This window comes from Mustela nivalis (assembly GCF_964662115.1).
Source record: "Mustela nivalis genome assembly, chromosome: 1".
In the NCBI taxonomy this organism is placed as follows: Eukaryota; Metazoa; Chordata; class Mammalia; order Carnivora; family Mustelidae; genus Mustela; species Mustela nivalis.
The window spans coordinates 214452105-214557405 of NC_139020.1; the positions used below are offsets into that span (position 1 = coordinate 214452105).

A 105301-nucleotide genomic window follows, 5' to 3' on the forward strand; every position below is an offset into this window, starting at 1 on the left:
AAGTCACATTGGATTAGGGCCCACCCTAATGGCCTGTTTTAATGTAATCCCCGCATTCAAGGCCCTCTCTCCAAATACACGCACATCCCAAGGGCCTGGGGAACAGAGCTTCAAATTTTGGGGGTGAACACAATTAAATCCATAACATATTCTAAAGAGTCATGTAAAAAAGCATAATGGGATAATAAAGATTTTCTTTGATGTAGGAGAGATGTTAGGGTTTGAAGCCAACAGCCAAGAAAGTATGTTGAGATGTCTTTGGTGCGACACGGTGGTTCTGTTGAAGCTCGGGGACAGGACCCTCGGGCAGAAAGAGCTGCACTGGGGCCACGAGGAGGGGCCGATTCCATAGTTTCCGCTTGGGAGGGGGCTGGGGATAGCATGAGTCACTAAGAAATTTTGGAGGCAAGGTTTCTAGGACCTTGAGGGAGCTAGCTGTTGCTGGGAAAGGGTCATTTATTACTGTCTATTAAAACCTTAGTCATGAGACCCTTCAGATGTATATCGGTGGGCCATATGCTTGGGGGATGATTGCCAACATGTATTTAGGGAACAGAAGTAAAGGAAGCTTCCAAAGGAATTTTTGTATGTTAAAATGGACTCACAGGAGAATCCTGGAGATTGAGCTAAGACTGCCTGTCGCCCTTAGCAAAGTGTCAACATCGAGACGGCTGAGTCCCTTGAGGAATGTCACTCTGCCTGTTTCAGGGACTTGTCAAGGAGCTGTAAGTAGTAAGGAAACGTAATAATTTCCCTTCTGGCTTTGTTTCCCACGTCATTCGCCCTTGAACAGTTTTGACCCTTAAATCTTTAAGGTTGTTGGGGGTGGAAGGTTTTATCTTCTGTAATGTCTTCCTGCTGAATAGGGGGATGGAGGTGCCCCTGCCTGTGGGTGAACATTGTCATTTGGGGCTTGTATAGACAGAGGAGTTGCGAAAGGCGGAGGCAGATGAATCCAAGGGAGACTGCACGTGTGGATCTTCCGGAGCGGACAGGATCGTCTGTTGGCTTGAAGTCGGGGCAGTGAGGCAGGCTCGGTACCAGGTAGAGAGACAAGGGAGAAAACAGCAAAACATGACCAGTGTAACAAAAAGAAAAAGAAGCCCAAACAAGAGTCCTTTGGTAGCTGAAGAAAATCTCCCAGTCCAGGAGTTTAACCAGAAATATTTTGTGGTCATCTGGCATGTGTGTACAGCCTTCTGTTTCTGCGCTAGCGTAAGCTCTCCCGTGTGCAGCTGTTCCAGCATCTAATGCCCTTCTCTGTTGTAGAGTATCGCTTAGGACGTTGACCACGTAATTATTAAGACCTTCCATGTGCCAAACAACATCTTCCAGTCCCAGAGAGGGAACAAGAAGGGATGTTCGGGGGCTGGCCATGCCAATGAGACATGGAACATATCCACCGTGGTTTTGGCTGTCATGCACTGAAATCAAGTTTTCAGACACGGATCTGAGCAGCCATGCGGGGCCTGCCTGTGCAAGGGAGAGCAGCAGCCGCTGAATTCTGCACATAGGTTTTGTTTTATGTTTTATCAGGAAAGCAAGGATAGAGGCACCGAAGCATGGGAAAGGACCACGAAGGGACGGCAGCTTCCTCGGTGCCGCCTAGTGGGACTGCACTCGGCCCTGCTTACTTCGCCCCGCAGGGAGGCAGTCATGGGATACGGGAGGACTGGGAAGTCTGTGCTGGCGATCGCCAGGTGCTGGGAGGGCGACTGAGGGTTACATTCTTTCACAGCTCTAAACCCGGGCCCGGCCCCTGGGAATCACGGGATCCTGCTCCTGCTAGGCCATTGAGTTTAACAGCCTGAAACAGGAACGCTCGGGTTTACAATGCATTTTCTTAAAAAATATTTTACTTACTTATTTGACAGAAAGAAAGAAAGATCACAAGGAGGCAGAGAGGCAGGCAGAGAGAGAGGGGGAAAGCAGAGAACCTGATGCGGGGCTCGATCCCAGAACCCCGAGATCATGACCTGAGCCAAAGGTGTAGGCTCAACCCACTGAGCCACCCAAGCGCCCCTACGATGCATTTTCTAAGAATAACTCTACAGTTTTAATTTTGCAGGTTGGCTGGTTTGGTTCTGGTTTTAATAATGCATCCATGCATCCAGGCAAAACCCAGAGTACAATGGCCTCTCCAGCCTGGGGGAAACCAGGGACACAAGTTAGAGCCACACAGCCACTGGGTCATTGAAGAGACAGTCATTTTTTAAAAAGATTTTATTTATTTGACAGACAGAGATCACACGTAGGCAGAGAGGCAGGCAGAGAGAGGGGGAGGCAGGCTCCCCATTGAGCAGAGAGCCCTATGCGGGGCTCGATCCCAGGACCCTGAGATCATGACCTGAGCCGAAGGCAGAGGCTTTATCCCACTGAGCCGCCCAGGCGCCCCTGAGGAGACAGTAATTTAATTCTGGGTCCCCTTTAACTACATTAAAGATGTCCAGGGGGGTGCCTGGGTGGCTCAGTGGGTTGAAGCCTCTGCCTTCAGCTCAGGTCATGATCCTAGGGTCCTGGGATTGAGCCCTGCATCAGGCTCTCTGCTCGGCGGGGACCCTGCTTCCCCATCTATCTGCCTGCCTCTCTGCCTGCTTGTGATCTCTGTCAAGTAAATAAATAAAATCTTAAAAAAAAAAAAAAAAAGATGTCCAGGGTGCTTCAGTTTTGGAGGACCATCTTTTGAATTCCTGTAATGACAGTCTGTTGTCACTTTGTAGGGACCAAGGGAATCCAAATCTAGGGATGATTTCTCTTACCAAAGTGTTTTTTGTTTTTCTGTCGCCTCGATGGCCTTGTTACCCTGATCAGTAACCTGGTGTAAACCCTATATTACCTTTCATTGGTTATTTTTGGATATAAAGTTTTTTCCCTCATCATTAACAAGCCAGTCTTGTGCATTTCTTGGTCTGAGTTTACTGGATTGATGGATTTTATTAGAGTTAAGACTGGTAAAAGTTTTAATACTAGTTTATTTTGTGCTGCCTGCTTGGCTGCCTGGTCTACCAAATTGTTTCCTTTCGATCTAAGGTCATATTCTTCGATGTCCTTTGAGGTGAATTATAGCTCTCTCCTTAATTTCAGGCCCATATTTGATGGGGGAGTTATGGCTTGGTAATAATCCTCTTTTCTCTCAGATTGTTCTGTGGGCATGTGAGACTAGGAAAGCATATTTGGGGTCAGTACAAATACTAGTTTTTAAGGCTTTGGCAATTGCCAAACACAAACGCACACTGTAGCATACCCAGTTTTTCTTATTCCTTTTTCCATGAAACTGTAGTCATCAGTAAACCAACTGTCATCTGTGTTTTCAATAGGGGGTTCTTTTTTTTTTTTAAGATTTTATTTATTTATTTGACACAGACAGAGAGAGCACAAGCAGAGAGAGGGAGAAGCAGGCTTCCTGCTGAGCAAGGAGCCCAATGAGGGGCTCGATCCCACGACCATGGGATTATCACCTGAGTTGAAGGCAGATGCTTAACCGACTGAGCCACCCAGGCGTCTCTCAATAGGGAATTCTTTTAAATCTGGTTGACTAGAATAAACAGGATCAAAAAAGACTGAGTGGTCACACTCTACAGAAGTGTGATGGTCGGGTCTCGGTATAGGGTAGCTGGGTTTAAAGTTTGACAGGTGTCAAGTCTATTTCAGTCATAACTGTAAGCATAGTCCAGTACTTAATAAGTCAGCTTCCCCTCATCTGTTGTTGGCTTTTGGTCAGACACTCTGAACCTGACTGTCCCGTAGTGAGCTTGGAGGCTCCTTGAACCAGCAGGGCTGCTGTGCGCTTGGCTAAATCCTGTGTTTGTAATTGTACCTCCATAGGGGTGGCTTCTAGGATAAATATGAGTATGTGGGATGAAACCATCAGGAAGCCTTTTTGCCTGAGGTCCAGCCTTAACAATATCCTAATATTATAATATTAACCATATTAACAATGTCCTAATATTATAATAATAATTATAAGGAATCGCTGACAAATGGGAGATTTGTCTCAAGAGATAATGGCTTCCCCACGTACATCAACTCCAGTCATCAGAAAAGTGGGGTCATCCATTATCCCCACAAGTCCACAGGGAGCCCTGTGGAGTGGGGTATGGTCTGGCTTTTAGAGAATGATCTTGTCATCCCAGCCACACAGAATCGGTCAAGATAAAAGCTGACTTACACAGTTGTTGGGGGAGTCAATCCCATTTCCTAGTTTTTTAAACAATCCTATGCCCATGGGGTCCTGTTACTATCCCCACAGAACAAAAAGCACAAAGACTGCCTTTATGAGCTATTGTGGCAATTCCTCTGAAGTTGTCTAGCTTAGATGAACAACAAACATTTAAAGACAATCAGAAGGGCGCCTGGGCGGCTCAGTTGGTTAAACAACTGCCTTCAGCTCAGGTCATGATCCGGGAGTCCGGGAATGGAGTCCCACATCAGAATCCCAGCTCCGAGGGGGTCTGCTTCTCCCTCTAAACTTCTCCCCTCTTATGCTCTCTCTCTCTCTCTCTCAAATAAATAAATAAAATCATGAAAAAATAAAATAAAGACAATCAGAACTAGAATTTAACATCCACAAAGATGTGTTATTGAAACATAATTTTTCTCTAAAATAAGTCTTATTTCCAGAGATAGCCAAATCAAGACTATTTAGTTTTACTAAACAAGTCCAGTTTTAACAGACTTGGCTTAATTATTTATATATGCTCAGCAGGAATGATCATCTTTTAGAATCTGCTTTGCTGGAACTTTTTATAAGGAATCTAGATTGAGTTTTTGGTAGCCTTTCCAGGCCAGAAGCCAACCCAACTACTTGCCATCAGACATGCCTGTAATTCCTGTAGATGTGGGCAAATTCCTCTTCTTGAGGTCCCCAAAGTATCCTGTGGTTCCTGCTTTACTCACCTGGGGAGGCTGCTGGGAATTCAGTAAGCAAGGTATCAGGCCAACATTTCCAAGGGGCTTTATGGCTCCATGGTTCGCAAAGTCAACCTTAGTTCCTTAAAGCTGTTTGGCTGTATCTGAGGCCATGCCTGTTTCTCAAATATGACATCCCAGTCAAAGACTTGGTAAAATAACCAATTTTTCCAATGCTGTCCTGTTACAAGGAGAACAGATGCTTATTGAGCTTATGCAAATGACTATGAATGCCATGGAAGAAAGAATAATTACTGAGACCTTTTGAATTTCAGAGGGTTCAGGTAGAGAAAAAAGTTGAATGCTTCAGTTTGTTCACAAATCAATACTTTATCCCATTTCTGTAAGTTACAGATAATCATAAGAGAAAGTTCCCTTAATCTGGAAGAGCGAACAGTAGAGAAGCAGAAATGTTTCAAACAAAACTCACAAAACTATAATTATCTTTCTACTTCAGTTAGTCCCCTGTTTCTTAGTCTTGTTTAATTTGAATGCACCATTTTTTAGCTAGTTCTGGGAAATTCTTACCATTTCAGTGTTATGATCTTAAGGATATTGAACACCTGTATTTGTCCTAAAAGTCCTTTGAACCTCCTTGAAGATGAAACTCATATTGCAAGACAATAAGAACAATGAAAAAAACTCAGAAATGGACATTGTTAATGATCTGATATGAGAGTTCATTATGATGCAATTGACAAGGAAATTTAGTTATTTCTGTGACAGATAACACTTCGATAATCAGAAGGTTGCTGGAGGGGTTGGGGAGTAGGGATAGTGTGGCTGGGTTATGGACATTGGGGAGGGTATGTGCTGTGTGGTGAGTGCTATGAAATGCATTGTATACATTGTATGTATGTAATAATACATTATATGTTGAATAATACATTATATGTTAATAAAAATAATAATCAGAATATCAAGTGATGATTGGTGTAGGAAAGAACATTAGGGTTCGAAGCCAACAGCCAAGAAAGAATTACTGTGATGTCTTTGGTACAAAAAGGTGGCTTTATTAATAAAGCATGGGGACAGGACCCATGGGCAGAAGGATCTGTCCTAGGTCATGAAGAGTGGTCCATTTATATATATAATATAAATATAAATTTATATATATAATATATATATTAGAGTGGTCCATTTATATATATAATATAAATTTATATATATATATATATATATATATATATAAATTATATATATAAATATGTGTGTGTGTGTGTGTGTGTGTGTGTGTGTGTGTGTTTTAAGATTTTATTTATTGGGGCCCCTGGGTGGCTCAGTGGGTTAAAGCCTCTGCCTTCAGTTTTCAGGTCATAATCTCAGGGTCCTGGGATGAGCCTCCCATAGGGCTCTCTGCTCGGCAGGGAGCCTCCTCTCTCTCTGCCTGCCTCTTGCCTACTTGTGATCTCTGTCTGTCAAATAAATAAACAAAATCTTTTTAAAAAAAGAGAGACTTAAAAAAATTATTTTTAAAAATGTATTTGACAGAGACACAGAGAGAGAGGGAACGCAAGTGGGGTTAGAGTGGGGGAGTCGGAGAAGGAGACAGGCTTCCCACAGAGCCAGGAGCCCGAAGTGGGACTTGATCCCAGGAACTTGGGATCATGACCTGAGTCAAAGGCAGACGCTGAACGACTGAGCCACCCAGGTGCCCCCCATTATATATTTTTGATGAAAGATAGTTGAAAGGCAGGCAGGCAGGGACAAGCCTCCCCCCCCCCACCCACTTGCAAAAGCATTTTATACCACCCTGGAAGGAATCAGTCTGTCAACAAGCCATAAAAATCCCAAGACTTAGAAACTCTAGTGGCAACCTTCTTGATTGCTCTCCCTCCTCGGGAGTTTTGTGCTAACACTTAATAAACATACTCGCTTGGTGCCTGGGTGACTCAGTTGATTCAGCGTCTGCCTTTCACTAAGGTCATGCTCCCAGGGTCCTTGAACTGAGGCCCTTGTCTGGCTGTCTGCTCAGCGCTCCCTGACACTCTGCCTGCTTGTGCTCTCTGTCAAATAAATAAAACCCAAAACAATAACAATAACAACAACAAACCCCTTTCTTTGCTTCCCCCCGTTCTATCTGGTCTACCTCTTTGTTCTTCGGAGCAGCATGACGAAGAACCGATGGAGAAGAAAATCCTGTAACATGTTTAAGTTGGGAGGGGGCTAGGGATCGTGTAACATGGTAAGGAAATTTAATAGTTTTTCTTCTGCCTTTCTTTTCCATATGATGACCTTATACCAGAAAGTAACAGAGCAAACAAACAAGCCTATTTAGTCAATGAAACTCATTTACAATTTAAATCTTGAGGAAGTTTGTTAAAACCTTCAAACGCTTTAAAGCCTGGACCTAAATAGGATTATGGATCATCAAGGATCTGATAAAGGCAAAACACAGAAACTGGGCTTTCTGGGTAGACAAAGAGAAAACAACTGTGAACATTTTCTTATCAAGAGCAGACCAACAATTCAAGAAAACTTGTCTTTTTAACTCAGAGAAAGCAGACTTTTGTGTCTTGTACCAGTGTACCTCACATTCCACTCATCTCAATCTTGGTCCGTCCTGACAACACATGAAAATCCTTTCCAAAGTTTTCCCATCACAAACCTTCTACAAGTCTCGTTTGCATTCAGATTTTGTCCCAAGCCATTCCTCCAAACAACCAGTCTGTTTTAGGACAAAATTTCCTTCTGTAGCCTTCAACGAAAATGCATTCCCACTCCTTCCTTCTATCTTTCTTACACATACAGTTGTTTCTCTTATTCCCATCAATCTTAATTACATTCAGCAGCATTTTTCATTCTTAGAAAGGCCTTGGTCTCCAGTGCTAAGTAGTAACCAATTGCAAACTGTTGCACCAGAATTCTTTTGATGACGTTTTATGAACCAGCAGACACACAAAGCATGTTTACTAACAGACACAAATATTCTTAGTTTCTTTACAGTAAGAAGTCAAAAGCGCAAACCTACATGGAGGAACCTGCCCTTTAGCACCATATCCTGTTTGGAAAAGACCTCAATCTCCAATGAATTCAGTCCCATTTATCATCCAAGCAAAACTTTAAACCTTCAGGCTCCCAAAGACTTTGAAAGCTATCTTAAGAATTACCCATGAAAACTTGGACGAGATGAACAACTAACCGTTGTTTTATTTGTCTTTTTGCTAATACGTTGAAACAGAGATAATGTAAGCTTATTTGACCCTCCACAAACCTCAACAGAATAAAAGTTTCGCATTTATGGCTGATAACTTTAAAGACAGAAATTAAGCCAACAAACGTAACTTGGGTTAAATATTGAATTATGTTCCACCTGGATCCTCCCCACTATTAATTTTTACCTGAGACACTGGTGGGGAAATCCGGAGTGGGTGGTCTTAGGTGTCCCTTGACAGCAAGGGCACCAAGGATGGTACCAAAGCCAGTGACGCAGGCCACACGCCAAGTGGTTCAGAAACTGGAGGAGGGGAGAGGAGAGGAAGGCAGAAGAGGCCAAGTGCCGCCAGAGGCAGAGGAAGGGTTCCCTGTTTTAGAGCTCATCGTCCCCAACAGAGGAGCAGACGCCATGTTTTCCTGCCAACAAGGGGGGGTTAGGGGGTAGGCAGTCCACGTCGGGCCCAAGACAAGGAATTTCCCCTGAAACAAAGGCAGTTTCGGCAGCTGCTTGGGAACAGTCCTTCAAGTCCCCTCCCTGAGACAGGCAAACCGGCTGGCTCCAGTTGTAGCCACTAGCCCAGGAAATGAGTGAGGGAGAAACCCCCACATCTATGGGGAAGTGGAACAGCGAGAGAGAGAGAGAGTCAGCGTCCCCTTTGCTGGGGGCGGGGCCCGTGTTTCCTCCAGGACCCTGGGTTAGTGTGGAGGAGGCTGATTCATTACCATCCCATACGTCGGGAGGAAGTTTACTGCAGACACATTCGGTCAAACACATTCTGCCCGGTTTCCTGCAGAAGAGATCCAGCGGACAGATCCCGCTGCGGCCAGCAGTGTGACAGACCGATCCTTTCCTAAAGTGCGCCGTCTGAGTTATTGCCAGTGGTTAAAAAGGCATCCCAAGGGACCGTCCTTGGGGACTGAAGAAGAAGCCTACTGAGGCCATGCTCCTGGGAAAGTAGAGAAAGTCCTTTACCAAAAATTAACAGACACTCCCCCGTGTCTCCCTCGTGGCACCCATGCAGGGTATGGCAAATGTTCCATGTGTCAAAAGCAACCAGAGGTGACCCTCGAATGAAAAGTCACTATTGATCACCATCCTGCCTTACCAAGAAGGCATTCCTGTCATAAAGACCCTGTAGGAGGGATGCTGGCGTCTCTCCATTTGCCCGCCACCTCCTAGGCTACAGATGGGTGCTTGGTAAATGGGCTGAAATACTGTCGTGCTGTCCCATCCCCTGAAAGTTGTGTTATTGCCTTGCATTTTTCACCTCTGGAGAACACTAGAAAAGTTTTACAAGGGGAAATGACTGACCCCATTTTAATTTAAGTTTAAGACTTAACATAAGTAGTGGGCAGAGGATGTTGATGGATAATAGTAAAGACAGAAATCTGTCATGGTCTAATTTTTTTTAAGATTTATTTATGTATTTGACAGACAGATCACAAGTAGGCAGAGAGGCAGGCAGAGAGAGAGGAGGAAGCAGGCTCCCTGCTGAGCAGAGAGCCCGATGCGGGGCTCGATCCCAGGACCCTGAGATCATGACCTGAGCCGAAGGCAGAGGCTTAACCCACTGAGCCACCCAGGCGCCCCGACATTCTCGGAAGTCTTCACTGCAAACTTCCGTGGGAAATATCCTGGTTGGGTTGTCAGTCAATCAGGTACTGGTTTTGGCCAGCTCCCAGGGGCTTCCCTTGTTGAGATGTGGCCAGACCAGGGCTGTGAAGGGGATCACATTAAACCAATCAGGAGGAAACCTCACACGGGAGTTAAGATTACCCACCATCCTGGTGACTGAGGTGGCTGTCCCGTGCCCAAGACAACAACGTTGTATAAGGACAGGAATAAAGAGAGTGCCAGGTATCTTATTACCATCCCAGCCAAGTACTAACTTCAGGCAAAAGGCAGACTTTCTCCTCCCTGTGGGGTAGCCACAGGCTAGAGGACCACAGCCTGAGCAGCCCATACGGGTGTGTTCCAGGAAGAACGTGCTTCTTGAAGATCCCCTGGAATGAAAGTAGGGAAGAGGAGAGAAAGTACTCGCCAAGTTTGCACCAAGGCTCAGAGTCCAGATGAAAAGACTCAAAAGTGCCTTCATGGTCACCAGATGATATAGGAAAGATGGTGGGGTTTGAAGCCAACAGCCAAGGAGGAATTCTTGAGATGTCTTTGGTGCAACAAGGTGGTTCTATTAAAACACAGGGAACAGGACCCTTGGACAGAAGGAGCTGCACTGGGGCCATGGGGGGGGGGCTCCATTTTATAGTTTCAAGGGAGAGCATAATTCTTGAAGAAATTTTGGAGGCAAGTTTTCCAGGACCTTGAGGGGGCTAGCCGTTGCTGGGAAAGGATCATTTCTTACTAATAAAACCTGAGTCATGAGACCTTTCAGATGCGTATTGGTGATGGGTCGGATGCTTGGGGGATGATTGCCAACATGTATCTTGGGAAGTAGAAATAAAGAAGTTCCCAAAGGAAATTTTATATGTTAAGGTAGACTTACAGGATCCTGGAGATCGGGCTAAGATTGCCTTTTGTCCTAAGCGAAGTGTCAACATCCAGGCTCTTGAGTCCCTAGAGGAATGTCGCTCTGCCTGTTTCAAGGACTTGTCCAGGGGCTGCAGGTGGTAAGGAAACATAATAATTTCTCTTCTGCCTTTGTGTCCCACATCATCGTGCCTGACATCAAAGCCAACTGAAAAAGAGAGAGAGAGAGAGGGAGAGAAACATGAATAATGCTCTTAGAAAAGAGACCTCGGTGCTGCCATCGATATGGGAAACAGAGGCAGAAGAAAGATTATTAAATTTCCTTACCTACTGACAAGCCCTTAAAACAGGCAAAGTGACTCTCCTACCCTCACCTTAAGGGACTCAACTACCCTCACCTTAAGGCTTTGCTAAGGGCAAAGGGCAATCCTAGCCTGACCGACCCCCAACCCCCAACCACAATCCTGTAAATCTACTTTAACAATTCCTTTGGAAACCATCTCTAAACCTCCAAGATAAACCTCCGAGAACCATTCCCAAGCGTATGACCCACTGATATACATCTAAAGGGTCTCAGGAGAAGGTTCTATTACTGGTAATGAATAACCTTTTCCCCAGACAATAGCTGGCCCCTCGAGGTCCTAGAAACCTTGCTTCCAAAATTCCTTAGAGACTGTCGCCCTCCCTAACCCCCTCCCGGACTTACAAGTATCTAATAGAGCACGCCTCGCTTCCCGGGCTGCAGCTCTTCCTGCCCACGGGTCCTGTCCCCGTGCTTTAATAAACCACCTTTTTGCACCAGAGACTTAAGAATTCTTTCTTAGCTGTCAGCTCCGGACCTCGCCCCGCCTGACCTCACCCAGATTCTTGAACTTCATCACCATGATATCAGTTCTAAACAAATAGATGTATAGTTTTCATTAAATTTCAGCAAGATGTCAGCAGGGATTTTTGGTACTTTACAAAAACTCGCTTAAAATTTCCATGGCAGAACAAGGACCCAGGATACCAGGAAGTTCCTAAAGAACAAGGTGGTGGGACTTTACATAATGATGTTGGAAGGACACGATTAGGATTCGAAGCCCACAGCCGAGGAAGAATTCTTGAGACGTCTTTGGTGCAAAGACGTCTTTGGTTCCTGGGGGGCTCAGTGAGTTAAGCCTCTGCCTTCGGCTCAGGTTATGTTCTCAGGGTCCTGGGATCGAGTCCCCTTTCCCCCTCTCTCTCTGCCTGCCTCTCTGCCTACTTGTGATCTGTCTCTGTCAAATAATAAATAAAATCTTTAAAAAGAAAAGTGGTTTTATTAAAGCCCTGGGACAGGACCCGCGGGCAGAAAGAGGGGCACTGGGGTGCTGAGGAGGGGCCCATTATACACTTCAAGTTGGGAGGGGGTTAGGGATAGAGTGAGTCTCTAAGGAAATTGGAAGCAAGGTTTCTAGGACCCTGAGGGGGCTAGCTATTCATTACCGTCTAATAAAACCTATGCATAATAAAACATACACAGAATGGTAGAGGGTCAAATCACAGATTCTATCAGCATTTCTTGGTAAATGTGAACATTATTGATGTGGCTTGGAGTGTTGTTGGGGTCCTGAGCTGAAAGAATTCTTGAGACGTCTTGGGGTAAACCGGTGTTTTGTTAAAGCTGGAGGACAGGACCCAAGGGCAGGAAGAAGCACATTGTTGAGCGGGAGAGAGGATTGCACACGTGGGCGTTGGGGGAGGTTAGGAGAAAGGGAGGCTCCGAACGGACTTTGATCTGCTAAAGGGGACTCCGGCGATTCTGGAAGCCTGGCTGGGGTCCAGCTGCGGGGGCTTTTCCTTCTAGTGACACGGGAACTTAGGGCACTCGGCAGCTTCCTGGAGGAAGGTTGTAATACTCTGCTTCTCTCCAGTATTTGCCGAGGGGCTGCAGGCTATAGAGAAATTTAATTTTATTTGCATTCCCTTCTGCTTTTGTTTCACATCACCGCGGAGGGGAGGGTGAGGCTAGGGCTCCAGGAAACCAAATCTCTGGGTCTCGGGGAGTTACCGGGCTGCGGGTAAGAATGCTCGCTCCTGGCAAGCCCCTAAGACCTTGGTCAACGGACTCTGCAGGACGGAGATCTCTGCCTGTTAACCCTTGGCTTCCCCCTCCCTTCGTTTTGGGGCAGGCAGGAATGCCTGAGGAATGTCACACTTATCCCCGGGAGGGAGTCAGGAGTCGGGGTGGGGGTGTCAGCTTCGTGCCCTTACCTGCCTCCTGCTCCCTCGGCGGTCACCAGCACCCACGGCGCAGCACTTTTCCTCCGGGATGGGGCCGACTTGCCATGGTCGCCCCTGGAGACGAAACCAAGCGTGACAGTCGCAGCAAGAGGCCGCATGAAGGGAAAGTGGCTGAGAGGGCGCACTGCTGCCACGCGCTGGGGGGAGGCGTCGAGGGGGGGTGGGACTGGGGGTGGGAGGTTGGGGTGGGGGAGGGGTGGGATGTGGGGAGGGCCTGGGACCCCAGCAAGACGGACCAGGCTGAGGGGCCAGGGAACAGGCTTCCTTGTGTCACTGGGCTCTTCCTGAGAGTTCACGGTCAACCTGAAACCCAGGTCCTCAGGTGGTGACGGTGTCACAAGTCAGCAGGACAGGAGTGCGCGGGAGTCCTCGGGGGAGGGGCGGGGGCGGGGGGGGGGGGACAGGGACTCAGGTGGGAAACCCCTGGGATGGGGGGGGCATAAGCAAATGGCCAAGAAAGAATTCTTGAGACATTTTTGGTGCAAAGTGGTGTTTTTATTATAGCACGGGGACGGGACCCCTGGGCCCGAAGAGCTTTTGAGGCCGGTGGTTAATGATGAGGAACACAAAGGCAGAAGAGATGCAGAGAAGGTGACGCCCCCTTGTCCCCCGCAGCCGCCGGGAGCGGGTGGAGCATGAAGTGCCTCAAAGAACTCAATTCGGCCCTCATCTTAATGCTTAAAAAAAAATTATTTATTTGAGAAAGTGAGAACGGGAGGCGCGGAGGGAGAAGCAGACTCCCCGCTGAGCAGAGAGCCCGAGCTGAGCCGAAAGCAAAGACTTAAACCAATGAGGCCCCCCCCCCCAATGTTGATGCTTTGCTAGAGGCAAAAAGCAATCTTAGCTTGACTTTAGTCAGACCTCCAGGATCCTTAAGTCCTAACATATGAAAAGCCCTTTGGAAACAAACTTACTGCCGGCACAGGAATTTCAGAATCCGGTTCCCCATGGAGTGACCCTTTGTCCAGAGTGGAGGGGCACCTGGGCCAGCGGGGCAGAGACAGGAGGGCCTGGTGTCCTGCAGGGCGGGGGCCGGTCAGGGATCAGCCCCGGAGGGAGGCCTCCAGTTCACTGCGCTTGTTGTTCTGGAGCCTGGTTGGGAGCTTCCTAACTGTAATCTGAAACCAGCCCCCGTAGTCGAGGGGCAGAGAGAGACCCCAAGAAAGGCGGGTCCCCCCAGCTTGGTAGAGGGCTGTTTGCCAAAGTAAAGGGAACTTACGAGAAAGGCGTCTGTGGGGCTGCAGCAAGCTGAGTGGGTCCCCTCACCCGCCCTCCAGATCTTTATAGAGCCGCCTTAACTGTGCTCAGTCTCCATGCCGCGTCCCCCTCTCAAGGCTGGGCCCTCTGGACAGCCTCCGGGAGCCCAGAAGGCAAGCACAGCGCACACTGCAAGGACCGAGGAAGGGGGAGGAGGCTCTGCGCGCCTGCGTCAAGGTCTTGGGACATCTGGAGGTCATGTCTCTTCTTTTTACATTTTCTTTTTAAGATTTTACTCATTTATTTGAGAGAGAGAAAGGGAGAGAGAGAGAGAGTGCCAAAGCAGTGGGGAGGGGCAAAGGGAGAGGGAGAAGCGTACTCCCCACTGAGCAGGGAGCCCCAAGGTCCCAGGACCCCAAGATCATGACATGAGCCGAAAGCAGAAGCTTAACCACTGAGCCCCCAGGCACCCCAGGAGGTCATGTCTTTTTTTTTTTTTAAGGTCATGTCTTTATGATGATTCCCCCAACATCTTTGTTTAAGAAGAAACACCTCACCGGTGATGTCACCACATGTGGTGAAGGCGCTGGGAAAGGAATCCAGCTCAAGTCCCCTCTGCCACCCTAGCCGTGCTTACAGGCCAAACTCTCAGGGGTCTGCCACGTCCCTAACTCTGTTTTCCTAGGTCACGGTGCCCGCCATTCTCAGGGAGTAGACCCCAACAGCACAACATCCTCTTCTCTAACGTGAGCACACCTGCTTCCCAGAGAAGCCCTGGACAGAGCCCCGGGGAAACCGCCGCCTCCTGCTCTACCCCGGGACCCCCCTCCGTACCGGCCCCTCCCCCCCCTGCATGGACACAGCTGCGGTCCCGTCACGCCCGGGAAGGGCCTGGCCCAGGTGGACAGGAACTCGGGCGGACATGTCTTGAGATGTCCGGCCCCTCTCCTCCCTTGCAGAATGAATCAACTCTTCAGTGTTTCTCTCCTCTCTGGACAATTGCCACCCATGGCAGCGGCTCAACTAACAAGGATAGCATACTTTTATACTTAAAAGTCTTTTAGGGACATGCTCAAAAAGCGATCTGAAATACACTTCTTTCCAGTATATAGTGTCCACTTGAAAGTTTTAAGTACATCTCATGACAGCGGTAGTCCAAAGACTTCCTGCTCCCGGGCCTGGGTGCTGCTAAAACTAAGACAAGACCAGAATGGAGTCACTCACTCAGCTCCCTGTCCCCAAACCACGACTTCATTGCCATTTTGGCCTCTCCCAGAAATGCAATCATAAACCCAACTGTCAGGAATGAGCTGCTCTTATCCAGCTGCTAGATCCCTGCCATCCCAGAAAGGAAGGTGACCTGCCAAGACCCATTCGCCCCACCCCCCTCACCCCGGCTTTTTAAAAGATTTTACTTATTTATTTGCCAGAGAGAGTGATAGAGCACAAGCAGGGGGAGCAGCAGGCAGAAGGAGAAGCAGGCTCCCCGCCGAGCAAGGAGCCTGTTGTGGGGCTCGATCCCAGGACCTGAGCTGAAGGCAGATGTGTAACCCACTGAGCCATCCAGGTGCCCCGAATTTTACTTCTTAAATAGTCCCAACTCCCAGGAGCACCAAGCTCTCCAGAGGCAGTGGGTTCCCGAGGTAAATGCATGTCTGTCTAATAGCGAACAGATCTGGATTTGGTATAAGGAGAAACGTGACTCAGGTGACAATAAACCGATCCAAGAGGTACAAGCATCTCAAATCAGACAGGAAGGGGCTTTTCTCTTCCACGTAGAAGGGGAAGTCGGACTGATGGGGGCACCCAGAGGAGTACAGGGCCAGCGTGGCTGGACTGGACAGGGCCTCCAGTGGTCAAGGTGTTCTCACTCTCGGGAGAAAGGGACTGCTGTGGGAAACAAGGCGGAAGAGAAACCATTACATTTCCTTACTACTTACAGCCCGGTGACAGGTCCCTGAAACAAGCAGGGTGACATTCCTCTAGGGACTCAACGGCTTTGATGTTGATACTATGCTAAGGGCAGAAGGCAATCCTAGCCTGACCCCCCAGGATCCTGTAAGTCTACTTGAAGGTATAAAAATTCCTTTGGAAACTTCCTTTCTTTCTATTCCCCAAGATACATGTTGGCATTCATCCCACAAGCATACAATCGACCAACCCACTGATACACATTTGAAGGGTTTCATGACTCAGGGTTTACAAAACAGTAATGAGGGACTTTTCCCAACAACAGCTACACCCTCTAGATTCTGGAAACCTTGATTCCAGAATTCCTTCCAGACATACGCTCTCCCTAACACCCGACCACCTTGCACGGATGTAATGGGCCACTCCTCATGGCCCCAGTGCAGCTCCTTCTGCCCAAGGGTCCTGTTCCCTGTACTTGAATAAAACCACCTTTTTGCACCAAAGACATCTCAAGAATTCTTTCTTGGCTGCCGGCTTCGAAACCCAACATCTTTCCTACCTCACAGACCCGGCGCTGGGTCCCAGTCCCAGTGTTTCCTCGGTGTTGGAGGGGACCCAAACTTCAGGACTCCTGTGTGGAGAGAGCCTGAGAACTGTGCGGTAAGAAATGGGTTGCAGGGAACACTTGGTCAAGCTCCAGAGATGCAGGGGCAGGGCCAGGCCTCAGTATATCAAAGGTCACAAGTCAAAACAGCCGGGCCCTGCCTTGCATGCGGTGACGTCACCGCTGACTGTCTGTATTCTTAGAGGAAGGACACAGAGCCATGAAGACCTCATTCCCACACTGACTCCCAACACCCGAAGTCCCCAGGCCCTCCTATCGCGTTCAGACCTGTCCCCTCTGTCCCAGCTCTGGACAAGGGGGAGCTCCGTGGGGAAACTGAGTCAGGATATCCCAGGCTGGGAGGAGGGACCCAGCTCCCGTGCTCGATGGCCGCCCCATCAGGAGATGTGAGGTTGCGGTCTGAAGCTCTGCCGGGTCACAGGTTCCGGCAGGGGAGAGCAGATCCGTCAGGGTGCAGGGGCTCAGGCACCATCCAAGAGGGAGCGCTCCCAGGCTCCTCTCTGTGGCTTTGGGTGGGCCTCGCCTTCATGTGCACCTGCACTTGGGGCCCTCCTGGGGGAAGGCAGTGAGATGGTGAGTACATGGGTGGGGTGGGGGTAGGAGTTGCCTGGGAGGGGCTGGTTCCCACCTGAATGGATTGTATACTTGGTCTCCCAACCCTTAGGGACCCCAACCCAGCTCCCACCCTTGGCTGTGGGGTTGGGGTCCCGGTATCCAGACAGGTCCCCACTTTCCCCAGGGGTCCACACCCTAATTCTTGGCCAGATGGCATCCGAGGGACCAGAAGGCCACCAGCTCTGCAGGGTTTTGGGGGGGGGGGTGCATGGTCTTGGAAGGCCCGCTGTACCTGAGCAAGTGGTAAGGGAGGGACACCCAGAAGACAAGTTGACCAATGTAAAGCCATTTTGGTTTTAGGCTAACCCTTAATATAAAAGTTATCAGGTCATGAAAACAGTCACGAGACTGGAGTCAAGGAGAAGGACTAGACCCCACTGGCTACAGCAGTGAAAGCCAGAAAGCCTGCACATGATCCAAGTCGTTCCCTGTAGGTATGTCCCCAACTCTAAGACAAAGGAAAAACTCACCTCCATGTAAATGATGAGGCGCGGGCGGGTCGGCGGGCGGGAGTCAGCCGGGTGGGGAGCCGACTCCCGGCAGGCAGGTGAGACACGTGTGGAGCGCCGGCCTGTCAGTCAGGATGCGGGAGGCGGGGACTGGGAGCGCAGCCTGGTGTGGGTCCCCAGGGGCGGTGTCGGGAGTGCAGCCCAATCAAAAGGTAAAGGGCCGCAGGCTGCCCTATCACGGCGCGGCGACTCCGTGTCCCGGAGGAATGTCCAATCAGGGTCGTGGGGACGTAACTTCGAATCCCCGTGCAATCAGGTTGCAGGATCCGAAGAATCGCCCAATCGGAGCGCGGGGTCTGTATCCCGTCCAATCAGGCCCGAGGGAGGACCCCGTCCTGGTAGGTGTGGCTCAGGGGGGGCAGCGGGCGGAGCTCACCGGCGCGGAGCGGTGCACGTGTGGGTCTGCGGTGCAGGACCGACGCGGAGAGGTTCGGGAGCCGGACCCCGAGATGGTGAGCGCGCGGCCCGCAGCGTGGGTCCCGCCGGCCAGAGCGAAGCAGGAGAGGCCGCGGCGGGGCGCTCCCCTCCCGGTCGGGCCGCACCTGCGTGCTGGGCGGGGGGAGCCGGAGCGAGGCCGGCGCGGGGCGGGCAGCCTGGGGCTGCGGACGGTGTGCGGCCCCGCGGGGTGACGGTGGCGCGGACCGGGCAGCGGGCGCGCAGAGGACCCTCCGGGCGGGACCTCGTGCGCTCCCCCGGGGTGGGGGTGGGGGTCTCTCCCTCGGGCCGGGACGAGCGCGCGCGGGGCTGGGCCGCCCCGGACGGCCGCGGTGGGTTTCGCTTGCTGCGGAGCCTGTGCTTCTCGGTCCGGTCACTTCGGGACGACGGGGCCCGACGAAGGGTGTGCAGCCGCGAGAAGCCGCGGGACCGGAGCGGGCTGCTGCGCGGGGTACCGTTAGGGGGACTTTGGCTGCATGTAGGGGCCCGGGGCTCCTGCGGGTCCGTCGGAACAGGCACGGGGCGCGCCGAGCGGTGCCCGTCGGGCCGCGGCCGCGCATCCGGCCGCCGTCGGTCCGTGTTCGGGGCTGACACCCGTGAGCGTGTGTCTGAGCCGCCTCTTTGCCGAGACCGTGACAGACGCGCTGCAGTTCATTGCGTGATTTGGGGACGTTTTGCTGAAATCCTTCTGCAGAGGCGGTGACACCCGGTGCCCCTGTGTCCCGCCGGCAGCACAGGCGGTGCGAGTGTGGTTTTGGCTTCGCCGTCCCGGCCCCTGGCTTCCGGCTGGGGACCCGGCTCGGACCGCCTGTCGGCTCCGGACACCCACTCCCCGCGGAGGCGGCGGGAGGTGGCCCAGAGCAGTTGGTACGTGTTCCTGCGTCCCGGGTGCCGGAGCCACGGCTTCCCTGGGGGCCGGGGGCGGAGCCGCGGACAGGATCGCGCCGCCGAGGTCGCTGTTGGGAGCGGGGAGGGGGCGAAGGGCCTCATGGGAGAGCCGGTGCGCCCTGCAGGGGGCCTGGGGCTGGGACCTGGGGACGGACCGCGGGCCTTTGAGTACTTTCTGAGCCGCTGGGAGAGATTCATTGTCTCTGATAGCCTTTGGCTCTTTCCAGGCCTGGGGGACACTGTTGGTCTCTGTGTGTCAAACTTTTAAGGAAGGAGGGTTTTTTGTTTTTGTTTTTGTTTTTTGTTATTCTGGTATGTTTGTTTGTTTTCCGTGTCTTTGTGATTCGGACAGACTGGGAGGTGGTTGGAGGGTAGTTGGTGGCAGCCCAGCTTGGAGGGGAGCATGTCGCCAGGGGCTTAAAAAGGACCTCTTTCTGGCCGCCCCCGACCCTCTGAGCTCAAAGGGGGACCCACTGTGGACCTGTAACCCATCCATCCGGGTGTCACTCGGTGAGTCAGAAAGGACACCAGGTTGAGATTACCCCCCACCCCAAAAGAACTATGGATTGGCCAAGGCAAGGTCTCAGGGAAGGGCCTCCAAAGCGTCTGCTCCAGGAGGCAGGGTGGATGGATCTTTCCCTGGGGACAGCTTGTCGTCCTCTGCAGAGGGCGGGCTGAGGTGGGTTTCTGGTGCCGCGTGGAGACAGCAGCCCCTGCTCCGAGCCGCTCACCCGTGCTGCTCCTCCGGAGTGTGTCCTGTGGAGGCCAGCGTGGGCGACACGACTTATGTCCTTGTCATTTATGCAGTGGGCTCTTACGTTCTGGAGTGTAGGTGAGTCGGGGCCTTGGGGGGTGAGCGGTCCCCACGTTCATTCCGGGCCACTGTGGGCACCGTGGCTGCAGTCATTCTGACTAAGCATAAACCAGAGTAAACACTGACACTCGGCGGGGAGGGGGGGGTGGCAGTGTCGGTGGGACGTTAAAATTGACCAGTGAATGCGGCTGGGGCATCCATTCGGGTGGATGCCTGTCACCCGGCCCCGGAGCTCCCGGCTCGGCTCTGTCCAGCCGGGGAGGACCTGGGATCTGCTGGGCGTCACAAGGCAGTCGCTCTGATCCGTGCTGGGGTGGACACTGTCATCCTGGGGTTTCCCTGGGTTTCCCGCGTGCTGTCACCTGTCACCCGCGCGTCTGCTTCCTTCACGCTTTGTGGACGTCCATGCGGTCTCCTTTCCGTGGGTTGCACAAAGCAAAAAGGAACAAAAGCCGAATGAAGTCTTCTGAGAACGAGCGAGCCCCCGGCACAGGTCCCCAGCAGACCCTGCCTGGCGCAGACAGGGCGCCGACCTCTGATCCCAGGACAAAACTGACCCTACAGCCTCCGGCCCGGGGTCCGAGAGAAAGCAGCACTGTGGGCTCTGTGGGACCCACACTTGCATGTTCTCAGTGGTCGGTGTCTTCTTGGGTCCATTTGTGATCAGCAAGTCACACTGACATTAACAATAAAACCGTCACTTCTTTTTACAGGAAAGATTGTGTTATGGGGTGGGGGGAAGTAGGTGGTTCAGTGGCTTAGTGTCCGACTTTTGATTTTGGCTCAGGTCATGATCTTGACGTCGAAATTGAGCCTTGTTCTGTGCTTAGTACACGGTCTGCTTGAGATTCCCTCTGCGCTCATAGATACATATCTAAGTAATAATGACAAATAAATGTATAAATAAATAGTAATATTAATAAATAATAAACTAGTAATAAATGAAAAATTAAATAAAAAACTTTAAAAGTCTTAAAGAAAAATGGGTTTATGTGGGAATATCAGAGAATCGTAATAGGGGACAAGGAAGCCCCCAACAAAAGCAAAGGCAAGCCTGGGAAAGAAAGGGAGCGGTTCCTTCTTGGAGGAGCCGGGGCACAGGGCGGGGCCGCCACACAGAGCATCCATTGGAGCAAGCTGGAGAGTCCATGTGTTGTGACTTCTCATTGGCTGAGCCGTGAGTGTCTGTCATTGGCTAGAGCCGTGAGTTATCTCTCATTGGCTGAGCCGTGAGTGTCTCTCATTGGCTGAGCCGTGAGTGTCTCTCATTGGCTGGACTGTTGCCACGCGGAGAAACAATCTTCCTTGCTCGGGTGCAGGCCGGCCTTGCGGCGCGCATCTGCCCGCGTTACTCGGCACCTGGCCCTGAGGGAGGGTTCGGGTGCTTTCTCTGCGGACTCGTGACTCCATCTTAGTCGTGTCTCCTTTACTCGTTTCCGGGGAGCGGACGGGCTGCTGCGCGGGTTTCCTTGCTGGCTGTGGGGTCGGCTGCTGAGCGCGGGCGAGCGCGAGCTGGTGTCGGCCGCTGTCGTGCGCGGTGACTCGACGTTCACCACGTGGACTCTTCCCAGGTGGCCGCACCGTTTGGCATTCCCAGCAGCAGAGATGCGTGACAGCTGCCCCTGCCTCGCCTCCTCCCCGGCTGGCGCCTGCATGACCTCGGAGCTATTCTAGTGGGTCTGAGGGGTGTCTGCTTGCAGGGCCACGTCCGCGCCCCTGATGACAACCGTCCAGCATCTCCTGAACCTGTCGGCCACTGGCAGATCCTCCTCGGAGCCGCGGCTGCTCAGGTGTTAGGTGTGGGCTCTTCCCCGCTGCCCCTTACCAGGGTGAGGCCGTCCCCTTTGTTCCTGGTTGGTTGAGTTCTTTTGTCAAGACAGGGTCGTGTGGTTCGTCAGATGGCTTCCTGGGTCCGTCGAAGTGATCATGGGGTTTTGGTTTTTATTCTGTTCATAAGGCTTATGACTGCAGTTGTGCTCCCTGAACCAGCCGTTTTATTGCCTATAACGGGAAAGACCTGCTGCTGATGCCCAGAGGCCTGTCCCACCAAGGAGGGGTTGCAGCAGATGGGGGTAGTAAGCCCCGCTGCTTTGATTCCGGCAGTAGCCAGAGCCACACACCAGGTGGCCAAACCGGGTCATACAAGGAGAGGACTCACCGTTGGGACACATAGGAACGTGTTTGGCTATAGATCAAGATGGCGGCTGAATATAAGGGCACAAAGAAAGTAAGGGGTTGGTCTCTAAGAAGCGAGACTGCTGAGAGTCAGCAGGCCTCAGGAGAGGGTCTGGGAGAGTACATTCCCCATGCGGGGTCACTTTGCAGGAGCTGCTGTTGCCAGCTGCGCCACGTGTTGGGAGTGGAGGGCTCAGGTGATGTAGTGGGAGAGAATAGGAAAGGGGTCCTTTGCCCACACGGGCACGCACAGCCCAAGAGTTCTGTTGTCTGTGGAGCACTAGGGTTAGACCAGCCGAAGGACTAAAAAGAGAAAGAGGGAGGAAAGGGGTAAGGGGGGAAATCTCTCACCTGTTTGGGCAAAGGCAGTCCATAGGGCGCTCCTTGGGCCTCTGGGTGTTCTCAAGGAACAGTCCCAGCTGGAGATCGTCACCAAGGGAAACTCCCACAAAATTCTTAAAGACTCTGGGGATACAGTGTCAGAGCAAAGTGGCGCCCTTGAAGGACGCCAAACATAGGGCGGCCTGATCCCGTGGAGCTGGTGGCATGGGTGGGGAAAGAATTCACCCGAGACACACCAAGGAGATAGAAGTTTATTGAAGACACCACAGGGGAGCAGCACACAGGACAGCAGAAGTGAGCGTCTGCCTTGAGGTCGTGCCTAGGGCCGAAAATCAGGGGGACCATGAGGGAGTATGTGATACTATGGACTTTTCCCTGTTTTGGTAACTGTGCCTGGTTGGAGGAAGTCTGCTGGTTGCTTAGGGCCTCTGACCATTTCCAGGTAGTGACTTCATGAGCCGGTTAGCATTCAGCTGTGGTCGCTGGGGGCCGTTTGCTTTGATGCTTATCTTCCCGTTGCTCGAGCTTATTGCTGGAAAGCAGCCCCTACATTATGTTCCCCCCCTTCTATTAAAGTCTCGCTGGGCTCTGTGGCCATCAGTCTCTCAGGGGCTCCTCTTTCTGGCGCCCTTCCGCTTGCATTCTGGACACTGGGGTATATGGTCGAGGCCCTGCTGATTTCTGTGACTCTTTAGGAACTGGAACTTCTCTTATGCACTACGTGTGCCAGGCCCCCAGGCCCTGCGTCCCTGCTCACTGTCCATCTAACCCAGGGACAGGGTGGTGTCTGCGTCTGCCAGGATAGAGGGGACTGTGCTAGGCTCCTTGATCTTGTTGCCTTCCAGTGAGAGCAGCACCGGAATCTGTGTGTTCACAGCATCCTGACATCTGTTTCTACTTCTTGGGGCTGACAAGGCAGTAATTGTCTTTGAACAACTCAGAGATGTGTTGTCTGATTTCTCATTCTTTACAATGCAAGTGTGCTCAGATCTGCTCATTTTAAGTACAAATAGCGTATATTGGGGTGTATGTACGTCTGTATGAGCTGTCGTCATCACCCTCTGCTTCAGGGTCCCAGCCCTTCCCATCACTGAGAGCAGTGCCGTGGATGTGTTTGCGTGTTGTCACTTCCGCATAGGTGTGACTTTGGTCCTAGGGTGGGATGCGGTTCCCTGCCTGTTGCCCCCGCGTCCTCCCACATACACAGGTGAGGAGGGAACATTGCTGCAAAAGAACATGTGGATGTTCCAGGACACAGTGGTGTTTGCGGATGTGGCTGTGAACTTCACCCGGGAAGAGTGGGCTTTGCTGGATCATGGTCAGAGGCAGCTCTACAGAGATGTGATGCTGGAGACCTGCAGGAACCTGGCCTCCCTGGGTAAGCGTGGCTCCACCCTGTCTCTAACCTTGTAGCCAATGAGTGTTTCTTACAAGTGTGTGATCTTCCTTGGGCCGAGGAATGGAAATACGATGGGGAAGAGACAGATGTGGCCCAAGCCTTCATGGAAACTACCCAGGGTCACATACCTTTTGGTGAAAACAGAGTTTCCTGTGTTAAATCGGCTCTTCTTTACTCTTGATCCAAGTCTGAGACTCCCTGATTTTCTAAATGCGAATGTGGTCTCCAGGGTTCCGTTAGGGCAGGAGCGCTGCTGTGTACTTTTCACTCCTATGAAAGTTACATGGGGGTTGCTACCAGTCGGGCTTGGTGAAGGCACTCCAGTTAAACCCTCACTTAATGAGGAGTGAAGATGCCAGAGTAGGGGAATCCCGAGCTCACTAGCTCCTCTAGACACACTGAGGCAAGAATCGCTTGTGTTCTGACTCAGTCTGAAAATGATCTGAAGGCCGCCAGAACAGATCTTTTGCAGCTAGTCCCTGTGAGAAGTCCTCACGGGAGAGGGTAGGTGGGGCAGAGATGTCGTTGGAAGCCCAGCCCCAGTGCGGCTACGTGGAGGAGTGTGTGGGACCTCCCAGGTACAGAGAAGTGAGGAAATGAGTCCCCACACCAGGCGTCCTGGTCCTGGGGACCACAGTGCAAAGACCAGTGCCTGGGACACCTGCCTTCTAAAATCAGTGTGTCTTAAGTTTGGGAGCTAAAACATCAGTGGGTCGCAACTCCAGGAAGGATGGAGGCTGTAGACAGTGGACGGAGAGCACACTCTTATCCATTGGCACAAGACGGAACACACAGCTGCATGTTGAAACGTCCCTGTGTTATGTGTGAAGATTCATTGCCTAATTTTAGGGCACACACTGGAGGCCCAGAGAGCCGTCTAGGGACTGACATGTTGACGGGTGTCCTTTGTCTTGCAGCCTGTCCCCCAGATAGCCAGCTGCATCTGGGAGCCAGTTCTGACTGGTCACATGTGCATTGCTTATACTGGTTCCCCCCACTCGGCACTGGTTCCCACTCACCCACCCCGTCTAACCCACCTGTCCTGGAGGAACCCATCCAAAGTAGCTCCTGTCCAGCCTCCCTTGGGACTGATGTCTTCCCCATTGGGACTCCTGTCCTGCCACCCCTGTCAGGCAACGCCAAGTGTGATGGCCGCCTCTCCAGCATGATTCCTGTCCCGTGATCGAAGAAGCTAACCCTAGCGACCAGGGAGCCTGCATTGGCCGCATTCAGGCCTTTGGTCCCTTGGCCTCTCAGCTGCCCACTGCTGCCCACCTCCGCGCCCACAGCAGTCACCACGCATTGTTGCACACAGACATATTGAGGGTGACCCCCATTCATCAGTGCCCCAGCAAGGCTACAGCAGGACTTCTCAGCCAGCCATGCAGGGGTGCGAGCCCCACACAGTGTGCATGTAGCAGCTGGGTCTCAGCCGTGACAGGTGGCCACACAGGGCCCACAGCAGAATACTCCTGGAGCACCTGGTCCTGGTGGCCGGGGTATGCTGTGGTGGAGGGCACCAAGGCATGTCTTCTGGAAAGGCCATTGCTTTGAGGACCGGGAGATGTAGCTGACTGACTTAATACGTGCCAGCACAGGGAGAAGCTAGAGGAATTTGTTGCAATGAAAATAATAGGATAAAAGCACTGAAAATGACCTAAATCATAGAGAGCTAAGTCATCTACCAGATAGAAGAATTCAAGGTAGTGGTCATGTAGATACCGCCCAGGCTTGGGAGAAGTGTGGCTAGACACGGTGAGAACTACAACAAGGAGATAGAAAATATAAACAAGAACCAATCACAGCTAAGAAACCCCCTAACTGACGTGAGGAATACCCTAGGGGGGTCCATAGCACATTGGAGGACGCCCAGCAGCTCCCCGTGATCTGGAAGGTGAGGGAACGTAGGAAGCAACCAAGCCGAAGAGCAGAATTACAGTAATGGTGAGAAATGAGTAACTGACGTATTAAGTTCAGGGACCTGTTGAGCACAGCAGTGATGAGAACATTTGCCTCATGGGGGTCTACGGAGGAGAACAGAAGAAAGAGCAGAAACTTCTTTGAAGAAACTGTGGGTGAGGAGTTCTCAGATCTGGGCATGGAACAGATACTCAGGTCTGGGAGGTTCAGCAGGGCCAAATGCGAAGAACAAAAGGAGGTGCACACCCACATTTACAATAAAATGGAGAAAAAAGGAAATATGAAGAGATTATCTGAAACCAGCTGGAGAAACTCTCAACTACAAGGAAAACTCCATAAGGCTGTTAGCTGATTATTCAGGAGAGAAATGGCACGCAGTGGGAAGTGGTATCATACATTCAGAGTGCTGAAGGGAAAAAACCCACAACCGAGGATATTCTACTCAGGAAGTCCATCACTCAGAATTGAAAGAGATAAAAGGGTTTCCCAACAAACAATAAATAAAGAACTTCATCACCAGGCAACCATCTTTAAAAAAAAAATCTTTTACTTATTTATATTTGAGAGAGCGCACACGCACAAGGAGGGTGGCGGGCGGAGGGAGAGGAAGGGAGAGAATCTCAGTGGGCTCCACACCAAGTGTGAGCCTGATGTGCGGCGTGATCTCAAGACCCTGAGATCATGACCTGAACCCAAATCAAGAGTTGCATGCTCAAATCACTGATCCACCCAGACGTCCCACCATTAAATCGGCCCTATAAGAAATCATGATGTGCTGCTTTTAGTGGGAAAGAAAACTTATTTTTTAAGTGGAAAAGAAAAGGCGGTAAATAAAAGCGGGAAAATTATGAAAGGATATAAGAGTTTGTGGTAACTGGAAACATCAGATTAGTAGACAAGTCACTTAGAAAGCTATTCTGATGGTTAAAACACCAAAGTAGTGAAATCATTTGTATCTTTAGGTTTATGCATAGATAGGACCAAATGTGAAATATGGGGGGCCTGGCTGGCTTAGCTGGTAGAGCGTTGGCCTCTTGGTCTTAGGGTCATGAGTCTGAGCCCCACATTGGGCTTACATATTTCTTTTATAAAACAAGAAAGGAAGTGAGAAAGGCTGTAGGGACACCTGGGTGGCTTAGTCAGGTAAGCATCTGCTTTTGGTTCAGGTCATGATTTCAGGTTTGTAGAATGGCAGCATGAAATTACATGTCAGTAATAAGAACAGGAAGCAGCTTGGGATGCCTGGCTGGCTCAGTTGGTCAAATGTCTACCTCCCACGTGGGTCACGGTTCCATGCTCAGTGGGGAGCCTGCTTCTCCCTCTGCCTGTGGCTTCCCCTGTGTGTGCCCCCTCTCTACTCACTCTGACAGATAAATTTTAAAAATCTTTACCAAAAAAAATAAAAATAAATAAAAATAAGCAAAATATATTGAGACCAAACAGCATGCTACTAACACCAGTGGGTCAACAGAGAAGGTCAGGGAGGAATCACAAAATACCCGGAGGCAATGAACAATGAGTGGATGATGGAATATCTTTGTCCCAAGCAGCACAAGCTGGTAAGAGAAATGTGGACTGGGTGCCTGGAGGGATCAGTGGGTTAAACCTCTGTCTTTGGCTCAGGTCATGGTCTCGGTGTCCTGGGATCGAGTTCCACATCAGGCTCTGCTCGTCGGAGAGCCTGCTTCCCCCTTTCTCCCTGCCTGCCTCTCTGCCTACTTGTGATCTCTCTCTCTGTCAAATAAATAAATAAAATCTTTAAAAGAAAATCATCAGGGAAGTCCAAATCAAATCAGCAGTGAGATACCACCTCAAGGCAGCCATGTTGGCTGTATGAGAAGGACAAGGATAACAGGACAACAAGTGCTGGTGAGAATGTGGAGAAAAGGAAACTCACCTTTGCTGGTGGGAAGGTAAATTGGTGCAGCCCACATGGAAAGCAGTACGGAGTTTCTACAGAACACCACAGAAGGACCATATCGTCCAATTCTACTTCTGGGCATTTACCCATACCAAAAACACTGACGTTCATCGTAGCGTTACTTGCAGTACTCAAGATACGGAAGGGACCCGCACATCCGTCAGTGGGAGAACTGGATAATGAACATGTGGAAAACGCATATAAGGGACGATTGCCCCGCCATGGAAGAAGGATGACGTCTTCCCGTTTGTGAATATGTGGATGGAACTAGCGGGTTTTCTTCCAAGCAAATAAGTCAGAGAGACAAACACCATATTTTACTTGTGTGTGGAATCTAAATAACAAAGTGAATGAACAAATAACAGGAAGTAGAAACAGACTTAAAACTATCAAGAAGAAATTGGTGTTTGTGCCACTGGAGGGTACAGAGGGAGAGGAGAAATAGATGAAGGGGATTGAGTGGTCCAGAGCGGCACTTACCGAAGGTGCGAATGAATGGAGGAGGGCACTGTTGCGTGGGGCACTGGGTGTGGGGTAGAAACAGTGAATATTGGAACACACACACACACAAAACTAAATGTGGGAATGGAAAGTACAGCAGAGGGAATACAGTCATAATATTGTATTAGTTTTCCATAGTGACAGATTTTAATTACACTTAATGTGTCAAGAATTTTGTAATGCGGATGATTGTTGAAACACCGTGTTGGGACCTGACCATAAAATGAGTGGTCACTATGCTTCCAGCAAGAAGAAGAAAAAGTCCACACTTAACCATCAGCAATGAACTCAAAGAATAAAGAGCCCATCTTCCAGACTGCTTGTGGCCCTTCAAATTCTCCCCCCTGCTGGGCTGTTCATGGGGAGTTCTTGGCAGCCACACCCACCGTCCGACCTCCCAGTGACAGCTGGGGCAGTCAGGCAGGCTCCCCCGATGGCCTCGGTGCCTTCAGAACGGTCCAGCAGCCCTCAGTCGGAGAAGGGAGAAGGGAACAGCATTTGTGCATGTCCGTTAGAAACGGGACTCCGTCCTTGTGCTGAGAAGGGTGATTTTGTCATTCCCCTGGCCTCCTGTCAGACATTTCATCCATCCTTGCCCACGGGGCAAGTCTTTCTGTGTTCCTTTGTAGAAGTAGGGTGTGAAGCTATGTATCTTGCCCAGTTCCTTTCTACTTTTCTGATAATACTTCCCTCCACATTAGTCGCCATGGATTTTGAAGTATTTCTGAGTAAACAGGCTGCCCTACATAGACTTTTCCTCTTATTGCCAAAGTCTCAAATCACTAGAGTCCTGAGGATTTTTCTTTGGTTACTTGTCTATTCCTGATGAACCTCGTTTCCATTTTGGGATCAGTAATGACTAGAAATCAACTTATAGCCTGTTTTCTTACCTTCAAACATCAGGTCATTCCCAAGAAATTGAACTTTGCTCCTAATTTTTGCAGTTGATATAACTCAGGATAAAAGGAGTGCATCAAGTCCTCAGCAGAATGTTCTGCAGAATGAGCTCCCCAGTGAAGGCGAGACCATCTTATTTGCAAGAAATGATTTGTGCTCTGTTTTTGGAGCAAACTGGAAATTTCCTAACGGTGGAGATCAGACCCAAACCGAGGAAAGGTGTTTGAGGTAAGTCACACTCATACAGGAGAAGGAGGGGCTCAGGGCAGACGGTGAGACTAACTTGAGATCATAGGATCGCCGAGAGCACACCTCAGTAATGGTATGATCCAGACTTTCACATGAAGAAGTTTTGATGAATGCATTCTAGATACTGAACATCTGAAAACTAATTCAGTTGGAAATAATGGTGAGAAAAACAACATCTGAGAAACCTAGAGTGTTCTGACAGTATTTCAGTCTTCAGCCAGTACATTAAGCTTGTTTCAGTGTAACCATGGAGACAGTGCCACAAACACAGCCGTTCACTGAAGACGGCCATTATGTATCAAGTAATCATTAATATGGATCAGTAGATAATTAATAAAGAGATCAATTAAAATCATTATTCCATAACAGTGTGCCTTCCCATTTCGAACAGAGGTCATTTGGTGAAGCGGGTCTGTGAAAGCAGTGAAGATAATCGATGTGGAGAAACCAGAAGGCAGATGACAAGTCTTACCGTGCATGAGGATTGTCCTACTGGAGACAAGTCCTGTCACTGCGCCAAGTGTAGAGAAGCCTTCACAGATGGTTCTTTCCCTGAGAATCCACAAAGATCCTACCCTGGACACAAACCTAGTCCCCGTGAGGAATGTGGGTCGGCCTGCAGCTGTGTCTCGAGCCCCAGCCCTCACGTGGACACAGGCCTTGGAGAGAAACCTTATGAACCTCAGGACACTGGGGGAGCTTTGAAGAGAGAATTGAAGAGTCACGGTAGTAAACAATCTTTAGAGTGCCAGAAATGTGGAAAAAGTTTTATTTGCAGGTCATCCTTTCAGGGTCATGTGAAGGATCACTGTGGACAGAGAGTCCATGCGTGTGACGTGTGTGGGAAAGTCTTCATGTATCAGTCCTACCTTACACGTCACATGAGAACTCACAGTAGGGAGAGACCCTATGAATGTGTGGAGTGTGGAGAAGCCTTTGAGTCTTCTTCACGTCTCCAAAGACACGTGAGGACACACACTCGGGAAAAACCCTGTAAATGTCAGCAATGTGGGAAAGCCTTCCCTGGTGACGACTCCCTTGAAGCACACATGAGAAGACATGAGAAGGACAGAACCTTGGAATGTAAGGACTGTGGGCCAAGTTTGAGGAAGCATCTGCCTTTTGAACATCACATGACCACACACAATGTCAAGAAACCCTATGAGTGTAAGGAGTGTGGCAAGCTCTTTAGATATCACACAGCCCTTGGAGTCCATATGAGGACACATACTGGGGATAGACCCTACGAATGTAAGGAGTGTGGGAAAACTTACATGAAGTCTGAACATTTTAAACGCCACATGATCACCCACAGTACCGTGAAACCCTATGAATGTAACCGGTGTGGCAGATCCTTCCGGGATTACACAAACCTGCGCGTCCATATGAGGACGCACACTGGGGAAAGACCCTATGAATGTCAGCAGTGTGGGAAGACCTTCAGATATCTTGGAAATCTGCGGGAACATACGACAACACACACGGGGGAGAGACCGTATGAATGTCAGCAGTGTGGGAAGACCTTCAGGTATAACTCATGCCTGCGAGAACACATGTGGAAGCACAGTGGAGAGAGACCCTATAATTGTCAGCACTGTGGAAAAGCCTTCATTCGTCACCACACTCTTGTAGTACATACTGTGAGATGGCACACCGAGGGTGGACACTTGGAATGTAAGGAGTGTGGTGAAACTTTCAGAAAGCATCGAGCTTTCGAACGTCACATGGCCACACACGGTATCCTGAAACCCTATGAATGTAAGGAGTGTGGAAGAGCCTTCAGGTGCCACAGAGACCTACAGGTACATATGAGGACACACACTGGGGAAAGACCTTTCAAATGTGAGCTGTGTGGGAAAGCCTTTAAGTCTCCTGCAAACCTTCGAGCACATATGAGGACACACAATGATGAAAGCCCCCGCAAATGTCAGCAGTGCGGGAAAATCTTCTCAACTCCTGGACGCCTGCAAGTACATAGGAGGACACACACTGGGGAAAGACCCTGTAAATGTGAGCAGTGTGGGAAAGCCTTCACCTCTCCTGGAAACCTACGAGCTCATATGAGGACACACAGTGGGGAAAGACCCTGTAAATGCCAGCAGTGTGGGAAAGCCTTCACCTGTGCTGTGTCCTTGCGGGTACATATGAGGACACACACTAGGAAGAGACCCTATGAATGTCACCACTGTGGCAAAGCCTTCAGGAGTCCATCGCACCTGGAAGCACACACACGGACACACACTGGGGAGAGACCTTTTAAGTGTACAGAGTGTGGGAAAGCGTTCAGTCGGCCTCAGTGTTTTCAAGATCATTTGAAAACGCACAACACAGTTAAATCCTATGAATGCAAGGAGTGTGGGAAAGCATACAAGTTTCCCTCATCCCTTCGAGGGCATATGAAGACACACACTGGGGAGAGAACTTCACCGGTCACGACTCCCTTCAGGAACACGTGAGGAATCACAGTGGACAGTGACCTTTTGTGAATCTATGGACTCTAGTAAGACATTCCAGTATCACACAGAACTGCAAGTATCTGTGATGATACTCACTAGACGGGAATTGTGTGAATGTCTACGCTGTGGGAAAGCCTTCAGGTGTCCCTCTAATCTTTGGGGATGCTTGTGAGAGTGCAGTGATCTGAAACCCTGTGAAGTTAAGAACCATGGAAAAACCTTCCAGTATTTCCTCAATCTGGGAGTACAGACATTGCGGGAAAGCATTTAATCTCCCTATGAGAGCCAATATACTAGAGACAAACCCTAATGGACACAGTTTGGGGAACATTTCCCGTATAGAACGTCATGTATTTTGTTCATGACAATTGCGGCAGGACAGAAATCATTTCATTGTTGCAAACATGGCTTTATTTTTGCAAGTGCCTCCTCCATGATAGAAATGCAAAGTGTCTAATTTCTAGTTTGTGTTTCTGATATAAACACTCATGGTGCTAAGTGTCCGTTGTCTTCTACATCTGTACGACATGCACTTTGTTGTGTCAGACTTGAAGTAATCACCTGGTTATATAAAACATGGTTCTTTTCCATTAAATGTCATTTAAACTCACGTTGATAAGAATGTGTATATGGGAGGGGTGTGTGTGTACAACTTTAAATAATTTTAGAAAAAAACTTGAAGTTCATATTCCCAAAATTTCCCAATCTATGATCATCACATGAGACTTTTTGATTGATGAAAGTTCTTTTCTGTTCTCTGTTGCTAATAACCGGAATTTCTTGACTCTGAATCGCCTCTATATTTTCTATCTTCATTATTGCAATGCATGTTTTCACATAAGCTCTCTCCTTTTATTGAGCAGTTGTTAAATTTTTATGTTGTTTTCATCTCTTCTGAGAGTTATTTTTGGTGTCTTTGGTTGATTTTGTTCCAAATATGACTTCTACGAATGTGCTTTTGACCATTGCTCAGAATTGCTTGTTTTGTTTTGTTTTGCTTTGCTTTTCTTGCGGTCAATGATGGTGGTGGAAATATCAGTGAGGTGCGTTCTTCTGGACCCCAGGAGCCAAAGTCTGGTGTGCCCAGTGCCAATAATAGCCAGAACTCCTGCCAAAATAAATTTTAGGCAAGGGAGGCTCTTCAGTTTTATTGACATTGGATGTAACAACATTTCATGGTCTCCATAATATTCCAAAGTCCTGAGGTACCCCAGTAGCATACCAGTTGGACTAGTATTTGTGGTTTTACCCTTGGCAAAAGGAGAGAGTGTAACTCACCCTGTTGGGTTGGACATCAAATGGGATAGTATTGCTGTCTCAGGCCTTCAAAAGAATTTGCAGGGTGCTTGGACGACTAGGTCGATGGATTGTGGAACTCTCAGTCTTGGCTTTGTGGGTTCGATCCCCACAGTCTATGTAGAGATCATGTAAAATAAGTAGTCATCAAATAACATCTTACAAAGAGAAAGGATTCGCAGAAGCACACCCAAGATAATGTTTACTACCTTCGTGCTTTTTCAAATAACCACCAGTAAACTATGAAAAGTCTTTTTTCCTTAGAAGAGTGACCCATAATGCCACCGGGACGCAAAACATGATGTGTCTGCATTAAGGATGAGGGGTTTTGTCTGGATCCCAGTGTGGTCTGGTTGCAAGATCAGATACCCTACGTGTTTATCTTGAGTTTGAGGAAACTTTAGTTTTTTGAGACTTTATGTGCCTTTAAAACTAAAAGTTTCAACAAGTAGATGATGCCTTCCATTGAAGGGCACAGAATGAAATTGTCTCCATAGTGTGTCAAAGTAGAGATGCAGAAGATTATCCACCATCCAGAGCTGCCTTAGGGGTCCATGGAAAGTACAGAAGACTCTGCAGTTCCCTGCGGCATGACTGTCTGTGGGTATTATCCAAGTGGAAGCAAAAACTCGCTACACTTACCAGCTGGAATCCCAAATCCAGTGCATAGGTGAGTTACGATGGAAAATTCCCTCTAGTGGCAATGGATGTCCGTGGTCCGTGGGGTTAGAAACAACAGTGTGGAGGCAGGAACATGTTACTTAATTGCTGAGAGGTCCTGGATAGATGTCCGTTGCCAACCATTGGGTTTTCTCACCAGGAAGACAGTGTTACATGGAGTAGTGCTGGGAGATCATGAGACACTAACGCTTTTAATCTTCTATCATGGGCTTGATGCCTGAAGTGCATCTTTATAGACTATTGTCTCATTCTCCCAAGAGATTTTGAAAAATACAGTTTTATCTTTATGAGGCATACTGTGGGTTCTGCCAATCTCAGCTGAACGTGTTGCCCGTAAAGAACAAGGTAGCAGATCCAGTAGGAACAGACCCCATGGCGCCATCAGAGACGGAACGTGCAGAAGAGGCCAGGAGGTCGTTCACTTCTCCTGGTTGATCGTTTTGATCATTGCTGCCCAGTTCTGGAATTATGGGCCCATTTGGAGGGAACCAGACTCTGGCATTTATTTTTCTAAGGAATGTCAGGTGCACACATGAAGAGAGGAGAAGCAACAGAGGGGAAGAAGGTGAGTATCTCTCCAAGGGCCCAGAAAAGAAGAGGCTGAGAGGCAGGAAGCGACCTGTGGAGATGTTTTGAAGAGGGCCCCCTGTTGGAGTTGTTTCAGTCCTTGTAGGCCGGGGTCTTGTGTGAGGGAGTTGGCCCCCAGGAGGGTAGTTCTGGTGTCAAGGGCAGAGACTCATTCCCAATGTGCAGATGGTCCCACCAGTTGTTTAAAAGGGACCCCTGGGAACAGCCCCCACAGTTCCTTAGAGCCCTGGTTTGGGAATGCAGAGAATGTTGGCGCGGCCAGCTGGAAGGATACGGGTGTCTGCGGCCCTTACGTGTGTAACAGGCTTTCTCCAGTATCCTGGCTCTTTGTCGTAATCGCAGAAAGTACTGGTTTCATAACTGTTTCACACATCGCAACTGAAAATTGAGGGGAAAAAAAGAAAGGGGTTCCTGGGTGGCTCAGTGTGTTTGGTCTCTCTCTGCCTTTGGCTCAGGTCATGATCTCGGGGTCCTGGGGTCAAGTCCCACATCCGGCACTCTGCTTGGCAGGGAGCCTGCTTCCTCCTCTCTTTCTACCTACTTGTGATCTCTCTCTGGCGAATACATTTTTTTTTAACTTTCTTTAAAAACAATTTGAAGTCAGTTTTAATCATCCTGAAAAGGCCCATCAGGTTTTTGTGTGGAAGTTTGAATTTTGTTCCACTCAGCAGGCTTGAGGGAAGATAGTAGAATTGCTCAGTAGTATTTCCAGCAAGTGTTCTAGTGTTCCTGCAGAAACATGCTGTTCCCTTAATACTTCTTAATATGTTCCTATCAGGCCAGAGACACCCAGTGTTTGGCCTGGCCCTCACCAACAAGCATGTGAAGTAATTCCTAGAAATAAATTTGAATAACTGTTCACCACACCTCTGGGGATCCTCAGCCACATTGGGAAATGCTAACTGTGGCTCATGGTTCAGTCTCAAATGCAGGGAATTGAGGTTACTTGCAACCCCAAATGGGCCTCTTTTCTTTTTTTTTAAGAGTTTATTTATTTGACAGACAGAGACCACAAGTAGGCTAGAGGCAGTCAGAGAGAGGAGGAAGCAGATGTGGGGCTCGATCCCAGGACCCTGGGATCATGACCTGAGCAGAAGGCAGAGGCTTTAACCCACCGAGCCACCCAGGCGCCCCCCAATTGTGCCTCTTTTAACAGGTTCAGGAGAGGAAGGAATTGGAAGAGAATCTGAGGAAAAGGGACCTTCAGAGAAAGAAGTGGGGGGTGGGTTACAGGAGATGAGGATTGGGTAGAGGGAAAAGAGGAGGAGGCCACTGGAGGCCTGGTCTGAACACCAGGGGGTGGCAGCTCCGGAGACTGAGAAGATGGGGACGGGACAAAGAGGATCAAAAACCATATTTATGCCTTTCAGTGGCTCGCCTCTGTGAATTTAGAAATCCTGTTTTGCAGAGAAGCATCATAAGGTCCTGATAGCGTTTGGAAATCTCCCAAATAGCCATGGAAGCAGGCATTGGATCTGGTTTTGACCACTGTAGTCTTGGCTGTTAAATTGAATTTTGATAAGGGTCAATTTGGGGAGATCAGAAGTTCCCCATAAGGACTATTGATGTTCTACGTTCTTGTGTAGTTAGTCCATTTAGTTAGAAGCGCATGTGAGGAGAGGTAGTTTTTGTAAATATAACACTAGAGGACGCCACAAGATGGGACAGAGGGATACCCTCAAAGCATTTTGTTGTCTGGGATCCCATTTCTTTAGAACAAAAAGAAATTCCTAAAACCCACTTTTGAACAGGAATAGGTCAGGTTCAAAAGGAGTTGTTCGGAGGCCAGCTCAGGTCCAGAGAGATGGGGTCTGGAGGCTGATGGTCAAGAATGAACTTGGAATCGTCTTTGGTGCAAAGAGGGTAGTTTTATCAAAGCATGGGGACAGGAGCCAAGGATGGGGCAATCTGCCCTGAGGTTAGGAGGAGTTGTCCGGTTATATATTTTCAAGTTGAGGGGCACTTATGGCTAGCATCAGTCTCTAAGAAATTCAGTATCAATGTTTTAAGGACCTTGAGGGACTGGCTGTTACTAGTAAAAGGCATTTATTGCTATGTAGTAAAACCTTAGTCTTGAGACCTTTTGGTTTTGTATCAGTGAGCCTTATGCTTGGAGGGTGATTGTTAATATATGTCTTGGGGGGTAGAGTTGAAGGGAGTTTCCTGAGGAATATTTATATCTTCAAGGAGGTTAACAGGATCATGGAAGTAGGGCTAACGTTGAGCTAAGGTTGCTTTTTGCCTGTAGCAAAGTATGAAAATCGAGGCAGTGAGTTCCTAGAGGAATGTCACTCTGGCCGTCTCAAGGACTTGTTTGTAGGTTGCCAGGAAATTGGATTTTTCTTTTGCATTAATTCTCCACATCACTTCCTCCTGAGCAGTTGTGACCCTTAAATCTTACAGTTATCAATGATGGAAGGTCTTCTGTGATGTCTTCCCGCTCCGTGGGGTTGTAGAGGTGTCCCCACCTGTGGACGCCATTCAGTTGGCCAGGGACTTACATATTGAGAGAGCATTTAAGAAGGCAGAGGCAGCTGCATTGGAGGGAGACCACAAGTATGGATCTGCCCTAGTGGAGAGGATGATCTGCTGGCTTGACCTAACATCGTTGAAGGGGTCTTGGCACTAGGTGGAGAGTCATGGTAGAAAAGAGCAAAGTGTACTTATTGTAACAAAAGGAAGAAGAGGCAGAAGCCCAAATAAGAGTGGATTCATCGTTGACCAAAAATCTTATAGTTTCAAGTTCAGCCATCGCTAAAAGAAAGAGGGATTGTTCAAGGTCCTAGTTGAATATTCAGGTCAGGTGGGAACCCAGAAATACTACTGGGACACGCCACCATGTATACATAGCATTCTGTTTCTGTCACAGCACAAGATCCACCTTGTGCAGTAGCTAAGACATCTCCTGCTTTGTGTCGCACACATGCTTTGCACAGTTGTGTTACTTCATTCTGTGTCGCACACGTGCTTTGCACAGTTGTGTTACTTCAGTCTTTAATAGAGAAATGCTATTTTGAGTGTAATTTAGGGCTTTGACTACTATGAAGAGCTTCCTTGTGCAAAACAAAACCCTTCGTACTAAAGGGGAGTAAAGGTGGACTCTAGGTGATCACCAGTGAAACAGCACGAGTCCACCATTGTTTTCAACGTGAAAGATTGTCTGGGTTGATAACGGTTTTAATACTGGGTCTGTCCATCCAGGCAAAACCCAGAGTGCAGTGGTTATCTGGCCTGGGGGAAGCCATGGCTAAGGTTAGAGCCACACAGCCATTGGGCTCTGTTAGGAGCCAGCCGTGTAATTCTGGGCCTCCTTGTCCACTCAGTAGTGAACCCTCCCGTGGCCTAGAGAACACTGACTTGTGAGCAAACGTCTGATGGTAGCCTCTGTAACTGCTGTGTGCAGTTGGTTCCCGTGCTGTCACGGTTTCCTTTTTTCCCCAGTGTAGAATTGCCTTTTGGCTTAACTGTCCCATTTTGGGGTATTCCACATAGTGCATACCTGGTTTGTTAATGTGGCTGCTGTCGGCTTCGCTAAAGGCTCTACTTGCCATTTTCTATCACTAGAGGCAGTTCCTGGGGCAAATCATGGCTAAGGGTTAAAACCATTAAGAAGCCCTCTTCTTCCCTCTTGAGGAGTTACTGGGAAGTGGGAGAAGACTTGTCCCAGACATAGGGCATCCCCAAGTGCATCAGCCAGTCCCATCATAAGTGTGGTGAGGCCACCCATTACGTCCATCAGTCTACAGTCAGCCGCATGGAGGGGGGCACCCCCTGGCTCCAGGAGTGATTTTACCATCTCATCCACGCAGAATAGGTCATGGTGTTCCTTGAATTACAAAATTGTTGGGGGACCCATTCCAATTTCCAGCTGTTCAATCATGTGTTGCTCGGGTAATGGTATTACACTCACGGAAGCATAGGAGATGTTGCCGAAAACAAAAGACACGAATCCATGATGTTCTAAGTGGCCTTTCAACACACGTAGTCTTTACATCAAACTTCCCTAGGAACCCTCCTCGTTGGGTTTCAATTTAATCAGTTACTGGTTTTGTCCAGTTCTGAGCAAAGGTCTCATGGCCAAAAGCAGCTAGACGAAGTATGTGAAGGGATCACAGTAGACCAACGAGGAGGAAACCTCACACGGGAGTCTTAAGATCAGCAACTGTCATGGTTACTTACTTGGCTATCTGGTGCCCAAGACAGACAACTTTGTTTAAGGACAGGAATAAAGAGAGGGCATCAAACCATTCCAGCCCTGGCACTAACTTCTAGCCAAGAGGCAGGCTTTCCCCACCCCAACAGTAACCGTGGGCTACAGGATTGCAGCCTGAGCAATGGACCAACTCCTTGAAACGTCGCTGAAATGGAAGTAAAGGAAGGGAAGGAATTTGCAAGCCAAGTTTGCACTGAGGCTTGGAGTCCAGGTGAGAAGAATCAAGCCCCATATTTCAGTGCCAGAAAGATGTGAACTGTGGTCGAGAGAGAATTCTTGAGATGTCTTCAGTGCAGAGAGTGGTTTAAAAAGCATGGTGATAGGAGCTGTGGGCAGAAAGAGCTGCCCTAGGGTTGTGAGGACTGCCTAATGATAGACTTTCAAGTTGGGAGGGACTTAAGGATAGCACATCTGTCTAAGGAATTTGTTACCAAGTTTCCCAGGTCCTTGAGGGGCTAGCTGTGGTTAGGAAAAGGTCATTTATTACCGTCTAGTAAAACCTTAGTTAAGAGACGCTTCAGGTGTGTATCAGTGAGCCATTCGCTTGGAGGCTAATTGTTCACATGTATCTCAGGGTAGGGGAGGGTAGAGATGAAGGAAGTTATCCAGTTCTCTTGAAGGGCATCTCCAAAATGCAGTATATGGAAGAATGCATACGTAAATGTGCTTAGAGTCACTTGCTCAGTAGAATTGTATGGACATCATGAATACCCATCACTCCGGTCCCCTTCAGCAGAATGGTAGATCTCCCAGCCAAAACCAGGACATGTGGGTGTAAAATTACAGTGGACAAAAGGACCTTATCCTGTTTCATAGCCAAAGCCAATGTGTACATAGAACCTCAAGCTTTGACAGTCATCAAAGAGAAAAGATAATTAACAGGTTTTAAGGTTGTGCTCAGGATGTCCTTCCATTTCTAATCAGTATGAAAAATATAGTATTTAAAGGGTGATATGTATAAAAGTTAAAATAAGTTATTCAGGGGCACCTGGGTGGCTCAGTGGGTTAAGGCCTCTGCCTTCAGCTCAGGTCATGATCCCAGGGTCCTGGGATCGAGCCCCACATCGGGCTCTCTGCTCAGTGGGGAGCCTGCTTCCTCTTCTCTCTGCCTGCCTCTGCCTGCTTGTGATTTCTGTCTGTCAAATAAATAAATAAAACCTTTAAAAAAAAAAAGTTATTCAATTATCGAAGTAAATCTTATGAAGGAAGAGAATCTAATGTGAACATTGTGCAGTTATATTCACTGACATCGAAAAAGACCAAAACAGATGCAAATCTGGTGCATATTCTAAGAAACGATTAATCAATGTTGCCATGATGTGTATAATTACCAGAGAGCTGAATCATTTTAATAGAATTCCACCAATATTATAACCAATTTTCCCCCTGGAACTTCATAAATCCCATTGTATAATTCTATAAATAAGAACAAATGTGAGAAAATAGCCATTCTTTTTGAATAATGAAGTGAAGGGACTTACCCTAATATGATCATGCATTAAACACTCACCATATTGTAAGATAATGATGAAAGGGTGGGAGCGTAGAAGTATATTCACATAGAAATCAAAGGTCATCAGTTAAAATAGAAACTCCTTTAAGTTCCTGGCCTTTCACGATGAACGATTATCTAGGGACGTGTGCGTTATCAAATGCATCTCAGTTCCAGGCCTTAGACAACTCTGTACAGTATCCCCAGCCCTAAAGAAGCTGTCCTGGGAAACCCAAGAGTGAAAGAAACACAGGGAGAAATTTTCATGAATTTGCATTCAGTAAGGTCTTAAATGGGAAAGGAAAACCACAAGCAACACAAGGAAAAGTAGGTAAATTAGGTTTCTGCAAGATTAAAATATTTGGGGTATCAAAGGTCGCTATCAAGAGATTGAAAGGACACCCCAATAATGGGAGAACAGATCCACAAATAACATACGTAGGATTTTAGTATCCAGAATACACAAAGAATTCCTATGTGCATACAAAAACTCAAGCAATGTTGTTAAGCACTGAACGAAAACTTGACAACACATTTTCTTTGTAGCGATGGCCCATAAACGCGGGAAAGCACTCTCCCCATTAAGGGAAACAAGTCAAAACCATAAGGGGATACCACTTTCCACTCACTGGGAGGGCTAGGATCCAGAATTCAGAAAACAAGCCTCATCGAGGATGTGGGGAATTGGGAGCCCCTGCGCCTGGCTGATGGGAATGTGAACCCGGGCAGCCGATGTGGGGAAAAGCGTGGTGGTTCCTCAAGAAGTTAAACATGTAATTAAAATGTGACCCAAGTATCCCCGACCTACCTAAATGGAAGCAGACACGTGTGCATGAACGCGAGGTGAGAAGCTGTTCAACACCCGCGGACGTGGGTTACCGCTCCAGGCCCGCCGGCGCGGACGGACGAACAGAGTGCAGCAGGGACACAGACCTAGAATTGTCACCCACAAAAGGGAACGGAGGGTCACGTGACGCGCTGCAAGGGCATCTCAGAAGTACAGGACGCTGGGGTGAGAGTCCGTTTCCGTGAAGATACAGAGGAGTCTAATCTGTAGAAAAAAGTTGCTCGGCGGCCGCCACGAGGCCTCGTTTCCTGGCTGTTCTGTCCTCAAGTTTGTTTGAAAAAGGAAGACACAATTCCCAGACCATAAGCTCATGCCTTTTTTCCTTTCCTTTTTTTTTTTTTTTTTTCCCCAAGATTTTATTTATCTGAGAGCGAGCGAGAGCAGTGAGGGCGGGGAGTGGCCGAGGGGGCGGGACAGGGACGAGCAGGATCCGGAGGCCACCTGACCCTGAGTTCGTGACCTGCGCCCGAAATCAGGAGTCCGCAGCTCGGTGCCCCGCGGTGTCCGGGGTCTGTCCCCGCCGTACCACGTCCCGACCTAACAAAGGCGACAGCGCCCTACAGTCCACGTTCGCAGGGACCGGCTGCAGACTGGACCTGCCGTGGCCTTCCTGGCAGGGTACAACGCGCACACCCGTCTTCCAACGTGTCCCAGCTGCGACCCTGCAGGCTTGGGCCGCAGGATCCCTGAGAGAGTGGAGGGCAGGGCCTCGCGGGGTCGCAGGTCAGGCCCCAACCCAGGAAGGCCTCGCCTTCCCACGGTGACGTCACTGGCTCCGGGGTTGTGCTTGAATACCGAGGACAGGTGCACGTCCCCTCATCCCGGTGCCGACCACGGACGGTTCTGTTCTGTCGAATCCCAATGGGGGCGCCGCACAAGGGAGGCTCCGCGGGGAAACGGAGTTGGACTCCCGGTGCGGGAGGAGGTCGCAGGCGGGTCAGCCGGCCGGGGTCGCCCTGCGCGGGGAGTCAACCTCGGGGCAGGCAGGTGGGACGCCCGCACACCGCAAGCCTCACTCTGCATCCGGGAGGCGGGGCCTCGGACTTCTGCCCAATTAGGGGCCATGGGGGGACGGTGCCTAGACTACGGCCCATGAGAACCCGAGGAGCCGCAGGCTGTCCGATCAGCGCCGCGGGCTGGTACAGCTCAGCTGCCCGGAGCCGGCCGAGGTGTGCGGAGCGCGCGGCGCCCACTTGACCCGGCTGCAGTGCGGGGTGGAGGAGTCCTGGAGAGCACGGAGCGGAGCCCGGAGATGGTGAGTCGCGGGCTCGGGCGACACGGGGAGGGGCTGCATCCGGCCGCAAGTGGCGGTGGGTCTCGGTCTCCAGGCCCTGGGGGTCCCGTCCGGAGTCTCCGCCCTCGGTCGCGGGATGGGCTTCCGGCGTCCTGTCCCCCGTCCTCGTCGTCGTCCTGCGGGCCCGACCCGAGTCTCTATCCTGGGTCAGGGGTGGGGGTCCCGGCGTCCTGTCCCCTCTCCTCGTGAGAGCCCTGTGGTCCCACCCGATAACCCGCGGTGGGCCGTGTCGTGCTTTCCGGCGTCCTGTCGCATCCCCGCGAGTGGGCCCAGGGGTCCCATCCCGCGGGGTGGGGTCCCGGCGTCCCATCCAAGTGCCTGTCTGGCGTCGGGGTGGGGTTCCGACCTCCTGCCCCATCCCAGCGTGCTGGGAATCCTGTGAGCACCTGAGTCCCTGCCTGCTGGCGGGAGGCGGGGACCACTCCCCACGGGGCCGTAAACCTGGGAATCAGGGTCGGGGGACCCATGGTGGACCTGGGAGGTGAACTCAAATACGGGCTTGGCTGAGGCACTTGGTTGCAGAGAAGTTCCAGCGGAGACAAGGTCCGATGTCACACATCCTCCAGAGTCTCCAGGGACCCGCAGCCAGAGCTGTACTTTTTTGTGTCCTGTGGCTGAGCAGGAAAGCCCAGGGTCAGGATCGGCCCCACGCCGAAGGAAGGCCTCTGGCTCAGGGGCCCAGGGCCTTTTTCACCAGCTCTGTGCATGCCCCCAGTGCCCCCCTGCAGCCCAGGGCCTGTGGGGAGGACAGTAGCCTGGGTCAAGTGTGGGCGGGAAAGGGACAGTGCTGGGCAGCTGGTCACACCGGTGTCCAGTGAAACATTCGAATTTAGGGAGGAGAGACTTGTATTGAGAAGAATGAGGGCGAAGCCTGGGGGGCGGGCACTGTGGCGCTGGGGGCGGGGCTACCTCAGTGCGACCCCCGCTGTGAGCAGAAGACCCGCCAGGAAGGAGAAGCCAGAGCAGCCCTGGAACAGCGAGCACTTTGTGACCTCGGGTCCGTGGGGACCGGCCGCTGAGCGAATCGTGGGTGTGGCCCAGAGTGTGGATTTGGGGGGTGTCTGTGGCCGGCCGTGGGGCGGATGGACAAGGGGGACTTCCCGTGAGTCCTGGCTTGGTGGAAGGGGGCAGGGGCCCTTTTTGCAGCCGCCGTTTTCCACACCCCCCAGAGCGGGGGAGGACATGCCTTTCACCTCCAGGACGTTTGCCCAGGAGCTCCGGGCTCAGGGAGAGCCTGCCTGTCACTGAGCCCCGTGGCTGCACTGTCCCCGTCCAGCTCGGCGTGGACAGCTCGCTCTCAGGCAGCCTTAGGTGCAGCAGGTGGAAAAAACCTGAATGCTTTCTGCCTCCTTGCTTCCCCTTGAGCGGGCCGGGTGGCCAGTGGGTCACGTCTTCCTTTTCCTGCGGATTCTCGTGTTATTCTGGGGCTTATCCAGAGAATGTCCCCTCGGGGGAAAAGTGTCTCAGTCCAGGAAGTGTCCCTGTTCATCAGGTTTGGGGGGAAGATGCAGGGGGTTCCCCACCTTCTTGCCGGGTGACGCCAGTGCTGGCGAGCCCTGCAGACTTCTGTGCCGCGTTTGCCGGGTAAGATTTTCACCATCTGGTGTGAGCAGCTCCCAGGGTGCTGCCCCCGGGACTGCTGTTCTGCTGCTTTTCCTTCGCAGCTCTCGCCCCGTTTCCCTCACCGAGCGTGGATGGCTTGATTTTGGCTCTGTTGAAATTGCTCAAGGGAACGGGGCCCGTGTGGTCATTACCGTGGCGGCTGCCGTGTGGCTCCGCAGCCCTGGTCTGTGTCGCTCGCGTAGGCGTCTGCTGCGTGGGTCCCAGAGTTCACTCCGCCTTCCTGGGTCTTACACGGGCCTCGGGGTGTCTCATGCGCGGTTCTTGACTGGTCACTGCTACTGCATTCTTACTTTTGTTTCCAAGTGCAAAATGCAACTCAGTGTTTCTACACTGGAGAGAAGAATTGTGGGTTGTAGATTATGGCTAATTTAGTTTCCTAGGAAATGATGCGGGCCTGTATGCAATTTAATCCTGTGTGCTGTTGGCACCTGGAAATGCCGGAGGTATTTTTGTCCATCTAATGTGTGAGCCAGAGTCTCCCCCTTAGGATGCACGTCTAATTCTGAATTCCTGTAATTGAGGCTGAGCATGCTTGTGTGGAAGAGTCTCCTGCCATGTTCCCACCTCTAGTGTGTGTATTGATTTATGGGTTCTTTACGTACTCTGGACACGAGTCCTTTGTCGTTTTTAGGCAGTGCAGGCATTTTCTCCTGGAGGGCGGTTTTCCTTTGCACTCTGTTCCGTGCTGCTGAATGGACTCCTCTGAATCTCAAGAGAATCGTGATTTACAGTGCTTTCGATTGTAACTTATTCCTTTTCCCTTTATCTTAGAAAACTTGGTAATAGCAAGTCCTAGAACATTTGGATTACCTCCTTCTGCAAGTGTTCTGCTTATAAAATCTGCACTAAATTGTTTTTTCTGCATGAAGTTAGTATGAAAGACATTGATCATCCCCCATAGATAACCTTTGGCACCACCTCCTGTGGGAAGGTGTCCAACATTTCCACCATTGGGCAGAGCCCGCCAAGACTGGGCAGTGCTTGCTGGGGCAGAGGCCAGGAGTGGGCAGTGTCTTGGGAGGACTGGGCGGAGCCTTCCTGGAGTGGGCGGTGCCTGCAGGGACTGGGCAGGACCTGCCAGGACTGGGCAGAGCCTGCTGGGTTAGAGCTTGCCAGGAAAGTGGGGGCTGGGGGGGGGGGGCTAGGTGGAGCCTGATGGGAGTGGGCTGTGCTTATGGGGACTGGGAGGAGCCTGCCAGGGCTGGGCGGTGCCTGCGGGGGACTGGCCGGAGCTTGCTGGGTTGGAGCCTTGGGCCCTCAGCAGGCAAACCTGGCTCAGTGGCTTCTTGCCCACTGGTCCCTCTCTCTGCTCTTGCATACCTGCGGCAGTCCGTTGTTACTCACAACGTGATGTGTTTTAGGGAAAGTCTCTTCCCCCTTGTTCCTAGAAAACTTGGCTACTGATAGACACTTGCCTTCAATTTCAGTTTTTTGACATAGTTTTTCATACGTTCAAAACCAAAGTCCGGCCTGGTTTGGGAATTCGTGGAACGTCATGAAAAGTCTGGGTTGATGCTCGGCGGACGGTTTTCTTCCAGAGAACACACGCCACTCTTCCATTTCTGCCTTTCCACTCTCCTGTCATCCAGGAGCATGTTAGAACGTTTTCTTTAGGATCCTTTTCTGTTTTTACCAGACACTGTATCTGGAAAGCCTCTCTGGTTCTCCTACATTGTTCCATTTTGACACAGAAAACTTCAGTTCTGACACTTCTGGTCATTGGCTATGCAGCTGTTTCCCCAGTCTGCAGCTGGAGCCTGGCGTCCTACAGTCCAACTCAATTCTGGCAGCATCAGACCCCAGAAGCTGGGGTTCAGTCTCCTAGAGCCTCAGGTCCCCCACAGCTGTCCCACTTGGCTACAGGTCAGAGCTTCCCATGACCCCCTCCTTGGATTAAGTTGCTGGAGCTGCTCACAGAACCTAGGGACCAAACACTTAGCAGTTACCAGTTTATGGAGAATACAATACGCGGAACAGGTGAACAGCCAGATGAAGAGGTACACGTAGGGGAGGGTCCTGAGCACAGAAGCTTCTGCACCCCATCCTGCTGGGATTTTAGAAGTGTCCTCACCCAGGCATAGTCCATGGTTAACTGTGAGCCTAGACCCTCTCCTGAGACAGGAGGGGTGTGGTGTAGGCTGAGAACTCCCAGCTTGGGGCATGGCTTGGTCTTTCTGGCAACCAGCGCCCATTCACGAGCCACCCAGACACCTCATAAGCATAAAAGATGCTCCTGGTTGCTCTTATGACTCCAAAATTTATAAGGATTTCAGGAGCTCTGCTAAGAACCTGGGGCAGAGATCAATATGTATATTTTCTCTTACCTCACAGACATGCTTGAGGATTTTAAAAATGTGTAATAAATTGAAAAATTGTCATTAAAATTAGTTACATATTTTCTAGGTTAGACTCTAAAATTTTTCATTTTTTTAAAAGATTTTATTTATTTATTTGACAGATCACAAGTAGGCAGAGAGGCAGGCAGAGAGAGAGGAGGAAGCAGGCTCCCTGCTGAGCAGATAGCCCGATGTGGGGCTCGATCCCTGGACCCTGAGATCATGACCTGAGCCAAAGGCAGAGGCTTAACCCACTGAGCCACCCAGGAGCCCCTCTGTTTTGTTTTGTTTCTTAAATTCGACACAACTGAGGTCATACGGCATTTGCCTTCCTCTGACTTATTTCAGTTAGTGTAATATTTTCTAGCTCCATCCATATTGTTGCAAATGGCAAGGTTTCTTTCTTTTTCGTGGGTGAGTAATATTCCATTGTATAAATATGCCACATCTTCTTTATCTACTCATCAGTTGATGGACACTTGAACTTTTTCTGTATCTTGGCTATTGAAAATAATGCTGCAGTAGACAATCAGAGTGCATATATCCCTTTGAATTAGTGTTTTTGTATTTTGGGGTAGATACCTAGTAGTGCGATTGCTGGGTCATAGGGTAGCTCTATTTTTAACTTTTTGAGAAAACTCCATGCTGTTTCTGGAGTAGCTGCATGAGCTTGCACTCCCAGCAACAGTGCACGAGGATTCCCCTTCCTCCTCGCCAACACCTGTTGTTTCCTGTGTTACTGACTTTCACCATTCTGACAGGTGATTTATATTCTGACAGGTGTTTTGATTTATATTTCCATGATGATGAGGGATGTTGAGCCTCTTTCCACGTGTCTCTTGGCCATCTGTAGATCGTCTTTGCAGGAATTGTTCGTGTCTTCTGTCCATTTTTAATTATTGAGAGTGTGTGTGAGCGGGGGTGGGGAGAGGGAGAAAGAATCTTAAGCAGGCACCATGCCCAGCTTGAAGGGGATGCGGAGCTCAATCTCAGTGACCCTGGGACCGTGATCTGAGCCAAAATCAGTAGTTGAGGGCTTTACTGACTGAGCCACCCAGCACCCTGCCCATTTTTTTTAGTTGGATTGTTTTTTGGATGTTGAGTTTTATAACTCCCTTATATGGTTTGGATACTAACCTTTTACTGGATGTGTCATTTGCAAATACATTCTCCCATTCTGTAGGTTGCCATTAGTTTTGTTGGATTGTTTCCTTTGCTGTGCCAAAGCTTTTGTTTGGATGTAGTCCCAATAGTTTATTTTTGCTATTATTTCCCTTGCCTCCAGAGACATCCCTAGAAAAAAGTTGCTGTGGCTGGTGTCAGAAATTCTTGCCTGTCCTCTTCTCTAGGATTTTTATGGCTTCAGGTCTCACATTCAGGTCTTTAATCAGTTTTGAATTTATGTTTGTGTGTGGTATGAGAAAGTGGCCCAGTTTCTTTCTTACACATGTGGCTGTCCAGTTTTCCCAACACCATTTCTTCAAGAGACCATCCTTTTCCCACTGGATATTCTTTCCTGCTTTGTCGAAGATGAACTCACTATATAATTGTGGTTTCATTTCTGGAGTTTCCATTCTGTTCTTTGATCTATTTGTCTGTGTGTGTGTACCACACCGTTTTGATTACTTCAGTCTTGTAACACAACGTCAAGTCCAGAATTGTGAGACCTCTAGCTTTGCCTCTTTTTAACATTGCTTTGGCTATTGGGAGTCCTTTGTGGTTCCACTGAAATTTTAGGGTTGTTGTTTCTAGCTCTGTGAAAAATGCCCTTGGTATTTTGATAGGGATTGCATTAAGTGTGTAGATTGCTCTGGGAAGGATAGATGCTGTAACAATATTTGTTCTTCCAGTGCATAGCAGGGAATGTCTTTCCGTTTCTTTGCATTGTTTTCAATGTCTTTCCGCGGTATTTTACAGTTCTCAGAGTGCAGGCCTTCTACCTCTTTGGTTAGGGTTATTCTTACGGATTGTACATATCTTACTATTTTGTTGCAAGTGTGAATGGGATCGTTTTCTTAATTTCTTTCTGCTGTTCGTTTTTGCTATATGGGAATGCAGCAGATTTCTTTACATTGATTTTGTCTCCTGCCACTTCACTGAAATTCCTTATCAGTTCTAGCAGTTTTTTTGGAGGAGTCTTTTAGGTTTATTGTGTAGAAGATCATGCCTTCTGCAGACAGTGAAAGTTTTACTTCTTCCTTAATGATGGATGCCTCATATTTCTTTCTGTTGTCTGATCGCTGTGGCTAGGACATCAGGTACTATGTTGAAGAAAAGTGAGAGTGGACATTCTTGTCATGTTCCTGATCTTTGAGAAAAAGCTCTTACTTCTTCCCCATTGAGAATGATATTATCTGTGGGTTGGGTTTTTTTTTTAAAGATTTTATTTATTTATTCATTTGAAAGGGTGTGTGAGAGTGTGAGCAGGGGCAGAGGGAGAGGGAGAAGCAAACTCCCTGCTGAGCAGGGAGCCAGATGGGGGGGCTTGGTCCCAGGGCCCTGAGATCACTCTCAGAGTCATAGGTAGATGCCCTGCTGACTGAGCCACCCAGCCATCCCTGTGGGTTTTTTCATATATGACCTTTATTATGTTGAGGTATCTTCTCTCTAAACCCACTTTGTTGAGGATTTTTATCATGAATTGTTGTTGTACTTTGGTAAATGCTTTTTCCCTATCTGTTGAGATGACCATACAGTTCTTGTTCTTTCTCTTATTAATTTGATACATCATCTTGATTGATTTGTGAGTGTTTAACTACCCTTACAACCCTGGAATAAATCCTACTTGATCGTGGTGAATAATATTTTGAAAAGATTATACTTAATTGACAGAGAGACACAGAGAGAGGGGAACACAAGCAGGGGGAGCAGCAGAGGGAGAAGCAGGCTTCCCGCCGATCAGGGAGCCCAATGTGGGCCTCAGTCCCAGGACCCTGGGATCATGACCTGAGCCGGAGGCAGCTGCTGAATGACTGGACAACCCAGGTGCCCATGGTGAATGATTTTTTAAAGTGTTTTGTTGGATTCTGTTTGCTAGTATTTTTTTTTTTTAATATTTAGCGGGGCTCGATCCCAGGACTCTGGGATCATGACCTGAGCCGAAGGCAGCGGCTTAACCCACTGAGCCACCCAGGCGCCCCAGTTTGTTAGTATTTTGTTGAGAATTTTTGCATCTATGTTCATCAGAGATACTGGCCTGTAGTTCTCCTTTTTTGTGGTGTCGTTATTTGATTTTAGTGCCAGGTTAATGCTGGCCTCATAGGGTGAAGTTTTCCTTCCTCTTCTATTTTTTGGAATAGTTTGAGAAGAGTAGGTAGTACTTCTTCTTTAAATGTTGGGTAGATTTTGCCTGTGAAGCCATCTGGTCCTGGGCTTTTGTTTGTTGGGAGATTTTTTATTACTGATGCAGTTTCTTTGCTGGTTATGGGTCTGTTCAAGTTTTTCTATTTCTTCCTGTTTCAGTTTTGGTTGTTTTTTGTTTTTGTTTTTGTTTTTGTTTTTTTTTAAGATTCTATTTATTTATTTGACAGACACAGATCATAAGCAGGCAGAGAGGCAGCAGAGAGAGAGGAGGAAGCAGGCTCCCTGCTGAGCAGAGAGCCTGATGCGTGGCTGGATCCCAGGACCCTGAGATCATGACCTGAGCCGAAGGCAGCAGCTTAACCCACTGAGCCACCCAGGCGCCCCTCAGTTTTGATTGTTTATATGTTTCTAGGAATTTATCCATTTCTTCTAGGTTGTCCAATTTGTTGGCATGTAATTTTTCACAATATTCTCTTATAATTGTATTTTTGTAGTGTTTGTCATTTCTTCTCTCTCATTTGTGATTTTATTTATTTGGGTTTGGTTTTGGTTTGTGTGTTTGTTTGTTTTTTCCCCCATGGATTTGGCTACAGGCCTATCAGTTTTATTGATTTTTTTCAAAGGACTAGCTCCTGGTTTCATTAATGTGTTCTATTGTTTTTTAAGCTTACATGTCAGTAATTTCTGCTTTAATTTTCCCTACTGCTCTAATTAATTTCTGCTTTAATTTTCCTTCTGCTGGTTTTAGGTCTTGTTTGTCGTTCTTTTTCCAGGTCCTTTATTTGTAAAGTTCGATTGTTTTTCTCTGAGGTCTTTCTTGCTTCTTGAGGTAGGCCTGTATTGGTATGGACATCCCTCTTAGAATCACTCTTGCTCTGTTCCAGAAGTTTTGAAACTTTGTGTTTTTTATTTTCATTTGTTTCCATGTGCTTTATTTCTTCTTTTATTTCCTGTTTAACCCATTCATTGTTTACTGTTGAGTTATTTAACCTCCATATATTTGTGGTATTTCCAGGTTTCTTCTTGTAGTTGACTAATAGCACTGTGGTCAGAAAGGATGCATGATATGGTATCAGTCTTCTTGAATTTGTTGAGGCTTGTTTTGGGGGCTAATATGTGATCCATTCTGGAGAATGTTACATGTGTACTTAGGAATAATGTGTAGGGGCACCTGGGTGGCTTAGTTAGTTAAGCGACAGTCTTTGGCTCAGGTCGTGATCCTAGAGTCCCAGGATCAAGTCCTGCATCAGGCTTCCTGCTCAGCGGGGAGTCTGCTTCTCTCTCTGACCCTCTCTCTTCTCATGATCTCTCTCTCATTCAAATAAATAAATAAAATCTTTTTTTTTTTTTTTTTTAAGAGACAGAGGCGCCTGGGTAGCTCAGGCATTAAGCCTCAGCCTTCGGTTCAGGGCATGATTCCAGCATCCTGGGTTTGAGCCCGCATCACGCTCCCTGCTCAGTGGGGAGTCTACTTCTCCCTCTGACCTGCCCCCCCATGCTTTCTCTCTCTCTCTCTCATTCTCTGTTTCAAATAAATAAATAAAATATTTTTCTTTTCTTTTCGTTTGTTTGTTTGTTTGTTTGTTTTTTAAGAAACAAGGGTGCTTGGGGGGCTCAGTTGTTAAGCCTCACCCTTCAGTTCAGGTCATGATTCCAGTGTCCTGGGTTCGAGCCCTGCATTGGGCTCCCTGCTCCACAGGGAGTCTGCTTCTCCCTCCCACTCCCCCTGCTTCTGTTCCCTCTCTTGCTGTGTCCTTCTCTGTCAAATAAATAAAACCTTTTAAAAAATTAAAAAATAAAGAATTAATGTATATTCTGCTGTTAAGGATGGAATGTTCTTTTTTTTTTTTTTCCCAAAAGATGTGTTGCTTAATTTCCATGTATTTGTGAATGCTTGTGTTTTCCTCACATTATTATTTTTTTAAGATTTTATTTATTTATTTGACACAGAGAGAGAGAGAGAGTACAAGCAGGGGGAACCTCAGAGGGAGAGGGAGAAGCAGGCTTCCCACTGAACGGGGAGCACGATGCAGGACTTGATCTGAGGACCCTGGTGGGATCGTGACCTGAGCTGAAGGCAGAGGGTGAACCGACTGAGCCACCCAGGCATCCCACAAAGGAATTTTTGATGGATACGTATTTACTGCCATTTTATTACTTGTTTTGTAGTTGTTTCTGAAGACTTTTTTCTGATCCCTTCTTTCATGGCTTGCCGGTTTTCTTTAGTGACATACTTGGATTTCTTTCTTTTTATTCTTCGCATATTTATTAGTAGGTTTTGATTTGCGGCTTCCGTTAGGTTTGTATGTAATGTCTTCCTCATAGTTTGAGTTTGGACCCATTCTTTACTCCGCTCTCTGGAAGTTCATAATGCCTGGCTAGATAAGACTTAATAAACACATGCCTCCCTGGGTGAGACTAGCTGAAAAGCAAGGGGGTGTCCACAAAACTGGGCCCCTTCAAGGCTTCTGGGCTGAAAACAGCCAGGTCCTCATGGTGGCGTGGTGCACTCATCCAGGGACTATATGCTTGACTTAGGAGAAACATTTACGTCCGCGCGCTCCCTATCTACACACCCGTCCTGAGCATAGCTCATTCTGTTCACACGATCCTCCCTGTGCCACTGTCCTGATTGTTATAGCTTCACGTTCTTGTTTCTCTTATTCCCTTGTTTTGATGACATTCACGATAAAGATGGAGACAGCATTGGCTTGGGGACCTTTCGCCACTAGACTGTGTGGTTCCCATGCCCTCTCCTTTCTCCAGCTAAGGTGTCTGGACTGATCTTTTCATTCACCACCTCAGGGGTTCCTGGCAAAGCCCAACACCTCTCCTCCCCACACTTTAGGTATATGGTCCCATATTTTACATCCTTTTATTTTGTGAGTTCTGACGTTTTGCAGAAATACTCGTTTTTACTGCTTTTGTTTCCCACCTGCATATTGTCATTTTTGCTCTGTCCTTTTTTCTCAAAAAGTCCCTTTGAATATTCCTTCCAGGGCTGGTTTAGTGTTCATGAACTCCTTTAGTTTGTCTGGGAAACGTTATTTCTTCTTCTCTTCTGAATGATAGCCTCGCTGGAGTAGTCGTGGCTGCAGGTTTTGGCAACTCAGCACTTTGACTATGTCATGCCTTTCCTTTGCATGTGACGGTCTTCGTTTGCCTTGCTGTTCTTTCTTTTTTTTTTTTTTTTAAGATTTTATTTGTTTATTTGACAGAGAGAGATCACAAGTAGGCAGAGAGGCAGGCAGAGAGAGAGGAGGAAGCAGGCTCCCTGCCGAGCAGAGAGCCCGATGCAGGACTCGATCCCAGGACCCTGGGATCATGACCTGAGCCGAAGGCAGCGGCTTAACCCACTGAGCCACCCTGGTGCCCTGTCTTGCTGTTCTTAATATTTTTTCTTAATAACTGTATTTTGTTGCTTTAATTACAGTGTGCCTTGGTGTGGACTTGCTTTCGTTGATTTTGTGGGGGGTTCCCTGTGCGTCCTGGGTCTGCCTGTTTCCTTCCTCAGATTACAGACCTTTCCGGGTATTGCGTCACATGTGGTCTCTGCTCCCCTTTCTCTCTTCTTCTGGGACCCCTGTAGTAGGAATGTTGTCATGTCGGATGGGTTCCTGAAGTCTGTTCTCATTTTTCATAATTCTCTTCTGTTCAGTCTGGTTGCTTTCTGTTACTCTGTCGTCCGGTCACTACTCCGTTCGTCTGCTGCATCCCGTCTGCCGCTCATTCCGCCAGGCCTGTTTCTTGTTTTGCTGGTGGAGCCCGTTACCTGCTGTAAGGTCCTGATTTCCATGTTGACGTTCTCGCTGATGCGCTTCACTCTTCTCTCAAGTCCGTGACCGTCCCTACGGCGAGTCCTTCTACTTGCTCCATCAGGCGTTGCTTATGTCTGTGTTGCTTAGATCTCTGGCCGTGGTCTTGTCCTGTTCTTTCGTTTGGGACAAATTCATGTGTTTCATTTTTGTCTAAGTCTCTGTGCCTGTTTCTGTATCGGCTGTATCGGCTGTTTTTGAGGGAAGTGGCTCTGTGAAAAGGAGGTCCTATCTCCAGTCTCCGAAGAGTGTGCACTGCTGTTTTGTCCTGGCTGCTTTCTCCTTCAGGACAGTCATCTGGAGAGGCCCTGTTTGACCGCCATGGGCAGTGTTTGGTCCCTGGCCTGACTGTGTATGTTTCAAGTAGGGGTGCTCTGGTCTGCTTGTGAAATGAGCCTTGTCACCACGGCTGCTGGAACCAAGGCTCCACAAAACTCAAGCTCGTAGATGAGGTGTGAGCTGGGGTTTGGGCGGACTTCTGGGGCAGGGAGTCCTGCTGCACCGCGCCTGGGGGAAGCATGACGGAATGGTGGTTCCACCAGGGCACAGTGTGTGAGACTTGGTGTAAGGAAGTGAGGTAGCACATGTCAGCCCTGTGCTGGTTCCCGCAGGTGGCCCTGTGCTTATGCAGAGGGGCAGCAGAGGGAAGTGATGCCAGCTAGTTCCTTTGCTCTTGGAGGTGTCTCTCGGTGCATGTTGCCTCTCTGGGACGTGCTCCTATTTTTTTCTTTTTAAGATTTTATTTATTTATTTGACAGACAGATCACAAATAGGCAGAGAGGCAGGCAGAGAGGGGTGGGAAGCAGGCTTCCCGCTGAGCAGGGAGCCTGATGCGGGGCTCGATCCCAGGACCCTGAGAGCATGACCTGAGCCGAAGGCAGCGGCGTCACCCACGGAGCCCCCCAGCGCCCTGGGACGTGCTCCTCGTGAGCACGGAACCTCCTGCTGTTTCCCACGTGCTCTTCAGATGCCGTTCCAGGCTGCGGGTCTGTAGTCTGTCTTTCCTCCAAGGTCGGCACCAATGTCCTCCGCGCTCTCGCAGAGCCAAGCATGCTGACCTTTAAAACTCCAGGTTTTATTTTTTTAAGATTTTGTTTACTTGTCAGAGAGAGAGTGTGTGTGTGTATAAGTAGGGGGAGAGGCAGAGGGAGCGAGAGAAGCAGACCCCCCACTGAGCAGGGAGCGCGATTCAGGACATGATCCAGGACCCTGGGATCGTGACCTGAGCTGGAGGCAGACGCAGAGCCAGGCGTCCCTAAACTCCAAGCTGTAGCCCCACTGGTTGCAAGAACTCACGATATTTGGAGCCACTCACTTTCCAACCTAATTGTTATGGGGACTCGTGTTCCCTGTGCATTCCTCTTGGGGCTCGTCTGTCTCTTGTGCTTGGTGACAGAGGTTCCCTCCCCACCGTAGCGGCCGTGATCTCTCCCAGCCATGGCTCCGCACTTCCTGCCTTGTCCGGCCTGGCCTCTTTTCTACCTTCAGTTGGGGAGTTTGTTTTGGTAGTCTTCAGGTCGATTTCTGGGGTATTCAGGATGACCTAATAGGTATCTAGTTGTGTTCCTGGGATGAGGTGAGCCTCGTGTCCTCCTGCCTCGGTGCCGTCCTCGCCTCCCCCCATTGTCCAAAGTTTCTTTTAAATTGCTGTTGCTCACGATTCAAGTGGATGAGATTTATTTTCATATTGTGCTTGTATTCTGGAAACTTAACAAAAATCTGATTGTCTGCTCATCTTCTAGTTCCTTATGACTCTTGCATAATACTTTTAGCTCTGAATATAGGCAACTTTTTTGTTTATAATTCTGATTTTTTCCCTCTGGTGGCTGTGGATGGGCTGTCACCTAGGAGGGAGGTCATGGGACTCCTTTTCACCAAAATTAATTGGGAAAAGTTTGCACTCTGTTCTCTTCGCGTGTACTTTTATTTCTTTAAAGATTTTATTTATGTCTTTATTTATTTATTTGTCAGAGAGAGAGAGAGAGAGCACAAACGGGGGAGCAGCAGAGGCAGAGGGAGAAGCAGCTCCCCGCCCAGCAAGGAGCCTGATGCAGGACTCGATCCCAGGACCCTGGGATCATGACCTGAGCCAAAGGCAGAGGCTTAACTGACTGAGCCACCCAGGCATCCCTCTTTGTGTGTTCTTTAGTGAACATTCCTTTCTGATGTTTCCCTCATGAGGATTTGCACATTGCTGCCTGTTTTTAAGTTGCTAAGGGTTTTTCTTTCTTTCTTTTTTAAAGATTTATTTATTTATTTATTTATTTGACAGAGAGAGATCACAAGTAGGCAGAGAGGCAGGCAGAGAGAGAGAGGGAAGCAGGCTCCCCGCTGAGCAGAGAGCCCGATGTGGGACTCAATCCCAGGACCCTGAGATCATGACCTGAGCTGAAGGCAGAGGCTTAACCCACTGAGCCACCCAGGCACCCCTTGCTAAGAGTTTCTATTTGGATTCATGTTGAATAGGATACATCTTCCTTTATCTGTTCAGATATTTTGACATTTTTCCTTTATTGTGGCATTGTAATGTCATAACTGATTTCATTGCCTTTAATTGTAAAATATAGTGTTTGTATATAAAATGCATAGGCGATTGCACAGCGACCTAAATATTCTAAAGGACATGTAAGCCAGGACCTGTGGAAGCCCTCACCCAGACATCCCCCTTGAAATGACTCCAAAGACAGGCCTCCTCTGTCTGGGCAGGTATCAGTGTATGCATCTCTAAGTCAGTAGATTTTATTTTTGCACGCTTTCTTTTGAAGAAAGCTGAAAAAATTCAGGTCAACAAATTCAGTTTGTTTCTTGTAAATAACAAATGGTCAAAAACAATTACTTAGAACTAGAATCTAATATCCACAAAGGTGCATTGCTGTCACATAACTACAACAGGACTAACTTATAAACCAAGTCTAGTTTCAATAAACTTAGCCTGATTATTTACATAAGTGGAGCAAGCTTAGCGATGGACCATAGAGACTCCTTTAAATCTGCTTTGTTGATCTTTTCTTAAGGAGTCTCACACTGAAAATTTTTAAAGCTGCTCAAAGCTAAGAAGCCATACCAAGCAGTTTCCATCACACTTTGCCTGCAATACATATAAATTCTGGTGAATTCCTCTCTTCTTGAGGTCTCCAAAATATCCTGTTTCTGCTCCTGCCGGGAGGGGACCTGAAAAGGAACCTGGGAACCCTGGGAGCGAGGTCTTGGGCTGCCATTTCCAAGTGACTCCACTGACTCCATAAAACCAGTCTTAGTGGACTGGTCTGGTCACATCCGAACATATGCGGGTCTCTCTCCAATCTGACCTTCCATTCCAGCCTCAACAGTATAACAAATGTTTCCAGCTGTGCCCTGTTACAAGGAGAGCAGATTCTTACTGAATTACGCAAATATATTGTCATGAAAATGCAAATAGAGTTGTCCCTTCAAACAACACAAGTTAGAACTGCTTGGGTCCACATATATGGATATTTTAAGAAATAGATAAATGATACTTTAAATTATTTCTAATGATTTTATTAAAAATATTTTCTTGGGGTGCCTGGGTGTCTTAATGTGTTAAGCCTCTGCCTTCGGCTCAGGTCATGATCCCAGGGTCCTGGGATCAAGACCCGTATTGGCTCTCTGCTCAGCAGGGAGCCTGCTTCCCCCTTTCTCTCTGCCTGCCTCTCTACCTACTTGTGATCTCTCACTGTCTGTTGAATAAATAAAATCTTAAATATATATATATATATTTTCTTGAACATAGTTGACCATAAGAATATAGTATATAATACATATAAAACTTAATATATGTTAATCGATTATTTGTTATTGGTCAGGCTTTTGGCCCACAGTAGGCTAGTAGTAGTTAAGTTTTAAGGGAGTCAAAGATGTATATCGATTTTTAACCATGCAGAGGGTTGGTGCTCCTAATCCCTACATTGTTTAAGGCCAACTATACTCATTACGTTTCCAAGTTCTGGGGGATCAGATGGGGAGAAAAACAATTTTTTTCTGTATTGTAATTAAACTGATGTGAAACCAGGGACCTGGAGAGCAGAACCTGAGAAGGACAACAGTCTCATCTCGGTCACCCAATTTGCAACATGATTTTGTTTGTTGGTGACTCACTCGTAGAAAGTGCAGCAGGTAATTTCTGCACAAAGGAAACTATTTGCGGCAAATAAGGAAGTCCCAGGGAATGATTTCCAAATCTGTGACTCCTTGAGCAAGGGTGGATGAGTTCCTTTTGTTTGGGGTTAGGGTGGATTTTTTTTTTTAAGATTTTATTAATTTATTTGACAGAGATCACAAGTAGGCAGAGAGGCAGAGACAAGGAGAGGGGGAAGCAGGCTCTCCACGGAACAGAGAGCCTGATGTGGGGCTCGATCCCAGGACCCTGGGATCATGACCTGAGCCAAAGGCAGACACTTTAACCCACTGAGCCACCCAAGTGCCCCACAGGTGGATTTTTTAAAAAATATTTTGTTTATTTATTTGAGAGAGAGCACACAAAGGGGTGAGTGGGAGGCATACAGGGAGAGGGAGAAACAGGCTTTCCGCTGAGCAGGGAGCCCAATGTGGGGCTCAGTCCCAGGAGCCTGGGATCATGACCTGAGCTGAAGGCAGATGCTAACCCGACTGAGCCACCCAGGCGCCCTTAGGGTGGATATTTCAATAGGAAAATCATATGTAGAAGCAGGCAGGGTGTGTTTGCCTCCTAAGGCCACATGCCTATACGTACATTGTGTGTTATGTAAATGAGGCTGGTGCTCCTCCTCCTCGGGTGGAGATTTTAATATTCTAACGAGGTGAAGGTAATTCTTGGGCACTGTAGAGGTCACCCTCTGATCCATCTGTGTCCGTGTGAGTGGTCTAGCTCAGACTGGTCTGGGCCCACGGGAGGTCTTAACAGAGCAGTCACTACCACTTGAGCAGTAGTTTTGGGTTACATTTGTCTGAGTGAAGAAATACGCCAAAAAGAACGTAAGGAAGCTAGCAAGTTCAAGCTGGTGGGCAGTGGAGGTGTCAGGTCTTGGGGTCTAGTTGGTGAGAGTATTTGTTGGCAGATGTGTATTTTAGCTTAAGAGAAGGTTTCTATCTGGAATAGCCAACATTAAACAGTAATGTTTCAAACAAGGGCATAAAAACTCTAATTATCCTTCTCCGTTCCTTCAGCCCCACGTCATTCTTGTTCTGTTTGAATCTGGCTTTCCTGCGAGTCCCAGTAATGCTCACACAGCTCAGTTCTGTGATCCTAAGGTTATCAGAAACCTGTCTTGTCAAATGTCCTCTCCATGAATCTCCTTGAAAATGCAGTGCTGTTGCAAAATCAGAGCAAAACGATAGCTGTCAATGACAAAAGACTCAAAAATGGCCACGGATCTGACCACATTAGAATTCACTCTAATGTAGCGGACACGGAGATTTGGTTATTTCTGTAACACTAAACACTTAAGTAACTAGAATTGCAAGTGATAACATACCAGGACATACCAGATTTCTAGGAGTTTCGTATGCTTTCTACAACATTGATGTATCCACACAAATACAGTCTAAAGAAGGCTTAGTATTCCTTACTTGACAGTTTCCTGAGTGATTTAATGTCTCCAGCAAGCCTAATTAGTTTAACATAAGAAATCCTCTGGAATATTCTAGGGATCGTTCAGGGGAAGTCCCTAGTTTTCTTCCAGATCAAGAAGCTTCATTTAGAATTTGATTGGGGAAGTTTGTCAGAAACATCAAAAGGATTTTAAAGCACTTGGTCAAATAGGGCCACTGTGAAAAAGCACTTTGGTTATGAAACAACGTAACAATAAAAGACTAAAAGGGCAAACCCAGGGGTGCCTGAGTGGCTCAGTGGGTTAAAGCCACTGCTTTCAGCTCAGGTCATGATCCCAGGGTTCTGGGATCGAGCCCCGCATCGGGCTCTCTGCTCAGCAGGGAGCCTGCTTCCCCTTTCTCTCTGCCTGCCTCTCTGCCTACATGTGATCTCTGTCTGTCAAATAAATAAATAAAATCTTAAAAAAAAAAAAAAAGGCAAACCCAGAGGTTATATGGTTATTAGCAAAACTTAGCTTTTCATATTGAAAAGATTCAGTCTGGGGGTACCTCGGTGGCTCAGTCTGTTAAGCATCTGCCTTCAGCTCAGGTGATGATCCCAGGGTCCTGGGATTGAGCCCCACATTGGGCTCCCTGATCACTGGGGAGTCTGCTTCTCTTTCTTTCCGTCCTCCAACCTGTGTGTCTCTCTCTCTCTCTCTCAAAAGTAAATAATATCTTTAAAAAATAAAATAAAATAATAAAAAGCTGTGTGGCCTAAATAAGATACTTAATTTCTCTGGCTTGGTCTCACAGAGCTCTTCCACAAGTTAATTTTGGCAATACCATCCAGAAGTAGAAAAATACCACACAGCACATATAGAGGCATATAGGAACAGATGCAGACAGAGACCTTACAGTACCCAAGATTAGTGGAGAAGAGGTTTCATTTGTCCCAATTTCTAATTCCTCTCTCTTTCTTTCTCTCCTTTTCTGTGATGAGAAACATCTCCCTGAAGTTTCTATTTAAGGGACTGGCCCTTGGATCCTAGAGAAGATGTGGGTGGGAAGTCTACATGACAGAGGCACAGAGCAAGTACTCCGGTTTCTCCAAGGACTTTGGTTTCTCAGGACAAGACTGTACAAGCCTTTTGAGATAAAGAGGGCAGGTTTTGAAATTGGTCAAAAGGACAGGTTGAAGGTCTTTTACTTGTTTCTGAACAATTCTGAGGCCATTTTCTAGTTGTGAAAAGGTTTTAAAGATTGCTTTGCAACTTAAATGATATCATGGGTTTATCTACCCTTCTAGCTGCGTTATCCTCAGTTCAGTTCTTCCCCTCTGGGTACCTGGTTTTACTTTAGCTTAGGAGAGAAACCCTACCTTCCTCTCAGGCTCAAATGGCAGCTTCCAATGAGGCCAAACTTTTGACTTAAGAGCTACTTAAAAACAAATTCTTTTGAGTATCTTGTCAATTTTCAGCCAAGAGAAGCAGTGAACACTATTGGTAGTACTGAATAACCTGGCCGCCCTCCCAAGGAGGATGCAAAGAATATTACCTTCCCAAGACAGAGAGTCACTCCAAAGATAGCTATAAGGAAGAACTGACAGCATCCGTGTCCCAGTCAGGCAGACAGTAAGCCAAGCAAGAAAGCAAGAGCAGTCCCTGGGAGAGAAAGGATCAGTAACCAGAGGGTATGGAATTGGAAAGGAGGGGTCATAAGGAATTTCATTTTCCTCTCCTACCTGTCCCTAAACATCATCCTTCCGCTGGCCATTTGTGGGAAAGCCTAGGAGAAATTCTGGTCATCTGTTTTCTCTGTGATGGTGGTGGGGGGGGGGTGTGAATAGCCACTCATCTTTCTAACTCTCTGCTGAAGAGATCTGCTGTCCAAGGGACAAGGATTCTTTGGCTGGGGACCTAGGATAGTTCCACAAAGAACATTACACTGGAAGACCAGAAGCTGACTGTGGGGAGCCAGTACAGGAGGCCTACTCTAAGAGCTGTAAGGGACTGAATATGATTGGCTGTTCATTTAGGTCCACTCACGCGGGAGGTGCATGGGCACTGCGGTGACTGGCTGGGCGGGCTAAGCTGCGGGTGTATAGATGCTTGAATGGACTTGTAGAGGGGCCGGCGCGGCCTGGCCTGGCTCCCGGCGGCCCGCCCCTCTACAAGTCCATTCAAGCATCTATACACCGGCAGCTTAGCCCGCCTAGCCAATTGTTTTATATATTTAGGTCCTCCCAAGTTGAGAGCATAAATATTTACAATTGTTAGATCTTCTCATTGGGTACTCCCCTGTATTATGACATAGGGCCCTTCTTTATCTCTTGTTAAGTCTTGGCTTTAAAAACCTACTTTGTCTGACACAGGTATTGCTACTCTGGCTTTCTTTTGATGTTGTTAGCATGATAAATTTTTTCTCCATCCTCTCACTTTCAATTTGCAGGTCTCTTTAGGTCTAAAATTAGTCTCTCATAGGCAGCATATGGAGGGTTTTTTTTTTTAATTATTTATTTATTTGACAGAGACAGAGTGATAGAGGGGACTCAAGCAAGGGGAGTGAGAGAGGGAGTATCAGGCTTCCCACTGAGCAGGGAGCCCGATGTGGGGCTCGATCCCATTACCCCAGGATCATGACCTGAGCTGAAGGCAGACGCTTAATGACTGAGCCACCCAGGTGCCCCAGGGTTTTGGCTTTTTTAACCATTCAGACACCCTGTCTTTGATTAGAGCTGTTAGTCCACTTACATTCAGCATAATTATTGATCGGTATACATTTAATGCCATTTCATTATTCGTTTTATCATTGTTTCTGGAGTTGTTTTTTTTTTCCTAGTCTTTGTTACTTTGGGTCTGTTTTCCCCTTCCAAATAAGTCCTCTTTAATATTTCTTGCAGGGCTCGTTTAGTGGTCATGAACTCCTTTAGTTTTTGTTTTTTTGGCAAATTCTTTCTCTCTCCTATTCTGAATGATAGTTTTGCTGCATAGGGTATTCTGGGCTGCAGATTTTTCCCATTCAGCACATTGAATATATCTTGCCACTCCCTTTTGGCTTCCCAAGTTTCTGTGGAGAGATAGCTGCTATCCTTATTTATTTTCCCTTGTAAGTTAGGGACTTCCTTTCTCTTGCTGCTTTTAGGATTTTTTCTTTATCATAGTATTTTACAAACTTAAATACAATATGTCTTGGTGTTAGCCTACTTTTGTTTATTTTGATGGGAGTTCTCTGTACATCCTGTATTTGGATGTCTGTTTCCTTACCCAGCTTAGGGAAGTTTTCAGCTATTATTTCTTCCCATAAATTTTGTTTCTTTTTCTCTCTTTTTCTGGGACTCTTATGATATGAATGTTATTTTGTTTGATGGAGTCACTGAGTTCCCTAAGTCTGCTTTCATGATCCATTATTATTTCTCTATTGTGTATAGCTTCATTATTTTAAATAATTTTATCTTCTAGGGGCACCTGGGTGGCTCAGTGGGTTAAAGCCTCTGCCTTCAGCTCGGGTCTTGATCCCAGGATTCTGGGATCGAGCTGCACATCGGGCTCTCTGCTCAGCAGGAAGCCTGCTTCTCTCTCTCTCTCTCTCTCTCTGCCTGCCTCTCTGTCTACTTGTGATCTCTGTCTATCAAATAAATAGATAAAGTCTTTTAAAAAAAATAATTCTATCTTCTAGGTAAATTATTCATTCCTTAGTTTCTTCCATTTTTGTGGTCATTACATCCACTTGATTTCAAATCTCACATTGTTGGGTTGTTGGGTTTTTTTTTTTTTAAGATTTTATTTATTTGACAGACACAGCGAGAGAAGGAACACAAGCAGGGGGAGTGGGAGAGGGAGAATCAGGCTTCCTGCTGACTAGGGAGCCTAATGCAAGACTCGATCCCAGAACTGGGATCATGACCTGAGCCAAAGGCAGACGCTCAATGACTGAGCCACCCAGGCATCCCCAGCCTATCTTTAGCTCTTTTATATCTGTGGTGTCTCCCTGATGTCTTCCATGCTTTTCTCAAGCCCAACGTATCCTTATGATTGTTGTTTTAAATTCAGCATCAAGCATATTACTTGTATCTGTTTCAATTAGATCCCTTACCATGACCTTTTCTTGTTTTTTCTTTTGGGGTGAATTTCTCTGTGTGGGCATTTTCTCTAGGTGTCTGTCTTCTTCTGTGTATTAGGAAAGCCTCTTAACATTTCCTGCTTCTGAGAGTAATGGCTTTATGAAGAGTCATATAATGTTTAGGGGCTGGTGTTTCAGGAATTGTCTCTGGTATGTGCTGCATGCACTGACTGTTGTGTTTTGGCTGCTCTGTCCCTCAGTTCAGTCATTTACGGAGGCTCTCCTTGCCTGCAGTGGGGCAGTTTGGACCTTGGCCAGAGTTGGGTGAGATTCAACTAGGTGTGCTCTGGTCTGCTTGTTAAATGAGACCCGATGCTATTTCCATGAGAACTGGAGCTTTGCAGGAACTATTGTCAGTAGACATAGTGTGTACATTGGGTGGGGGCCTTATGCTGGTCTTTGGGGAGAGGGGCCTGCTGTGCTGTCCTTAGCTGCACTTGTTGGAAAAGCAGTACCTGCAGAGCACAGGGAGGCAGGTCTTGGTGTAAGCAGGTTAAATCAGTGTTGGTGCTGTGCTATTTACTGAAGTTGGTCTATGCTTAGGGGCAGAGTAGGAAAATGGCACCAGGCAGTTCCTTTGTCCCAAGAGGAGCGTCCGTGCTTGTGCTCTAAGGAAGTCCTCAAAGAAGAGTGAAAAACTCCCCTCATGTATCCTAGGTGTTCTTCAGATTGCTGTTTTTTGTTTTTTTGTTTTGTTTTGTTTAAGATTTTATTCATTTATTTGACAGAGATCACAAGCAGGCAGAGGCAGGCAGAGAGAAAGGAAGGGAAGCAGTCTCCCCTCCAAGCAGAGATCCCAACCCAGGGCTCGATCCCAGGACCCTGGGATCATGACCTGAGCCGAAGGCAGAGGCTTTAACCCACTGAGCCACCCAGGCGCCCCAGATTGCTCTTTTCAAACTGTGTCCATGTTGATTGTCTGCGTGAAGTAGTGCAACATATTTTGGGCTCTGCAACAGTTGAGTTGTCTGATTTTTAAAACTCCAATCTTCAGGGACCTGGTGTGGAGGGGATCTGTGGTGGTCCTCTAGGAAAGAACCTCACTGTGCTGGGATTGATGCTGGTGTGATCCAGAAGGGCAGTCTTACCAGATCACAGGCTAAACAACCTGTTTCCAGCTTAGGGGCTCTCAGCAGGTGTCTCTGCTTCCATGCTAAGGGACAGGGGAGGGAAATTGCACCTGCAGGCTCTTTTGTCCCTTGAGAGGCAACTCTGAGAACATCACCTCTCACAGAAGCACTTCAAGAAGAGTGAACAGGAGCACCTGGGTGACTCAGTGGGTTATGCCTCTGCCTTTGGCTCAGATCATGATCTCAGGGTCCTGGGATCAAGTCCCGCATCGGACCTTGGGGAGCCTGCTTCCTTCTCTCTCTCTCTCTCTCTCTCTCTCTGCCTACTTGTGATCTCTCTCTGTCAATAAATTCTTAAAAAAAAAAAAAAAAGAATAGTGAACAGTCTCTCCCTGTGCCCATTAGATGATCTTCAGATCACTCTATCTACCCTGCCATGTTTGCATGACTTCACTGTGGGAGTAGGGCAGTGCTCTTAGGGCTCTATCCCAGCCAAGCCTGCCAACTTCTTTAACTCCAGTATTTGAGCTGCGCTGGTTGCAAAAACTCAGGAAAATCAGCCTGTCTCATTTTCCCAGCCAGTGGCTTTGGGGAAGTTGTTCTCCTTTTGCATTCCCATGTGTTCCCGTCTCACCTTTCTCTGCAAGCACGGCTCGCTTCCCTCTGTAGCACCTGCGATCTCTTTCCCCCACACTAGAGCTTCACATGTCCCACCTTCCTCAGTGTGGCCTCTTTTCTCCTTGTACTTGTGCACCTGGTTCTGTCAGCCTGCAGATTGATTTCCTGGGTATTCAGATTTGATACTATCCAGCTGTGCTCTAGGGACGAGCCAGGCTGGAATCCTCCTACTAAGTTGTCATCGAAGCTCTCTGCCTCAATTGCTATCAGTTTCAAGATTTTTCTTAATATTTTCTTATATTGTGCTTCTCCTGGAGAAAAAAATTCTCAGATTTTGTTACCTGGGAATGTGTCATTTTGCCTTCACTTTCAAAAGTAGCTTAGGGGATGTAGATTCTTTTTTTTTTTTTTTTTTAAAGATTTTATTTATTTATTGACAGAGAGAAATCACAAGTAGATGGAGAGGCAGGCAGAGAGAGAGAGAGGGAAGCAGGCTCCCTGCTGAGCAGAGAGCCCGATGCGGGACTCGATCCCGGGACCCCTAGATCATGACCTGAGCCAAAGGTAGCGGCTTAACCCACTGAGCCACCCAGGCGCCCCGGGGATGTAGATTCTTTATTGGCAGTTGCTCATGCTCTCAGCATTCCGAGTACATTACCCCATTACCTCTGACCTCTGCTGTCTCTGCTTAGAATCAGCTCTTGTCTTATTGGGGTTCTCTTTTAGGTGACAGGTTTTCCTCTTGCTGCTTTCAGTATTTCTCATCTCTGGCTTCCACAGTTTTCACTACCATGTATTGTTCTTGGACCTCTTTGTGGTTTTATTCTTTGAGGTCCATTGAGCATCTGGACGTGTAGCTGATTTTCACCAAATTCAGGATGTTTTCAGTCATGATCTCTTGAGTATTTGTTGTGTTCCCTCCTCTCCCAATCCCATGCTGCCAGCACATGTATGTTGGCACACCAGACAGTACCCTCCATTTCTTCTGTTTTCATTTTTGTTCTCTCTGTTCTTCAGATTGCATAGCCTGTCTTCACATTCCCTAATTCTGTATCTTGGCAGTTTCAATCTGCTGCTAGCCCCTGTAGTGAATTACTTTATATCTGAGGGAGTTGGTGGTGCTTAGTGTAAGGGGTCTCCAAGACCAACCTCAAATATGAGGACTCACTACAAGGGCTCACAGAAATGTTTATTCCACAGACGGATTTATTTCAGAAAAACTGTCACACACAGTGCCCTGTTTACTTTGGGGAAAGGGTCTGTATGCAAATTAGTGAATAGAAAAGGAACATGAAGCAGAATCCAGGAGAAACCAGGATCAAGCTCCAAGTCATCTCCTCTTGATGCAGTTATACAGACAGAGCTTAATGTGACAACTTCTATAAAATATTTCTAGCTAGGGGAGCTCACCCAGGCCTCGGACTCTGGGGTTTTACTGAGGTTTAGTCATGGGCACTCCTGTGTGAGTGGTCTTGGCTTCTCAGCATCCAGCTCCTCTGGAAGTCTGATACTGTATGTCTCATGGCTCAAGGCCCCGCCCATATACACAGACACTTGTCAGTGCATGTGTTCTGAGAGCTTTCAGATTTCCTCCCAGGAGCGGGTCAGGGGCTAGTCCTAAAGAATATTCAGGGTTTGGACAACTGAGCTCTGTTACCCTTTTACTGCAGACTTTCCAACAGAAGTATTTACTTAATGTGCATGGCATATCTCCCTGGGCGCTGGTGATAGAAAGGAGGAAGATGAGAGCAGTCATGATAAATGTTGTGTTACGGTTGACTCCTTAGTGGTGCAGGTAAGCCTGTTGGAGTCTGATGAGCACATATTGAGAGACCAGAGGGTTGGATTTCAACTTCCTATGAACTGATTTTAGTTTCCCAGTGCTTTCAGACTCACCTTCCTCCTGCACACATTTGTATGTTTCAGGACTTGGTGGTCTTCGAGGATGTGGCTGTGGACTTCACCCTGGAGGAGTGGGCCTTGCTGGATTCTATGCAGAGGAACCTCTAAAGAGATGTGATGCTGGAAACGTTCCAGAATCTGGTCTCAGTGGGTAAGAATGGCTTTGTCATTTAGTAAACAAGTATCTCTTGTCGGTGCTTTCCCACAATTTGAAATGTGGAAAAGGAATGCACTGGAAAGTAAAAACAGACATGGTCACAGCCATCTCGGACCTGCAATATAGTAATGTCTCCATGACAGTGGGAATGTGTGCATTAAACTTATTTTTGTCTTGGTTCAGACTTGAAGCTTCCTTGGCTTATTGGTAGTGGGGGACTGGCTTCATCTGTTGTTTTGGTTCACAGAGAAGTTTCTTGGAAAACTTGATAGTTAGTAAATTGCCTACCCTTCTGGCCCCTCCTGCCTGCCACTGGTGAAGTGCTGAAAGCACTAAAGTCCTCAGTCTTTCTTTACTCATAAGTTCCTTCCTCCTTTAATATGTTTTCACCTTTTTGTTTCAGATTATGAAACACTGTTTAAAGCCAGTGGGTTGGTTTCTCAACAGGATACGCTTGAAAAAAAAAAATCTATTGAACAGAAAATGGCAAAATTCACCAGAAATCATTCTTGTGCCTACGTTTTAGAAAAAAATTGGAAAGATGACAGTACTAAAGATCAACATGGAAACCATGCAAAACATCAGAGGTGAGATGTGTTCATAAGGTAAAACAGTATTAATCCTAGGACAGAGTTTTGGTATGTCATGAGATTAAAAAAAACTAAAAACCAAACTCCGAATGTATTTTAGAGAGAGAGGACAAGTGGGGTGGGAGAGGGACAGAGGGAGAGGATGAAGCATGACACAGGGCTTGATCCCAGGACCCTGAGATCATGACCTGAGCTGACAGCAGACAGTTAACTGACTGAGCCAACCAGGTGCCCCCAAATCTATTTCAAATTCTAGGAAGGCTTTTAAAAACTTGACGGAGACATTGAGTGTTTGAAGCATAACTCAGTTAGACACTCTTTTTTTTTTTTAATATTTTATTTATTTGACAAACAGAGATCACAAGTAGGCAGAGAGACAGGGAGAGCGAGAGGAGGAAGCAGGCTCCCTGCGGAGCAGAGAGCCCAATGTGGGGCTCGATCCCAGGGCCCTGGGATCATGAGCTGAGCTGAAGGCAGAGGCTTAACCCACTGAGCCACCCAGGCACCCCTCAGTTAGACACTCTTTTAGGAAGACCCCATACATGATAAATAGTATGAACAGTGAACATGATAGAGGTCGCTTCTAGGGCATTTAGTTAACTTTAAGACAATCCGAAGAGGGTAGAAAAACTTCTGGATACTAGAATGCAGTTAGCCATCTGGTTCTAATACTTACTAGTTGCTAATAACAAATCATTAATAAACATAATATTGATAAAGTGTTTCTGACTTCTAATAGAAATCCTGCAACAGACAGATTCTGTGAAAGTAAAGAAAGAAATCAGCACAGAGGAACTTGCAGCCAGCTTCCTCATTTTAATTTCTGCAAGAATATTTCCACAGGAGTAAAACTCTATGAATGCACCAACTGTGGGAAAGGCTTTATGCATCTTTCTTCCCTTAAAAGGCACGTCAGATCTCACTGTGGACAAAAACCACACCTGTGTCAGGAACACCAGCAGGCTTGCATTTGTGGCACATGCCTGAGAACTCACACTGGAGAGAAGCCCTACGGATGTAAATTATGTGGGAAAACCTTTCCTTATTTCTACTCTCTCACACAGCATATCTGGATGCACACTCCGGAGAGAAACTATGAATGCAAGCAGTGTGGGAAAACCTTCCAAGAGTTCTCCAGTCTTACTAGACACGTGAAAACACACACTGAGGAAAAGCCATATAAGTGTAAGGAATGTGGGAAAGCCTTCATGTATCCCTCAATCTTTCAGAGACACGTGGTGACACACACAGAGGAGAGGCCGTATGAGTGTAAGTTATGCAGAAAAGCCTTCCACCATTCTTACTCTCTCACTCAGCATATGAAGATTCACACTTCAGGGAAAACCTATGAATGCAGGCCGTGTGGGAAAACCTTCCATGAGTTCTCCAGTTTTACTGGGCATGTGCGAACTCACACTGGAGAAAAGCCATACAAGTGTAAGGAATGTGGGAAAGTCTTTATTTATCCCTCTGTCTTTCAAAGGCACATGATAACACACACTGGGGAGAAGCCCTATGAATGTAAGTTATGTGGGAAAACTTTTCGACATCCGTACTCCCTTGCTCAGCATAAAAAGAGTCTCACAGCCGAGAAAACTTATGAATGCAAGCAGTGCGGCACAGCCTTCCGCGGGTTTGCCAGTCTTACTAGACACGTGAGAACCCACACTGGGGAGAAGCCACATAAGGTGTAAGGAATGTGGGAAAGCCTTCATGTATCTTTCTACCTTTCGAAGACACATGATAACACACACTGGAGAGAAGCCCTATAAGTGCAGACAGTGTGGGAAAACCTTCAGTTATCCCCAGTCTTTCCAACGACATGAAAAGACACACACTGGAGAGAAGCCCTATGAATGTAAGGAATGTGGGAAAGTCTTCAGTTGGCCTGAAACCTTCCAAGTCCATCTGAGGGTTCACGCTGGGGAGAAGCCGTATAACTGTGAGTTCTGTGGGAAGTCTTTCAGTTCCCCCAAGTCCTTCCAGGGGCACACGAGAACCCACACTGGGGAGAAACCTTACGAGTGTAAACAGTGTGGAAAAGCTTTCAGTTGGCCCTCAACCTTTCGAGAACATCTAAGAAGCCACACTGAGTAGAAACTGTATAAATGTGAGAATTGTGGGAGAGCCTTCACTTCTTCCAGATCCTTCCAAGGCCACGTGCGGACTCACACTGGAGAGAAGCCTTATGAGTGTGCACAATGTGGGAAAGCCTTTAGTTGGTCCTCATCATTACAAAAGCATGTGAGGATGCACACTGGAGAGAAACCCCATAAATGTAAACAATGTGGGAAAGCCTTCAAGTGGCCCTCATCCTTTCGAAACCACATGAGGATGCACACTGGGTAGCAGCCCCAGAAATGCGTGTAATGTTGGAAGAATCTTTGTTAGGCCAGGCTTTCTAGAGAGAGATTCGGTAATTGTAAGTAATGTTGAAATATCTTGCACTAATTCATGTATTATACTCTGGGAAGGAAATACAGAAGTTATAAACATGGTATTGTGTTTGTCATTACCTCATTTAACACTGGACCCCTAAATAGTGAATTTCTGGTTCTTTCACAAATAAGTACTCATGTAAGAACTCTAAGTCCTCCTTCAGCGAGGGTGTGGAAGCTTGAAAAGTGTTCTGTTTTTTTGCCCAATTTTTCAGTTAATACCATTTTCTTTCTTGGTAGTGCTACAGTAATGTGAAGTGTGCTTTTATGTGACACAGAGTTTAACTCTCATATAGTGTATTGTAGTGTAAGTGCGTGAGCATCTGATTATAGCGTAGCACCTGACAGCATTGGACTGCTGCGGCTTCTGTGTCAAAGACCTCCATGTGGACTAAATATAGTTAGCTGTTGGGCACCTGGGTGGCTCAGTGGGTTAAGCCGCTGCCTTCGGCTCAGGTCATGATCTCAGGGTCCTGGAATCAAGTCCCGCATCGGGCTCTCTGCTCAGCAGGGAGCCTGCTTCCTCCTCTCTCTCTGCCTGCCTCTCTGCCTACTTGTGATCGCTCTCTGTCAAATAAATAAATAAAATCTTTTAAAAATAAATAAATATAGTTGGCTGTAGACTGCAGCTACCGGCAGAACCATCTGGTACAGAAGCAGGCCACCCTCCACCAGTGAAGTTCCTACTAAAGAGTCAACCTGCAAAACCCTGGGCATCCCACCCTTGACCCCAAAATAGGCAGAACACCAGGTCTGCATTTACTCTCTTACAGCCTTGCTGTGTGGCCCCAGGTGTGCTGTGTACTTCCCAGGACTTGCGAGTGATAAACCTTGTCCTTCTAGGTTCTATGAACTAAGGTGCGTCTTCCAATTATAATAAGAACCATGGGGAGAGGAGATAGGAATATGCTTCAAGCTTCATTTCTTGATGGTTAAAAGGTTTAGGCCACGTGGTATGCACTTATGACTAAATGGCCATCACAGAGCAGGGCTTTCCAGTGCTTTGCACATGGGTGTGGATGTGGGTGTGGGTGTTTGAACATCCTGGTAGCAGAATTGCAGGCTGCATTCGTGACCAGCTCTGGCTGCAATGAGGCAGTCCACTGGCCTCTCTTGCATTCCAGCCAAGATCTTGATTGGCGACTGTAATGTTAACACTGTAAATGCTGACTTTACTACTAGGGGTCTGAGTAAATTTTCAGTGATTAAGAAAAGTGGGTTTAGCAGTCTTTGTTTGTGCCCCGTGCACCAGGATGGATGGAGTAAATGGACATAAATGTTTAACGTTTACAATTATCATAAACAGTACCGCAGTCATTTGATACAGACTGTTGTATTGCTGACTTGTAATTCCCACCCAAAGCTATTCATCTGGGGAGAGCACAGCTCAGGCACGTGGCCTCTCCACCCACTCCTGACATCGGGCTCATGGGGTTGACCCCCTGCAGAGTTGTGCTCTGCTTCCCAGCAGCCTGAGCCGCCTTCCCTCCCCTTGCTCCTGGAGCAGACACTGTACTAAGGTGATGGAGACATCTCCAGAAACATCGCCATCTCTGGGCCACATCAGGACAAAATGAATGAAAGGTTGTGCAAGTCTATTTTTGAAGACTTAACATTTCATCTTAAATGGGATGTGTCTGGGAACGTGGTAGGAAAACATTTTTGTGTGGAAGTGCTTTTATTCCTCTTCCATACAGCCCTTCCACAGGAAAGGTCTGGCTGAGAGTGGGGGCTTGTGTCTTGCTTTCCCAACGTGGGCCCACGGGCCTATTCCTCTTATCCTTTCCCTGTGAGAAATCTTGGCAACGATTGTGACCATGTGCTCAGTCCTATACTTTGGGAATGCTGTGGCTACAAGACAAAAGACCAGCCAGTCTTCCCAGTGGGATCCTGTTTGGGGCATCCTTATCCTTGGGCACCAGCAGTGTGTCTCTCCAGCAGCTGTCCTGAGATCTCTCCCAGCTCTGAAGTTCCCACCTCAAGAACGGATGTGTCCTCCTCCTGAGAAGCACCATGGGAGATGCACACCTGGCCCATTAGGGAGCAGGTCTCTCAGGTCTCTAAGGCTGGAAACAGTGGCATGGTCTATGTCACAAGCCACAGTAATCCCCAGAGCCACACAGCTCAACACATGCACAGTCACATACAACAGTATCAGAACTACCAAGGATATCACAAAGGTACATCATGTGCCCAGCCACCCAATGTCCCTCAGTCCCCCACTACTGGTTCTCTTGCACACCCCAGCCTGACCACTTTCTTTGTAAAACACCAAAGAGAAACATACGTGGGGAGAACATAAACACTACTCATTCTCCAGTTTCAACTTAAATACTCTTTGAAACATTATTATTTTCTCATTATTTTAGTATTTCAAGTATTTCAAATTGTTACCACCTTTTTCAAACTCAGAGACGTGCATGGACGGATGTGGTAACTTTTTAATGGCACAAACCTTAACCTTATCGTCAACCTTAACAGCATATGGTTCCCCTCAGCAGCAGTGCCTTTTCTTGGACAGTAACAGTAATTATCGTACTTTAAAGTAATCCAGTGCACGAAAAAAGGCATCCCAAGGGGAATTTAAAGGTATTTGAGAGAAATTAAAAGGAAAATAAAACCAAAACATACAGAGTGTAGCAACAGCATTGCTAAGGGAGAATTTGTAATCTACAGATACTTATATTAAAAAACAAGAAAAAACAAGACTTCAATTCAACAATCTGACTTCACAACCTAAGAAGTGGAGCAAGAAGAAGCAAATCAAAACCTAGGAGAAGGAAGTAAATAATAAAGATTAGAGCAGAGATAAATGAAAAGGAAAATAGAAAAATAATAGAGAAAATTAAAGAGAAAAAAATTAAAACTTGGTTCTTTCAGATCAACAAAACTGACATTTAGCTAGGCAGACTAAGAGAAGACTCAAATCATTAAAATCCTACAGGCAGTGGGACATTGCTACTGAGACTACAGAAGCAGAAAGGACTACAGAAGAACAAGAAGAAATGTACATCAACAAATTGGACAACCGAGATGGAACAGGCAAATTCCTAAAAACAGAAAACCTGCTGAGAATCAGTCATGAAGCAACAGAAAATCCAAACAGCTATACTAATAAAGAAATTGAATCAGTGATCAAAACCCTCCCAGAGAAAAGTCCTGAACCTGATGGCTTTACTGGTGAATTGTACCAAACAATTTAAAGAAGAATATTAATACTTAACAAAATTTTCCCCCAAAAAGTTGAAGAGAAAAGAACACCGTTTAAGCTATGAGACCAGCATCACCCTGATAGAAAAGCCAAGGATTCTACAAGGAAACAAAACTACACACCAGTAGCCCATAAGAATTTGTGTGTAAAACTCCCCAGCAAAATACTGCAGATAGAATTCAGCAGCAAACTGAAAGGACTGTACACCACGACGAAGTGGGATTTACTACTGGAATGCAAGAATGGCTCAGCGTACAAAAACGAATCCATGCAATGCACATGAACAGAATGAAGGTAACAAATCAAATTTTTACCTTAAACTGATGCAGAAGCAGCACATGATGAAATCCAACACCCTTTCGTAACACTCCATCAGCTAAGAGTAGAAGGGAGCGACCTCAATACTATAAAATCCATATATGAAAAACCCACAGAGAACATCACACTTTGTAGTGAGACTGAAAGCCCTTTTTCTCTAAGATCAGGAATAAGAATGACTTTCACCACTCCCATTTAACATGGTACAGAAGTTATACCCAGAGTAATTAGGCAAAGAAAACAAATAAACACCCAGCTTGGAAAGGAATAAAAATTATATCTGTACATCTTACATACAGAAAATTCTAAAGAGTCCATTTATGCACACAAAACCATTAAAAATAAATGAGTTTAACAAAGTATCAGGATAAAAAGGTAACACAAATTTGTTTCATTTCTAAATACAATAAACAATAGGAAAAGAAAATTACAAAACCAATTCTAACTAAAATAGCATCAAAATGAATAAAATATTCAGGACTTAACCAATGAGGCAAAAGACTCATACAAGGCAAAACTACAAATCATAGAAAAAAAAGATCTAATAATGGAAACACATCATATGTTCAAGGTTTAAATACAGTTGTTTGGGTTTTTTCTTTTCTTTTCTTTTAGATTTTTATTTATTTGTCAGATCCTGTGAACAAGCAGGGGGAGCAACAGGCAGAGAGCGAAGAAAAAGCAGGCTTCCTGCTGAGCAGAGAGCCCGATGTGGGGCTAAATCCCAGGACCCTGGGATCATGATCTGAGCTGAAGGCAGACACTTAACTGACTAAGCCACCCAGGTGCCCCTGGTAAACTGAGTTTGGTAAGTGTGCCAAGATTATTCAGTGGGGAAAGGACAGTCTTTCGATAAATGGTGCTGGGGAAACTAGACATCCACATGGAAAAGAATGAAGTGGAATCCTCACCTAATAACATATTCAGACATTACTCAAGATGGATCAAGAACCTACACGTCAGCCCTAAAACAATAAAACTCTTAGAAGGAAACAGAAGAAAAGCTTTGTAACATGGGATGTGGCAGTGATTTCTTAACTATAACACCAAAGTCACAAGTAACAAAAGAAAAATAGGGGCACCTGGGTAGTTTAGACGGTTAAGCGTCTGCTTTTAGCTCAGGTCATGATTCCAGGGTCCTAAGATCGAGTCCCACATTGGGCTTCCTGCTCAGCGGGGAGCTTGCTGCTCCCCCTACTTGTGCTCTCTGCCAAATAAATCTTTAAAAAAGAGAAAAAATAGACAAATTTGTTTCATGAAAATTTGAAAATTCTGTACATCTAAGACAGTATCAATGTAGTAAAATGTCAACCCACAGAATGAGAGAAAATACCTGAAAAATCCACATAGTTGATGAGACTAATACCCAGGATAAGAACATCTAAAATGCAACAACCCAAAAACCCAAACCTAATTCAACATTAACAAAGGACTTCAACAGACATTCTCTAGAGAATATACATACGTGTGCAATAAGCACATTAAAAAACACATGACAGGGGCGCCTGGGTGGCTCAGTGGTTTAAGCCGCTGCCTTCGGCTCAGGTCATGATCTCAGGGTGTTTAGATCGAGTCCCGCATCGGGCTCTCTGCTCAGCGGGGAGCCTGCTTCCCTCTGTCTCTCTCTGTCTGCCTCCCCCTACTTGTGATTTCTCTCTGTCAAATAAATAAATAAATAAAATCTTAAAAAAAAAAAAAACACACATGACATCAGGGGCCCCTGGGTGGCTCAATGGGTTAAAGCCTCTGCCTTCGGCTCAGCTCAGGTCATGATCCCAGGGTTCTGGGGTCGAGCCCCACATCAGGCTCTCTGCTCAGCAGGGAGCCTGCTTCCCCCCTCCCCTCTCTCTGCCTCTCTGCCTGCTTGTGATCTCTCTATCAAATAAGTAAATAAAAAATTTTTTAAATGACATCATTAATCATTAGGGAAATGCAAATTAAAACTACACTATGATACCACTTTGAACACAATGGGGTTGCTTCTAAAAGCAAACCAGAAACAAATGTTGAGGATGTGGAGAAACGAACCCTTGTACACTGTTGATAAAATGGAAAAGCCACTGTGCAAAATACTATGGTAGTTGCTGAAAAATGTAAAATAGAATTGCCGTCTGATCCAGCAATTCCACTTCTGGGTATATACCCAACAGAACTAAGAGCAGAATCTTGAAGAGATGTTGGTACACTCGTGTTCATATCAGCGTTATCCACAATACCTAAAATGTGCAAGCAACTCACATGTCCACTGATGGATGAACAGATAAGCCAGATGGAGGCCATACATTTAATGGGCTATTCTTCAAACTTAAAAAGGAAGGAAATTGCAATGTGTAGTGAGACAGATGGCTCTTGAGGACATTATCCTAAGTGAAATAAACCCATGAGACACAAACACCATATGATTCTACATGTATGACTAAGAGTGTCAAAATCACAGGCACCTGGGTGGCGCGGTGGGTTAAAGCCTCTGCCTTCAGCTCAGGTCATGATCCCAGGATCCTGGGATCGAGCCCCACTTTGGGCTCTCTGCTCAGCAGGGACCCTGCTTCCCCCTCGTTCTCTGCCTGCCTCTGCCTACTTGTGATCTCTCTCTGTCAGATGAATAAATAAAATCTTTAAAAAAAAAGTTTAAGAGTGTTAAAATCATACAGACATGTAGTACATTGGTGGAGGCTGGGGTCTGGGGGAGGGGAGGGAAGGAGAGTGGGGAGTCCGTGTTTAGTTGGGACACTTTCACTGTTACCCTATGAAGAGTTCTGGGGAGAAGGATGGTAGTGACGGTTGCAAAACAGTGTGAATGTATTTAATACTTCTGAACTTTACACTTTAAAATATCATTTTATGTATATTTTACTGCAATAAAAGGGGGGGAGGTCAGCTGAAGGGCATAATAAAACTATAAATCCATGACCTGCTTTTATCTCATTTGCCAGGTTTTATGTCCAGCCCACTCATTTTTCACCAGATAATTTTGAAGAAACTGATAATACTATTTAATCCATGAATATTTTGGAATGTAATTTTTCAGCATAACCCAAAGGCCATTATCATACCTAAAAATTAGCAGTTTTCCCTTAATATGTTCAAATAAACGTGTCCAGGAAGTTCACTAATCATCTCCATAAGGATATAAGATCTGTACATTATCAATTTACTGTAGTTCTTTTATCTGATAAGGGTCTAGAATTCAGAATAAAAAAGCTTTCAATTCAAGCCAACCCTGTTAAAAAATGTTCAATTCAGTAGGTCCCTTATGAAGTGCAAATCAAAACCATGAGCTATCGCTTCATACCAACCATGATGGCTACTGTTTAGTAAGAAATGAAAAATAGGTTTTGACAAAGATGCAGAGAGACAGGAACCCTCACACATTGGTGGGAACGTAAACGGTGCAACCACTGTTGAAAGCACAGTGGTTTCTCAGAGTTCATCACAAGGGTTACCATATAACCCAAAACTTCACTCCCGGGTGTGTACCTTTGTGAAAATAAAAGGAAACCTCCTTTAGCATAGTTAGGAAGCCAGCCGCGGGGCTCTCACACCCTATCACTTCCCAACGCTAGACCAAACTGGGGGAGAGGGACCTTAAGTGCAGACACTCTACCCCCAGCTGGAGGGAGGAGGTTTTCTTCCTCCCTAGCAACAGCCCAGCCAATGGGAGGCCATCGCAGCTCAGCCAATGAAAAGCCACTACAGTGGAACTCCCTTCACTCTCCCCAAATTTCCTGCACTTGCCTACAGTGCTTGTCCCCAATTGCAGTTCTGTGCTATTTCCAAATAAACCCACTGTCTTGCTGGTCAAGTAGCTAGCACTTTTATATTTTAAGTCTCCATTATTTGGTGATCAGAATTGGGACCAGTAGACCCCGAGAGACTCCGAGCCTGGTGAGCAAAGAGGTACCAGAACTCACAGAGCCTACTAGGCTCACTGCTTTCTCTCCCAGCCTGGAGACTGGCAGCAAGTTTTCTTCTGGGTTTTGAGCTCTGCTCTCCTGGTGTTTCACCGCTCGGGCTTCTTCAGGACCTTCAGGTTTTACGGCCTTGTCCTTTCTCGGAGTACCTGCAGCCTATGGAGGTTCGTAACGATGTGATTTGTTGCTCGGAGATCCTAGACAAACTATCCTTGACCACTGCGTTTTGTCACAGGTAAAATAAGTTTCTCAGAAACTAGTGCAAGGGATAGTGAGGCCCTGAGACTTAGAATCTTCTATTATGCTTTGATGCCTTGAAGAGCTGCTTTATTTACAGGGTATTGATTAATTCTGGGAAGAACTTTTTTTTAAGATTTATTTATTTGAGAGAGTATGGAGCAGGAGGGGCAGAGGGAGAGGGAGAGAGACTCTAAGGCAGACTGTGCTGAGTGCAGAGCCTGACCTGGGGCTCCATCTCACAACCCTGAGATCATGACCTGAGCCAAAACCAAAAGTCCGTCACCAAACTGATCGTGCCACCTAAGTGCCCCTTCTTGGGAGAACTTTTGAGGGATCTATTTGAATCTTGATGGGAGGCACACTGTGGATTCTATCAGTATCAGTTGAAAATTTTGCTCAGAAAGGATGGTAGGTGATCTATCTCATAAGAACAAATGATCACAGGAACCTGGGTGGCTCAGGGGCTTAAAGCCTCTGCCTTCAGCTCAGGTCATGATCTCAGGGTCCTGGGATGGAACCCCGAGTCAGGCTCTCTGCTCAGCGGGGAGCCTGCCTCCCCTCTCTCTCTGCCTGCCTCTGCCTACTTACGATCTCTCTCAAATAAATAAATCCAATTTAAAAAAAAAAAAAGAACAAATGATCAGTGTCCCCATACTGTTAAAGTGTGTCAGATATGGAGCAAATCAAAGATGTTCAAGTGTCATTTAACCCCCCTTCTTGCTGATTGTGATTACTACTGGCAAACCCTCTTTGAAAAAAAGAAATTGCAGCGTGATACTCTTCTAAGAAATGTCGGGTGCACACATGAACAGAGATGAAGCACGTAAGGAGAAGGAGGGGATAGCACAGGGGAGGGGCAGAGGGAGAGGGAGAAGCGGCCCTGGTTGGGGCTGGATCTCAGGACACCAGGATCATAACCTGAGCCAAAGGCAGACAGTTAACTGACTGAGCCACCCAGGTGCCCCGAAGAACTTAATAGTTCTTACCTAGACAGCCAGAAGAATGCAGTGCAACTGAAACCAGGAATAGAGAGGCACCAGGCACATCAGCTAGAGGTGGGGAATATTTGCTGATTTTCAGAGATTGGACTCTCTTCTTTAGCCTCTTCCTGACTGGACCTGGACATGGTCATCACATGCCTTGACTCATCCCTGACAAGGAAGTGCCTCGTCTGAGGACAGGTGGGTGGAACTGGCTCTATTAATGAGAGGGAGCCACAGCCCAGTAGTGAGCTCCAGGCCACTGCAGGCCAGAGAGCTTCCACTGTCTGAGGCCATGCTTGCGTCCTGACTGTGGTGTGAGGACGTCTTGCTTACTCACAGCCGGCACTGTGTTACATGTTCTCCATAAAGGGACTTAGCACAGATGAACCCACTTGCTCCTCAGCAAAGTCTTTAAAGCAGATACTGTTTTTATCTCCTTGCATGAGCTACCTGGGGCCTACAAAGGCAGGTGAGTTTTCAAAGGCCACTGAGCAAGAAAGGAACCAAGTCAGGATCGTGATTCGAATTGAGCCTTTCATTCCTAGAGCCTATGTGCAGTGTCGGATGCAAAATACTGAGCCACTGTCGGAATGGGTGTAGCGTGGGCTACGCGCTCAGCTCAAGGCAGTCAGTGAAGTCCACATCGGTCTAGACAGTGCAGGCTCTTGCCCACATGTCCTCACGCTGCTTCCCGCCCTCCCACTCCTGCTTGCTCCCTTGGTGCTCCCAAGTCACCCCTTCTTTGTAAGCACTGACTGTCCCTCTAGGACCTGAGTTTTATCACCTGCCTCCCTGGACCTTCCTATGTCCCTTGTTTGGCCACATATGACTGGCCAACCACTAAGGGACACAGAACAGGTATGGATTCAGAGCCTACAAAAAGCATCACGTGGGCACCCCTGAACTTGGCTCTCAGATTCTGAGAACTGGAAGCAAAAGCAGCACAAAGTCACAAGGAAAACTACCTCTGGGTACATGGAAAGGTGAACAATTTGTAAAAAATTCGAAACAGGATTTCATGGTCCTGCTGTGAAAAAGAGATTTCCACGGAAAATGTCACATACGGACTCTCCCACCGGTGGGGACATCAAAACGTGGTTGCGACACACACCTTCCAAGCTCTCTTCCAAGCTCGGTGCGGCTGTATCGACCTGTATTAGTGCGTGGGATCCACACGATCACTGGTCATCCTGGTGAACTGAGGACAGTAGAGGAAAGCGCATTCCAACAGTGGTTGGAATAACTAGAAGCACTCCTCTCTGCAAAGACTACAGAATCTTTTTTTTTAAGTAATTGACTTCTTTTTTTTTAATTATTTATTTGACACAGAGAGATCACAAGTAGGAAGAGAGGCAGACAGAGAGAGAGGAGGAAGCAGGCTCCCCGCTGAGCAGAGCCCGATGCGGGACTCGATCCCAGGACCCTGAGATCATGACCTGAGCCGAAGGCAGCGGCTTAACCCACTGAGCCACCCAGGCGCCCTGTACGGAATCTTTGTTGTCCATTCCCACTACCACATTGCTGTACGTTTCCTTCCCCCGGTCCCAGCGGAGCTGCTCACGTTACACAACCCCTCAGACATGAAGTCCCACCAGCTCCACCCGAAATACAACAGAACTTGTACCATGCCCAGGGCCCGAGGGGCATCGGAGGGCCAGCTGATGGGACCAACTTCCCTCCACAGCAATTAATACAAGGACACGCCACAGGGTGAAGCCTGACCACCCACTTACCCATCCATCATGGGAAGAAACGTCTTGCTTGGCACAATTCAGCACAATTCCCAGCAAAAGGAACGAGGAGGAAGGACTAGTACGGACTTCCATGTAAACGCCTCACAGCTACTCGGACAACAAACACTGAGAAGCAGCATTTCCAGAAATTAGGAATTTCCTCAAGGTGGTTATGCCTGGAGCACCAAGTTGTAAAGTCATTCCCACAACTAAGACTCCCCTTATCACAAGTGTGGTTTGTTCAGTTGTTGACAAGTACGGAAGATGCAGGTGTCTGGCTCCCTCTCCCACGCCCTTGAGCTGCGAGACCGTGACTCCTGCTGATGTCAGAGACATTACATGGGCAGCATTAAGGATTTCACCACTGGGAGTAAATCATCTTTTCAAAATAGTTATTTGAGAGGGTGCCTGGGTGGCTCAGTGGGTTAAGCCGCTGCCTTCGGCTCAGGTCATGATCTCAGGGTCCTGGGCTCGATCCCCGCATCGGGCTCTCTGCTCAGCAGGGAGCCTGCTTCCCCCTCTCTCTCTGCCTACTTGTGATCTCTCTGTCAAATAAATAATAAATAAAATCTTTAAAAAAAAATAGTTATTTGAGAGAGACAGAGAGAGCGCATGAGGTGGGGGAGGAGCAGAGGGAGAGGAAGTGATTTTCAGAGACTCCGTGCTCGCTGTGGAGCCCAACTCAGGGCTTGATCCCACAACCTTGAGATCACGACCCTAGCTGAAACCAAGAATCGGAACTGAACAGACTGCAACACCCAGGTGCCTCAGGAGTAAGTCACTTTATTTTATTTTAAAGATTTTATTTATTTACTTGAAAGACAGAGATCACAAGTAGGCAGAGAGGCAGACAGAGAGAGAGGGGGAAGCAGGCTTCCTGCTGAGCAGAGAGCGCGATGCAGGGCTTGATCCCAGGACCCTGAGATCATGACCTGAGCCGAAGGCAGAGGCTTTAACCCACTGAGCCCCCCAGGCGCCTCAGGAGTAAGTCATTTTAATGAGACAGTGATAGCAGCTCCCCGGGTATTGAAGAAACACACACCAGAAGGGGAATGTCAACTGTACTTGTCCTATTCACCCAGAATAGGTTTTGTGTGTGTGTGTGTGTGTGTGTGTGTTTTTAATGGACACAATCAGAAGAAAAAGTTAATCCTGATGAACGGGATTTTTAAAAAATCTTTATTTATTTGACAGACAGAGATCACAAGTAGGCAGAGAGGCAGGCGGGGGGGCGGGGGGGATGCAGGCTCCAAGCCAAGCAGATGCGGGGCTCGATCCCAGGACCCTGGGTTCATGACCTGAGCCAAAGGCAGAGGCTTAACCCACTGAGCCACCCACGCGCCCCGAACGGGATATTTTAAAAGAACTCAGTTGTGAGGGGTGGCTGGGCAGCTGAGTCGGTGAAGCGTCCGCCTTCAGCTCAGGTCATGATCTCAGGGTCCTGGGATCGAGCCCCGCATCAGGCTCCCTGCTCATGCTCACTCTCTTTCTTGCTCAAATAAATAAAATCTTAAAAAAATAATAGAGGACATAAAACATCCTATCATTTGCAAGTATGCAACAGATTTGAAAATCTCAGTAATGTGGTTTCCATGAAACAATGGAGAGAAACACACTTGACAAAACAAAGATAAAACCACTGTTCTGAATTACGTGTTTAAAAAAAAAAAAAACACCCTGGGAAGTTACATCTTTCAACAGAAAGGAATTAAGCATACTGGGTTTATCTCTCAGAGAGCCGTCAGCCGTCAGCTATTGGTGAGAATTGCCACAAACTGCCACACACTCACAAGTGCTTATTCCAATTATAGAAACATCCAGAAGTTAGAAATACAGGGTTACTGGAGCCTCTCTACCGTGCAACAAGGGAAGGAGGTTTCCCGCATCTGAGGCTGCAGCATTAATTCCGCCGGGGGGAGGCAGGACGCAGATCTATCCTGAGAGGGACAGGATGCGCACCACGGAAACCATGCGGTAGAAACAGCACGGGAGATGAACGGTGCCAGGATGAGAGCCACCCCTACACACGGCGCCCTGAGAGGTGGCCTCACGGGCACAAGGAGCCACAGGGCAGCGAAGGAACCATGTGGACCTGAAAACCGAGCTGGTCCACCACAGGAGAGCTCGTGGAGAAGTGTCTGGAGTGTGCTACCGAACAAAAACGGATGTCAAACCTGTGTCGGGTTGGAGGCTGTTCCAGGCGACAGATCAGTGATCGAGACGATGCGCTGTGACCCAAGCCCATGTGGGTCCCCACGCATCTCTGTCTCCTGCCGGAAGAGCATGGCTTCGTCACGCGGTTTCTGTCCTCACGGCCTTCACGTCAGAACCACAGAGAGAAGGACTCTGGGACACATGATCTCCTACCGCACCACACTCACAACCAAGTTCAGTGGAACCAGCCAGAAGCCGGCTTTCATCTTCACGCCACAGGGTTTCTCTTCTTAACGCCATCATGACTGATGAACCACCAAGATGAAGAGCGATCAGCAGGGGGGGCCGAAACCGGAACACAACCGGAGGAGACCGTCCTCGCTCCACAGCCCTGCACGTTCACTAACTTCGGGGGGGCGCGGAGCTGTGGCGTACAGCGGCAGTAAGCGAACGTGAGGATCCATCATTCAGTCCTGAAGACTGGAAGGAAGGGCAGATACAGAGTCGGGGTTTCCAGTCCCCACAAGAGAGGGCGTCACTTGTCCCCCCTGGGGCCCAAAGACATCGTCACGGAAAGGAGAAATTTTATATGACTCTACAATTTTCATGTGTGAAGTAACAAAATATATCTCCTACAAAGGGCACAGAGAGGAATATTTTATCTCAGGGCTTCCTCCTGGCAACATGCAGTGGAGATAAATATGACAGGGATCGTCATTAGGGACGAGGCACTTACAAGGCACAACCATGTTTATAACAAAGAGAGACCGCTGCCCAGCCCTGAGTTTTTATGTACAAACTATACGAGGAACTATACCTAAAGGTTTCCCACCAGTCTGTACATTCATAAGGCTCCTGCCGTGCGTCTCACTGGATATGCACGATCTTAGGGACACGTGAAGGCTTTCCCACAGTCCTTGCATTCAGACTTTCTCCCCAGTGTGCGTCCTCACGTGGGCTCGCAGGTTGGTCGGGTACCTGAAGGCCTTCCCGCACTGCTGACACGCGTACGGTCGCTCCCCGGTGTGCGTCCTCACGTGGGCTCGCAGGTTGGCCGGATACCTGAAGGCCTTCCCGCACTGCTGACACTCGTACGGTCGCTCCCCGGTGTGCGTCCTCACGTGGACCCGCAGGTTCGCGGGGCACCTGTAGGCCTTCCCGCACTGCTGACACGCGTAGGGTCTCTCCCCGGTGTGCGTCCTCACGTGTGCCCGCAGGTTCACGGGATACCAGAAGGCCTTCCCGCACTCCTGACACTCATAGGGTTTCACCCCGCTGTGCTTTCGCACGTGTACCTGAAGAGAGGAGTGACAGCTGAAGGCTTTCCCACAGTGTGGACACTCGTAGGGTCTCTCCTCAGTGTGTGTCTTCACGTGGGCTCTCAGGTTGGCGGGGTACCAGAAGGCTTTGCCGCACTGCTGACATTCATAGGGTTTCTCTTCACTATGTGTCCTCACGTGTTTTTGTAAGGACGAGGACCAACGGAAGGCCTTCCCGCATTGTGCACACTCGTAACGTTTCTCCAAACTGTGTGCCCTCACGTGTCCTTGAAGGGAGGAGTGACGAGTGAAGGCCTTCCCGCACTGTGGACACTCGAAGGGCCTCTCCCCGGTGTGTGTCCTCACGTGCTCCTGCAGCGATGTGGAGCTGCTGTACGCTTTCCCACACTCCTTACACTCGTAGGGTTTCACGCCACTGTGCATCCTCACGTGTCTTTGGAAATAGCGAGGATGTCTGAAGGCCTTCCCACACTGCTGACATTGGTAGGGTCTCTCTTCACTGTGAGTTCTGACATGTTCTCGAAGGGATAAGGAACAACTGTAGGCTTTCCCACATAACGTACATTCATAGGGTTTCAGTCCACTGTGCGTTCTCACGTGTCTCCTGAAGTACTTGGGACAACCGAAGGCTTTCCCACATTGCTGACAGAGATACGGTCTCTCCCCAGTGTGTGTCGTCATGTGTCCTTGCAAGGACGCGGGATACTTGAACGTCTTCCCACACTGCTTACATTCATAGGGTTTCTCTCCACTGTGCGTTCTCACATGTTCTCGAAAATAGGAGAGGCAACTGTAGGCTTTCCCACACTCCACACATTCATAGGGTCTCTCCCCAGTGTGAGTTCTCACGTGACGTGTAAGGTAAGACTGATACGTGAAGACTTTCCCACACACGTCACACGCATGGACTCTCTGTCCACAGTGACCCCTCACGTGACCCTGAAAGGACGACCTGCAAGTGAAAGTTTTCCCACACTTCTGGCACTCTAAAGATTGTTTACTACCGCGACTCTTCAAGTCTCTCTTCGAAGCTCCCCCAGTGTCCTGAGGTTCATAAGGTTTCTCTCCAAGGCCTGGGTCCACGTGAGGGCTGGGGCTCGAGACACAGCTGCAGGCCGGCCCACGTTCCTCACGGGGACTAGGTTTGTGTCCAGGGTGGGATTTTTGTGGATTCTCAGGGAAAGGACCATCTGTGAAGGCTTCTCTACACTTGGCGCAGTGACAGGACTTGTCTCCAGTAGGACAATCCTCATGCACGGTAAGACTTGTCATCTGCGTTCTGGTTTCTCTACGTCGATTATCTTCACTGCTTTCACAGACCCGCTCCACCAAATGACCTCTGTTCAAAATGGGAAGGCACACTGTTACGGAATAATGATTTTAACTGATCTCTTTATTAACGATCTATTGATATTAATGATTACTTGACTACATAATGACCACTTCCAAGGAATGGGCATGTTTCTGTCACTGTCTACACTGCTATGATGCAGAAGTAGCCAAATGCTCAGAATAAGGGCCCAGTAATAGCCATAACTGTCAAACATTCTTTTTTTGTTTGTTTGTTTTAAGATTTTATTTATTTATTTAACAGAAATCACAAGTAGATGGAGAGGCAGGCAGAGAGAGAAGGGGAAGCAGGCTCCCCGCTGAGCAGAGAGCCCGACATGGGGCTCGATCCCAGGACCCTGGGTCATGACCTGACCTGAAGGCAGAGGCTTAACCCACTGAGCCACCCAGACGCCCCGCCATCAAACTTTCTTACATGTGGGTTTTCCTGATAAATGTCTGGAGCTGAATTATATATCTGCTGATCAATACTACATCACATTTATGAAGTACTTGTGTAATTCCGACTACACAACTGTTGAGCTAGGTTTATAACTTCATGCCTTCTTTAATTTCAAAGTATTCTAACAATTTGCCAAGATCCCCCTTTCTCCTATGGGAGAGAGAGGCACTCACCTCAAACACCTCTCCTGGGACTGGGACTGATCTCCAATGTGATGAAATACCCAGTTTTCTCCAAAAAGAGCCCAGGAATCATTTCTTGTAAATGTTACTATTTTATCTTCACTGGATAGTCCATTCTCCAAAATATTCAGCTGAGTCCCTGATCCAAAAGGGTTAACTTGAGTGCAACAGTCTGCAAGAATTGGAAGCACAATTTAATTTCTTGGGAATGACCTGATATTTAAAGGTAAAGAAAATTCAGAAAACAGACCATTTGGGGATTTCTCTTCCCATACTGATCCCAAATGTAAATGAAGTTCATCAGGAAGAATGAACATGTGACCACAGAAAAATTCTAAGGACCTAAGTGCTTTGGGACTTTGGCAATAAGAGGAAAAGCGTATGAAAAGGCAGCCTGTTTATGTGGAAATGCTTTAAAATCAATGGTGACTAATGTGGAGACAGTATTATTGGAAAAGTAAAGTAGGAAGAACTGGGCAAAACCCCCACACGCACACACTATGTCTGTAAGAACACAGAAAGGCCTGCCCCGTGGGCGAGGATGGATGAAATGTCCGACAGGGAGAGCAGGGGAATGAGAAAATCACCCTTCTCAGCACAAGGACGGAGTCCCGTTTCTAACGGACATGCGCAAATGCCGTTCCCTTCTCCAGAACCCGGTCCGACTGAGGGCGGCTGGACTGTTCTGACGGCACCGAGGCCATCGGGGGAGCCTGCCTGACTGCCCCAGCTGCCACTGGGAGGCCGGACGGTGGGTGTGGCGCCGCCCAGCCCCCCACAACAGCCCAGCTGGGGGCAGGATTTGAAGGGCCACAAGCAGTCTGGTAGATGGGCTGCTGATTTGGTCTTCAAGGTCACCGAAGAGGACAAAGTGCGAGTTTCCCTGCAGCATGACTACAAGGAGAATTCCCTGCAGCATGATTACTAGGAGAAATGGGTGTGAGCCACAGCGCATCCTTCGCAGAACTGAAAACCACAAAGGAGCCCATCCTCCCGCTGATAAAATTAGGGAGTCTCAGACTTTGATTGCAGCAACAGTCGATTTAACACAGGAAACTCTGTTTTCATGGGAAATTATGTGACCCTCGGTAGTTTCCATAAAGGCCTGGGCCACGTCTGTCTCTTCCCCATCGTATTCCCATTCCTCGGCCCCAGGAAGATCACACACTTGTAAGAAACACTCATTGGCTACAAGGTTAGAGACGGGGCGGAGCCACGCTTACCCAGGGAGGCCAGGTTCCTGCAGGTCTCCAGCATCACGTCCCGGTAGAGCTGCCTCTGACCATGATCCAGCAAAGCCCACTCTTCCGGGGTGAAGTTCACAGCCACATCCGCAAAGACCACCGCGTCCTGGAACATCCACATGTTCTGTTGTAGCAACGCTCCCTCCTCACCCGTGTGTGAGGGAGGATGTGGGGGCGACACTCAGGGAACCGCATCCCACCCTAGGACCCAAGTCACACCCATGCGGGAAGTGACAACACGCACACACACCCACGGCAGTGCCCTCAGTGACGGGAAGGGCTGGGACCCGGAAGCAGAGGGCGAGGACGACAGCTCACACAGACGAACATACACCCCAATATAGGCTATTTGTACTGAAAATGAGCAGATCTGAGCACAGTTGTATGCGAAAGAATGAAAAGTGAAATACTCGTTCAGACCCCACTGAAACTGGACGGCACATCTTTGACTTGCTCAAGGACGGTTACTGCCTTGTCAGCCCCAAAACTGGAACCAGATGTCAGGATGCTGTGAACACACAGATTCCAGTGCTGCTCTCACTGGAAGGCAACAAGGTCAAGGAGCCTAGCACAGTCCCCTCTATCCCGGCAGAGGCAGACACCACCCTGTCCCTGGGTTAGGTGGACAGTGAGCAGGGACACAGGGCCCGGGGGCCTGGCACACGCAGTGCATAAGAGGAGCTCCAGTTCCTGAAGTCACGGAAATCAGCAGGGCCTCGACCATATACCCCGGGGCCCAGAATGCAAGCAGAAGCGCGCCAGAAAGAGGAGCCCCTGAGAGACTGATGGCCGCAGCCTCGGGCGACTTTAGCAGATAAAGAAAAGGAGGCTGACCCACGCCGTCGTAGCAACGAGGATGACGCCGCACTCATGGAACGTTTAAAAATCTTTTTTTTTTTTCCCAAAAATCTGAGATTGTCCAAACAAAACCTATGTTCTTAAAACTTAAGGGAAAAACAAAATCCCATATGCCACCCACATCACTTAATAAGATCAGTTCTACTTCAACTGGGGTTATAACTGGGGTTTGCTTATCACACACCTGGTAACTCCTGTATTTTAAATATGTTTTAAAAATCCGTATGACCCCATGAAAAATAGAAAACAATAATATAAAGAAAAATAATACAGTCAAATCATGGGGAATGAATCTGAGCAGGTACCTTTCTAAGAAGATATGCCAGCGGCCCACAGGTTCCGGAACAGATGCCAGATGTCAGTTATCAGGGAGATGGAGGTCAAGCTATAAGCAGATACCCCTTCAGACCCACTAGAATGGCTATAAAGAAACAAGTAAGTGCTGGTGAGCACCTGAGAAAGGGTGACTCTCTTCATTTGAGAGAGAGAGCACAAGCAGGGGTAGCAGCAGGTGGAGAGAGAAGTAGGCTCCCTGCCAAGCAGGGAGCCCAATGTGGAACTGGATCCCAGGAGCCCAACAGAGGACTCGATCCCAGGACCCTGGGACCACTACCCGAGCCAAAGGCAGATGCTCCACCAACTGAGCCACCCAGGTGCCCTCATGCATTTCTGCTGCTGGGGATGCAAAATGGCACAACCCGGAGGAGTCCGGCACGTCCTCAAAATGATGACCGTCCAGTCACGGTGCAATATAGCAATCCCACTCCTACTGTCGATCTACCCAAGACAAGTGAAGACGAGCACCAACACTATTTCCACGCACTCTCAGCAGCTTGATTCGTAACAGCCAGCAAGTGAAAACCACCCGAGAGCCCACCAACTCTCTGAAAATGAGTAACAGAGACATGACTCCAGTGAAATTAGAAGACCACAGGGGAGCTCCCACCAGTACCTCCACTGCACTCAATAGCAGGAGACAATCTCGGACACATCACTGCCCCAGCAGGACAAAGGAAGGAAAGTTTTCTCCTCCCCTGGCAACAGCCCAGCCAACAAGAGGCAGTCACAGCCTACCCTATGAGAAGACACTAGGGCTAGAACCCCAAGGCTGCTCCAGTGGATGTCAGGTGGAACAGCCCCTCCTAATATCCCCTTCTCCTCGATGAAGGAGAGGTCCTCCCTACATAACAGAACTGCAAATCTCGGGGCGCCTGGATGGCTCAGTCCACTGAGCAACTGCCTTTTGTGCAGGTCACGGTCCCAGAGTCCTGAGATCAAGTCCCAAATTGGGCACCCTGCCCAGCGGGGAGCCTGCCTTCCCCCCCCAACCCCGACAAATAAATAAAATCTTAAAAAAAAAAAAAAAGACTTGTAAATCTCTGCTATTACCAAGTAAACCCATTTTTGCTAGTACAATAACTGGCAGGTCACACTTAACCAACTGAGCCACCCAGGTGTTCCCGCAGGTTTACTTCAAAAGTTAACATTACATGATCACCAGCCTCTCCGTGACGATTACAAACCAACTCCAAATTGTCTTTAAAGAAAATTCTGGTCTTCCTGTAGGTGTGGAATCCACCCAGGTAGCATTTAAGTCTATGTTTATTAAAGACCAGAACAAGTATCTTTTCCCTTTAATCATAAGGACCAGGCTAGAATGCGAAAATATGTCCACTGCAGGTACATTTGACAAACCATTCACACACATCCTAGATGAGTCACCTAAAAGAAAAACTGCTAAAATTCTTTTTTTAATTAGCCCCCCCCCTTTTTTTTTTTAAGTAGGTTCTGTGCCCAAGGTGGGGCTCGAACTCACGAGCCTGAGATCAACTGCAAGCTCTACTCACTGAACCAGTTAGGGGCCTCAAGACCACTGGAATTCCTAATCCTCAATTCTGGCAAATGGAGGTTCCTAAACAAACCCAAAACCTGACTCGTTTATCCTATTCTTGCAGAGGACCAGGGCAATGGAAGAAAGATTGTTACCAACTTAAGTGCTCCCACATCTGCTTCCCTGGAGCCAGGCTTTCCAAAGTCCTCCTCCCTCCCAGTGATCGAGCTGCAGGGGACCACAGGGACCCTTCCCAGTCTTCCCTTGTAATCAGCTCAAAGAAACCACTCGCCACACTGGGAATGAATCTCTGTTCTTATTGACACGACAAGGACTTGTAGGACTCCCCACCTAGGAGGACTATAGTACAAAGTACAAAGTACAAAGAGGTCCCTCGCGAACCTCAACCGATTCCTGTGTCTGAACCCACCCCCTTCTGTTTAGGTCCTTTGAGAGACAAACCATTTTCTACTTAGATCTTATGCCCCATTCATTTCATTGGGCAGATATTTTTTTAAATAAGTGTCTCTGTCCCAGAAAAGGGAAACAAGACTAGAATTTGATAACAGTAATCAACATAAAAGCAAAGAAAATAAATGACCCTTCCACAGCTTTCATCTGCTCCATCTCTGACACACAACAGTCAAGTCTGGAGACACGGATCATTTGTCTTGATTGGATCACCTACATCCTCTTCCTGGGCAAAAACCTCAACTCATACTGGCAGGGTCCACAGTGTGCCTCCCATCAAGATTAAATTCGATCTCTCAGGGATGCCTGGGTGGCTCAGTGGGTTAAGCCTCTGCTTTCAGCTCAGGTCATGATCTCAGGGTCCTGGGATCGAGCCCCGCATCAGGCTGTTTGCTCAGTGGGGGGGGCCTGCTTCCCCTCTCTCTCTGCCTGCCTCTCTGTCTACTTGTGATCTGTCAAATAAATAAAAAGAAAAATCTTTTAAAAATAAAATAGATCTCTCAAAGTGTCTTCCCAGAATGAATTAATACCCTATAAATAAAGAAGTCCTTTGAAGGCATCAGGCCCATAATAGAAAATTACAAGCCTCAGAGACCCAGCATCCAACACACTAGTCCCTGAAATGGCCTCTTTCTACCTGGGAGAAAACCCAATGGCCAAAGATATAGGTTTGTCTAGAACCTTTGAGCAAGCAATACCATTGTTAACCCTTGGCACCCTGTTCTTCCTAAGCCCCACATGCTACTGACTCAGTTCCTAATGCAAATTCCAGGAGGAATACGTGACTCCAGGTTTTTACCAATAGAATAAAAAAATTTTCCCCCTGGGGTGCCTGGGTGGCTCAGTGGGTTAAAGCCTCTGCCTTCAGTTCAGGTCATGATCTCAGGGTCCTAGGATCAAGCCCCACATTGGCTCTCTGCTCAGTGGGGAGCCTGCTTCCCTCTCACTCTCTGCCTGCCTCTCTGCCTCCTTGTGATCTGTCAAATAAATAAATAAAATTAAAAAAAAAATTTCCCCAAGTCTGAAAACTGCCAATATTCAATTGGCTACTTTCAGACCTACAGTCCTGGCTTAGAACCGTCACACATTTTGGATTTTCATGTTACTTTTGCTTTCACAGTTGTCATCTGTCAAAACATTATGAAATTGATGTATCCAACAAGGAGATCATCTCCAGTGCTTACCATCTTGATAAACAGGGACCGGAGATGAGTGCCTCAGACTTCTCCCTTCTAACGTTTCTTGTTATTCAAATACAGCCTTAACCGGTTTTCCACTGCCGTGTACTTTCCCTAGGACGTGGGACATCACTACCAGGAAAGCTCTTTCCTGGCACCAAGAAACAAAACCACTAAAAATGGAAAACTGACTCATAATCAATGATGCATTTGAGAAAAGGCCTCTACCAAAAAGGGGAAATGTAAAAAATACGGGGAAATCTTGCTAAGAATGGAGTCAGGAGGGGCACCTAGGTGGCTCAGTCAGTTAAGCGTCTGACTCTTGGTTTCAACTCGGGCCACAATCAACCCCTGTGGCAGGCTCCACACTCAGCCGGGAGTCTGCTTGGGGATTCTCTCTCCCGCTCCCTGGGCTCCTCCCCCCGTCCACACTCTCCTTCTCTAACATAGTAAATATTTTTTTAAAAAGCAGGAGGAGGAAGAAGGAAGGAGGGAGGAGGAGGAGGAAGAGGAGGAGGAGGATGGAGTCCAAGACCAGCAGTTGGAGCCCCCACAGCCTACCACTCCTGATCAACCGCAGAAGCAACAGCAAGAGAAGGACCTGCGGCTGCACGGGGACACCACTTTACTATGACAACAGAAGGAAGATTATTTCCCCACATGGCAACAGCCCAGTCAATGAGACAGATACAACTCAGCCAATGGGAAGCAACGATACTTCCAAACCCAGTTGCTCCAAAGGACTTTGTTTTATGGAATTATTAAAATACTTTAAAATGAGTGTGAAAATGGTTGAACAATTCTGTAAATACAATAAATACCGTAGAACTTTATCCTTTAAACAGATAAACGTCACGGTTTGTGACCCACACCTCAGTTAGAGCTATTTAAAAAAAAATTGTCATAGAGGGGCACCTACGTGGCTCAGCCGGTTAAGTGTCCAACTCTTGATTTCGGCTCAGATCTTGATCTCAGGGTCCTGAGATCGAGCATGGGGCTCTGTGATCAGTACAGAGTCTGCTTGAGATTCTGCCCTGTCCCCTGCCCTCCCCCTACTCACATGTGCTCTCTCTTAAAAAAGAAAAAGTCATAAAAGCTAAAAATATATCCTCCTTAATCTTTTGGCAATTTTACTCAAAAATTATAGAATTTAGGCAAGTAAGTATGAAAAAGAAACAAAATTACAATTTCAGAGATTAAGCAGACTTAGGAGATATTATAAACTAGCTGTGGAGAAAGATTTTTAAGATTTTTTTTTTTAATGTATTTGAGAGAGCGAACAAGTAGGGGAGGAGCAGAGCGAGAGGGTGAAGCAGACTCCCCTCTGAGTGCAGAGCCCAGTCCCGCAACCCCAAGATCGAAACCTGAACCCAAACCGAGAGTCAGATGCTCAACCGACTGAGCTGCCCAACGTCCTGATTTTTAAGTAGGCACCATGCCCAGCACGGAGACCGATGCAGGGCTAGAACTCACGACCCTGAGATCAAGACCTGAGCTCAGATCAAGCATTGGATGCTTAACCGACTGAGCCACCCAGGTTCCCCACAACGAAAGATGTTTTAGAATAAAGGAATAATTTTATACAAATTGGTAACATACCTGAGGTGACGCAAGGTAACAGAACATCTAAAGATGTCATTAAAGAAGCGAAATTAGTAGATTCAAATATCCCCACACTCGAAAGGCATCTCAAACAGTGCATAGGGCAGATACCAAGCATTTGTTATTTATTTTTTTCAAGATTCTTATTTATTTATTCGACAGAGATCACAGGTAGGCAGAGAGGCAGGCAGAGAGAGAGGGGAAAGCAGGCTCCCTGCTGAGCAGAGAGCCCGATGCGGGGCTCAATCCCAGGACCCTGAGATCATGACCTGAGCCAAACGCAGAGGCTTTAACCCACTGAGCCACCCAGGTGCCCCGGTACCAGCATTTAAACATTGGTGATTCCCAAATGAAGAAGGGATCACAAAGCATTAGCAAGATGGGAAAAGGACAATTTTGAAACAGTTTTGAAACGCAACATTCACAAATATAAAGGCAAATCTTAGGTATAAGATTTTCTTCCTGTTTAGAAGGAAATCTTACACGTAAATGTACAGATAACATTAGAAGACAAAACCAAGTCTGTTCTCTTCTAGAAATGGATTCGATACTGACTCTTCATGAACATAATCTGCGCCTCTAGTGGAAACAAGACCAACGAACCACAGGCTTCCAGTCTATACCCGCTGAGGACATGCCTGTCTCGCGTCCCCGTGCGTGGACACAGCTGACTCAGAGACCAGATGGAAACAAGCACCATGAGGAAGAAGCGGTGTCTGAACGGAACCGAGAGCCGATTCCCTACGTGACCGGCTCCCTCCGAGATCGGGAACAAGCAGCTGAGGAGTCGGGCGTACAATTGCACACCCGTGACGGCCCGGCCGGTGCGGCAACAGAAAACAAGAAAGATTTAAAAACGAAAAGGCAGGGGCGCCTGGGTGGCTCAGTGGGTTAAAGCCTCTGCCCTCCGTGCAGGTCATGATCCCAAGGTCCTGGGATCGAGCCCCGCATCGGGCTCTCTGCTCAGCGGGGAGCCTGCTTCCCTTCCTCTCCCTCTGCCTGCCTCTCTGCCTGCTTGTGATCTCTCTCTGTCCAATAAATAAATAAAATAAAATAAATAAAAAGATTAAAAATAAAATAAAAACGGAAAGGCAGACTCCATCATCAGCAGGTGTCGGACGCAGAGTTTAGAAATCCCAGAGTCCTATAGACAAAATTCTAAGAACATAGAGATGAGCCCAGCCACCACCTACGTAGTGTTTGCGTCCGGCAAGGACGGTTCCTGGCGAAGCACGGTCCCATGGATCCTGCGACATTCCGACGTGGGACCATCAGAGCCCATCGGGTCAGAAACGAGAGGAGAACAACTTACAAAACTGCAGCACCGTGTGCCAGCAAAGGGAAGGGGTCAGCACTGAGAGCCCCAAGAATGGGCGTGTTGATGGGACGTGGCCTTGCAGAGCGACACCTGCGTTTGTCTCTCTCCCTGCTGCCCACACCTGCGCCTCCCCACGTCTCTTCCCTCTGTGTCTCCTCCACCTCCCCAGAGAACGCTGTCCTTCCATCATCTCTGTCACCTAGGCCCACAGGGTCCCGCATGACGCCAGCTGAGGCTATACCTGGACACTCACCCTGAGGCTACCGACCTGGAGTCAGGGTCGGATCCCACAAGTCAGTGCTCAGCCCCACGAGACTGTCCCCACCCCAAACACACACACGGTTCAGACACCAGGCCCAGGCCCTGCCATCACCCGCACTTCTGACCGACGGGCAGGAGAGCAGGTTCCCGTGCCCCCTCCGTTGTCCCAGTGACTTGCTGGAGGAGCTCACAGAACCAGGGGAACACTTTCTTATGCTTTCCACTGTAGGGAAGGATACAGAGGAGCAGCCAGGAAAACAGAGGCACAGGGGATGGCAAAGGAGGGTCCATACGTTCTCGGGGTGTCCCGCCCTTCCCGCACCCCACGTTTACAAACCCCCTTCTACTGGGATTTCTATGCAGGCTTCACCTCGATGGCCTGATGGACCATTAACCCTACTTTCAGCCCTTCCCCTCCTCCAGGGAATGGGGCAGGACAGAAGTTCCAGCTTCTAATCACCGCGGGTCTTCCCGGGGACCAGCCCCCACCGGGAGCCAGCCAGGAGCCCACCCAGAGTCACCTGATGCAACAGAAGATGCTCCTATGCCCCAGCAAGGACAAGGGTTTTTTAGGGGCCCTGGATCAGGAACCAGGGGCGACTTCACGTACTTCCTCGTACACACAGCTGGCACGGAAGGCGAGGAATGTCCTCGGGCCTGGAGACGAGGAAAGGGAGCCACGAGTCAGCCGAGCTCAGCATGTGTCAGGATCCTTTCCCGGCCCGGAGGGGGCTCACGGCCAAACAGCGGGGGTCAATTCTCAGGGGAGAGCCCACGTTCGCCAAGAGATGTGACTGTATTAGATTACTTTCACAGATCCGCCTTAATACAAGGAGAACATGTCACTCTACTTGCATTTTTTGCAAAGCCTGCTGAGCTCTGAAAAATGTACCAATATGGAGAAGAACAGATAACCAGTATTAACTGACACGATCCTATTGTAGTTTTCAGAGACGGGTCGCGTCCATTTCTGTCACTCGTCTCAACGGAGCAAACGTGAGTGAACAATCATTCCACTGTATTTTCCGAGTCTCAGAGTAACGGAGCTCTCGTGTTACGGAAAGCCTCGTCTTGTCTTTCTCGTCATCCCTGGAGCACAGACTGCGACAGAGAAAGTGAACCAGCAGCTGGGCTTTGCACATAAGCCTCCTCATGGTTCTTTCCGAGTCTTCAGCGGTGGGCTGCTTCTCCCCAGTAAACAGATACGTGTCTACGCTTTTCTCGTTTGGGTCAACACACGCGTGCTCAGGAGAGCTTTCCCAGCGTGTGGGACAGCCCAATCTAGAAAACAGTCCGCCGAACGCATCTGACGGGAAGGCCGGGTCCTGTGTCACACGTGTCTCTGCTGCATACAGCGGGATGGGAGCGAAAGACCCCTTCACACGTCACTCTGCACTGTGAGGGATAATGAGTTTAATGACTCCCTCTTTATCTTCTCCTCTGTGTTTTTAAAGATTTTATTTATTTATTTGACAGAGAGAGAGATCACAAGTAGGCAGAGAGAGGGATCACAAGTAGGCAGAGAGGCAGGTAGAGAGAGGAAGCCGACTCCCTGTTGAGCAGCGAGCCCGATGCAGGGCTCGATCCCAGGATCCTGAGATCATGACCTGAGCCAAAGGCAGAGGCTTAACCCACTGAGCCACTGAGAGGCCCCTCTTTCAGGTCTTTTCAAGCATCCAAACGTACTTCTCACCCTCAGCAGCTAACTAGGAAAGACAGACACAGACATCTCTACTGTGGAAATGTAGCACATGTTTGATTTTTTTCAATCACTTGTAGAGAAAACTAATGATGTAGTTTTAGCTGAAGAAATACTGTAACTGAAAAATTTACTCCTAAGTCAAATGATTATGCAGGTCATGTCCAAAAAGACTAGAAAGGTAATCATACAATCAGATGCTTAGTAAGTTTCCAGAATGCAAACTCACAAATCTCAGTGTGCACTTAATCACCAGAAACAACCAGTTGAAAATTAAATATTAAAAAGAGACTTTTTAAAAGACTTATTTATTTATTTGAGAGAGAGAAGAGCACAACTGTGTGGGAAGGGCACAGGGAGAGGGAAAAGCAGAGGCTCTACCGAGTCGGAGACTGACGTCGGGCTCAATCCCGGGACCCTGAGATCATGACCTGAGCCAAAGGCAGTCGTTAAACTGTCTGAGCCACCCAGGCGCCCCCAAAAAGAGACTTTTTAACATTAAGCTTTTTAACTACTACCTAGCTGAACTGTCCTTATGTCTGCAAATATGTCCAATGGAGGATATAAGTTGATTTAACTCATTGGTTGCGCTGTTACCAGGGCAGGAGGAAATCTTCCTCCGTGGTCTTCCTGGGATCTCAATGTACTTCAAATATAGACTGGCAAGGTGCTAGTCTGAAGTTTGGGATTGAGAACTTCCCCTGCTGGCCTCCATAAAATAACTACAAAAAGTTATTCAATGACACACAGCATAAGGAAATAAATGGACAGACACCAAATTGAGACCATAATGCCAAGTCTCTCAAAAAGGTCAAGAGTTTTAAGCAAATTTCACTGAATGTACAACCAGGTTTGTCTGGGGCTACTGTTATGGGATTTGTCCATTTCTGTTCTGTTTGAACTTAAAACACACTACTACTTTTTTCATTTTTGTTAAAGATTTAAGTCATCTCTATGCCCAACGCAGCTGCACCTTACAACCCCACGACCGTCTGAGCCAGCCAGGCACGACTTCTCTACTGAACTGTAAGGGACAGTGTCTAAGAACAGCGGAGGTGCGTTGTAGAACAAGCTGGTGGGATTTTACCCAATGGAAGTCAAGGCTGTTAAAGTATATTAATATGAAAATACAAGAAAAACTCCTTAGAAGTGAGTGCGGAGGCCAGCAGGGGAAGTTCTCAATCCCAAACTTCAGACTAGCACCTTGCGAGTCTATATTTAAAGTACACTGCGGTCCCAGGAAGACCACGGAGGAAGATTTCCTCCTGCCCTGGTAACAGCGCAACCAATGAGATGGTCACAGCTCAGCCAATGAGAGACAGTCAGAGCCCAGCCAATGAGAAACAGAGCATGTGAATGAGATGGTCACAGCTCAGCTAATGAGAGACAGTTCGAGCCCAGCCAATGGGAAATAGAGCATGTGAATGAGATGGTCACAGCTCAGCCAATGAGAGACAGTCAGAGCCCAGCCAATGAGAAAAAGAGCATGTCAATGAGATGGTCACAGCTCAGCCAATGAGAGACAGTCAGAGCCCAGCCAATGAGATGGTCACAGCTCAGCCAATGAGAGACACAGCCCCGACTGTGAGAGAGTCACAACTCAGCCAATGAGAAGCCACACCACGTGGAACCCAACTTGCTCCCACCAACACCGTCTTTGGAACCGCCCCGCCCGCGTCCCTGCTCTATGAGAGCGCGGTTCTCCCTCCCTTCGCGGACCTGCTGTGGTTTGGTCGTGGCTTCTGTGTCCCCTATTATGATTCTCCGCTATTCCCAGATGAACCCAGTTTTGCTGAAAAGTGACTGGCAGTTTTACTTTTAGGGTCAAGTTCCCCATGATCACACATGGGCCCCCACGTCCCACCTGCGGGGCAAACAGGTGCGGGTCCCACAGAGTCCGCTGCGCTGGCTGCCTTCTCCCCCCCCCTGAGCGGGAGGGTCGCTTCTGTCCTGGGATCAGGGCCCGGCAGCCTGTCCGCTCTGCAGGCCTGCGGGGACCTGTGTTGGGGCGTCCCGTCTCTGACGACTCACTGGCTTTCGTTCCGGCTCCGTTTCAGAGCCGGCTGCTCCTCTGGGATCTGTGCCTGCTGGCAGAGCGCCGGCCTCTGCTGACTTCTTCTGTGCGGAGGCTACTCCTGTAGAAACGGGGATTAGGGGCGCCTGGGGGGCTCAGGGGGTTAAAGCCGCTGCCTTCGGCTCAGGTCATGATCCCAGGGTCCTGGGATCGAGCCCCGCATCGGGCTCTCTGCTCAGCAGGGAGACTGCTTCCCCCTCTCTCTGCCCACTTGTGATCTCTGTCAAATAAATAAAATCTTTCAAAAAAATCTTTTAAAAAATACATAAAAAGAAACCCGGGATTAGAAATTCTTATTTTGGTCTAGAGAAAACCAGCAAAAATGGATTCCAGTCACCACAGTGCTGTGAGAGGGCGTGCAACGGTGACCCTGGCCACTTCCAGGTTCCCGGACCACAGCGGCAGGACATCTGGGCGGTTGGGCTGATCAGCTGACTCCTGACTTTGGCTCAGGTCACGGGACTGAGCCCTGGTGAGGCTCAGCGCGGGGCCTGGGGTCGCCGGACGTTCTTCCTCTCCGTCCGCCCCTCCCCTCCCACCTAGGGCCAGCCAGCGCCTTCTCCAAAAACAAAACCAAAACCACAGTCTCTCCTCAAATGCGCTGCTAACAACTGAACAAACAAGCGGATGTAAGTGAGAACTACCACGGCCCTTACGGGGAACTTCCGATCTCAATCTCCCCAACTGGTCTCACTGGTCACTAAATCTGCAGGTCATGATTCCAAAACAGAATCTGATACGCATGGTACCGGGTCCCTTGAGCCTCCCGGATCTTCAGGGAGCCGAGGGACCGTCCTTACCCAAGACCGCTTGGAATGACCTGAGGCCAACGCCGAAGGAAGACAAACGGCCTCGGACGCGTCTTCTGGGCGGCGTCGGGGGCACAGACCCGCGCAGCCCCCTGCACCGCGGCCTGCCCCAACCACCGGCTGTAAACGCTGCCGACCTTCACCTACTGCCCCCCTTCGCACTGAGAGTCCTGTTTCTTTTTTTCTAAGATTTTATTTATTGGACAGAGCTCACAAGCAGGCAGAGAGGCAGGCAGAGGGTGGTGGGGGCCGGAGCAGACTCCCCACTGAGCAGAGAGCCACATGCGGAGCTGGATCCCAGGACCCTGGGACCAGGGCCCTAACCAAAGGCAGGCAGAGTTTTAACCCACTGAGCCACCCAGGAGCCCCTAAAAGCCCAGTTTCAATGCAAGGGAACCACACAGTGCGTCTTTCCTACTCGGGTTCGAAGGCCACGGGACCGGGTTCCTCTGGAAGAACCGGAAAGGCAGCCAGGCTCGCGGGCCCAGGGCTGCATAGTCGTTCGGACTTTCCTCCAATCTTGAAAGCCAATCTGAGTGAGGGCAAGTTTCCGCAGGCTCGACTGTGTTCCAACACTCGATGATTTCCTTCCCCGCCCCTTCCCAGACCCCTTCTCGGGAAGACACAATCCACCTGCGACAGCTTTTGGCCTCCAAAGGCCATGACGTCCCTAAAGGAGTGCACTTTCTCACACTCAGGACCCGCGTCTGATCCAGGAACAGTCAGTATGGGTGAGCCCCCGGGGACCGCTGCCACCACGACTCCCCCGCTGAGCTCCGTGTCACCCGCACGCAGCACCTCAGGGAGGCTGTTTCCATGGTTTCCAGATGCTTGGGATTTAAACACTGAAAGCAGCAGGGACGCCTGGCTGGCTCAGACTGTGTGGCTCTGGGGTCTCGGGGTGGCGAGTTTGTGGGCACAGGGATTACTTACATAAACGAGTACACACATTAAAATGAAGACTAAATAACTGAACGTTGCAAACGGCACAGATCGTGCTGGGCACGTGACGACTCGACCCCGGAAGGCCCTGAGCAGCTCCTTCGGCTCAACCTGGGGCGTCATCTGCACTTACCCCGGCTCTGTCCCCTCACCGCGTGCAAGAGCAGAAGTGTTCCCACCGGGGGTCCGCACGCCCGCCAGGGAGCTCATGACCTTGGATACCACCGAGACCTCGAGGTGTTCCTGCCTCCAGTGGGATCCACTGAAAATGGCGCCGGTGTCCCACACTCCCGATGCTGAGCTTGAACTGTCTGCTCTGCCATCAGGACGGGTCCCGCCTCCAGGGGCACCTGGGGGGCTCAGCCCCTGACGCGTCCCAACTCCTGATGGCAGCTCAGGTCAGGTCTGCGCGTCGGGCTCTGTGCTGAGCGTGGCATGGGACCAGCCTCTCCCTCCCTCCTCCTGCCGCTCCCCACACCCCACACGCAGGCACCCGCTCGCGCTCCCCCTCCATGAAACACACAAACGAAAACCAACAGAAAATGAGCCGCTGCTCTAGGAAACCACAGGCAAACATCTGTTTCCCCCCAGTGACGTGTGAGAACACGGGTGAGAGACACCCAACGGCCGGCTCGGGGAAGGACAAGTAATGCTGAAATCGAGTGTCCCTTAGTCCAGGCTGGTTTGGACGTAAAATCCATCTGCCCCAGCAGGGACTCCCCAGTCCCCGAGTCACCGCTGGACGTTGTGGACCCACTGGCCTGGAACAACACGGTTGCTGCTCCGTAACCAATCTTAGTGCCGAATGTTCCCCAAGCCACGAAGAACGCACCTGCCAGGTCCCACCCGCGTGCCTGGTCCCCGGACGCCTGTCTGCGTGGATGGAGGTCACAGGGCTCCCTCCGCCGGGACAGGAGTAGGTTTTAGCCACGGCTTACACGTTTCCTCACTGCACCCAGCCTTCTGGTGTAGACAGGCCAGCGCGTGTCCTGGGCCTGCAGTTCTGAGGAAACACTGTCCCTCCCTGGGAGACAGCTCTCACGGTCACCGGGATCGGGGTGCCCACATGACCAGCCGGGTTTGGCCGGGTCCATGCAGTCACTGTGCAACACCCCCAGTCCCGGGGCTTCATGGAACGCACTCGTGTCACTACGGAGAAGCAGCGGACACACTCTGGTGAGAACCCCCCACACCACGAGTCCGCAAGGCCAGAGGTCGGTCGTTCTGAACCTCACGCCCTGCCCCGGAGCCCCTGCACTCCCAGCACCGAGACCTCACAGGATGGTCAGGCCGCTCGGCCTCCCTCCTTACACCCTTGGTTGGAAGGGCTGCCGGCTTCTCCTGCCAGACCCTCCGTGCTCTGGGAGACCGTCTCCGCAGCACCTGCCCAGGGGCAAGACCACAAGGAGACCCGGGCATTGGGAGATTTTGTCCCCCGAAAAGACACCTCCAGGTGCTCTCCAACCTCTCCAGAAGGGCCCCCGTCAGGATCTGCCTCCGACCCTAGAATGGCCACACAGCAGGGAAGGGGTCCTGGATGCAGAGGACACATCCGGACCCCCAGCACCCCCGCCAAGTTCCACATACTGCGTGCAGAGGCGACAGTCATGGCGCCAGCAGGGGCGCCCTCGGGTCTCACCGTGCTCCCCACTGGGGGCCCAGCAGGAAGCTCAGCACCCTGCAAGCCCACGCGACTTTCCCTGGGATCCGTGGTCCCCGGGGAGGAGACCCGCCTCCACCTCCCAGCGCCACCCAGCGGAGGAGCCCACCCCCCACAAGGGGCTTCCCACTCCCAGTTTCCTCCCAGATCTGTTTCCCAGCCACCCCTCCCCCTCTCCTCTGCACGGAGCCCTCCTCCCCTCTGTCCTGCAAAGAGCCTGTGGTTTTGCAACCTTACACGCTTCCAAGTGCAGTTCCCGCAATGGCAGAGTAAATCCAGTTTGGGGGTAAAGTAACCGACAGCTTTATTTTTAATGAGTGATCAGACGGTTGGCACTGACAGAGGACGGACACACGGCCTGTGGGGAAACAGCAGAATGTTCACACAGGGCCCTGGTTTGGGGAAGAGAACAGCGGGTGCTGTGGGGCCAGGACGGCCACGGGGACATGGGGACACGGGGCCTTGAAGACTGTTTACGTGGGGCGGAACGAGCGATGGCTTCCCTTGACATGTGCACGGACCAGAGCCCAGTCCTACGGATTCCACATCCCCGAAACAAGGGGACTGCGCCAGGGGAAGTGCCCGCAGGGGTGCGTGTGACCGCAGCGACGGAAGAGGTTTCTCACAGCACAGAAGAAGGGTGGTTTGCACCGGCCGGGGGGTGGGGGGGACGCACAAGTGTACTGAACACAGGGACTCGGAGAGACGCGCGAACTCCTGAGCTGGACAGAACACGAGCAACACACGGAAATGAGACCGCACGGAGCGTGAAGGAGACGAAGAAACCCGCAGATGCGCGGGGGCAGGTGACGCTGCCCTAGAAGGGGCACCCCAGAGTGTCCAGCCCAGCGGGCATCAGAGCGACTGACATGTGGCCCGAAGCAGATCCCAGGTCCGCCCCGAGCTGGACAGAGCCGAGCCAGAGAGCTGCCGGGGCCGGGGGACAGGCATCCGCCCGACGGGTGACGCACGTCCCGCCAGCTACAGCGCCAGCCCACCCGCGTGTCAGTGTTTACTCCGGTTCACACTTGGTCAGACAACTGCAGCCGCGGTGCCCACACCGGCCGGGGATGGGCCTGGGGACCGCTCACCCCCCAAGGCCGCGACTCGCCCACAGTCGAGAACGTAAGAGCCACTGCACTGCACACATGACAAGGACGTAAGTCGTGTCGCCCACGCTGGCCTCACTGGGCAGCAAGAGCCTCCCCAGGACACACTCGGGAGGAGCAGCACGGGTGAGCGGCTCAGAGCAGGGGCTGCTGCCCCAACACGGCACCGGAAACCCCGCAGCAGAGGGTCAGGCCCGGTCTGGTGATGGGGACCAGCTCTCCCTGCTGACAGTAGCCCAGGATGGCCTCAGCCAGGGACACAGGGAGGGGACCCTGAGCCCCAGGGGACAGAATCCTGCAGCTCCACACACCCTGCCCTCCCCCATCCATGTGGAGACGGCCCCTCCTCCAGGGCCCCAATTCTCACCAGGGAGGAAACCCTCAGAGTTCGGTTCTGACCCCTACAGGCTCTGCCTTCATCAACCCTTCCAAAAGCATTTGAACCCTAAGAGCCTTCCCTGCCCTTCACAGACTTCCTCCGTTTCCACAAATCCAACTCCATGGCTGATGCTAAACTGACTCTCGGGGCCCAGCCCCTGGGCGCCCCCAGCTCAGCCCACATGGCTGCAGGTGCCTCTCCTGTTCCAAGCTCTGTGGCTCCTCCCAGCATCAACAGCTCCTTCTGCAGGGGTCCCGGGGCTGGAGCCTCCTGCAGGGGAGCAAGACCCCACTGCCCCTTCCCTACCTCCCACCAAGGCCAGCTTCAGGTGCGGCTTGCCCCAGCCCAGGTGCGGCACCTGCTTCTAGCACCCTGAGTATTGAAATAAGACAAAGACCCCAACCCAGAGTGTGAATGACAATGCGCAGAATCCCCCCTTCCACCCCGTGCTCAAGGATAAAATGGGAAGGGACGTTCCAGGGCATGTTTATGGTTTTACAGGAGTGGAACGTGTCACGTTTTTCACAAAACAGTTATTCTTTAATTTTATCCTCATGATAACAAATCATATGTCAGAACTCGTCACATCTCAGTTCCCAGAACTTCTCTGCATCTGACCGTCAGCTATTAACCAGAAGTGGGTCAGGATCACACAATGTCCCAACTCTGGACCCTGCGGGAACACTCACTAGCATCTGGATGAATCCTTTAATCCATGCCTCTACCCACCCAGCAAGAAGGTGGGGAACCCCCTGAATCTTCCCCCCAAACCTGATGAACAGGGACACTTCCTGGACTGAGACACTTTTCCCCCGAGGGGACATTTTCTGGATAAGCCCCAGAATAACACGAGAATCCGCAGGAAAAGGAAGACGTGACCCACTGGCCACCCACCCCGCTCAAGGGAAGCAAGGAGGTAGAAAGCATTCAGTTTTTTTCCACCTGCTGCACCTAAGGCTGCCTGAGAGCGAGCTGTCCACGCCGAGCTGGACGGGGACAGTGCAGCCACGGGGCTCAGTGACAGGCAGGCTCTCCCTGAGCCCGGAGCTCCTGGGCAAACGTCCTGGAGGTGAAAGGCATGCCCTCCCCCACTCTGGGGGGTGTGGAAAACGGCGGCTGCAAAAAGGGCCCCTGCCCCCTTCCACCAAGCCAGGACTCACGGGAAGTCCCCCTTGTCCATCCGCCCTACGGCCGGCCACAGACACCCCCAAATCCACACTCTGGGCCACACCCACGATTCGCTCAGCGGCCGGTCCCCACGGACCCGAGGTCACAAAGTGCTCGCTGTTCCAGGGCTGCTCTGGCTTCTCCTTCCTGGCGGGTCTTCTGCTCACAGCGGGGGTCGCACTGAGGTAGCCCCGCCCCCAGCGCCACAGTGCCCGCCCCCCAGGCTTCGCCCTCATTCTTCTCAATACAAGTCTCTCCTCCCTAAATTCGTATGTTTCACTGGACACCGGTGTGACCAGCTGCCCAGCACTGTCCCTTTCCTGCCCGCACCTGACCCCTTTAGCTCCCCATCCCCACCTGGTCCCAACGGGTTCTGAGAAGCAGAACAAGCCCCGGCCCACCGGGGCAGAGGAAGCTCGGAGCACAGGGAGGCCTTCCCTTCCCTTCCCGGGAACCACCTTCCCGCCTCTGCTACTCTTAGAGCAAAGCCCTGTCTCTCTCGGACCGCAGGTGCTGGAGGGTCCCCGAGACCCGTCTCTCCTGCAGCAGTCTTTGGAGTGTTAAAAACAAGACGACAGACCCCAAATGGAGTCCCTCGCACTCAGCTCCTTGTCACCCAGCCAAGAGTCAAACGAGCGGCAGTTTCGGCCTCTCCCAGCAAAGGAATCTTAAACCCGTCCATCAGGAACGAGCTGGTCAGCAGCAGCCAGGTCCTCCGGCGGCTCGACCCCGGCCACCCCGCCAAGGGCACCTGGTGACCTGCCGACCCCCCCGCTTCCCCCTGTCACCGCTTCCCGCTCCCACCGGGCCTCGCGCAGCTCCCCAGCCCCGTCAGCCCGCCATGGCACGCCGCCCCCGTGCATCACCGAACGGAGCCCGCTGCTCGGCAGCGCCCTTAACCGAGCACGGACGTGGCACCTGTCATGGGGGGCCCCGGCCGCCCCCAGCCCTTGCCGTCTGCGCGGGGTCCCCCCACCCTCCTCGGACCCCCACCCACGGGAGGACACGGCTCGGGGCCGGGGGAAGGGACAGGACGCTGCGGCCCCACCCCCGCTGAGGGCACCGACTCGGGTCGCGACCCCCAGGCGCGGGGCCGCCCGGCCGCGGCCACCTCCAGCCGGTTGGGGCCGGCTCGCAGCGGCTCCGCCCGAACCCGCGCACTCACCATCTCGCGCTCCCGCTCGGGGCTCTTCCTGTGTCCAGCCCGCGGCTGCGCGACCGGGGCCTACGAGACCGAGGAGGCCGGGACGCGAGCAGCCGCGCGGGGCAGGTGCGCACGGCCGCCGGGGCCGCCGAGGAGCGGTGGACACGCGACT

At 48.9% G+C, this 105301-nt stretch overlaps 2 protein-coding genes and 1 long non-coding RNA gene across 7 annotated transcripts; 1 reads left to right on the top strand and 2 right to left on the bottom strand.

The window, feature by feature from the left end:
- Positions 1–9456: 9456 nt before the first annotated feature.
- Positions 9457–16588, bottom strand: LOC309867773. 2 transcript variants are annotated; one of them, XR_014313310.1, is made up of 6 exons: positions 14034–16588; positions 13729–13832; positions 12785–12868; positions 12050–12465; positions 10566–10757; positions 9457–10068 (listed from the first exon to the last, which is right to left on the bottom strand). It is a non-coding gene; the product is annotated as an uncharacterized lncRNA (long non-coding RNA). The 2 variants fall into 2 exon arrangements; XR_014313311.1 differs by lacking the exon at positions 13729–13832 and having other exon boundaries at positions 14034–16587.
- A 1411-nt stretch (positions 16589–17999) lies between these two features.
- LOC309867245 (zinc finger protein 124-like) lies at positions 18000–67042 on the top strand. 3 transcript variants are annotated; one of them, XM_082735845.1, is made up of 4 exons: positions 18000–18123; positions 23577–23703; positions 66419–66545; positions 66955–67042. In XM_082735845.1, the coding sequence occupies exons 1-4, from the start codon at positions 18121–18123 to the stop codon at positions 66959–66961; spliced, it is 264 nt and encodes an 87-aa protein (XP_082591971.1). In that variant the 5' UTR covers positions 18000–18120; the 3' UTR covers positions 66962–67042. The 3 variants fall into 3 exon arrangements, with proteins under 3 accessions (XP_082591971.1, XP_082591969.1, XP_082591970.1); XM_082735843.1 differs by lacking the exons at positions 66419–66545; positions 66955–67042 and adding exons at positions 29011–29191; positions 29604–32556; XM_082735844.1 differs by lacking the exons at positions 66419–66545; positions 66955–67042 and adding an exon at positions 24642–26115.
- A 14098-nt stretch (positions 67043–81140) lies between these two features.
- On the bottom strand, positions 81141–105301 carry LOC309867403 (uncharacterized protein). 2 transcript variants are annotated; one of them, XR_014313153.1, is made up of 5 exons: positions 105151–105301; positions 86607–86733; positions 85375–85555; positions 81448–84748; positions 81141–81260 (listed from the first exon to the last, which is right to left on the bottom strand). XR_014313153.1 is itself a non-coding variant. In XM_082736224.1 (4 exons), exons 1-4 carry the CDS (start codon positions 105151–105153, stop codon positions 83053–83055), a joined length of 2007 nt encoding a protein of 668 aa, XP_082592350.1. In that variant the 5' UTR covers positions 105154–105301; the 3' UTR covers positions 81141–83052. The 2 variants fall into 2 exon arrangements, 1 of the variants encoding a protein (XP_082592350.1); XM_082736224.1 differs by having other exon boundaries at positions 81141–84748.

Excerpts from the sequence above, each read along its gene's own strand:
- LOC309867245 (XM_082735843.1), top strand. Across the intron at positions 23,704-29,010 it reads CAGGAACCTGGCCTCCCTGG|TTGATATAACTCAGGATAAA; the intron begins GTAAGCGTGGCT and ends TAATTTTTGCAG. Across the intron at positions 29,192-29,603 it reads ACCGAGGAAAGGTGTTTGAG|AGGTCATTTGGTGAAGCGGG; the intron begins GTAAGTCACACT and ends CATTTCGAACAG.
- LOC309867403 (XM_082736224.1), bottom strand. Across the intron at positions 85,556-86,606 it reads CAGGAACCTGGCCTCCCTGG|ACTGTTGCACTCAAGTTAAC; the intron begins GTAAGCGTGGCT and ends CAATTCTTGCAG. Across the intron at positions 84,749-85,374 it reads TCCCAGGAGAGGTGTTTGAG|AGGTCATTTGGTGGAGCGGG; the intron begins GTGAGTGCCTCT and ends CATTTTGAACAG.